Below are 140,486 nucleotides of genomic sequence, written 5' to 3' on the forward strand. Positions count from 1 at the left end.
GGCCGGGCCGCGCCGCGCGCAAACCAGATTCCTTGGAGGGGAATAAAAAGGCGATGCTGCAAGTGACACCGTGACAGAATCCACTTCTCCAGAGATTCCAGAGGCCACCCAGATACTATTTTTCCCCTCTAGTGCTCCAGCAACTATGGATGGACAGCCTAAGGCATAAGCTCGTTCACCAGTGACAGGAGCGAGACCGGGGAGAAAAGAGGGCTGTCGCTGATGAGTCAGTTGCATGGATCCTTCCTCCGAGATAGCAACTGCGCTAGCTAGGACGACGACGGCGCCCCATATGCACGGTGCCCAACCGTTTAAAGACTAATGGTGCGGTTTCTTTATAGATAAAGGTGAAGACAATAGTTTTTTTTTAATTTTTTAAATAGTTATTTAATAATATAAATGACAGAATTTATTGTTATAAAGCTAAAAATATAATTTAGAAAGATAGTAAACTTTTATATAGATTTTTTTTTCAAAAAGACCTGTCGCTTAACCTTCACTAAGAGGCACGTAAACAAATCTGACGAAAGAGGACAGCCTAAAGATCTAGCGATGGATTGGAAGGCGTAAAGAGGTCGATTCCGTTGGGCCTTGTGGGGACACTGTCGCCTGTGCGGTCCGAAGTGGCAGGGATGGACGCAGAATTCCGAGCCGTAATCATGCCCCAATCCTTTCTCTAGTGCTTATAAATTAAATTTTAAATTTTAACTTTAGAGTTAATTTGAGATTTGTTTATTAAATTTATTTTTCATCATTAACTTTTAAATCATTAAGAATACATATAACAAAATTATTTATAAATTATATTTTATTTGTAAATATATAATTTGGTTTTTCCCATAAAAAGCCCAGATTCCCCGCCGTGAACGATGCGCGTGGGCGCGTCCTCCCCCTGCGTAACGTCGGACGAGACACCGGCGTGTGTCTGTGCCTCTGCCGTAGTGGAGCCGCACGAGCACCGCGGCGCGATCGCATTGGCGTCGGGCTCACCCGCGCCGGTCGCTCGCGCCCCCCGGGCGGGGAGGGCGCTGCTCGCTTTTGCTTTCCTTTTTACTCCTCCTTTCGTAATTGCTGGGTGGAATAACGCGTACTATCCAGCGAGAGGGCCAGTAATCATGGAGAGGAGAAAGGAAGAGGCTACTGGGGTAGTGTCGGTACCAGATTACGGGAGGCACCAGGAGAGACGACGGGAAAGCGGAGCAGACTGAATCCCTCCTCAAGGCTCGAAGTCTTCGGGATCAGACCACGGAAGATGCAGCCTGCAGGCACAGATGGATGCAGGTAAGGTGGTGTTTAGATTGAGAAAATTTTTGGGAGAAATATCACGTCAAATGTTTGACCGGATGTCGAAAGGGTTTTCGGACATAAATGAAAAACGAATTTCACGGCTAGCCTAGAAACCGCGAGACGAATCTTTTGAGCCTAATTAATCCGTCATTAGCACATGTTGGTTACTATAGCACTTATGGCTAATCATGGATTAATTAGGCTCAAAAGATTTGTCTCAAGATTTCTTACACACTGTGCAATTAGTTTTTTAATTCATCTATGTTTAATGCTTTATTTAGGTGTCAAAAATTCGATGTAATGTTTTTGAAAAAAAAATTTGAGAATTAAACAAGGCCTAAAAACACTGGAGGGAGATTCCATGATTATCTAGTCATCTCGTCATCGAGTAATGTTAAAGCGACCTCCCAATCAAGCTAAAATTACTACTTTCTCAGGATGACTATGCATGCCAGGCATATGATTAGTTGAACCCACCGGTGATGTGGTAAGCACCTCCACGTATATTTGAACCACCATGCCAGATTGCCAGCTGCCACGCGCCAGCAGACCTGATACTGCTGCCTGCGTTGTTTCCTCCTTGTTGGCCCCAATCCCCGGTCTGCAATGATGCTTCGTTTCATTCTTCATCCTCCCTCACATTGTACTCGAGGATTCTTCCTCTTCGATGTTTTGTTTCTCCTCAAGCGCTCAGAAGCCTCTTGCTGCTCTGTAGTCTGAACAAATGAGCAGTCCCCAGGGCCCCAGGGATGAACATTTCCATTTTCTGCTGTTTCTGCCCTTGCTTCACGAGCAGCTTGACAGACACATTGCTACCACCCCCCATCATTGACACTCACGGATGAATTTTCAACCCCATTATCCAGTTCAGTGGTCCTCGAGTCCTTTGACCCCTCGAAGACATTCATTGGTATCACCATGTTCGAAGTGGGTTTGGCCCGCAGGCCACAGCTCCAACTTACGTGACTCCAAGCTCTCCTGTAAAAGGGCTGTCAGCTCCAGGTCAAAGTTTCCTTGCTCATTAGGATTAACTTGTAACATGAACAATTTCTTTATCAGAACTAACAGGCATGTTATCATCGCCATTGTCACCCTCCTCCGACCTGCCATCTGATGTCCCTTCGTTCAGAAAATCAGTATCTTCATGTCCATCCTGATAGATGCTTCACTATCTGAATAGCTGTCATTGCCTGCTTCTTCTTCGTTATCCTTTCCATTTTCATCAGTCATGACTCTTTGGCTCTTGCGGTTAGCATTAAAAGCAACATACTCAGATTGTTTCATTTGCAGTTTGCTGAAAGAGTGCCAATCACCTCCACAATCTCAGCTGAGGCAACATACTCTTTGCTTCAATGTTAAGTTGAAGGCAACATTGCAGTTCATTAGTCCAGATTGCAGGAAAAAAAATATTAGCGTCTTAGTACCATGCTACCAACTACAACCAGATTTTTTCTCCCTAAAACTCAGTCAAGTAGCAATTATGTAAAGAAAAGAACAGAAGGAAAAACCAATTTGGGCTAGCTTACACCAGACATTTGACACGGTGCATCTTGCCAGCTCTTGCCAGCTTTTCTCCACTTATACTGAATTGATAACCCAATGATTACATATACCAGGAAGAATCAGAGAAGCTCATACTATGAAATTGCAATCTCTAATATGTTTGAGATGCTTAGCCCAAGTACAAACTTGAATGGTAGTTTCCTGTGAACCTGAGGATGGTAGTTTCCTGTGAACAATATAGAAAGCAAAGTCTGCAGATCTCGAGAAGATTGCAGGCCACATCAATGTTATGATGGCTGAAATTACCTAAGCATACCTGAAATTACAGATCACATATGTAAAATTGAGTTCACTAAACTTGTGTTACAGAGGCATACATAACTAATTATGTTCCCTATTCTATCAAGGCCGAATTTGTATGTGGCAACTGGCAAGCTGGTTAGCATTCAGGTGCCTAAGTATAATGGACTAATTATTATTCCATCTGGAACACAGGAAATGATTCTTAGCCAACTGAAATGATAAAAATTGTAAGTCCATCTCTCAGATGACAAGCGACACAGCACAAACAGAACTATACACTAGACAGTAGCAGCTAAAAGTTGGTAAAAAAAAGGAATAAGGAAATTGAGAAATTCAAACCGAAGCACAAAAACAGGAAAGTAGTGATTCTATGTTAATTTATTTTCCAATGCACATACCTTCAAACAACTAAAAACAAGGCCTGAAGATGCAATATTGAATTTGCACAGCTCTCCAATAAATCGAATGTTTCTGATTTACGTTTCAAGATTGATCTGATCCTGGAAAAGTGGAAAGGAAATATGGTCAAAAACAATTGCTAATGCTTATGAATATGCAGGCCTGTCTTTTTTTCTGTTTCCATATCTAATTAAGGAGCACAAACGATGTGCAAAATTGGAAGGGGCCAAAGGGCCATAATAAAACTCAGTAAATTATGGCGGACAAGGGAGGAGAGCAATATATCAATCGGAGGGGAAGCAAGTCACTTTCTTGTGTGATGACATGATTGTGAAATCAAATTTGGCTGACCTCATCGTAAACTTCTTGCATATGTTCTTGCAGTCGGAGGAATATTTTTCCTTGACAAGCAAAACTAGAAAGGAGAGATAAATTTGTTTGAGTTAGTTTGCGGTCCTTTAAATGCTCCAATGCAGTTAAGTCCTTTACGATGTCCATAAAACTACTAGAATCTTCAACAATTCCAACAAAATACAGCTCAATAAGAAGTTTTAATGTGCTTCTCTTCCTCATGGCTCTTGAGTTCTCATCTGAATCCAAATCATCTCCAGATTCCCCAGGAAAGAGAACTCTTAATAGTCCCTGAACAAGGCAAGGAGAGAAATCCCTGTATCTTTGATGAAGCAACGAGCAAATCTACACCAAGTAAGATTTGAGACAGGATTATTACTATATCAAGACAGTAGCATTTCAAATAATATATTTTTTATGCAACAAAGGAACCAGAAATTGTCCAGCGTACAAGCAGATATAAATGGAACATACATAATGCTCGTAAGGGGCATGCTTATGAATTCTAGGATATACACTAATGACAACATGCTTAGTTGTGTAAACCTTGATTGGACATAAATAGCTAACTGATAAAAAGCAAAGAAAGCTTGTAGTTATAGGCTATTACATAGCTATAGTAAAACATGGTGAGCAAGGCTGCAAACATATTAAGCACAAACTTTCGAACAGTCCTATCTACTAAGTATTACTGTTGTTGCTATACCTGCAGCATTGTATATCAGCTGAACGAACTTTGGCCTCATAAATGTAAGAAACCGATTCACTAATGAATTTGCTTAGGTTCACTCTTTTCAATTCTTCCATTAAACCACATTTTGTTCATCATTTATCATTTTGAGCTTCTTGATAACTGCTGTATTACACTTAATACTGCAACCAAGAGTCCTCATGTAATTGCATCTGAAATGAGCGATTGGTCATGTAACTACTTATAATTAAATTCCAAATGTGAGGGTTGAACGTGTCAGTGCAATATTGAAGTCCACAAAACACTAGGAATTATTCATTATATAAAAGAATGGGTACTGAAAATAGAAAAGGAAATAACAAACATAGTTCTACTAGACAATCACATTAATCTTCTTATTATAAGCTGTCAACAATTGAACTTCTGATACAAATTAAAGTATCTTATAAAGTTGTCAGTTGCCAAGAAAACATGGCATTTCTTTGAGATTACAAATATGTACTGCATATTGTCAGTTGATAACCTAATGTATTTTGACACAATCACACGTCATGTGTTTATTATGAAACCTGTGTTTTACTGGTAATGTTTTGCTGCTTCATCAAGACTCTAATAACAGCATGGGTGTTGGTAGAAGATGTGAAATATAGTTCAACAGGAAAAGGAAATGGAAATAGAAGTCGATAAGTTAGATGTAGCTTAGAGTACAGGTTTCACTCTATCTTGCGGCTCCATTTGAGGCTGCAGTTCACAACCATAACCACAAAACCCCACATGTGAAAGTTTGCAAAGAAAATCTTTTTCTTACATGTTTATGATCAAATGATCATCAAGTAGAGATATAATGGAGAGAGCAACAATTAGCTTACCAACTTTTGACCAAATCAATAATGGCTATATTAGTAAAAGTATCAGGAAGATAGTTATCACAGATTTGGAACTCAAAACTTTTCATGTTCTTTGAGTTATACTGCAATCACCTTACACTATTTTGCTCGCAGTTCTCATTTTCCTTCTGCCCCCATTTCATTCACCAGTCAAATGTGGACAGCAGTGCAACGCCGCTAACAAAACAAGCGTATTAACACCCCCATACTTTTGTTGACATTCCAATTAGTACATGGAAAATCCAATATATTTCTATATTAGAACAAGCAGAAGGAGTAGAGAACTAGTAATTAGCAAAATTTGAACCCTAGAAACAATCCGGCGCATAACATCTGCTACGGACCTATCCACAGACCACAGGAACTGAAATGAAAGTGCGCAATAGCCGACACTTGGGCTCAAACCACAGCCACTTCACCCAAATGAAACACACAGAGAGAGGCGGTGGAACCACTAAGTGCCTACATTGATTCAACACAGTGAACACACCCACGAGCAAACCACAGCGGGTCGAAACAGACTGACGGTTCAATCCACACTACCGCGTCAAAAAAAAATCAGGAACTGTATCTAAAAAACCTAAAACACCACAGGACGGAGAGCGGGAGCTCTCGCACCGAAAGGAAGAGCCGCCGCGCAGAAAACCGGCCTTCATCCCGAGGGAATGTGGGGCAAGGTGCTTACCGTTAATGCGGGGGTTCCCGGCGACGAGCACCGCACGGCGACGGCCGGGACAGGGGAGGGTTCGGGAAAGGAAGGCGAAGAGAGCTTGCGGGAGCACGAGGACAACGACGGTGAAATAGGCCTTGGTGGGCTTACGGGACACGGAAAGTTCACCGGATGTTTGGGCTTTCTGAGCCCACTTAGCTTCACACTCGGGCCCAGGTAAGATAGTAGGATGGATGACTAGATTTATTCACCGTTTCTCTTGTGGGAAATTTTTGGGATTATTGATAAGGCTACGTGTAGTTCCAAAAACATTCCATCGAATCTTTAAGCATCTAAGAGTATCTTCAAGAGAATGGCTAAATTTTGACTTTCCAAATCAAAATTTAGCCATTCATTTTAGTTTTGACAACTTGAATTCTAAGAGCATCTCCAAGAGACTATCATCCTCACTTTCCAAATCCTGGGAAGGGGAGAATGACAAAAGGGTCTCACCCACGTAGGATCCTCGGATACAATTGTGCTAGTGAGGAAATAAGTTGCTAGACTTGGCCATTGAGAACTCAAGTTTAGCCATTTAAATGGCATCACAAGTCAAATAGCCATTCTCTTGGAGAGCATTTTCTGTGCAAAATTGTCAAATTTAAGTATGGCAAGTGAGATGATCATGCCCTTGGAGATGCTCTAAATAAATCATTAAATATACATGAACATTAAAACTAATTACACGGTTATGACGGAAATTGTGAGACGAATCTTTTAAGGCTAATTAGTACATGATTAGTCATAAGCACTACAGTAATCAATATGTGCTAATGACGGATTAATTTAGACTCAAAAGATTCGTCTTACGGTTTCCAGACGAAATATGAAATTTTTTTTTGTAATTACACTACGTTTAATACTTCAAATATGTGACCGGACGCGTCGATGTAACCTCCCTCCCAAAAGTTTTTCCCAACTGAACGGGGCCTAAAATAGAGAGAGGTACTAATTTTTATCGTAAAATTTTGATATCTTGAGTTATATACTTACTGGAGCTTGGAGGTACCAAGTTTTTACATCGGTACCTAATATCTCAATTGATTGTAAAAACGCTCCCCTCTAATTATTAATGTAAACACTTTGTAAGGTTGTTTAATTAGTATAGAGTCAAGAATAATCAGTAGCTGCTTTCAGCCCCCAAATATTTGGGATTTTTCTTCAGACTGCTGATGTTTGCATATATCGGTGATGAAAGCACACAGCCAAATTTCTTAAAACACCATTTCATCCCTTTCAGTGTGACCATTGGCCCTGATCTCTTCCATCTTGTTACTTGTATACTATTTCCGCTGCACTCACCTGATCTTGTTATTATCTTGGAAGTTTGATATGAAGTCTTATAAATTATTGATATAGCGTCGTGCTAGCTAGGCATCAAGGAGTAGGAAGTATGTGGACTTTGGTTTGGAATTAAGTATACCATTAGTTGGGCAATTATTGTTGGACGTTGGTCCCTGGATAGTAGTATATACAAGGCAGAATTAGACCAGTGACCTAACAAGATCTGAGATCCATAATATTTAGAAGTATATGGTGCCATCAAGACGCAAGCATGCAATCTAGTACAAGATCCGCGGAGAAAAGGGCAGTGTCCACTGATCACTGGCATTGTCACCTTAGGTTTTACAGTGTACTTCAGAAAAGTGCGTTGCATCTAAAGTTGACCACGATAGTTCATGAATCGAAACTTCACACTTTTCGTCAGATTTCCCCTGATATTTGTATGGATCACACTCCAGAGCTGACGGTAGTGCTGGACTTTTAGGACTTGTTCGTACATTTTTCACTTATGAAGTACTAGTGCTTACGAAACTTCGTAAGTACAATAATCAACAGCGAGATTAACTGGGTAAAGAGAGAACCAGAGGGAATGGGACTGGCATAAGCTATTAAGCTCCAATAGCATTCCAAGGTACACATGACAATTTGGAGATGCGGTGAGATTCAACCATACAAAGTTCATTTGCATATGGAGCTAGGTGATATGTAGTCTGGAGCTAGAATTGCAGTATAACCAAAACTCTCTTGCTGTCTACTCTGGTGCGCTACAAGATCACTCGAACTAATTGAAGTTCATATATTCCGTGTGCAGTTTCCTCTTGGCAAGGCAGCCTGACTACCCGAGCATATTCTCTGAACACATTGCTGTCAAGCAAGGTTACTTACACCACGATAAAGCCAAGAGAGTATTAGAGTAAGATTTCGACGTTGGCACTAGCATGACAAACCAGAAAAGATCATGTTTCTCCAACTACCATCCGATTAATGGAGAGGGACCATGTTTCAGCCAGCAGTCAGTGACGTCGATCGACGGAGTGAGATCAAAATAACCAGAGATCGACCGGCCATGACCATCAGCTAGCTAGCTTCCGATCGATCGATCGTCAGCACCAGCACAGCGTGAGCTTGGGAGCCATGGCATCCAAAGACCGAGAGCCCTTCGGGAATGGGATGGCATGGATATGGCCTGGCCGAGCCAATGCGATCGCATGAACGTGCAATGGGGGCTCTGGCCTCCAGACTCCGGGGCTGCACGGCTCATGGGTCCAAAGCCAAAGGACGGATGCTCCCGATCTCTGGCGCAGATTGAGGAGATTGCAAGCACCGCATGGGTTGGTATGGATCGAATCCTACGGCTCTCCGCTCTGCAGAGGCAGTGGGAGACCGCAGAAACCGCAGCGAGCACCCTCCAGTATTGACCATCGTCCGTGTCACGCAGTAGACGAAGAAATCTGCCCAGATTACCTACGCGTGCGTAGGTGGGAATGGGATGCTCTGGCACACCTTAGCGCATTCCAAGCACGTACTTTATTACATCCTAAAAACAGAGTATATGTGGAAAAAATATACTACTTAAATAGATATTTTATTTCATTTTTAATAGAGAATCCTTCGTATTGGAAAGCGAAACTATATATTTTAAGCTTCTTTCTTAACACTCAATATCTCAACATCCAATCTCAAAAGATGATAGAAAAGATAATATGAAAGAATGTGGTTACAAAATATTAATAAAATTTATATGGAGAATATATTATAGATATTCTATTAGAGTGATAACTATATCGCTAATATTAAAAGAGAATAAAATATATAATTTATATATATATCTATATGTATTATCATTTATATAAATTTAAATAAGACTATAATAATAATAAAGTATTAGGTCGTCGAACGGAGGAAGTATTGGTTATGCGTCAGATATCTAAAATCACTCATTAGTCCTCACATGGTCTCAGTACGACAGTACGTGACCGTGAGGGCAAACAAAGTCTTGGGTGCATGTCCGGAATATATCAGAGGAGAAGCAGCAGTAATGGCGCTGTATGCATCTATACATGCATGCATACACAAAATTTACTACTATTGTCCCAAGATACTAGGAAAGTAGCCAAGTACGCTTGGTTGTTAACTCCCACGAGTGACGATGGCTGTTTCTTCAGCCGGTCACGTGCTCTTTTCGCATGATATACTCTCCTTTTTCACACACCTCTTTAATTATTAAAGTTATTTTTAAAATAAAAATACGGTATAGTTGTTTTAAAAAATAAAATCAATTGAATTTAAAGTTTTCTACTAATATTTAATTAATCCTATTCTAATTCACGTTATTTCTTACGTGCCGAATCCAAACCACAACTAACTAACTCAGCTGACGGCGTAACTGCATACACCTTGTTGGGATAGCCTCACGACCACGTTTATCCGGTATCCCATAGTATCTGCGTATACTTACTTTGTTGATTTGTTCCTAGGGATTCTAGTATTTGTATCTTGTTAAAAAAATTAAGAAAACTTAGTTTATTAACTGTCATATTATTTATATGTCATTCAAAATTTTACTACTTTCTCCCGAATTACTTCCCACCTTTTATATTAATGATGGGTATTAGGGTCTTTTTTTCTCTATACTTAGTTTCTTTAAAATAACCTATAATAAACTATATTTAAGAACAGAGAGAGAGTAAAGGATGTATGCAGCATGTTCCTTCAATCCCCGCGCGTTCGGTCAGCCACTTGTTGCACACGCCCTCCAATACACGAGTACTCTTGGGAGATCGGGGGGGGGGGGCATATTTACAAATGAAAAAAATATATGAAGAACTTATATAAGTATTTTTAAAGGTCAAAGGTGAAAATAAGCTTCGATAAAAAAACTTTCAAAATCAACTATAAATTTAAGATTAAAATTAAATTTTAGCTTATAAGCATAAACAAAAGTGGAAAGATAGGGCACATATATCTTATACTCCATCCGTTTCGTAATATAAGATTTTATAGCATGGTCTAAATTTATATGAATGGTAATAAATCTATACACATATTAATTGATGGCATCAATAAATAAATTTAGATAATACTATAAAATCTTACGGTATAAGACCAGAGGCAGTATTTCTCTGCCATCGCCAGATGCCATTCGATTTAAACGCAAACGTCGGTGCGATCAGCCGCAGACAAGGACTTTGCCCATGGTTTTTGGATTGGGCAAACCCGTGATGTCTCAACCTGCGGGGAGGTTATGCAGGCCAGCGCGAGCTATTTGTAGCGAGGCGATTTTGGTCACGATGTGGCGTGGCGTGGCTTTGCTAGAGAAACCGTGGGCGGAAGGAAAGATTTGAGGCGATCGTCCTCGATCGACAACAAGCTCCCATCGAGCCTGATGGTATGGTGCGAATCGGCCGGATCGCCGCGCAGGCCCACAAATAATCGATAAAAGCGAAGACACGGTGACAGGCTGACGAGACGACAGCACGCATTTCCATGCAGCGACTCGATCTGCACTGCGATGCCATTGTGCAAAATGCCGTGCCTTTCGCATAGCCAATCGTAATTTATTTATTTATAAACAAAACTGAACTCTCGATCGCCTGCCGGTTCTATTTTTTGGGCTTGTCCGCATGCATGCATGAAGGTAGCAACTCGATCGGGGCAAAATCTCTAAAGAATATTCTGGACACTTGGACAGGTAAGAGCAATAATTTATCTATAATCAATCTAATAGTCAATTCATATAATAATTGTCTATAAAACATATACTAACATGTCTCACCTACCATACACGAGTCTGTACTGCAGCTGACTACAAATCTATAGCCAACTGCTCTTCTCTCTTTTCTCTTTATCTTCTTAAAATATGTTTACAGCTAGCTTATAGCATGTTATTGCTATCGTACCTGCTTTAAAGGTGAGATCAGTTGCTTTTAGCGCATACACAATGCCGCTCTGGGCATATGGTCCCGGGACGGGACGATCTTCGTGGAAAGTATGCGCCCTATACGTCATGAGTACTATAATGATCTTAACGACATGATGCAACATTGTCATTTACAATTCAGATACTTGAACTCGCGATGTCTTGATGTCGTCCTCGTCCGTTCATGCATTTCGACTGAGATTAAATTATAGTAGTCATGCGCATGCAAGCCTGGGGAGCTTTCCTAACATAGAGCAAAATTCTTAGTTATTTGTTTAATCGATCGTCCGATTGGAGCAAGGAGCAACATAACTGATCCACTGGGAACGACAAGAAGATCTGAAGTTGTACATGCTAGGACAATGATAACCATCTTGATTCTTGAATATACAAAGTGCGGACAGGTTCTAGCAGGCAATTTGTGACAATTAATGTTGAAGAAAGTAAACAGAGTACCTGTAATAGTCACTCCCACCGTCCATAAATATTACAATATTTAGACTTTAGTATAGTCTTAAGACTCCAGTGCACAACTTTGATCAATAATACCATATTTCAAATAAAATGAGCTATATATTATGATAGTCTGTTAACAGTGATTTATAGTACGTAACATAATTCCCATGCCATATTTTTTTGTGGTTTTTTTTATTATTGATCGTTGAAGTAAATAAAAGTGTTTATATTTATGGACAAGTGAGTATTTCTGGTCGTGAACAAAGTTAAATGTATCAAATAGCCATTTCTTCTCTGTGACAATTTGGATAAGAAAATTGGAAAACCGAGCGCTTTCACATGGCAGGATACTCCTCACCGTGCCCTCACTGTCTGTGTTCGGCTGTGACTAAGTTATCCAGTAGAGAAAACATAGTAATAAACTAGTATATGATTAAATAATATTAGTTATAAAAATTTAAAAAATAAGTTAATATGATTTAAAATAAGTTTTCTAAAAAAAATTTTTATAAAAAACACAATGTTTAGTTTCGAGAAACGTACGTATGAAAAACAAATAAATCGGGATTAGTAACAGGGGTTGAACGAATGGGCTGTAATCAGAAAGTAAATACAAGATTCTTCTCCACGATGCCGCTGTTCCCCCTTCGCGCCCCATAAATTTTTGACATTTTAACACTTTGATTTCTTTTTTTCTTTCAGCCACTGTTATATGGAATATCATTTTATTTCTTGTTAGATCTTTCATGGAAAGGACATTGTTTCTAGAAAATATATCTCATAAAAGTCCCTGCACCCACATGTTAGTGAAATAACAGGAACATATCTTCTTTCTCTTTCTTCGTCCATTGATTCATGCGTCAGCCAAACGAAGATGAAACACATATGTACTTGGTTTAGACTTTGGTTTTAATTATTATTTTAGCTGTGTTTTTTTAAAAATTTCTACGTATAAGTTCAGCATATCAACTTTCTAAAATAAAATTTAAATTTTATAATAGTTAATTTTATCGTTTGTAACATTAAATCACCAACACAAAGATTTTAAAATATTTTATCTTTTCTCAAAAAATAATATACCCATAGTCACATGTTAACGGCCTCCGCCTCAGTTGTTTGTTGGTTGGTTTATCGGTTAGCCGATATTTAGGAAAGGATATAACCACCGTAATTCTATCCGTAATCTATCTCTAACTCTGAAATTCGTAACCCTTATGGACCGTAACTGCGATCGGTGGCTACGGGTCAGAATCAGATTAGGAAAAGCCCCCGAGGCTCACCAGTGCTATATAAAAGAAGAGGAGCCCACGGGGACACTCGTGTCGCTTATTCTCTCAACCAGAAATTCGAAATCAAGCTCTCCCGATCAGAGACGCGCTGGAAGGGTTTCGTGCGGCGATTCCAGGACAGTGCCGTTGGAGACCCGAAGGTCGAACATTCAAAACAGATCACCGGCGATCTAATCTTGCCGGAGACGAAGGAAAGAAGACGGAATTGAAGAAAAGAAAAGAAGGGAATCAAATGGCTTCATCTGCAGGTTTATTTAGTTTTCCGCATTTGAATTAATCGGTGATCATGTATTGATTAGGGTTTAAATTCGTAATCTATTGTTTATGATTGAATTGAATTATCTAACATTGTGGTATCAGAGCTTTCCTACTCGTACTTGGTCCCATATAATCAACTTTCGGCCTAATTGATTGTTGCAATCGGATTAGGGTTCTAGTTATTTCACTGATTGTTTTACATGCACTGTAATTATTTCGGAGTCCAATCCGAGCAATCAATCTTGAAACCCTAGATCGAACATCCCAAAAAAAAATCAATTCGATTCGGTTTCCTGAGTCGAAGAAAGCTCACCGGAGCAATAACGGTCGTCGCCGTCGCCGTCGGGTAGGCTTAGCCCATCTGTGCGCGCGCCTGTGCCGCCGCCATTTGCCCCGGGGATCGGCCGCCATACACCGCCGCCGCCGCCGAGCGGGCTTCGGCCCTTGCGTGGCGCGCGCGTGTGCGTGGTTGGCGCGCGCCGGCGCGAAGGCGTCGCCGCCTCCACTCTCCTCCTCCGGCCGCGTCGGCTCCGTCGCGCGCGTGCCGCCACCGTCGTCGGGCCGTCGCGCCGGACGGGTATCACGCCGCCGGCTTGGGCGACGTCGCCTTCGTGCGCACGCGCCTCCGCAGCCGGTGGGAGATGGGCCACACTTTGGGGTGCGCCCTCCCCACCAGACCGCCGCGCCCCCGTCTTCTATCCCATCGCCTGCCGCCGGAGAGAAAGAGGAAAGGAGTGAGAGAGAGAGAAAAATCGACCTGGGGTTAGGGTTTGGAGCCGCCGGCTCCTTTTGCCCATGTCCTGCTGAATCTCAGCCGTTCGATCCGATCGGACGGCTGTGATCAATCCTGGGCCGCCGCCGCTATTTGGGCCGACTCGGCCGCGTGGGCCCGTGCCCCCTACGCTGCCTAACGGGCCGACCTCTTGTAGGCCGGCCCGGTAATTGGATGGGCCGAAAATTTAATTTAATTTTGTTTAAATTATTTTTAATTTTAGAAATCAATTTATACCTTGTTTGGGCTGTTTAAAATTGCTAAAAAAATTGATAAAATATATTTTATTGTTTAGAAAATTATTTCTAGTCAAATGGAACCAACGGAAAGTTTGCTAGAAAGAATTTATGATGTGAAGTTATTTATTGACCAACGTTATTTATGATTTCACGTCAATTTAAATTTGATTATTTCTTTCTTGATTATTTCTGCCCAACGGTGATATAATTAAGGATTTATTTTATTATTTTCTAAGTCTTTTCTGCCCAACGGTGATTAGATTTGGAGAAGTATTATACACATATTATTTTATTTTTTGATCAAATGTTTTATATTATAAATTGTTATCTGCAACTTTGTCACAGCTTAAAAGGATTGAGCCACTTGATGGGGCTAATTATGCTGAATGGAAAAACAACATGCTCTTGAATTTGGGGCTGTTGGAAAATGATCTCGCACTTAGAGAGGATCCACCCGTGGAGCCAAAATTAGATGACTTCATGGATGAGAATGATGAGGAATACATCAATCTCAAGTGGGCTTACGATGAAAAGTGGCCCGCTTGGGAGAAATCAAACAAAGTATCCCTAATGTAACATCTCTCCTTCCATTATAGGGGGGATTGCTGACTCTAACAATGTTAAGACGTACCTGGCAAACATTGAATCGAACTACAAGGCGTGTACCAAAACCTATGCCAGTACTCTTATCATGAAAATGGGCTCTTCTGTCTATGATGGAAAGAAAGGCATCCGACAACACATCATGGAAATGTCACACATGGCTCATCAACTAAAAACGATGGATATGGAAATTTCGGAAGCCTATCTTGTCCATTTCATCCTGAACTCACTAAACTCTGATTATGATCCGTTCAAAATTCACTACAATACTCAAAGAGAAAAGTGGACCATTTCAGAGCTTATCTCCCACGTAGTGGAAGAGGAAGAGCGTCAAAAGGCCAAAAGGTAGAAACACATTGACCAGCTCAACCTCGTCAACTCTAAGGGCAAGAGGAAGTTCCATCAAGGAGAAGCCTCTGGATCAAAGAAAAAGGGCAAGCCACCTCACCCTCCGAAACAAGGAGGGAGTAAGGCTGCTCAATCAACTGCTCAACCTTCAGCTGGGCCAAAATTCAAGAATCCTCACTGCACTTTCTATGACAGTGATGGACATTGGCACAAAGACTGCCCCCGCTTCAAGGAGTGGTTGGCCCGTAAAGGTATAAATGAAATTAATGAAATTTCCAACGTTAATGAATCCCTATATGTTGAGTTTTCCCGGAATTCTTGGTGGATTGACTCAGGTGCCACCGTGCACGTCCAGACGCTAAGAAAAGGGGAGCACATCCTAAGATTAGCTGATGGAGCGGAGATTGAAGTGGAGGCTATTGGAGACCTCGCACTCAAGCTTCCCAGTGGCTACAATTTAATACTTAATAATGTCTTGGTTGCTCCTTCCGTTAAAAGAAATCTTATTTCAGTTAGAGTCCTAGCAGAGTCAAGATATGACTGTTATTTTTCCAAGAGAACTTGTTACATTAAACATCTAAATAAAGTAATTGGTCTTGCCTTCGTGCGAGACAAACTCTACTTGCTCTCTTTGGATCATACTATGATGAATGTCATAAATGCCTGCAACGATAAAAATGAGACTTCATCGAAATTGTGGCACTGTCGCTTAGGCCACATTTCTAGGGGGAGAATCGAACGTCTCATTAAAGAAGAATTATTACTCCCCTTAGATTTTTCTGACGCTGATCATTGCATAGATTGCGTTAAAGGAAAATTTACTAAATCAATTAAGAAAGGAGCCACTAGGAGCACGAGTCCACTAGAAATAATTCACACTGATATTTGTGGACCGTTCCTAGTGACATCTGTAGATGGTTTTGATTCATTCATTACATTTACGGATGATTACTCCTGTTATGGATATATTTACCCCATAAGCGATCGTTCTGAATCTCTCGAAAAATTCAAAATATTCAAAGCAGAAGTTGAAAACCAGCACAACGCGAAAATTAAAATAGTGAGATCAGACCGTGGTGGTGAGTACTATGGGAAACATGCTTCATTTGGGCAAAGTCCTGGTCCATTTGCTCAATATCTTCAGATTCATGGGATTATTGCACAACATTCCATGCCTGGGGAGCCTCAACAAAATGGAGTGGCAGAAAGACGCAACCGCACACTCATGGAAATGGTGCGGAGCATGCTTAGTCGCTCCAACTTATCAAATAAATTATGGATTGAGGCATTAAAAACGGCTGCACACATACTAAACAGAGTTCCATGCAAGTCCGTGCCGAAAACTCCGTATGAACTGTGGACCGGAAGAAAACCGACATTAAATTATTTGAAAGTGTGGGGCTGCCGTGCAGAAGCGAAATTATTCAACCCCCAATTAAAGAAACTAGACCCCAAGACTGTGAGCTGTCATTTTATCGGTTACCCGTCACATTCTAAGGGATATCGATTTTACTGCCTAGACCGTGTCACTAAATTTGTAGAAACCAGACACGCTGTCTTCTTGGAAAACTATGAAATGGGGAGCTCACAGGAAAGGGAAATTAATCTTGAGGAAATTCGGGTGAGTGTTTCTTCTCCTCCAGAAATCCAAGAGAATAATGTCCCTATTTTTCATAATGTACCACAAACTGTAGTTTCCACGGTTGGCGCTACGGCCACTGCTGAGGAAAATATTGAAACATGTGAAAATAATGAGCCTCAACAGAGTCCTGTGATACATAATGAAGAGGAAATTCCGCAACCTGATCCTGAACCGTCTGTGGTTAATAATGAAAAATCGAGAATTAAGATGATCACAACGGAACAGGAGATCTGCTATCCCTGATTATTATGAAATTTACATGGGTGAAGATATTGGGAAGGTAGACGACCCCACCTCATTTAAAGAAGCCATAAGCAGTAAAAATTCATCCAAGTGGGTTCAAGTCATGGAAGATGAACTCAAATCAATGAGCCAAAATAAAGTGTGGGATCTAGTAGAAATTCCTAAAGGAGTAAAAACAGTAGGCTGCAAATGGGTCTACAAAACTAAATTGGACTCCAAAGGAAATATCGAACGATTCAAAGCAAGGCTTGTGGCGAAGGGTTTTTCGCAGAGAGAAGGAATTGATTAAAATGAAACATTCTCTCCTGTCTCTAAGAAAGACTCATTCAGAATTGTCATGGCGTTAGTGGCACATTATGATTTAGAACTCCATCAAATGGATGTGAAAACAACATTTCTAAATGGTGACTTAAATGAAAATGTTTACATGGCTCAACCGGAAGGTTTTGTTGTGGAAGGAAAGAGCCATATGGGATGCAAACTTAAGAAATCCATCTATGGACTTAAACAAGCGTCAAGGCAGTGGAACCTTAAGTTCGATGAAATTATCAAGAAATTCGGATTTAAGGAAAATAAGGTGGACAACTGCATTTATACCAAAATTAAAGGTGGGAAATTCATTATACTAGTACTCTATATAGATGACATTTTATTAGCAAACAGTGACAAGAATCTGCTGCGAGAAACCAAGGAATTTTTGTCATCGAAATTTGATATGAAAGATCTCGGTGATGCATCATACGTTTTGGGTATTGAGATTCACCGAGACAGGTCCAAAGGGGTGCTAGGTTTATCACAGAAATCATATGTTTCCAGAGTATTGGAAAGATATAATATGAGCAAATGCTCGACATCACCTGCTCCAATTATGAAAGGGGACAAGTTTGGTTCATTCCAAAGTCCGAGAAATGAATTGGAAGAAAAAAAAATGACTAAGGTACCATATGCTTCAGCTGTCGAAAGCTTAATGTATGCTCAAGTTTGTACGCGACCAGACTTGGCGTTTGTACCCGGGATGCTTGGTAGATATCTGTCTAAACCAGGTATGGACCACTGGAAGGCAGTAAAGAAAGTATTGCGTTATTTGCAAGGAACTAAACATTACATGCTCACATACAGAAAATCTGATAAGCTTGAAGTTATAGGCTATTCGGACGCTGACTTCGTAGGGTGTTTAGATACCAAGAAATCTACTTCTGGGTATATATTCACTCTTGCGGGGGGAGCCATTTCATGAAAAAGTACTAAACAAACACTGACTGCATCGTCGACAATGCAGGCAGAATTTGTGGCATGTTATCACGCAATGGGGCAGGCTGTATGGCTTAAAAATTTTATCCCGGGATTACAAGTGGTTGACAGCATTGAAAGACCACTGACTATACTGCGACAATGAGGCCGTAGTTTTCTATATGAGTAACAACAAGTCAAGTGAAGCTGCCAAACACATTGACATTAAATACCATGTTGAGAAAGATAGAGTACAGGATCAAACAATCAAAATTGAATACATAAACACTAAATCAATGCTTGCGGATCCGTTAACTAAAGGCTTACCTCCCAACTTGTTCAAAGAACATGTGGCCAACATGGGATTGAGTAATGACCTTGAATAAAGATCCTGGAAACCGGGGCAATTAAGTTCGATCAACACCCGCTTAATTAATCAAGGGTTTATTTATATGATATTGTGAACTATAAGTCTTGTCGTCTCAATGATGTGAAATGTTGTTGTGACACATTGCTTTAGGGAGCTGTATTATATGATGGACTCGTAATTAACCTCTAAATCAAGGGGAGAATGTTGGTTGATTTATCGGTTAGCCGATATTTAGGAAAGGATATAACCACCGTAATCCTATCCGTAATCTATCTCTAACTCTGAAATTCGTAACCCTTATGGGCCGTAACTGCGATCGGTGGTTACGGGACAGAATCAGATTAGGAAAAGCCCCCGAGGCCCACCGGTGCTATATAAAAGAAGAGGAGCCCACGGGGACGCTCGTGTCGCTTATTCTCTCAACCAGAAATTCGAAATCAAGCTCTCCCGATCAGAGACGCGCTGGAAGGGTTTCGTGCGGTGATTCCAGGACAGTGCCGTTGGAGACCCGAAGGTCGGAGATTCAAAACAAATCACCGGCGATCTAATCTTGCCGGAGACGAAGGAAAGAAGACGGAATTGAAGAAAAGAAGGGAATCAAATGGCTTCATCTGCAGGTTTATTTAGTTTTCCGTATTTGAATTAATCGATGATCATGTATTGATTAGGGTTTAAATTCGTAATCTATTGTTTATGATTGAATTGAATTATCTAACATTGTTCTCCTGGCTCCCGCTCCGACGAATCCCTACTCCCAGCCACTCCAACATTGCCTCCTTCAATGTTGTCTCTTTCATCGTACATGCTCTCTACTGTAGTCATTTTTATTCTAGTTGTTGCTGCTCGCAAGAGAGAAACGTGTGTATTGTGGAGTGGGGGGCATCGCAAGGTCATGGCCTCGCCCAAAGTGGCTCACGAGCTATGCATGTACGCGAATCTCTCAGCCTTGGTTACAGGTTTGACCTAGCTGGGACCGATGCACCGACGTAGCATGATGGAGCCTCTCACGGTCTCACCTCAGCGGTATGAATGGCATTAGGATATCCCTAATTAAGGAGCTTCAACTAGTGATCTCAGCCCAGGAAACCGACCACTAATATATCACACACCTTCCTAACCCAGTGTAGTCTTTGAAGATCCAATAAAACAAGTTCATATTATCATTATATTTCAGACAAACTATGATCCCCACTAGAGACATTAGAACTTTTCATAACTCTACGGAGCCTTATGAGACCAAACAATGTCAACACCGGCAAATTAAGTCTTATAACCACTAGTCACGATGGGTACGATGCGTTGGCTTAGAATAGGGCTGCAAAAATCAGGGTTCACAAAACCATGATCATCACGATAATCACACGTATTATCAAGATACAATAGTGGTCATTGGTGATATAAATAGCGTCCCAATTCAAAATTTTTGAAAAAAAATAGTAGAAAAATCTAAAAAAAATCATTGTGATAGTTATGTTTATCCTAAACTTAGTGTCGAAGAAATGTTCAAAAACAAGATATGAATCAATTAAAAAAAGGTTAAAAGGTGAGAAAAATATAGAAACTCACATTTACTGAGGCCCAATGTGGAGGAGTTTAAAATCGTTGTGATAATCGTAGCAAACCGCGCGATTGTCATTATCGAAGTATCATTATCATCATCTTCAAAATTGATTCACACCAAACCATGCGGTTTCACGTCCAAAACCGTGACATTTTTCGAATTTCAAATTTATACTATTTTATAACAATAATCACCATTATCTTTGCTTCGCTGAGGACGGGTTTCGGTCCCCTCCGCAGTAAATAAAACCCTGGCAAAAACAGAGCGGCTCTTTGCCTCCTTAATGGCAAGAACTATTCCTACTCTAGTCTGAAACTCCCGTGGGAGCCATTCCTAAAGGTTCATGGTCCACATTTTGGAGCAGTCCCTTCCAAAAGGGCAAGCCACTGCTCTTACTTTTCTGCAATAATGGCGATTTATCTCCATCCCTCTGTTCTATTGCTGCATCATCGATCCTCTGCTGATTGTTCTTTTCGTGCATAATTACTACAGACGTTTGATCTTTAAGAAAAGCTGCAACTCGGTAGGGACTAGAGCCGTGTTCGGCGGGACGGGTATAAGATAACTTATCCCTGACATGAAAAACGTAGTAATAGATTAGTACATGATTAATTAATTATTAATTATTAAAAAAATAAAAATAGATTAATATGCTTTTTGAAAATAACTTTTCTATAGAAAATTTTTTAAAAAATACACCGTTCAGCAGTCCGGAAATCGTGCGCGCGGAAAATGAGGTAGATAAGTTAAGTTGAGGGCCCTACCGAATGCGGCCTAGGGAATAGTATTTTAATGCTATGAAGACTGTTGTCTACGATTTACTCGTTGGCCTGGACAAAAAAACCCAAAGCTCGTAGCTCGCTCGGCTCGGCTCAGCTTGTTAGTACAACGAGTCGAGCCAAGCCAGCATTTTAGCTCGTTAGCATTATCGAGCCACCTTGAACTAGCTCATGAGCGACTCATGAGCCAAACGAGCCTGGAAAAACTTAGTCCACAGGAGACAGTCCACATCCACAGGCCACAACACACACGACCTGCAGAAAAATTCTAATCAACACAGCATACAAAAGCAGCCACACCAGTACACCGCACACCGCACGGCACCCCCTCCCTGTCGTCGTTGCCATCACCCGATAGAACCCCGTCGCCGTTGCCCCGGTAGCACGCCGTCGTCGTCGCCCTGACGGCCTGCTGTTGCCTAGGTAGGACGTCGCCGCCTGGTAGCAGGTCGTCGCCATCGCCCCGGTAGCACGCCGCCGCCCTGGCAGGAGGTCGTCGCCGTTGCCCCAACGGCCCGATAGGCGACAACACACCTCGTCGCTCCGTCGTTGTCGTTGCCGTCACCCAGGCATGACACCGTGCCACTCCGCCACCGCCGTTCTAGCCTACAACACGCTGCATCATGAGCCAAACAAGATGGCTCGAGCTTTTAACGAGTCGAGCTGAGCTAACGATTTAGCTCATTGCTCGTAATGAGCCAGCTCGTTATCCTACCGAGTTATAACGAGTCAAGCCGAGCTAGCTTGTTATCTAGGCCTGCTTACTCCGTATCAAAAACACTTTACCACTTCTGTAGCCTACTGTGCAGTATTGTCCATGACCTAAATCACTATGCTAAGGAAAACACAGAGGGTGGTGGTTTGATTTATTCACAAAAAATATTAAATGACATATTTATAAATAAAGAATAATTTATAAATAAAACTCTACATGTCTAGGTTTTGTGATCTAAAAATAAAAAAGCCCAGAATTAACTTTAAATTTAAGACCGAAAATTTAAATTTTGGCTTATAAGCCAAAAAGATTTGGGTGATAGAAAGAGATCAAATGAATTAATATTTTTCCTGGCAAGGAACTAGTAATAGTTTGGTAAGCAATGAAAAAATTAACCAGGAACTGGTGATAAGTATGAACATTGATCAATGAAAGAGCTAGCTAGCTAGCTGCCTGCTGCCATGCTCCCTGGAAGTGGAAACCGTAGAACATGCAGTAGTTTCTTGCTGTTCCACAGATCCAACTCCCGTATCATACTGATTTTAATTAGTCACGTTTGGGTTTCCTCGTTCCGTTTCCCAGGACCGCAAAGAAACGGTCAAAGCCTCGCCGTCCCAAGTCGCAGTCTTTCGTTTCAGCTGATGTCTGTTTGCACAGTGGGCTGGTTCAATCACTGGGATCTCGTGGGATTCGGAAGCTAGCACACCACCACCATCCAACACATACACATGTCCAACGCCGACGTGTTCTCCTCCGTGACGCTTGATGCCATGCCTTTGCGCTGTCACAACGAGCAGCGCCTACGTGCCTGTGCGGACTAGAGAGGGCAACGGGCACCCGAGACCCGATGGTATTTATTCCATTAGAATATGGGTATGGACTAAATATATTATTCGTGGGTAAGTAATCGGGTAAATACATTCACTTAATGGATACACGGATATGAAAACATTTTTATGATCCCATACCCGTTTACCCATGGGTAATAAATACCCACAAGTTTAAATGCACGTCATGGTCCAATATCATATTAGCCTAGCTCAATTAACCAAAACCTAGGTATTTAAACCATCTTTACCTTTTCCACCACACTATGAATGTGTGATGTCTTAAGTATTAGTGTCTAATATAATATACTATATGAAAACTATGTAATTAGATTGTTTTAAACTGTTGCGGGTATATGGGTGACCCGACGGATAAAGTTTACCCAAGTGAGTATTGGTCTGGGAAAATTTTTTTACCTATAACGGATATGGTATTTTAATGGTACGAAATTTTGCTAGTGAATATGAGTCTGAGGTACGGATACCCAATGAGTATTTACCCTTGCATCAGCTGCCGCTCTGATAGCTGTGACGACGCCGGCGAAATGATCGAGCGCCACACGTAACAGCCACGCCGCACTGCAGCCAGTCACCCAATCTTTTTTTTCGTTTCTGTCACTAAGTTAAAAGTTATAGTTTTTTATAAAAAAATATTTTCTAACGTTAACTTTTTAGATCAACAAAAATACTTAGTATATAATAATTTTATTTCTAAATTATTTCTTATTTATAAATTTACCGTTTAACAATCACCCAGTGTCAACAAGCGTGCTCACGTAACGTGCTGCGTGTGCACGGTGCCTGTCGCTGCTGCCCGGCCGCCTGCCTCGCTGCCTAGCCGCCGGGCGCGGCGCGTCGGTAGCCACACAGGAGAGGGAGATGCGCTTCCGTGGCAGGCAGCAACGCTTCGACGCGCGTGTGCTGGCGTGCATCCACATCAAACCCTGCGAGATTGATCCGCCGGTCGCACTCGTACCGCGGCGAAAGCCATGGGCGATCGCGCTGCATTCATGGCGTTTGAGCGTCAGCCACAGTGATGGCCCAAGATTTTCTCGCCGTGGATCGTCGACGGCGTCACTGCTGCTGCTGCTAGCTAACGTGGCAGGCAGTTAGGCGCGGCACTGCACGAAAGCTGCACGAGCGGCGCGCTGGCTTGACCGAGCGAGCTGAGCAAGCCGGCCTGGACCAGATCGACGCGGATCCCGAGGTGTGGAGCCAGGAGATCTCGAGCGCATCCTCATGGAAGGGCGCACGGGCCCAACCAATCGGCTGCCCCGCACGGCGCGAACAATGGAGGAAGGCATGCAAAGCTGTGGTCGTAACTCGTGAGCGATCAGCGCACGCACGGGCTCTACGAGAACCCGCTTGCAGTTGCAGCCATGCATTTGCTGCAGTTGCGAGCGTGTCGAGTCCGCATGCGCATGGTCGCGTTTAACCCGGCTTTGAGTTCCCCAAACGCATGGCACCAGCAGCAGTACAGCAGTGTCTGTAGCTCTGTTTATCCAGACTGTCTTTCTATCGCGTCCTTACAAAAAAATCTTGTTTTGGATGGTCAGGACTCGGTAAAGTCGTGTTGACACTGGACCATCATGCCTACGCGCAGAGTTGCACGGTAACTAGGATACGCTTGTACATGAGCAATAATCAAGCGTGAAACAAACCACATCTCTATCGTCGACAACGTGGCAATCACCCCAAGATCCAAACGACACGCTTCGTGACAGGCTCTCGAGCGAAATGTGATTGACCGGCGGGACGGGCTGAGGCAGCCGTGGACCCACGTGGATACCGTGCCCCAAGCCTCTCCAACCCCGGTTTCCATTAGATTCTCGGGGCCCGGCTGCGCCCCCTTCTCCTCCCTATAAAAGCCCGCCCCATCGCCAACCGCGAGTCCATGTCAAATTTTGCTCTCGCACTCGTTATCACCCGCTAGCTCATCGCTCCTCGTCGGCCCCCCCCTGCTTCCTTCTCACCTCCCTTTCTCGCTTCCATCCATCCACAGTTCTTGTGGGAACCCGAGGATCGATCCCGACGGGGACGTCGTCCCGGTCCAGGCTGCAATTATCGAGCAGAGGGCGGCACGACACCCAGAAGCCATCAAGCTTCTCTTCTCCTTCTCGGTCGGTCTCATCCACGAGCACCCGCCGGCCAATGCGCATGCGTCTGTGACGGTAGGAGGAAGAAGCTAGCCCATGGAGCTCAAGGCGCTGTACCTGTGTGCCGCCGTGGTGGCTGTGCTGCTCTGCTCCTCGGTCGACTTCATCCAGAGCCCCACCGACGTGCTCGGCCCGGTTGCGCTCCTCGAGCCGACGCCGTCGTCCGCGAGGGACTTCGGCGCCGTCGTCTCCGACGCGCCGTTCGCCGTCGTGCGGCCCGAGTCCCCCGACGACATCGCGCTCCTCCTGGGCGCGCTGTCGTCGGCGGCTCCGAGCCCGAGGGCGACGGTGGCCGCGCTCGGCGCGGGGCACTCGCTCCACGGCCAGGCCCAGGCGCGCGGCGGCATTGTGGTGGATACCCGCGCACTGCTGCGCGACGTGCAGGTAGTGGTGGCGCCTCCGCCGCGGGGCCACGGAGATCATAGCGGCGGGGCCACCGAGCCCGCGGCGTACGCCGACGTCGGGGCCGGCGCGCTGTGGGTGGAGGTGCTGGAGGAGTGCCTCAGGTTCGGCCTCGCGCCACTGTCATGGACGGACTACCTGTACCTCACAGTAGGCGGGACGCTGTCGAACGGCGGCATAAGCGGCCAAACGTTCAAGCATGGCCCCCAGATCAGCAACGTCCTGCAGCTTGAGGTCGTCACAGGTATTGCACGACCACAGCTTGCGTCCTCTCTCTCTCTCTCTCTGCGACTGTGACTCTCCGAGAATGGAAGGGTTGTGAGTACCTGAGTGATCTCAGCCAATTTGTGGGAACCGTGTTTTATACGTCATTTAAATAGTTATAAAAAAATTAAAAAAAAATAGATTAATATGAGATATATTACTTCGTTTTAAATTTAACTTCTATAAGTAGTATAAAAAACAAACAAGACAGAAACTAAGTATATGCATATCTATAATTGTTTTTGTTAATTTTGCCATAAGTTGAATTTAAACTTGCATATTTATGGAATGATATAACTTTTATATATATATATATATTTATCATGTTAATTTTTTTATATTTTTTGATGACTATTTAGATAACATGCTAAGAAACTGCTACTGTGAATTTTCTTCTCGTCACAATTTTGTTTTTTTTTATGTTCTTGCCATGTCGTTTGCAGGTAAAGGGGAGGTGGTGACATGCTCCCCCACAAAGATCCCCGAGCTTTTCTTCGCAGTTCTCGGTGGGCTCGGACAGTTCGGCATTATAACCAGGGCAAGGATTCCGCTCCAACTTGCCCCTCCCAAGGTACATACATGTCATCTAGAAATAGGAATGTGAAAAGCTGTCTTCTTTTTAATTGACCAGCTTTTGTATGTCTTAAGCCTTTGATGGAGCAACTTGTCATTGTTAATGTTGCCGTCATGATCATTAGGTGAGATGGGTGAGGGCCTTCTACGACAGCTTCGAGACCTTCACAGGGGACCAAGAGCTGCTGGTCTCAATGCCGGAGCAGGTGGACTATGTCGAGGGGTTCATGGTTCTGAACGAGCGGGCGCTCCACAGCTCCTCCATTGCCTTCCCTGCACAGCTCAACTTCAGCCCGGACTTCGGCTCCATGGGCAGGAAGAAGGTCTACTACTGCATCGAGTTCGCAGTTCATGATTCCCAGAAAGACAGCTCCAATGCAGAGCATGTCAGTCTCCTAATATATCTTTTATGAAAGATCAGTCACCTAATCAATCTAGCACACCAATTAAATTAGCATATCCGTTTTAGTAACAGAAAACGACTACCGGATTTTATGCAGGCCATGGAGCTGGTCTCAGAGAAGCTGAGTTACTTGAGACCCCACATGTACAGTGTGGACGTGTCCTACTTCGATTTCTTGAACAGGGTCAGGATGGAGGAGGAGAGCCTGAGGAGCCGGGGCCTCTGGGACGTGCCTCACCCATGGCTCAACGTGTTCGTGCCAAAGCACGGCATCACCCGGTTCAAGGACCTGCTCATGGACGCCATCTCGGCGGACGACTTCGAGGGTCCCATCCTCGTCTACCCTCTGCTCGCTGACAAGTACGTCCATTTTCTATCACTCCTAAACCTAATTGTGATTTGTTCCAGTTCAACAAAAGTATTTTAAGGTATCAAATACCTCAATATACCAAATCATTCCTATATGTTGTTAGATTTAATGATCAGAAATGATTTGGTACCGTGAAGTACCGGTATCTCGAGATATTTTTTATTATTTTTTGTTGAACCTTAAAAATTGCTCCTCCTAATTAGCCCTTGGCTAGGAGCATTTCCATGCTATGCCAGTTGTGTTAGCTCAGGATAACACACGCCGGCAATAAAGTTGCTAATGCTAGCAAAAGGCTTCGATAATAAAACGGGCAAGCAAAGATAGTATAAAGTGATGTCTTTCCTGCAGCATTTGCAAGATTTGCATGCACAAAAATTATTCAATGATGGGGTGAGATCGCCTTGTCAGTTGTCACCCACAAGAAAAAGATCTATGAAATGTTCCAGATTTTGGAAAAGGAAAGTGATAGCCTTTTTGGCGATAACAAGAAGCAAATTGCAGATAAGTGCTGATATGATGATATCTTGAGGCCATTGTATCATCTTTTCTTCCTACTTGGGTCGTAGTTATCCTCTCCAAAAATGGGTTGCACGGCATGTTGGCCCAATTGTGACAAGGCCATGGCATCTCTCAACAGCAGCCTAGACCTCATGAGTCATGACTTTTTTTCTGTGAGCCACGCACCTCTCCCGTCAGTCGTCACACTTTACAGTACTCCAATGTTGCTTCCAACACAGGAGTCCACTTTAGGGGCTGTTTAGTTCCCAAAAATTTTCACCTAAAAATATCACATTGAATTTTTAGACATCTAAATAGAGTATTAAACGTACATAAAATGAAAAACTAATTGTACAATTATGTAAGAAATCAAAAGACGAATCTTTTGAGCCTAATTAGTACGTGATTAGTCATAAGTGTTACAGTAACCAACATACGCTAATGACGGATTAATTAGGCTCAAAAAATTCATCTCGCGGTTTATAGGCCAGCCGTGAAATTTGTTTTTTCATTCGTGTTCAAAAACCCCTTCCAACATCCGATCAAACGTCTGATGTGATTCACTCTAAAAATTTTTGCCATCTAAACATGGCCTTAGCTAGCTTGGTTCTCTTGATATACTCCCTCACCCAAAATAAAACCATGGTTGGCTCATTTTGTTTGTCTCAAAATATGTTTAATCTTCAGTAGTCATCTACTCATTTTAGTAGAGTTTGTGAACAATAGAAAATAAGTGTACTGGAAGTATAGATAGAGTGAACGATAATTATATTAGGATTTGATACGGTACAGAGCATTCTAAATTTTCTTTTTATATTGAGATGTATGAGAACTGAAAAATGATTATTTTGACACGGGCTATAGTAGCATGGGGTTCAAACTATTGAAAACATTTTTTAGTTGTTATCTCTTCTCTAATTTCTGTATTTTTTATGAGATCTAATCATCCAATCAAGCAAACAATTTTTAAGCATTTTTCCTATGTTTTATGATCTTTTATTTTTATACACTTATATTTCTATCTAAATTCTTCGTACCTTTTGCGATCCTGCCTTTCGAATGGGAGCTAGGAGAGATTTTGTTCTTGAGAGTAGGCACAGATGCCTATACGGTGGAAAAAGATTGCAGATGTGTATACAGTAGAAAAAAGATTCCATGTGTCTTTTGCTGTTCTGCAGTGCAGTGCGCTTCGATGTGAACAGTGTTGGCGAGCGGGGAGCAGGGTCGGGCCTGGCTTGAGTTTGACATACCACCTCGATCCATTCTCTTTGCAAGAAACTGTTTAGGCTACTCGTACTAGCATTACCGAGAAAGCTGAATATTCACTAATACGTGATCGCTTAATATAAAGTACACCGGGTAACCCCGGCTTGGTTTCAAAAAAAAAAACTAATACGTGATCGTCTTCGACTGTGTGATGGAAGCAAAGCTTTCGGACGGCACTGGCATTGATTAGTACCCCAGGAGTAGTTGATTACGGCTGTAGTTGTACGGTCTTACAAGTTGCAACCTTTGCGTTGGTGGCTACGGCAAACCAATAGTCCATGCCCACCGTCCGTCCTTCCCGTTCCCGGTGCAATCACTGTACAGATGCATCGGATTAAGCTATAGGCAGAGAGTTGCAGCAGCAACCACTGTACAGCTACAAGCAGAGTTGCAATAGGCCACTGCTCGTGTGGCAGACTCAGAATAGCCCACCGTGCCTTCTCTGGTCGGGCGGCAGACGGATTCCCTGCACCTCAAAATCCTCCGGGTCGGGTCGTGGGTCGTGGCGTGATCCTGCTGCAGACAAGATGTGGTTTTTGCCTTTTCCAGACAGAAAATCTGATCTCCTCTGGAATGCCAAATTTGGAAGGCGCCACACGAACACGAATCCGAATAAATGACTGACCGCATCAAGGCGTACTGTAGTACTGACCCGGTTTTTGGGGACGCCTTTTCAGGTGGGACAGGAACACATCGGCGGTGGTGCCGGCGACGCCGGACGGGGTGATGTACATCTTCGGCGTGCTCCGCTCGACGGACCCGGCGCGGTGCGGCCGCGCGTGCGTGGAGTCGATCCTGGCGCAGCACCGCCGAGTGGCCGACGAGGCGTGCCGGGGCATCGGCGCCAAGCAGTACCTCGCGCGGCCGCCGTCGCCGGCGAGCTGGCGCGACCACTTCGGCTCCAGCTGGGGCCGGTTCGCGGCCCGCAAGGCCCGGTTCGACCCGCTGCACGTGCTCGGCCCGGGCCAGGGCATTTTCCCAAGGACGGATCCCGCGGGGCGGCGCGATGCGATGTGATGGCGACGCCGCCGGCGCCGGCGACGGCGCAAACAGGTGGTCGCGGTTGCTCCCGCTCACGTAGGTGGTAGGCTCGTTAGCTCGTATTGTTGCTAGCTGCAGCGACATTTTTCAGGCTGAGATTTCATCAGTAGATGTATCTTCTGCTTCTGTGAAGTGAAGAGTGTTCATTTGTACGTGGTTCTACCGGTTTGTATGTTGTTTAGGTGATTGTTTGTGGGAACCGCACAAAAATGTTTGCGAGGGGAAGCGTCTCTCGCGTGTCCTGCTCAATTTCTATCGGCCCTTTCTTTTAATTTTGCCTGAGATTTTATTACCTCTGGTATGGGCTGCCCGTACAGTCGTATGTAGACGGCAGAGGAAGGTTCACAGGGGTTGCTCAAGGCCCAACCGGGATATGCTCGTAGAAAGGAAAAGTCCATTTAAAACTATATGTCAGGTTTGATTTACTTTGTTTCGTGGTTTAGAACTTTAGATGGTGATTTGGCATCTAATCCTTTATATGTTATTTCGAGCTGGATTTCATGCAATGTGACATGTGACATGTATGTAGTATATAAATAATACTACGTATATAAAAAGTTACAATCATATGTTATCCACATGTTAAAATATATAAATGCAATAGGATCTGGAGGCTATTAGAATGAGTGGTCTTAGAGTGGTCTTAGAGTGTCAACTATGACGAGGACACGTATCTAAAACTTGGCTTCACAAGTGGTTTTAAATTTCACTCTTGCTATTGATCAAATGTTTGATTTTTGTTCTTCTGTCAAATACACGTCCAATACATGGAGGCTGGGCAATACATGGGGGCTGGGGAGGGCGTGTATGTGTTTTTTGACTTACATGCACGTTTTCATATTATCATCCAATAACAGTGACATAATTTGATTAATGAAATTAAAATTTTAAACATTTGATCACTAGGCGGATCCTTTAAATTTTTATTTCAACCCCTAATAATATCTATTTTAGTCTATGCACTTTTCTTTAATTTATATAGAGGTTTCAAATTTTACGACAAACACCCTACAATCCATTAAAAATAGGCTAACTAGAAAATGAGATCTCGTCCAGATGAGATATGTTGGTATCATCTGAAATCATCGGTCTGCGTAATGAGGTAGCACGGAGGGTGTAGCGGAGTTTGCGGCGAAGACGATAGAGGGGAGCATGGCAGATAGAGATTAGGGGGACGACAAAGCCATAAGAGGAAAGCAACACGTGTGGAGATTGGCATCCACAGTGAAGCCGACAGAGGAACAATACGGCGCAGAGGGAAGAAGTGATGAACAGAGGCACGGGCGCGAGGGGAAATCACCGGTGGTGAAGGAGAAGGGGTGGTTTGACAGTTCATTATGATATTGTCCAAACATGACGTTGTTGAATAGTTTTTAAAATATAAAATCACCCTCACACTACCCAATCTCCACCCTTTACTCCAAGTCGTTCACTCTCATCGCCTCCTCTCCATTGCCATCCTCCTCTGGCGCATTACGAAGCCCTTCACTGACACTTGTCCTTGTCCTTACCCTTACCCTCATCAACGGAGGATGCAAATCGAAGGTAACTACGGAGTCGCGGATTTGAAGGCGAAGACGATGTTGGCTCTTCAACCATTCTTCTAGGTGTCTTTCCTCTTCGGCCATCCTCCCAATGTCGATTGTCGCAGCCGGCCCGCGTGGTGGTGTGGCTGGTGGGTTCCCAAAGCATGCAAATCGAGACAACAATCTATTTGGCGGTGACAAGGGTTATCTCTAGGAATTGGTGGCCGGTGAGTGAAATGCAAATGAATCCCTTAAACACAATGGCACGGCAACACAGATGGAGGTTGGAGCAATCGCTAAGACGCGGTGTTTCGGTAGTCACTTGCCGCCGTGGGCTGAATATTAGAAATATGAGCCCTTACCATTTGGCTAAGACAAACGACATAGTTTCAAATGAAAAAGAAATTTTGAATAAAACTTTTATATATGTATCCTTAACAATCTAAAAGCAAAAGCAAAACCGAAAAGATAAGACTGACTACGATGAAAAAACCCACTTTTATATACATGGTCTTTAAGATTGAAAATTTAAACTTTGGGCTACAGGCAGAAGCAGAAGCGAAAGGATAAAACTGGCTAAACTTTCGTTGTAGACTTTGGGGGCCCTCCAGTTTGTTGGATCCCTCAGCGCTTGGCCCTAGTGGCGACACGAATCAGAAAGGACGACTACGACCTCCGTTGCTTGCCTCATATCCATCATCCTCGTTGCTCGTGTGTGTAGACCATGGTAGCAATGGTCGGGTCGAGGAGGCCGCTACGGCGTGGTGAAAAAACTATCCTGTTTCTTTGATCCGATGCATTTTTGGCCACCATAGCCCCTCTGTCACCATCCACCCCCCCCCCCCCTTCCCTATCTAGATCTGGTCAATATGGTCCCCGGTGATTCGTGGATCCGCCATCTCGACAGATGAAGTTTAGTAGAGGAGAAGCTCGTGCAAGCACGAGGCGAGGCTACGTTCTTCTTCCAGTGCATCTGACGAGGAACTCGTATGGTGCAGGAGAGGCGAGAGTCTTGCAGAAGCAACTCGGTCCCACCCGTTGTCTTCTCCGTATCAGCATTTGCACTACTTGGACTGAGGAGGCCACTCGTTGCGATGGCACACTGTGCATGCCCTCATGCTCCTTGTCCCTTAGCTGGAAGTCGGTGGTGTGCAGCCCAGTAGCCGTGTTGTTTCTGCCTTTCTCGGCGTGCGCATACGGAAACGGTTATAGTTCCAGCCATACTAGGCCTGCTACATGATCATTTTTTAGGAAGCTCCAAAACAGGTGACGAGAGACCATACAAGAGTCTACCACGAGAGGTGTCAGGTGTGATATCACAATGCAAAATATTAATGAGAAATCAATATAAGCAGGGAAATGATCTTCCCTTTTCCAATCTTTGCACACGGAACTGCGTTCATGACGAGTTGACGACAGTTCAAGCAAGAAACCAAATATCTCGAGTACATCAATCATCAAACACAAGAAATTATTCAGAAATGAGATGAAAACCCAACACACAGTGATCAAATTTCAAACAGCAGACCGGATTAACTTCTCCAGATTCATGTAGGATGACCCGTCCTTCTCCAAAGCAGCATGGGCCTTGGCTTTGAGCTCCTGAACTTTCTTCACCCTTTCTTCTCCTTCGATTCCTCCGTCCATGAGGCTGTTCAGTGCCCTCTTCACCTGTTCCATTCCAACCTCAGCCTTCTCCTCGCCACCGCCACCGGTCAGCGGGCCACCGGTGGGCTTCGTCACGCCGATGGACACGCCGATCCCAAGCACGTCCACGATCAGCTTCTCGTTAATGAACTGCTCCGCGGTGAACGGCCATGCAGCCATGGGCACGCCTGCGGCGATGCTCTCCAGCGTGGAGCCCCACCCGCAGTGCGTCACGAAGCCGCCGACGGCCCCGTGGGACAGGATGGCCACCTGCGGTGCCCACCCACGCACCGCGAGGCACTGGCTGTCAGCGACGCCGTCGGCGTCTGTGTTCTCCCGCAGCCACTCCTTGACGTCGTCGGGCAGCGAGCCGGCACCCTTGATGATCCAGAGGACAGGCCATGGGCACGACACGAGCGCCATGCCGAGCTGCATGAGCTGCGCGGGAGGCATCCGCCCGGCGCTGCCGAAGCTCACGTACAACACGGACCTGCCCTTCTTGGCGTCCAGCCACGCCATGCACCGCTTCGCGTCATCCGAGGAGGCGCGCGGGTCGTCGACGGTAGGTGAGCGTGACAGCGAGACGGGGCCGACAGCGAACACCTTCTTGCCGGTGACCGCGGCGAGGCGGGTGGCGGAGTCACGCTCGAGCTCTTCAAAGCTATTCACCAAGATGCCGTCGACGGCCAGCTCGAACTCCCGGAATTCTCTCATCCTATCCTCCACGGGACAGGACGGCAGGAACTGCAGCGGCAGCTGACGCCTCGTGAGCCTGCACCGGAATGGCGGCAGGATAGGGACGTCGAAGAGCTCGTCCGGCGAGGAGACCGCGTCGTGCGGCTTGTGCGTGTTGAGGTACTCGCAGCAGAGCAGGGAGAACGCGCAGAAACCGTGGAAGATGAAGCACGGCGCGCCGAGCTCGCGCGCCAGGACGTGCGCCCACGAGTGAGATATCCCGGCGACGAGGCAGCTCGGTCGGCGCGGGCTCATGAGGCGGCAGTGCTGTGCCACCGCGTCGCCGAACTGCATGGCGGCGTCGAAGAAGCTTGGCACCATGTCCGGCGAGGGGAGGTGGTCCACCCTCTCGCACCCCTCCGGTAGCCCGGCCTCGGCGGCCGGGAACGGGATCGTGGTGACCGTGATCCTAGAAGTGCCCTGGTCGCCGGCACTGTCCACGCGGCTCTGGACGAGCTGCGCGTTGGCCGGCGTCGTGACGACGGTGACCGCCGCGCCGTGCGCCGCGAGGAAGCAGGCGATGTCCACGATGGGTATCATGTGGCTGGTGGCCAGCCATGGGATGACCACGAAGTGAGGCTCCGGGCTCAGGGCGCTCTCCATTTCCAATTCTCTGCGGGATTCGCTTGTTGCAGACTTGCAATCGGCAGGCAGGTACAAGTATGGACTTGTTTGATTCCTTATCTTGACCTCTTTTATTGTTTCTTTTTAGAAAATGGCATATCCTTCTTTTATTGTACAAGGGTGTAAACATTTAAAAGTATATTAATGTTAATTGATCCTCTGTCCATTATAGAGTTTGGCTGCTTCCAACCATTATTCTACCAAAAAAATTAATGCTACGGGATATTATGATATTTTTTACTATTTAAAGCCCATAGATATCAATCAGTACTCTTTTTGTTTCATAATATTTATAGATTTTATGAATGTTCACCCCTTTAAAGTTATCGTCCATTAGAGTGAGCATCATAAATAATATGAGCAGACTCTAAAAATTATCACTTAAATTTATACTTAGTTGAAGAAAGAGAGAAAAGTAGAGAAAATAACAGCGGATCGATCTATAGTTAGCTACAACATGTAGCTCATCTATCTTAATACCCCATCAACAAAATAGAGGATGGTCAGTGAAACACATGGTTTCACGGTCACTCTAACGCATCTCCATTTCTAGGCATTGTTCATATGGGGAGAGATAAACTCCAACTTTAGAGTTCTCCCTCCTTACTCCAAATGGGAAAAGAATATCTTTGAGTACGTAGTTTATGCTGGATGAGAATTGCAAGTTGATATATATTAATAGAATATATGCTGAATGGTGTTATATCTTTGAGTACATAGTGAAGGATTTGCTGAAGTATAAATAGATATGGAGAGGAAAAAATCTTTTTTAGAGTACCATTCAAATGGAGATATGGAGGAAACTTTTTTAAAGTAACATTCAAATGGAGACATGGAGGACTAAATTTGGATGAGTTGTTAGGCAACATTGTATGTATAAGGGGTAGGTCGGGTATTAATGGTATTATATATTTATATGTAACTATTATATAATACTATTAAATTGATTATAGGTGATGTTAAATTTTTGAGCTAGTCTATACTGCTATTGATTCCAAAGGATTTACCACATTTTACGGTGTCTCGCAATTTTTTTTTTCAGGATTCACCATTTCAAAGCATTTATTTTTTAAGAAAAATATGTGTGAGATTCTACTATTATTGTCAACCATTGCTCTCTTTGCGGCATAAAATTTGTCAATTTTCCTGTGATCAAGTCGTTAAAATGTTTATTCATAAAGGAAATCATGTTAATTGGCACAATGTGAGTGAAGCATTTTGAACAGCTGGAGATGGTGTTATGGGCCTAGAGTAGAGATCGCTAGGGGCTTGGTTCCCCGCTTCCATTGAAAAATTCATCACTAAAATGTCTCTAGAAGAATGATTATTTTTCTCTTCAAATCCTACTTAGGCCGTGTTCTTCTCCCCTATTCCTCTTTTTTTACACATGCATCTTAAACGGCTAAACAATGTGTGTTTTGTAAAAATTTAAAGTTGCTTTAAACAACCATAATAATCTATTTTTCAATTTTTATAACTAATAATCAATTAATCATGTATTAACCTATTATTGTGTTTTCCGTGCCGGATAACAAATCCGTTGCCGAACATGGGCTTTAGAGCATCCCCAACAGCTCATCTATCATATCCTCTAAACTGAAAATGGAGGATGAAGGCTACAAATTGAGCTCCAACAGAACGGTCATCCTATCATCTATTTTTAGATATCATCCAGATTAGTAGAGAGAAACTTTATATTTGGATGATCTCTTTCCATCCTCTAAAGAGATACGGATGATGTCATATATAGATGATCTGGTGGAGTACAAATATATATGAATGATGAAAGTGTTTTAGATGATCATCCAAATAAAGATATAGATGACCAAATTTAGATGAGCTGTTGAGGATGCTCTTAGCTAGCTAGCTAAAAAACATATTCAATTCCAATTGAAAAATCAAATTTTGATTTATAAGCATGAGCCAAAGCAAAAATAGGAGCGTGTAATATAGTACATGGCGCCTGCTACGATAACATTAATTCAATAGAGTACGATACATCGAGTATATTGTTGATAAATATTCGAAAGGTGTTCTGGTGGAAATCACTTAATCAAGGATCAAGATGAAAGTGAACGTGAAAGCGATATTAGCCCTAGTGTTTGTGTACGTGCAGGTTTTCTTTTGGACCTTCTCTAACTAGTAGCCGCATTTTGATGTTTGCTACATGTCCTTAGTTTCTAAATTATCGCATAAAGTCGTCATGACGCCGTGTGTGAATACGGAAGATTCGTAAGAAAGATCTCGGTGAAGCACGCATTTTCACCCATATTTTTTCTTCTTATGCTTTCTTATGCTTATACGTATAAGTTAAATTTTAAATTTTTAATCTTAAATTTTCAATTAACTTTAGAGTTTTTTCACAAAATCTTATTTTTCAGTTTTAAATTTTAGATCGCTTAATATATATATATATATTATTCATAAATTATTTTACATTTATCGTTTGGCTTTTTTCACCGTCAGCCTCTTTCTCATGCCATAAGAGACGTCGTACCCTATGCTACACATCGACATCCACCGGTGAGAAGAGAGGAGGGGGAGAAAAGGAAGGAACGTGGAGCATACAACTATTTAAGTGGATCCTGCTATTTAATTTTTTATTATCGTGACTGATAGATGGATCCCATGTTTTTATAATATAATTATTGTATGTACCATGTTTAACCAAGTCAACATACCAATTAATAATTAAGTAGAAATGCTAATATTTATGTCACGTGGAACAAAATTAATGTCAAAACCGGCCGACGGCGGAGCTACATACACCAAATTTTATTCCGAGCAACTACATAATGGAATCTCGTTAGAACAGGATAAATTATAAACTAGATGATACGAATTATTTAATATTATTCGGTACCAAATGATATCATCTACTATCATCACCACAAGACAGCACGGAGGACACGAGCGAGTGTAGGGGAGTCGCATAGTTTTTATGAATTTTATTTGTGGGAGGTAGAATGGATCAATCTCTCCAAATTAATGTATGACGATCCCCCTTCCTTCAAAGCAGCACTTGCTTTGTCCTTCAGCCCTTGAGCGTTCCTCCTCATGTGCTCCCCTTGATTCATCAGCTTCTCCAGCGCCTCCTCCACCTGTTCGGCTCCGATCCCCGCCTTCGCCTCAACGCCTCCGAGCTTACCAGCGGTCAGCAAGTTCTCCGTTGGCTTCGTCACGCCGACGGACACCCCGATACCCAGCACGTCCACGATCAGCCGCTCGTTGACGAACTGCTCGGCGAACAGCGGCCAGGTGACCATGGGCACGCCGGCGGCGACGCTCTCCAGAGTCGATCCCCACCCGCAGTGCGTCATGAAGCCGGCGACGGCCGGGTGGTCCAGGATGGCAACCTGCGGCGCCCACCCACGCACCACATGGCACTTGCTGTGCGCGACGCCGTCCGCGTCGGTGTTCTCACGTAGCCAGTCCTGGACGTCGCCGGGCAACGTGTCAGCGGCGTTGATGACCCAGAGTGTAGGCCAGGGGCACGAGACCAGGGCCATGCCGAGCTGCATCAGCTGCACCGGCGGCATCCGCCCGGCGCTGCCGAAGCTTACGTACACCACGGACATGGCCTCCTTAGCGTCCAGCCACGCCATGCACCGCCTCGCTTCGTCTGACGCGGCCCGCGGGTCGAGAACGGGCTCGTGGCAGAGCGAGACGGGCCCGACGGCGAGCACCTTTTTGCCGGCGGCCGCTGCGAGCAGCGCGGCGGAGCCGTGCTCCAGCTCTTCGAAGCTGTTCACCACGACACCGTCCACAGCCTTGTCGAATTCCCGGAACTCCTGCATCAACCCGCTCCCTATGGTAGTGGCCGGCAAGAAACATGGCGGCAGCTGCCTGCCTAGCACCTTGCACTCGAACGACGGCAGGACCGGGATGTCGACGAGCTCGTCCGCCGACGCGAACACCTCGTGTCGCCGTTGGGCGAAGAGGTACTCGATGCAAAGCAAGGCGAACGCGCCAAAGCCGTGGAAGATGTAGCACGGCACACCGAGCTCGCGCGCCAAGCCAAGAGCCCACGTGTGGCACGTACCCGCGACGATGCAGCGTGGCCGGCGGGGAGCATCCTGCTGACGGCAGTGCCGCGCCACGGCGTCCCCGAACTCTCTGTTGGCATGGAAGAAGCTAGGCACCATGGCGGGAGACGGGACCAGGTCCAGCCTCTCGCAGCCCTCCGGCAGGCCGGCCTCAGCGGTCGGGAACGGGATCGTGGTCACCGTGATCCCGGCGCCGCCTGGCGTGACGCGGTCCACACGGCTCTGGACGAACGGTGAATTCACCGGCGTCGTGGTGATGGTCACCGGCGCTCCGTGCGAGGCGAGGAGGCAGCCGATGTCGGTCATGGGGAGGACGTGGCTGATGCCGCCTATCCATGGGAGGAGCACAAATTAAGGCTTGGACGTGGCTGCCTCCATTGATTTCCAAACGAACGCAAGTAAAGTTGATTAATTTGGCGCGATAAGATGGGATTTTACTTTTTGGATAAACCGCCGGATGGGGAAGAAATTAAGATGGATAACTTGGCTATCAACAAAACGGCGACTGCTTAGTTTAACTGTCCTTGTGTCGACTGACATGGTAAGTATGTGCCGTTATATATGCAGGTCATTTGGCTGTGGCAGTGCGTAATCGTATGCGACAGTGCGCCTATAACACATGGTCAAAAGCTAAAGTGTCGACATGTTAGCTGCATTGCATACGTGTACGCAGGAGCTAAAGCTGCTTTATTTTCAGGGACTTTTTCTCGGCTTTTGACACATGCCTTTTAACCTAACAAACAATGTGTTTCGAAAATTTTCTATATACAGGTTCTATAATGTGAAACCAAGAGTGTTTTCGATTAATTGTGATGGAAAATTGATAAGTATGAGAGAAACATGTGTGTTAACTAATAAGAGTCAGGTCACGAAATCTATGCCCGCAAAACGGTGGTTCGGATTGTTGTGTGCAGGTGTTTAGGGTCAACCTTGGTCAACGACAGACCGAGATCAAACTTAGGGAAAATTATGGTCTAGCACGGTCGAGGGTGTTGGGTTACAAGGTGGGACACAAGCGTGTACGCAAAAACGAACATTGTGCGGAAGCGTCGGATTTTGTGAAGAAAAATCGCGAAGAAATTTCAAAGAAGAAAAGGAGCAGTACATGTGCATGGATACGTACGTACTAAGCAAGATGCTGCAGGCTACTCATGCATTGATTGGTCAAATTGCTTGACTTAGTCAACATGCATGCATGGTGGGATCCATGGACATGCATTTGCATGGTTTCTGTCTGGTCCATGGACATGCATTTAAATTTTACGCTTTTCGTATTTAAATTCCTATCGATATTTCCTGCTCTGTTTTATTTTTGATATCTCTATTCCTGTCTTTCTATTTTCACGGAGATATTTTTGAAGTTTTACGATCGAATTGGAATTTTGTTTTTGGGGATAGTTACATTTTAGCTATATTCACCCTCCTCTATAGCCAAATCCGATCTCACATATAATCATATCTTTATAGATATATTTTTCAACTCTACACTTTAAGTCCATAGCCTATACTATTAAATAGATATAAAAAAATTTTAAAAAAATCTTCCATTCTCTAAAGGACGGTCTCACTAACTGTACAAGCTGTCCTGGTCTTCGATTTTTTTCATGAAGAATAGTCAGGTTAAACAGCCTTGACAAGGCACAGAGCGCACTCCCGGATATTTTGAAGGGGAAGGGAAGGAACTCGACAAGAAACAGATGACACGTTGACCACGCTTGATTTTGTGAGAACATCATAGACACACCGCACACAGTATCTGCGTTATACTGCTGCACTTAAAAATATAAGGATATTTTAAAATATTTAGAGAATATTAAAGTTGAGAGAAATACTATAATAACATTTCTTAATGAATACAGTATAGATGAGATGAGAGGATGGGTATGAGAAAAGTACTAAGTCTAGAATAACTAATGTGATAAATAATTTTATAAATCGTTCTAGAACTAGATTATATTGTTCCACAACGACGGATCGATTAGCTGTACCATCAGAGAGAGTTATTACCGAGGAAAGTAGGGAAGTTGGATTGACAAGTTGGCACGGCCATCAGCGTAAGAGGTGACGCATGGACATGAGATTGGGACGGGCTCGAACATGCAGCCCAAAATGCCAAGTCGAGCACAGTACTGTAGGGCCCAAAGGAGCCCAAGAAGCGCAGCCCTTCGCGCAACTCGTTGCCGGTGCAATTGAGTGGAGCCCACCTGGAGCCTCAGTCCGATTCTCCCTCGGCTCGCCCAAAGGCCCACTCCGCGTCACTGTATCGCTCGCAACACGGGCGGCACATATTTAAATTTAAATTGTTAGTCTCGAATCATTTTTATAGTTTTTCACCGTAGTTTTATTTCTCATGCTTAGCCTTTTAAATCATACGAACATATATATAACTTTTATTTATAAATTATTTTTTATTTGTAAATATATGTTTTTCCCCTTAATCAGCCAGACCGTCACCCCCAAGCTCTGGATTTTTTCTTGCCAAGTTTTTGATGATTTCTCTCGTACAGTAGCGGCGCAAGTGACCAACCCGCCGGCGGCCGAGCTGAGGCAGCACTCAGCAGGCAGCCATCATCATCGGTCAAGCCATGCAGGCTGGCGCTGGCCAAAAGTTAAAAAGCGCACAATTTGGGGGTCCAATCGACCGTATGACGCTGGAGATTCGTTGCGTGTGAGCAGCATGCCGAGTCAGGAAGGCCAGGGATCCTGCAGGCTGCTGTATGCTGTCTGCGTCAAAATATTTGCTCCCCGTCTAGGGCGCCTGTCCCTTGCAAATCCATCATACCCTACTGCTACAGCTAGAGGTGAAATGTCAAACTACTATACTACAGCCAAACAGAGTAGGTCAAACATAGATACTGCTAGATAGAGAGAGATATTCTGACGCAGCGCAGGTGACGACGGCTAGGAGGATGATGATCCCCGAATAACATGAATCTGTGCTCCAATTATAGGTCACTGTAAACGTAGAGACAAGTTTTGCACTGGAGTACTGTAGCTAAACGCCTTAATTAGCAACGAGCAACTATTTGACCTGCCTAATCCTCTATTGCACCTAGTACTTGAGGTTGGTATATTTTCTTAACAGAAAAGCTAATGTACGCCATGTCGTACGAACAGGACGATTAATGATCAAATCTCCTCTGCGTCACACGTCTTCATGCTGCCGCGCCAAGTGCCTCCTCTGCACCTCCTCCTCGCTTCGCTGAACCTCAGGCACCTCATCCTCATCTCTTCTTACTCCAGCTACTCAACAAGCCTCAGGAACTCATCGTAGTCCAGAAACCTGTCGCCGTCGGTGTCTGCCGTTGCAAGGATCGCTGCGGCCTACTCCTCGGAGACGTCTTCGCAGTCGCGCAACTCGGTGACCGACACCGTACCGTCGCCGTCCTTGTCGAAGGCCAAGAAGACGAACGACAACGGCGTTGTTGATACATGTTGATATCTTATGATACCATATGATGCCACTTAGGACCTAGCGAATTGATAATTGTTGATACCTTCTAACATTTTTTGGTATAATCTGACATATATTGATACTAATCGGTATCATCCAGGTTTTCATATAAGAATCAAGTGATACCGATCGATATTTATTGATACCTGTTAATACATGCTGACATCATATGATACCACTTAAAATCATATGGTACCACTTGGTACCATGTGATACATGTATCTTTTTGAGTTTCCCTTGTCACACGAAGCTATGATACTAGATGATATCAAATGATACCAACTGATATCATACCAGTGGTATCATCTGATACCAGCTACACGCCGGTACATGAGGCGCATCTGAGCGCGAAGGCGATAAAGGCGTGCGACACGCTGCGGTGAGAGTGCGACGTGGCGGCGCACTGTGCGAATTCAAATTAAGCTCAAGGCAAGGGCATTAGGACATTACCTTCAAAAAGTTATGCAGCTTCCTCAGCCTAGCCAACTACCACCAATGCTAGCTCTGGCATATAGGACGAATGCTACAACCTAGACCACCACCATCCTCACGTACAAGGGTAGATCTAGCAACCAAATATTAGGGGAAGGAGCCCCCACAACCTTCATGCTATATATGATCCGCCCATACTTACGTATGGGAAAGTTACCAAGGGTGGACTTCTAAAATAACAACTTGTGTCTCCGTCGCCTTTGGCAACATCAACCTAGGGGACTACTCCTTCCTCACTAATAACGATAGACAATCATCACTCACATCGTTGCCTTGCCTCGATGCCCATAGCCACCACACTATCATGATTACTGCACCAATGGGCTACCCTACCACCACTCTCTTCTTGTTCACCCCATGGTTTATCGGTGGCTTGCTTTGGCAACTGCAGGGTAGAAGCAAGACGATGAGATTGGCTTCGGATCACCTCAACAGAAGAAACAAGAAGCAGTTAGTTAATAGTTGACCTGTTAACTTCGCGTATAAATAGTACTTCCTCCGTTTTAAAGTGTAGGATGTATTTTATTTTATTCGGACAAGATATCGACCAAAGATTACGGTATCAATGTATCACCTATGTGCCATAAAAATATAGCTATAAGAAATTACCTACGAATACAAATAGAATAATATTAATAGTCTACTAAAATTATATCATAATACAGTAAGCTTTCATGCATCAAGCTCATATATTAAGCAATCACTCTCAGTCACTAATACCAATGGCAACGCCTCAACCGTGTAGGAAGATAAGAGGAGCATCAACATGGACTGCATTACCATGAATACAAAGATAACCTTCATGTATATAAGAATGGCACCTACTAAATATGCACTTCATGTGAGTTCAACACTTTGGGTCTGCATTGTGAGTGTCCTTACATTGTGAATGTCCTTAGATAGATGGCCAGGAGAGTTATTGATCAACATCTTGCACCATAGAACGGAAGAGTCCACTGGTAGGATAGTTGGCGGGGAAATAGGCATAAGCTAGTTAGGTTAGGCAAGGAATGGAAGTGGCCAGTGCAGAAGTAGTGGTGGCACCGCGGGATGTTGGAGACGGGATAGATGTGGAAGTAGGAAGGAGATGGCAAACAAGTGAATAGCTATCTTGGTTGTTAAGGTGTGCTTATAGGGGAGAAGGCCATCATAGTACCATACGGCTTCGAGTTTGACGACATGAAAGAACTACACTCATGTTGAGGATGGAATAGACAATAAACCAAACTCTCAATGGGTTTGAAGATACACGTGATCAAATTTGATACATCATTATTTATGCTACCCTGTGGGTCACGTAAACATGCACATGCACGGTAAAAATGATGAAATCACTCTGAAAAAGTATGCTACCTACATGACAACGCCCGGTTAGCAATCAACCACATTAATCAATTTAACTGTTTAGTGACGAGTGCAATATGATACCAACAAATTGAGAAAATTAAATTATACTCTATATATCACTTGAATCGGAAATCGGAAATGGCAACAACTTTAGAAAAACTTTTAAAACTCTCGAGTGGATATGACATAATTCTCTTGCATGTTATCCAAATATATATATATTGAAAAACTCGTGTCAATTTTTTTGAAGTTGTTTTATAATTATTTGGTTGGATGACATGTGAAAAGGAGGGACATTCTCTCAAGGGATTAAAATCCTTTTCCACAATTTCATGGAATGATGCTCAGCTGGGAAGCGCATTCGCGAACGGGCGCTTATTGGAGGACCCCTCAATATATCCTTTATCCATTAGTGTGTACGTTCATGTCCTTGTTTTTCTTTTGATGCAGGTATATTTGCTAGGACTACCGTGTTTCCGTTCTTGCTGTATCCACTCATGTCTTTTCAATTCAGTTATTAGCATCCAGCTATTAGAGATTCGCTACATAATCTCTCAGTTTGGAAGTAAATAGTGGCGGGCGCATCACTATCTTTGACAGTTTAACTGCGTAATCTCTCAGTTTGGAAGTAAATAGTGACGTGAAATCGTCTCTTTAATTTATAGGTACAGCATGCATGGCAGGGAGTTATCTCTGGGCTGTCGCTAGCTCGTGACGAGATACGGCGCATCTCCGAGATACACCGTATAATCAAGTGCGAGCAGTACCTCAATTACTGACGTACAGGTACAGCACCGCGCGAAATCGCTCAGATACGTACATAGTAGAGCACAAGCCTGCTAATGCACGCATGTACGTACATCCAGACATGTACTGCAAAATGGCTGTCAATTAATCTGTCTTCTCGCTCTCGATCCATGCATACAGGAGTATAGCTAGTACGGTGTATTTACGATTCCAATAAATGAGATTTCGAGGAAACCTACTCTGTTGGTATCCGTCGTACCCTGCTACTACAACCTTGATACAGTATATGTGCACTTGTACAGCTATGCGATACTAACACCGTATGTACACCGCTGCTACAGCATACAGGGTGCAGAAGAGATCGATCAAGGAGTGTAAAGCACAGAGATACTACTAATCTATTATTACTCCAGTAGTGGAGTATACAGTAGTGGAGTATACATACTTCAGTAGTACTGCGAGAGCAAAAATGCAGCACGTCGTACGCATGCACGTATACGCAGGGTTGCTCGATCGAGATGGAGGAGGAGCTCATTTAAGAGAAAAGATACGGTGGCGCCGGTGACCGAGCCGGCCAGCCAGCCAGCCGTGCCAGGCAGGCAGGCAGCGAGTTAATACGAGCACCACCGTTGGCACTTGGCAGCGACAAAAGATACGGTTTCGCTGCTGGCTCGCGCACCGCCGTTTTGCTCGCTCGGCGCGCGTACAGTAGTACGTGGCGTCCGCGGATTCAGCCCACTGCACCGCGGGCGCGCGCGCGGCGATGCGTCACGCGCGCGCAGGGAGAGCTCGTGGGGGGAGATGGATACACCGGGGGGGAGTATCAGATCCGCGCCGCGGGCCGTATCGATATCTCTTTGGATTCACTACTAGCTATCTAGCTCGCGCTTCCACCCTGCCGCGATATCGATCACTCTCGGTGGGCGCGCCGAGCCGCCGCTGCACTGCTCTGCTTCGCGACCGATCGATCCCCTCCCTCGTCTCGTCTTCTCTCTCTCTCTCTCTCTCACTTGTCTCCGTTCCTTGGCCTCTATATAAGACGCGCCCACGTCGCGGTCACACACCGAATCCCTAAAGCCTTTTTCGCTCCCTTTGAGTTTTGCCCGAGAGAGAGAGAGAGATCCGACCATGGCGACCTGCAGGAGCCGCGGCGTCGAGAGGGGCGGCGCGCCGCACGTCCTCGCGGTGGACGACAGCTCCGTGGACCGCGCGGTCATCTCCGGCATCCTCCGCAGCTCTCAGTTCCGCGGTACGTAATACCGCGCAGCTTGGATCTCTTCTCGTTTTTGTTTGGATGCACCGGCTTCTGAAAGGCTCAGCGGTATCATTACGTGCACGTGTGCAGTGACGGCTGTGGATAGCGGGAAGAGGGCTTTGGAGCTGCTAGGCTCGGTAGGTTCTATTGCCTGATAAACATCTATCGCTTTTCTGATCGACGTAGAGGAGTACCTCCGAGTGCAAGGTCGTAATAACGTTCTCTTCTTGGCTTGCAGGAGCCGAACGTGAGCATGATTATCACTGACTACTGGATGCCGGAGATGACCGGGTATGAGCTCCTCAAGAAGGTCAAGGTAACTAATCTAGTGATACGACCACCGTTTATTTGTGCCAACTTAATACGTACTATATCGTTCATATAGAACCAAGATTGTTACTGCTACCAGCATTACCTGTCGTGACAATGCCAAATGGCGTATCTGCTTGCAGGAGTCATCCAGGCTGAAGGAGATCCCCGTTGTGATCATGTCTTCGGAGAACGTTCCCACGAGGATCAACAGGTTTGTACGCGTCGTATGGGTGCCAATATCTGCCCAAATACTACGAAGATATTCTTCTCATTGACACCTTTTTCTTCTTCCTGCTTTGCAAGGTGCTTGGAGGAAGGAGCAGAGGATTTCTTGCTGAAGCCCGTGCAGCCGTCCGACGTGTCGCGGCTGTGCAGCCGCGTCCTCCGGTGAGCGCTGCCGCCGCCTGGGGTAGGCAGCAGCGGCAGGCGGCGTCGTGGGCGACTGAAGCGTTCCTGCGTGCATACGCGGCTTCAGTGTTTTGGGGGGTTTGGAATGAATAGAAGCAGGAGCCGCAGCAGTAGTGTAGCCAAACGCCCGTGGGCGTGCAGACGTGGTTAACGAGTACTATGCGTTTTGCTTCTCCCTTTTCTCTACTTTTTCTCACGAGTTTGTGTTTCCCTGTGTCGATCAGTAGGCGCTTTTTTTGTTAGTTTCTTCAGTAGAAAGAACAAGCTGCAGCAAGTGTCAAATGGTGGTGAAGTTTCTTTTGTTTTATCTCGTGTAAATCCACTGTTAGCTCGGATTTTCTCATGCGTTTTGTTGGGTTGATTATTATGTCAGTCAGGCAGGCAGAGGATCGTCGGCCACATTTACTCGTTCTGGCCTTCTGGCAGATATGCATGCACTGTCGTATCTCTCGTAGCACTGTTTTGCCCAAAAGAATCGGAGTAACTACGGAACAGTGACAACCGTAGGATTGTACAGTTGATTACTCCGGTGCCTACAGGTCCCGGATTGTACGCTCGTATTTATTCATTTTTACGTGCCATTTCTGGAAACATGTCCTTCAAGGTAAACTGGGTGCTCTGCTCCTACGGTCCTGGGGGCACAGTATCTTGGTGCAGGGCAGATTGTCTGTTATGACAGCAGTTCAGTGAAATGGCATGCCAGGAAAAAAACATCTTTTGTTTTTCGTTCATGCTTATTATTATTAGCCAAATTTTGATTTTACATTATCAGATTTGGATGTGATTTTAGATTTTTTAGATTTGGAGTACTACCTCAATCTCACAAAAACATTACTTTTAGTTGTTCTCATTTGTCCTCAAAAGACTTTTTTAAAATGATGGTTACATTTGAGTTTGGTAAAATGGGGGAACAAGTATATTGAAATTTGAAAATATAGGGGACAAATTGTATTAGTTTTTGAAAAATATGGAGGATATTTCAGTTTTATAGCTGTGTATTGATTTATGTGAGGTATGATAATGAAGTTTTTTTTTTCGACGGAGGGTGCATCTCTTTACCATTATTTATGGTTCAGTTGGAGCTATTGTGGACCTTCGTGCATGTAGAATCGTGTTTAATTCGACCGAAATGACAATCCAATTGATATCAATGCTTTGCCTTTTATGTTAGACTGACATGTTTCCCATTTTGTTGCTGACAAATGCATAGTACAGCCAAGCCCCCCTTATCTTGCACCAGTAACGTTCCTTTGAATAAGGGAATAAGGGGATGTTTAGATGGGGCTAAAGTTTTTAGCCCCATATTACATAAATATGGGATGTTTCGACACTAATTTGAAGTATTAAACATAGATTAATAAAAAAACTAATTTCATAAATGAGTAGTAATCCACGAGACGAATTTTTAAGCCTAATTAATCTATAATTAGAGCATGTTTACTATAGCATCACGTAGGCTAATCGTGGATTAATTAGGCTCAATAGATTCGTCTCGCGAAATAACCTAAGATTATAAATGAGTTTTATTAATAGTCAACGTTTACTATTTATAATAAGCGTCTAAACATTCGATGGGACAAGGGACTAAAAATAAGTCCCTTGTCCCAAACACCACCTAAGAAAAATAAAGAGAAAATCTACTGTGGGTTACTCACTTTGTCACCATTGAACAATATGTCATCGAGTTTGTCAAGTTCACTTTGTCATCATTCAACGATATGTCATCGAGTTTGTCAAGTTCTACGATATGCCCTCGATTTTGTGGAACTTACATAGTATACCACTGCCGTCATCAATTTGGATGTTAGCCTTGGTTTACATTGGAGAAAAGACAAATTTGCCCTTGGAAGACTTGCTGCACCCTGATGTGCACTGCCGATTGCCATCTATGATATTGATGATAATGATAATAATTACAGAGAATCAACAATGTGAAAAAACATGATGTAAGAAAATTATGATAATATATTTTAAATATAAGGGGTTATTGTATAACTGATACTATTTTAAGAGCTAATTGTATATTTCCATGTTTCTTCCGTGAATAAAGTCATAAAAGATGGATAAAAACATGCATATTTTCTGGTTGCATTTTCTTGCATCGCTGATTTATGGTGAGAATGCTATACATATATACAACCATGCATGTAACTAAGTCAAGCTAGTGGAAGTAATTGCATTTGGCCTACCTAAACTGCTCCCATCTCAGATTCATAAGGATAAGCACAAAAGGTTATACATCTTCCGGTTTCTTTCCTGACCATATATGCTAAAACTCTGAAACATAAAGAGCAAATCCAATCTTGAAACTGTAGATATTGACTAAAACTGCACCCTAAGCCCTGCAAATGGTGCTCGTCTTCTTCGTCGTCGACTTGGATTCATGGAACGTGATCTCGAACCAGCCGTGCAGCTCAGCGCAATGCTTGCAGCTGCCGTGCTCCACCGCCTCTGCCACCACCAAGGACATGAATTCGACGAGCGAGCTGCAAGACGAGGACGAGGATGACGGCCAGCAGTTCTTGTAGCATGCGGCGGCGCCCGGCGTGTCCGGGTCGTCGTCGTCGTCGGTGGTTGGCCCCAGCATCTATCTCGGCACCAGCACGGCAACCTTGCCGTCGATTAGCTCGGCGATGCGTGTCACCTCGTCATCGGTGATGTCCAGGCGTCTAGCTCGGCAAACGTCTCTGACGCGACGTTCATCGCCGTGTCGGCCTCGCACATATCTTTTTAAAGGTAATATCGTGAAATTTCCATCTCTACGCAAAAATCTAGTGACATCTGTGAAGACGTCATATTGGATATATCTGCAACATTGTCCCTATAGAATGCATACAATGACAATAGCTCTGATATCATCGGGACAAGTGACTGGTCTACATCTAATATATTCTCCGGTATTATCTTCTATTTTAGTTTGACACCAGTTGATAGCAGTGGTGGGAGTGAAATTCGATCAGCTTAGGATTGGACGTTTGAGGAATCCAAGTACTAACACATGTTACATGATTTGCAGTTTTTTAAGTCAAGCTATTAATTTGTAATTTGCAATCATTTGTCTTGCAATACCAGGGATAATTGGTTGTATTTTCTCATAGAGTTAAGTCCGAAATGAACAAATTCCATTATCTTAAACAAAATGTCCCAACTCTAAGGGCTTATTTAGTTCTCTACCCTACCAATTCTTTATAGAGGCATATGTTGGTACTACCAATTTATTATTGGTAGGGTAGAGTTACATTTGCCCCTCAATTTTTTCTTTTTTCTTATGCTTATAAGCAAAATTTAAATTTTTAATATTAATTTTAGAGTTGATTTTAATATATTTATCGTAGTTTATTTCTTATCCTTGGCTTTTAGATTGCTAAGAACACGTATATAAAAGTTGTATAAATAAATTATTTTTTATTTACAAATATGCCTAGATGATCACCTCTTGGTTTATACCAATATGGATCCAAAATTTGTACTATAGTAAAGAAAGTTATAGAATTAAGAACATTGCCAACTACTCTATTTGGTTTCAAATCAAACCATCATACTTGCTATTCAAATCTACCCCCAAAAATAGAATGACACATTTTGGCATCAACCCAAATGTATCATTTTTTTTAAAAGGAGTGATGGTTGGCATATTTATAAATAAAAAATAATTTATGAATAAAATTTTATATACGTATACTTAGTTATCAAAAAGCTAATGATAAAAAATAAACTATAAAAAAACCTCAAAATTACTTTTAAATTTAAAAATTTAAATTTTAGCTTATAAATATAAACGAACGTAAAATATGCGGGCGGAGATTCGTTAATAACTTGCAACATTGCACAGTCCAAAACCGGGAAAAGCTTAAAACCCTCGCATCCAGCCGCGGCTTCCGCTACCAAATGGCCTTCGCCGCCTCCCCTTCCCTCTCCTCTCTCGCCTCCTCCTCCGCCGCCACCGCCGCCGCGATCTCCTCCACCTCACCGTCAAGCCCCTTTCACGAGCTAAAACCCCTCCAGCTCTCCCTCAGGCTGCTCTCCCCAATCCCCAAACCCCATTCGCTCTCCTGCTCCGGGCCGCAGGCCCCGCGTGCCACCACCGGCGACCGATCGGGTGCGGGGAACCACGGGGGCGACTCCGGAGGAAACCGCGGCAAGGATGGAGGTGGGCACGGCGACGGCGAAGGCGATGACTACGAGGAGGCCGAGTTCGGCCCCCTGCTCGGCTTCGATGAGGTGCTGCGGCTCGCCGCGGCCCGTGGTGTCTCGCTCCCGGCCGACATGATGGAGGCGGCCAAGGATTCTGGCATCCGGGAAGTCTTGTTGCTCCGCTACTTCGATCTGCAGGTATCCGAATTACAGAATTATTCGTGAGAAAGGTATAAACCCGGCAGTTTTCAGAGTCCTTTGCATCTCTCAGGCCGCACCATGGCCGCTAGCCGCGATGATCCGGGCCTTCTCGATGCTCCGCAACCGAATGCTCGCTGACCCATCATTCCTCTTCAAAGTTGGAACCGAGGTGCGCGCGCGATTGGTTTGTTGCTTTAAGTGGTTAGAGGTTGAGGGTCCAGATGGTAAACAGTGGAGATTTTTCATTTGACACAGGTTGTGATTGATTCGTGCTGCGCCACCTTTGCGGAGGTGCAGAAGAGAGGGGATGATTTCTGGGCGGAGTTTGAGTTGTACGCCGCGGACCTTCTAGTGGGAGTGGTCGTCGATATTGCACTTGTCGGGCTATTGGCTCCGTATGTGAGATTTGGGAAGGCGTCTGCTTCAACTGGTCCTTTTGGTAGATTCAGCAGGATGGCTGGATCTTTGCCAAGCAGGTTAAAAGCTATTTCTTCAATTAATAATTTCTTATGAATGGACAGCAATTTGTGGGAATAAGCAAGAATCAAAATTTGCCTAGTGTCTTGTTTCATGGAACATACTCTGAGAAAGAATGGAAAGGCACAGTTGTAGAAAGTCAAGCAATAGCAGCACCGAGTATCAGTTGTATTTTAATTTCCTTTTCTTTCAGACGTTCTAAATTTCAAACTTCTTTCCTTGCAGTGTTTTTGAAGCTGAAAGGCCAGGCAGCAGATTCACAGTTCAGCAGAGAATTGGAACATTCTTTTATAAGGTAGAAAATACTGTGTGATATGTATTTATCCTAAATTTTTACTGATCTATATATGATGTAAAGTTCCTAGTCACTGGAGCATCATCACACTACTTATTGTTTTATTTGCAGGGTGTCTTGTATGGCTCGGTTGGATTTGTCTGTGGTATTATTGGTCAAGGAATTGCTAATATGATAATGACTGCTAAGAGGTCTATGTTTTTGTGCTTTTAACCAAGATTTGTAATATTTTTGTTAAGTCATACACTAATTCCATAATCAGTCCTATTATGCTATACTTTTGTAGAGATGTCTTACAGGCTATGGGCTATTCACTGCATTGGGATTGTTGTTGAACTCTTTTTTATTGATTATCTTTTCTGTTCTGCTGACTGTTGTACTGTTTCTTTTCATTCTTCAGGAGTGTCAATAAATCAGATGATGATATCCCTGTTCCTCCACTTATTAAAAGTGCTGCTTTATGGGGTATGAGTAACATCAGTTTACCTTTTTATCTCTACTTTATTTGGTATGAGGTATATGTTCCAGCAGTTAAATGTGTCAATGCGATGACGCCTATTAGAGGGTCATCCACCAGCTGATTTAACATAAGAGGAACTTGTATATTTCTTTTGGAGTTTATGAAAAGTTTGATTTATGTTCTCTTCAAAATTCATGTTCTATCATACTCATGTTCCAAAATATAAACATTTCTAAGATTGGAATCTTCTACCAAAATGTAAGTATTTTTGTGACACTATTTATAGTACCACTTGTGACAACCATCACTTATTTAAAATTTTCCCCATGTTATCCCAACCTATCTCTCACCTTTATTCATTCCTCACTTATTAAGGTGCACTATATTCATTTTTTCTAAACCTTAATCTCTGCTAAACAAACTAGAAATGCTTATATTTTGGAACGGAGGAGGTAGATTATAAGCTAAGTCAGCAAAAGTCCAAATCTTTCTTTTTTAATTTCTAGTAATAGAGAAATTGCTTATGTTATTTTTATGTGAACTAGCATAGTATCCTTTGTTCCTCCTATTCATCTGACAAGTTTTGTTGACATAGGTGTGTTCCTTGCTGTATCATCAAATACACGTTATCAGATCATCAATGGTCTGGAGCGTGTTGTTGAGGCATCACCAGTTGCGAAACGTGTGCCACCTGTTGCAATGGCTTTCACTGTTGGCGTTCGTTTTGCCAACAATATCTATGGTGGGATGCAATTTGTTGATTGGGCACGATGGAGTGGTGTTCAATAATGGTGGGTGCTCCTGTTTGAACTTTTTTTTTTCAAATATTACTTAAAAAGTTACAATCTTATAAGGTGGCTTGCAAAAGGAAAATTATTTTGGTTAGTGATTTCGCACATGTATGAAATGTGAATTATAGCTACAGATGTACAGTAATCTGTCTTTGTAAAAAGTTAAATCTTCATTTACGGGAGTAGACAATATAACTTTAAGTCTTAGTGCCACCATTTATTCAACTAGACCGTTAGGGCTAGCATGAACTGCCAAAAAATTATCTTGCCAAATACCTAGTGTAGAAGAGTACAATTGTTCATTCATTCGGCAAATTGGTAATGGTATGATATCCTGAGTAGCTGTGCAAACTGTATGCATGGTCGTAGTTGGCCAACCTGCAACTTTTGGGTTCTCTGGCTACTTCTGATAAGCTGGAATCATGCAGCTATACCAAAATCCGAAAAGAAAGCTTGTAGTCTGAAGATGCTTTTGGGGGCAACTGAACAACTTATAAAAAGTCTTCCATGGCATTTCAGATTTCTTCAGTAGAGTTACTTTTAAATTTTTGTTAAGAGCTTTAATGTTTTGAGATATATATCCATACCTAGCTTATGTTTAACTTGAAAAAATAGAAAAATAGTTGGTCAACACTTGCATTATTTCGGTTTGCATAGTTTTGGCCTATGTTTATGGAATTAAATTAAATTCTGGACTAGACTTGCTCTTATTAATGAATTAAATTAAATTTGCAGCTTCAAACATGGAAGCTGGATGAATCTTTGCGTGTTACTCTTTGCTTTCTCTGAGACCCAAGAAGCAGAAACAACAGCACTTCTGTGGAAGTAACAGGGAACTTTGTTTGAAGAACGCATGAAGGACGTCGCGTCACAAGGTTGACATACATGTGCTAAGAAATAATTTATTTTAATTGCCCCCTCACTCGTTTAGCTGTTTGAGGCAAGCATTAAAGAATTAAAGTATTTCTTCAAATGTGCACTATCAATTGATGATACCACAACATGTTTTCTTAACAGCAAATAAGGACCAGCTTTATTCCTTAATTATGAGTAAATTTCACAAAACCATAGGTATTTTGACCAAATAATCGCAAAATAGAGATTTAATAGCATATATTACAATACTATAGGATTAACACCAATTTTTTGACAAAACTACATATTTAAGTATTGGATCACAAAACTTAAAAAAGACAATAGTGAAATTCTAAATCATTTATTCGATCCGCTTCACGTTGTAAGACTTTGATTCATTCATTTGTTAATAAATCTAGACACATATACAAACATATACATTGGTACATGTAATGATATATAGATAAATGTAGGCAAATTCAGAAAATCTTATAATATGATATAGGAGGAGTAAATATATTTGTGTGCTACAGCCTACAAGACCTTAGATATTTAAGTTTTGGAGAAATTTATTACTAAATTTGTAATTTTGTGACACAACTTTAAATCAATATTTTTACAATTATTTGGTCAAAGTACATGTATTTTTGTGAAATTTACTCAATTATTTATTGGTTTCGTGCTATAGATGTGACATCCCTGTCTTGAGATATTATCAAATTTAAGTGACCCTGTTCGTCAAATTAGTTGTGGGCGACGCATGAAGTGAAGATGCATGTAGGTAGAGTCGTAAACAGTGGTGAGGCGGAGAGGGACACTGGACTGGATGACTGGACAGCCAAATTTTGGAGGAAGAGAAGGCAGCGATCATGTGCTCTGCCAAGTGCTGGAGCGCCTAAATCAGTCCATTTGTAGTGCACTCTCATCAGAAGCTTGGAAAGGAATCTAAACTATTCAAAATTTAAAAATTAACCACTAAAATGGCTAAAAAGGTATCTTTTAATCTAACCTTAATGTTTGCTAAATAAAATAGAAATGATTATATTTTAGTACCGGGTAGCTGTGAACATCATGACGTACAACTAATAACAATCTTGCTTCAACTTACGCTTGTCATGCATATGAATACATGCCATATCATAGCACATATTTTAATTCGAAAGAAAGTATCAGATCACAAACAATAACGTAAACAAGCAGATAAACTCCTATTCTCATCTTTGTACATACCCTTATTTTTCTATAATATATCACACTTACAGTATATATCTTCCTTTGCTTCATATTGACATGTGGATCTGCTGAAAACGGGCAATTACAATATATGCACGGTTAGTGTAATAAATGTTGAGTCGAATCTTTGCTTCATCACCGTAACGTCTACTAACAGTTCTACGATAATGTATTAAGGAAAACATCTACTTTGTCGTTCGTCCTTCTCGACAGAAACTTCATGCAAATCGGAGGCTTCACCTTGGCAAGAGCAAGCACTGACTGAGGCAGAACCCAAGTTCCATCGCCACATATGAGGCCTGAAGCGACTGCAGGTCCAAACGTGTCTGCTTTCGCTCTGTCTAGCCGTTGCCAGACAAACAATATTACTGTTCCAATGAACATATCAATCGCAAAATATGATCCTATGTAGAAAGGTATCGCCATGGCCATCGGGATGGGTATAAACCTTGACACCTTCTTGGGCACCAGATCTCTAATCAGGTTGACGACAACTGCCCCAGCAAAGAACGCGTAGCAGAGATTGAGGCAGTTCTTTGGAAGCGAGGAGAAGCCGTCGACACCCAGTATCGCTATGCTTCTGAAGATGGCAGCATTTGGTGCTGGGTAATCACTGCCACTGATGCCAATATCATCGAAGGCCTTGTAGAAAAGCCAGAACACACAGGGAGCAATGACACAGCCCATTCCAGTGCCGATGACCTGGCTGATGAACATTGACCTGGGCGAGGCCAGCGTGAGGTATCCTGTCTTGAAGTCCTGCATCAGGTCAGCAGCAGTAGACACAATGCTCATCATCACGCCACAGGCAGCCAGGCCAGCAAGAACACCACCGTGTGAAGCACCGGTCCATGCACCAAATGCAAAGATTGCAAGCTTTCCATAGGTTGTAACAAGAGACCAGTCAGTGAGGCCAGTTCCATAGGCATTGCAGAAGGCAAGTATGGGCGCAACGACATAGGCTGCCAAGATTTGGTACCACTTCAGCTGTGGGATTATCTGCGGGACAGCACCAGTAGATATGGCAGCAACGACAACATAGCCTCCATACGCAACGTACCAGGGGATTTGATCTTTCTCGAAGAGTTCGTTGCGCCGCTCCTCATCATATGAGATAGCTGCAGTTGTGGTAACTGTGCCATCATCAGAGACTGGAAGTGTACTAGCATTTTTCTTTTTGACTTGAGATCTCAATGAGAAGGCTGTGAGAACGATCATCTTGAGGAAGTTGTAGAGTCCATCCCCAAGAATCAAGGCAATGGCTATGAAGACCTGTAACACCAACTGAATTTAGTAGAGGAAAAGGTAAGTAAGCATTCTGGATAAGACATATTCTTACCCGGTAGCCTTGCATTCCATGAAGACTACTGTCAGGGAGATCAGCAGAAAACCAGCTTCCTCTTTTCTTGGCTATCAGAGGCCACATTATGCCCCAAGAGAGGATCCCTCCCAGGAGAACAGATACGTTAACAATGTGTGGGCAAATCATTCCCACTCCGACATAGGTAGGTGAGAAATCAAAGAAAAACCTTCAAAAGAAAACAATGTTCATCTAAGAGTAGTATTGAAAATAATATGGTTTGCAGAACTAAAAATGTTGCTGGAAGAGTTCTTGCAGGGTGCGATCTTTACGTGTGTTGGTAAGCTTGAAGGCCTAGCGATGGAAATTTATGGAACCCACAATCATCAGTAGCTGTGTAGAACCACTGAAAGAATCCCCAGAAGAAGCTGAGGACAAAGAATACACCAAGCTTCTTTACTTGCTTCCTGAAAAAAAAAATAGAGAGAGAGGCAAATACCGATAAAATTCACAGGGTGCATGGCAGAAGAGCACATAGATGAACAAGGAGTCATGGACAAATGAAAGTGGTGTTCAGTGTTTACGCTGCAATCTTGGCGCCATGGGGTGTGTGAAAGCCGTTTATGAGGAAGGCAGTTGCAGTACCACTTGGATAGGTTAGCTTGTAGTCAATGATCATAATCTGAAGAGTGTTGAATTTGGTTGAAATGATGTCCACATGACCACATGGTTGCTTACAGAGGTGGGGGATTTAGAGTAAACTGACCTTTCTTAATGGCACAAGACCAAAGAGACCAATGAAGCTGACCAACAACAGAAAACCAATTATCCATCCTAGATGAGGATTTTTTATGTTTTGGGCATTATTTGCCTCGGGTGCCAGCCCAGCGATTTTTTCACTCATGGCCAATAGGTAGCTACCAAAGCCACCTGAAATAAATGAAGCAACCACGCAAAATAAGGATGCATATCTCTGCACTTACTGTTAATGGAGTACTGGACTGGTTATGGTAATGTTGACCTAAAGTTTTGTTTTGATGCTAGAACAAGTATTGGTAGTAAAACGAAGTTAGGTTCATATAGTTTTCAGATTCTCACTTTTGATAATTCCTCCCTCTCATTTTCTGATTTTCAGTCCTTGTACAGTTTTCTGTCTCACTTAATTACATAGTAGCCCTTCTGGACTCTTTAGAAAAGAGGGTGATTGACATATTTGCAAATAGAAAATAATTTATGAATAAAAATTATATATATATTTTAGCGATCTAAAAACAACAGTTAAAAGATACACCATAATAAAAAAACCTAAAATTAATTTAAATTTAAGATTGAAATTTTAAATTTTGGCTTATAAGTATAATCAGAAACAGAAAAAAAGACCATACGAAGGTTGATGGGAACTTCATTTTCATTTGTCTAGAAGCTCTCTACAACTGCCCATAGTCAATATTAGTTAATAATATATCTGACCTTTACTAAATCATAGTTAATAATATATTTGACCTTTACTAAATCATACTCCCTCTGTCCCTTAAGGCTAGTCTCAATGTATGTTTCATGATGATATCATGTACATTAAATAAGGTATTACATCAGCAAAGTTGTTGACTTGACAGTGTCATTAAATGATAGAGTTTCATGAGATGAGAGAGGGGTTTTATCCCCATGAAACTCATCTGCTCGATTACCTAGTTTATAGTCTTGGTAGCTATGACATGAAACTATTCATTGAGACTGGCCTAATAAACGAAATGTTCGGTTTCTGTGCCCATTGTTTGACCATCCGTCTTATATAAAAGTTTTTTAAGAAATTAAAAAAATAGTCACATGTAAAGTACTATTTATGATTTATCATCTAATAAAAACAAAAATATTAATTACAACAAAATTTTGAATAAGACGAAGAGTTAAATGTTATAGTTAAAAAGCGAAAGATTGGTTTATTTTGAAACGGATGGAGTACTCCCGTAGCTAAATTACTATTAGCATGTCACGGTATCGGCAGACGTACGATTCTCTCCTGAGAAATAAAGAATCCTTAGGCCTAGTTTAGTTCCCAAAATTTTTTCCCAAAAACATCACATCAAATCTTTGGACACCTAAATAAAGTACTAAATATATATGAACATTAAAACTAATTACATAGTTATGGGGAAAATCGTGAGACGAATCTTTTGAGCCTAATTATGATATAATTAGCCATAAGTGCTACAGTAACCAATATGTGCTAATGACGGATTAATTAGACTCAAAAGATTCATCTTGCGGTTTTCAGGTGAAATCTGAAATTTATTTTTTAATTCGTGTCCGAGAACCGCTTTCGACATCTAGTAAAACGGTCGACGAAATCTTTTTGCCAAAAGTTTTTGCCATTAGACACCACCTTAGATGTAGCAATCAAGAAATACTAGTATTTCTGAACTTTGTTACTTCCAAGCATGACCCTCTCATTTAGTAGTTTGACCGGCCTCACGGAAACAAAACATTTAGCTACGGATTCCCTCGACGCTTACCGCTGAAGGCGATGTCGTAGGCGGCGACGACGCAGGTCTGGATGACGGTGTTCTCTTGGCGCGTGAACGGCTGCCGGAGGAGGCCCAACCGCTCGACGGCGGCCGTCCAGAGGCGGACGAAGAAGAAGCCGAGGAGGCCGGCGGAGACGTTGAGCGAGGGGATGATGCCCGTGGTGAGGTTCAGCTTCATGACGATGACGCTGAACATGATGGACAGGAAGAAGCTCACCACGAAGGCGCGCACCGTCAGCTGCTCCCGCCACGACGGCACGGGTCTATCCGCGAACACGCGCTCCACCGACGGCGCCTCCTCCTCCCCGGTGGCGGCCCCATCCCGTGACGGCGGCCGCAGCAGCGGCGGCGACGACGACCCACGGTCGTGGGGCTTGCTCCGCCGCCGGAGCTCGCTCGCCTCCACCACCTCCACGTCGTTGGCGGCCGCGCTCCCGTGGCCGGTTTCCCCCGGCGTAGTAGTAGCGGTCGCCATGAGATGAGACCGGTGGCGGGAGCTGATGCAGTGGCAGGCTCTTCCGCCGCTCCAGACTTCCGGCCGGCCTGATGCCGGAGCACGTTGGATTTAATATGCAGCGGTGGGCCCACTTCGAGACACTGACGTCCGGGCCGGTCAAGATACAGTAATAAATATAACGACGTGGCCGTAGGCGCGACGGCTCATGGTGAATGGCCTTTTCTTACTAAAATGCATATTTTTAAAATAAATACTTCTAAAACATAATTCTAAAATCTGTACCGTTTCACCATACGACGGACAAGTAAGGTTTTGCTAAACTGATATGTGATCAAAGCGTCTGTAAACACTGCTGATCATTTGGTACTCTAGATGAATAAATTATACTACCTTCGTCCCTAAATGTTTGACGCCTTTGATTTTTTATACACGTTTGACCATTCGTCTTATTCAAAAAATTTACATAGTTATTAATTATTTTATATCATTTCATTTATCGTAAAATATACTTTTATGCATATATATATAAGTTTACCTATTGCACAATTGAATTTAAATAAGACGAATAGTCAAACGTTTATAAAAAAGTCAATGGCGTCAAACATTTAGGGACGGAGAGAGTATATGGTGTGAATGTGTGATAATGTTATTCTGCCACAGTGGAAGAGATGTTGTAACATGCTGATTTGAAATGAATTAGTCTAAAAAGTAAACATTAGAAATGCGTATTTTATTGAAAAAGATCACGGTCAATCGGCTCTTCATGTTTTGACGAGTACTAAGCTGTAGGCTGTAGCTGACAACGAATGATGTTACGATCTAGCAAGACTAATTTCATACGTTGTGGGGTGGGTATATATGGTGAAGAGTGGTTACTGCTCATTAGCGTGGCGCTTAGTATTGTTTGGCTTTAATGCAAGTAATATGTTTTCTTTATTTGTGAAATTCATTTTTTTTACAACGTACAGTACTTGAATAAACTTATTACTGAAATTTAATTTGAGAGATGAGCGAGAGAACGTGTACTCAAATCCGGACGTTGATAATACGCGCGTGCGCATAGAGATGCTAACTTGTGCGCACGATATGGCGCTTAGCGTCCATAGGATAGGGTAAAGTTTTTAAATTTTTAGTAGGAATTTTAAAATTTTAAGTTGAAGTTTTGAAAATTGAGTTGAGAGTTTAAAATTTTTAATAGGTAGTTACCCGACTTCTGAAATTTGGTTTGAAACTTTTCATCGACAATCTTGCAAAATTTCAAAAGGTGCTCAAAAATATTTCATGAAACTAACAACTTCCTTTCCAAATCTATCCAAAATAATTCAAAAGCAAAAATCCTAAAAACCTCATTCATAAGCCCATCTTATTATGAGGCCCATATGGCCCGCTATATTGGCAATAGTCTTAGTTTTGGCCAGATGTGAGAAGACACGACATCTCATGTGATGCAAAATAAACATATCAAAAGCACTCGTCCCACGAATTAGTTGCGTCGGTCAAATCTAGGCCTATCCAAGCGCTAGCAGCTCTCATACTTCCATACTATGGAGCATGGGAGCAACACATTGCTTTCTACTCCTATGTCTTTGAGATTTTATTTTGATCTACCTATATTTATTTTGCTAATGGAATGAGTCGATTATTACTCCCTCTGTCTATCTAAGGCGCCCTTATATATTTTTTAAAAAATCGTTTTTATAATATACTAACACCTTATATGCTTAATATCGCGCATATCATATTATTATACTTTTATTTAAAAATTGTTTCACATAATGCTAATTTTATACCTGATAACATATTGTGAAAGAAATTAATGGTCAGGTCATGGTAGTTGGGAAAGCGTGAAAACTTATATGTGAGAAGTTTTGCCTTAGTTCATAATTATCGGAGAAGTTTTTTTTAACTAAAATCAAACTTCAAATATCAGTAGGTAAAAATCTTTCAGCAATAACAAAAGGTGATATCAACTGAGATTCCTTAAGCATGCTACATCAAGATCCCAATCATATCACCTTAAGAATATGTACAAAGGCAATGAGTTGTCCCTTTGACACTAGCAATCTAGCATGTAGTTTGCGGGGATTGAAAATAAAAAGAAACTATATTTTGAAGAGGCAACTCGGGGTATGGTTTTATACGTGTTAATAAACACGTGCATGGTTTTATATTAAGACTTCCATCGTTTTATAGTTATAACTGCTTATAAGCTAAAATTTGAATTTTAGAACTTAATTTTAGACTTGATTTTATGATATTTTTCATCGTGTTTTTTTTACTTTCACTTTTGAATAGCTATGGACACGTATATAAAAGTTTTACCTACAAATTATTTTTCGTTTGCAAAAATACGTTTTCGCTTTTTCATCTAAAAAGCAAAACGACGGGAGGCTAAGTCTGAATGTACTTGTATACATTTTAGGAGTTGTTACAACATGTGTCCTATCTAGAGAAGCTTTTGACAACTAAAACTTCTTTTAAATCTTCGTCGACCGTCAGAATCTCCCATAAGACAACACTCCAATTATAAGAATATATAGTTATAGAAGCTAAAAAAATGGAATAGAAGCTAAAAGCTAAGAACTCAGTTTTTCTGTATTTTCACCCGTCTGTATCTCAGAATTTTAAACTCCACGAACAAGACAACAGTATTGTTTAGTGATGTGTGATATGTTCGATAATTCAATTCAATCATAAATAATAGATTACGAATTTAAACCCTAATCAATACATGATCACCGATTAATTCAAATGCGGAAAACTAAATAAACCTGCAGATGAAGCCATTTGATTCCATTCTTTTGTTTTCTTCAATTCCGTCTTCTTTCCTTCGTCTCCGGCGAGATTAGATCGCCGGTAATCTGTTTTGAATCTCTGACCTTCGGGTCTCCAACGGCACTGTCCTGGAATCGCCGCACGAAACCCTTCTAGCGCGTCTCTGATCGGGAGAGGTTGATTTCGAATTTCTGGTTGAGAGAATAAGCGACACGAGCGTCCCCGTGGGCTCCTCTTCTTTTATATAGCACTGGTGGGCCTCGGGGGCTTTTCCTAATCCGATTCTGTCCCGTAACCACCGATCGCAGTTACGGCCCATGAGGGTTACGAATTTCAGAGTTAGAGATAGATTACGGATAGGATTACGGTGGTTATATCCTTTCCTAAATATCGGCTAACCGATAAATCAACCAACATTCTCCCCTTGATTTAGAGGTTAATTACAAGCCCATCATATAATACAGCTCCCTAAAGCAATGTGTCACAACAACATTTCGCACATTGAGACGACAAGATTTATAGTTCACAATATCATACAAATAAACCCTTGATTAATTAAGCGGGTGTTGATCGAACTTAATTGCCCCGGTTTCCAGGATCTTTATTCAAGGTCATTACACAATCCCGTGTTGGCCACATGTTCTTTGAACAAGTTGGGAGGTAAGCCTTTAGTTAACGGATCCGCAAGCATTGATTTAGTGTTTATGTATTCAATTTTGATTGTTTGATCCTGTACTCTATCTTTCTCAACATGGTATTTAATGTCAATGTGTTTGGCAGCTTCACTTGACTTGTTGTTACTCGTATAGAAAACTGCGGCCTCATTGTCGCAGTATATAGTCAGTGGTCTTTCAATGCTGTCAACCACTTGTAATCCCGGGATAAAATTTTTAAGCCATACAGCCTGCCCCGTTGCGTGATAACATGCCACAAATTCTGCCTGCATTGTCGACGATGCAATCAGTGTTTGTTTAGTACTTTTCCATGAAATGGCTCCCCCCGCAAGAGTGAATATATACCCAGAAGTAGATTTTTTGGTATCTAAACATCCTGCGAAGTTAGCATCTGAATAGCCTATAACTTCAAGCTTATCAGATTTTCTGTATGTGAGCATGTAATGTTTAGTTCCTTGCAAATAACGCAATACTTTCTTTACTGCCTTCCAGTGGTCCATACCTGGTTCAGACAGATATCTGCCAAGCATCCCGGTTTACAAACGCCAAGTCTGGTCGCGTACAAACTTGAGCATACATTAAGCTTTCGACAGCTGAAGCATATGGTACCTTAGTCATTTCTTTTTCGTCCAATTCATTTCTCGGACTTTGGAATGAACCAAACTTGTCCCCTTTCATAATTGGAGCAGGTCATGTTGAGCATTTGCTCATATTATATCTTTCCAATACTCTGGAAATATATGATTTCTGTGATAAACCTAGCACCCCTTTGGACCTGTCTCAGTGAATCTCAATACCCAAAACGTATGATGCATCACCGAGATCTTTCATATCAAATTTCGATAACAAAAATTCCTTGGTTTCTCGCAGCAGATTCTTGTCACTGCTTGCTAATAAAATGCCATCTATATAGAGTACTAGTATAATGAATTTCTCACCTTTAATTTTGGTATAAATGCAGTTGTCCACCTTATTTTCCTTAAATCCGAATTTCTTGATAATTTCATCGAACTTAAGGTTCCACTGCCTTGACGCCTGTTTAAGTCCATAGATGGATTTCTTAAGTTTGCATCCCATATGGTTCTTTCCTTCCACAACAAAACCTTCCGGTTGAGCCATGTAAACATTTTCATTTAAGTCACCATTTAGAAATGCTGTTTTCACATCTATTTGATGGAGTTCTAAATCATAATGTGCCACTAGCGCCATGACAATTCTGAATGAGTCTTTCTTAGAGACAGGAGAGAATGTTTCATTGTAATCAATTCCTTCTCTCTGCGAAAAACCCTTCGCCACAAGCCTTGCTTTGAATCGTTCGATATTTCCTTTGGAGTCTAATTTAGTTTTGTAGACCCATTTGCAGCCTACTGTTTTTACTCCTTTAGGAATTTCTACTAGATCCCACACTTTATTTTGGCTCATTGATTTGAGTTCATCTTCCATGGCTTGAACCCACTTGGATGAATTTTTACTGCTTATGGCTTCTTTAAATGAGGTGGGGTCGTCTACCTTCCCAATATATTCACCCATGTAAATTTCATAATAATCAGGGATGACAGATCTCCTGTTCCGTTGTGATCGTCTTGATTCTTGATTTTCATTATTGACCACAGACGGTTAAGGATCAGGTTGCGGAATTTCTTCTTCGTTGTGTGTCACAGGACTCTGTTGAGGCTCATTATTTTCATGGGTTTCAATATTTTCCTCAGCAGTAGCCGTAGCGCCAACTGTGGGAACTACAGTTTGTGGTACATTATGAAAAATAGGGACATTATTCTCTTGGATTTCCGGAGGAGAAGAAACACTCACCCGGATTTCCTCAAGATTAATTTCTCTTTCCTGTGAGCTCCCCATTTCATAGTATTCCAAGAAGACAGCGTGTCTGGTTTCTACAAATTTGGTGACACGGTCTGGGCAGTAAAATCGATATCCCTTAGAATGTGACGGGTAACCGATAAAATGACAGCTCACAGTCTTGGGGTCTAGTTTCTTTAATTGGGGGTTGAATAATTTCGCTTCTGCACGGCAGCCCCACACTTTCAAATAATTTAATGTCGGTTTTCTTCCGGTCCACAGTTCATACGGAGTTTTCGGCACGGACTTACTTGGAACTCTGTTTAGTATGTGTGCAGCCATTTTTAATGCCTCAATCCATAATTTATTTGATAAGTTGGAGTGACTAAGCATGCTCCGCACCATCTCCATGAGTGTGCGGTTGCGTCTTTCTGCCACTCCATTTTGTTGAGGCTCTCTAGGCATGGAATATTGTGCAATAATCCCATGAATCTGAAGATATTGAGCAAATGGACCAGGACTTTGCCCAAATGGAGCGTGTTTCCCATAGTATTCACCACCACGGTCTGATCTCACTATTTTAATTTTCGCGTTGTGCTGGTTTTCAACTTCTGCTTTGAATATTTTGAATTTTTCGAGAGATTCAGAACGATCGCTTATGGGGTAAATATATCCATAACGGGAGTAATCATCCGTAAATGTAATGAATGAATCAAAATCATCTACAGATGTCACTAGGAACGGTCCACAAATATCAGTGTGAATTATTTCTAGTGGACTTGTGCTCCTAGTGGGTCCGTTCTTAATTGATTTAGCAAATTTTCCTTTAACGCAATCTATGCAATGATCAGCGTCAGAAAAATCTAAGTGGAGTAATAATTCTTCTTTAATGAGACGTTCGATTCTCCCCCTAGAAATGTGGCCTAAGCGACAGTGCCACAATTTCGATGAAGTCTCATTTTTATCATTGCAGGCATTTATGACATTCATCACAGTATGATCCAAAGAGAGCAAGTAGAGTTTGTCTCGCACGAAGGCAAGACCAATTACTTTATTTAGATGCTTAATGTAACAAGTTCTCTTGGAAAAATAGCAGTCATATCCTAACTCTGCTAGGACTCTAACTGAAATAAGATTTCTTTTAACGGAAGGAGCAACTAAGACATTTTTAAGTATTAAATTGTAGCCACTAGGAAGCTTGAGTGCAAGGTCTCCAACAGCCTCCACTACAATCTTCGCTCCATCAGCTACTCTTAGATGTGCTCCCCCTTTCTTAGCATCTGGACGCCATTCAATCTCGGTAATGAATTAGTGACGTGCATAGTGGCACCTGAGTCAACCCACCAAGAATTCCGGGAAAACTCAACATATAGGGATTCATTAACATTGGAAATTTCATTAATTTTATTTATACCTTTACGGGCCAACCACTCCTTGAAGCGGGGGCAGTCCTTGTGCCAATGTCCATCACTGTCACAGAAAGTATAGTGAGAATTCTAGAATTTTGGCCCAGCTGAAGGTTGAGCAGTTGATTGAGCAGCCTTACTCCCTCCTTGTTTCGGAGGGTGAGGTGGCTTGCCCTTTTTTTTTGATCCAGAGGCTTCTCCTTGATGAAACTTCCTCTTGCCCTTAGAGTTGACGAGGTTGAGCTGGTCAATGTGTTTATGCCTTTTGGTCTTTTGATGCTCTTCCTCTTCCATTGCGTGGGAGATAAGCTCTGAAATGGTCCACTTTTCTCTTTGAGTATTGTAGTGAATTTTGAACGGAGCATAATCAGAGTTTAGTGAGTTTAGGATGAAATGGACAAGATAGGCTTCCGAAATTTCTATGTCCATCGTTTTTAGTTGATGAGCCATGTGTGACATTTCCATGATGTGTTGTCGGATGCCTTTCTTTCCATCATAGACAGAAGAGCCCATTTTCATGATAAGAGTACTGGCATAGGTTTTGGTACACGCCTTGTAGTTTGATTCAATGTTTGCCAGGTACGTCTTAACATTGTCAGAGTCAGCAATCCCCCCTATAATGGAAGGAGAGATGTTGCTCTTGATGTACATTAGGGACACTCTGTTTGATTTCTCCCAAGCGGGCCACTTTTCATCGTAAGCTCACTTGAGATTGATGTATTCCTCAACATTCTCATCCATGAAGTCAGCTAATTTTGGTTCCACAGGTGGATCCTCTCTAAGTGCAAGATCATTTTCCAACCGCCCCAAATTCAGGAGCATGTTGTTTTTCCATTCAGCATAATTAGCCCCATCAAGTGGCTCAATCCTTTTAAGCTGTGACAAAGCTGCAGATAACAATTTATAATATAAAACATTTGATCAAAATAAAATAATATGTGTATAATACTTCTCCAAATCTAATCACCGTTGGGCAGAAAAGACTTAGAAAATAATAAAATAAATCCTTAATTATATCACCGTTGGGCAGAAATAATCAAGGAAGAAATAATCAAATTTAAATTGACGTGAAATCATAAATAACGTTGGTCAATAAATAACTTCACATCATAAATTCTTTCTAGCAAACTTTCCGTTGGTTCCATTTGACTAGAAATAATTTTCTGAGCAATAAAATATATTTTATCATTTTTTTAGCAATTTTAAACAGCCCAAACAAGGTATAAATTGATTTCTAAAATTAAAAATAATTTAAACAAAATTAAATTAAATTTTCGGCCCATCCAATTACCGTGTCGGCCTACAAGAGGTCGGCCCGTTAGGCAGCGCGCGCGCGTAGGGGGCACCGGCCCACGCGGCCGAGTCGGCCCATGAGCGTCGTCGGCCCAAATAGCGGTGGTGGCCTAGGAAATAAGGGCGCTCGGCCCGTGGCCGTCTGATCTGATCGGACGGCCAGGATTTGGTGCGACGAGATCAAAAGACCCCGGCGACCGAAACCCTAACCCTAGCCCCTTTTTCGACTCCTCCCACTCTTCTCCTCTTCTCCGGCGGCAGGCGGCGAGTGCCCGGCGCTGGATGGCGGCGGCGTGGCGGTCCGACGGGGAGGGCGCACGCCAAAAAACGCGGCCCGTCGCCCGCCGGCTGGGGGGGCGAACGCGCCCGAAGGCAGCGTTGCCCAAGCCGGCCGTTTCCCGTCAGCGCGGAGGTCCGGCGACGGTGGCGATGCACGCGCGGCGGAGCCGGCGCAGCCGGAGGAGGAGAGTGGAGGCGGCAGCGCGCGCGCACAGGCAGAAGCCCGCACGGCGGCGGCGATGACCGCGCGCGCGCACGCGTGGGGCGAAGCCCGCACGACGGCAACGGCGATGGCACCGTGCAGTGACCAAGGTCCACACGACGGCGACGACGATTACTACTTCCACTCCGGTAAATTCTTCGATTCAATACATTCAATCGAATCGAATTGATTTTAGTGAATGAACTTTGGGGTTTTTGATCTAGGGTTTAGTTGATTTCTCGGATTGGAATTCGAATCAATTACACTGTATGTTAAACAACCAGTGTCATAAATTCAAACTCTAATCCGATTGCAACAATCAATTAGGCCGAAAATTGATTATATGGGACCAAGTACGAGTAGGAAAGCTCTGATACCATAATGTTAGATAATTCAATTCAATCATAAATAATAGATTACGAATTTAAACCCTAATCAATACATGATCACCGATTAATTCAAATACGGAAAACTAAATAAACCTGCAGATGAAGCTATTTGATTCCCTTCTTTTCTTTTCTTTAATTCTGTCTTCTTTCCTTCGTCTCCGGCGAGATTAGATCGCCGGTGATCTGCTTTGAATCTCCGACCTTCGGGTCTCCAACGGCACCGTCCTAGAATCGCTGCACGAAACCCTTGCAGCGCGTCTCTGATCGGGAGAGGTTGATTTCGAATTTCTGGTTGAGAGAATAAGCGACACGAGCGTCCCCGTGGGCTACTCTTCTTTTATATAGCACTGGTGGGCCTCGGGGGCTTTTCCTAATCCGATTCTGTCCCGTAACCACCGATCGCAGTTACGGCCCATGAGGGTTACGAATTTCAGAGTTAGAGATAGATTACGGATAGGATTACGGTAGTTATATCCTTTCCTAAATATCGGCTAACCGATAAATCAACCAACATGGTATTATTGATAATAAGCTATTATCTTAACTATTGTTGTTCTAGTATAGAGCTAGGCAAAGTCTTCACGCCAGAACAATGGAATCTACACCAGGATAGCGACCGAATGAATCATGATAGCAATAGAATCAACTCCTCAAGCTATATATCACCACGCCATTACCACCAGAAGTTTGGTTTTGCTTGAATTCAGTATTGAACTTCAACCATGGTGCTGCTTTCACACGCTGGCCTTCTGTCCGTTTCAGTGCCTTCACACACCAGATCTCCTAGTAGAAAACCAGGGGAAATGGCTAGCTGCCACCTCTCTGTTACGTAGATTTTGATCATCCAATCGAGACATCGAGTTGTCTATATCACGAGTCAACGGTGGTGAGGTGTCAGTTTCTGCAAAAAAACTCCATTTTCCTTCCCCCACTTGTTTATGGCTGTATCAGCATTCAGCAAAACCGGCTTGAACATGCATGGTTACAGTCACAGTCGTAGGGACGAGGAATTCAGTTAATTGACCGATGGAGGTTCAGTTTGACTTTGCTCTGCACAGAACAAGGCCAATCTTTTAGCAGCAGATTCAAATTCAAAGTCGGAACAAGAGCCCGATTCAAATTCAAGCTGCTCTCTTCAAGTTTCTGATGATACGAAGTGGATTACTACTTCCTGCACGGAAGCATATAAAGGGGGCAGGGGCAGAAGGAAGAACAGACAAAAAAAAAATGGCCAATGGGAACATGCACAGGAGAGCTAAGGCTAAACAATAGCCACTTGTATACTACTTCTGCAACATCACATATTGAATAGTACGATCCTATTTCAGTGTGAGCTAAGCATCCGAAAACAACATCCAGCAAATCTCCAAATCGCGAAATAAATACAGGGATTATCTTTTCGTTTTTTCTGGAAAAAAAGACAGATGACATATTTATAAATAAAAAGTTTATATATGTGTTCATAGCGATATAAAATTTAAGTTTGAAATATAAACTATAGTAAAAAAATTAAAATTAACTTTAAATTAAAAATTGAAAATTATGGTTTATAAGCATAATGGCTACAAATACAATCAATTAAGGGAGGAACATTGATTGATGTAAGATGAGTACTCCGCCTGTCAGTGACTGGCAGGCTGACAGCCAATCAGAGCGGTCAGCAAGTCAGCGCACGCCCGTGGCTCTCCACCATCGGATTTCACACCGGACGGGCGTGTATGTGACGATAAATACAGCGGCGGCACAGCAACTTGCGGCGTCGCTCCGCGCAGTGAACGCCTCGGCTCGGCCTCCCGCGTGCTGTGCTGCTGCTCACTGGACTGGTCCAACCAAGGCAGGCCAATGGCGTCGCACGCCACCGCCGGCGGCGGCGACGAGGAGATGGTGGAGGCCAGCACGCTGCGCCACCGGCACGGCGCGGGCAAGGATGCCGGCGGCGGCGGCGCCGCCGCCAATGGAGGCGTCGACGACGGGCGGCAGCTGGCGGCGGCGGCGGCGGATCAGGAGGAGGGCCCATCGTCGGTGGAGCGCGCGTTCGCGGACAGGGCCGTGCCGTCGTGGCGGGAGCAGCTGACGGTGCGCGCCTTCGTGGTGAGCTTCTTCCTCTCCATCATGTTCAGCATCATCGTCATGAAGCTGAACCTCACCACGGGCATCATCCCCTCGCTCAACGTCTCCGCCGGCCTCCTCGGCTTCTTCTTCGTCCGCCTCTGGACAGCCGCCATCGAGCGGCTGGGCCTCCTCCGGCAGCCGTTCACGCGCCAGGAGAACACCGTCATCCAGACCTGCGTCGTCGCTGCCTACGACATCGCCTTCAGCGGTAAGATCGTCTTCTTCAGCTAACTAATTAAGTCAACCTAGCTACTACCATTTCTCGGGCCATCTCGAGACTGCAGTAATTCTTGTGGTCTCAACAAACGGTTGTTTACAGCGCTAAAAAAAATTCCGTCCTGCATGCCTCGTCACAGTGATTGGTATCATATGGCAGACTTTTTCGGTTTTGCTCCTATTGGGTACTTGGGCATGTTAGCGTCACATCTTCAACCATTTCAGCGCAGTCTTTCCTCGTAAGTTGTAAGAGCAACTTCAACGGATGTCCATCCAAACTTACTATCTCTGTTTTTAAACTTACCATCTCTGTTTTTTTAAAAATTGTAAAAAAACAGTCTTAAACAGTGTCATCCGGGTTGCTAAATTTCGGCAATTTACCATATCCTCATATTTACGTGTATATATGGGAGTCGATGTTTCAATTGGCATCTAGGAGAGTACGACCCTCGACCCGGAAATTTCAGCCTCTTTTTTCGTGTGTCGTCGCCATCATCTCCCGTCAGCCCAGGGCTCGTGCCGCCGCCGCCCGCCGCCTCCTCGCCGTCGTCGGCCAGCGCCTCCCCGCCGGCGCCGCCTCCCCACCGTCGCTGCCCGGCGTGCCCCCGTCCACGCACGCCGCGTGTGCGCGGTTGCGCGCCCGCTCGCTAGCCGCTCGCCCGCCGGCCAGCCCTTCTCCGCGCCTCGGCCTCACGCGTCGCACGCCTACGGTCGCGCCTCGGCCTCACGTATTAATAGAAGTTGTTGTTGCATCATCTTCTTCTCCAATCTTGATGGTATCGGATCCCAATTTCCCACCAATCCTAAGCCTCTTCTCGGCTTTCCTCCGCCTCTCGCCATGAGCACCGATTCGTGTCTTCGGAGGTTGGACTCCCTCACTCCCCCAAGCCATCTTTGCTGCCCATGTCTTCGTTGCTCAAAACTAGATTGATATATTCCGAAGTGTAAAAAGGATTGGGCAAAATGCGAAAGGACAATACACCGTTAATTTCCTTCGGTTTTGCAACTAATAGTACTCCACAATTCTTGGATGAGATGAGAACTTTTACAAAGCTTTTCAGCCTTTTTCGTTTCGCTTCTACTGATAAGCCAAAATTTGAATTTTCAATCTTAATTTAAAGTTAATTTTATGATTTTTCACTGTAATTTATTTTTAGCATTTGCTTATAGATCGTTACTAATACGTATATAAAAAATTTATTCACAATTTTTCATCCACAGGATAGTTTGATTGTTTCATGGAAATTATTTTCCTTTGTGCTAATTACTCACTTAGTGGCAATTTCTCGAAGTATCTCACCTAGAAAAATAAATAACTTTTGGAGTAGCTCAAATATGATTTTCTAATCATGTGGTCGTCAGCATCTGATCAGCAGTCAACGGTGGAAACCAAGTTGCAGTTTCAGGATTACCTCAAGTCGAAACGTAATTGATTAGACTCCCTTTAAAGTGACGTGGCACATGGATGTGACGCCTTTGACTTAACATAATCCTATCTTATCTGGTTTTAGGGTCATTAAAAAAATATATTTTTCAAGTCTACATGACAAATGTTCGACATTCTCCAATGCTTGCTTTCACTGCCTATGGAAATGAAGTGCTAATTTTCCTGTCCTGGCTCATCCCAAATGATCAGGTGGTTTTGGCACATACTTGTTTGGCATGAGTGAAACAATTGCCAAGCAAGCAACGGAGGCTAATGATGCTCAGAATGTCAAGAATCCCCACATCGGGTGGATGATTGGATTTCTCTTCCTCGTCAGTTTTATTGGCCTATTTGCCCTTGTGCCCCTGAGAAAAGTAAATCTTCTACTACTCTGTTTCTGCTCTTCTTCGTATTACTCGATCCATGTATACTAATCAACTGAATTTCTGGTTCAGATTATGATTGTCGACTACAAGCTCACCTATCCAAGTGGCACGGCAACAGCTTACCTTATCAATGGTTTCCACACTCCAGAGGGTGCAAAGCTTGCTAAGTAAACCATCTGATTGTCCTACGTTTTGCTACTTCCAAGGTTAATGCCGTCAATTTACTGACAATAGTTCTATATTTCAGGAAGCAAGTGAAGACACTGGGCAAGTTCTTTTTGTTCAGCTTCGTTTGGGGCTTTTTCCAGTGGTTCTACACTGGCGGGGATGGGTGTGGATTCCAGAACTTCCCTTCATTAGGGCTTCAAGCCTATAAAAACAGGTTAGATTGATTAATTACCGGTGATGATACCTTGGGTTTGGAATGATAACATTGAGTGATGGATGTCCAATTTTAGAAGAGAAGTTATACCATTCTGAATGTATTTTGGTTACAGCACTGAATGGCTTACCATTACCGAAATCCACAATTTCACATTCAGTCTCTCAGGTTTTACTTCGATTTCTCCCCTACCTATGTTGGAGTTGGGATGATTTGCCCCCACATTGTGAATGCGTCTGTTCTATTGGGAGGCATCCTTTCATGGGGAGTCATGTGGCCACTGATAAGAAACAAAAAAGGGAGTTGGTACTCTGCCTCTCTCAAAGAAACTAGCCTTCATGGACTGCAAGGCTACAGGGTAAGTAAATATCACAAGATATTCTCCTCTGTTCGCTAGGTCTCAAGCGTGGAATATTGAAGTGGGCTATAATTAATTTAATTAGTTATGCGCTAGTCAGCATTCGAACTTAAGACCTTAAGTTGTATGTATCAGCCAGTTGCACCTAAAAGCCTAAGATGATAGGGAAATGTGAGCAATTTGCTTTATACACTCTAAAATGTAGTTTAAATTTGAACTACAGAGCTGTATTTGTTATAAGACGGAGGTAATAGGAGAGGATAGAGATAGGTTAGCAGTGGCAGTTGATGCCAAGCAGCTAATGCGACGTTTGTTCCTGATCGACTACTGCAGGTGTTCATATCCATTGCCTTGATTCTTGGAGACGGTCTGTACAACTTCGTGAAGGTGCTCATTCGCACAACCACCGGCTTCGTTGCGATGATGAAGAAGAACAGCACGCTTCCAGTCTCCAACGATGGCAGCCCCATGGTCACCGGTGAGGCTGCCTCCTTCGACGACGAACGCCGCACCGAGCTCTTCCTCAAGGACCAGATCCCCAAGACGGTGGCGTACGGAGGATACGTCGCCGTCGCCGCCGTGTCGATCGGCGCTCTCCCGCAGATCTTCCCGCAGCTCAAGTGGTACTACATCCTGGTCGCCTACGTCTTCGCGCCGGTGCTGGCCTTCTGCAACGCCTACGGCGCCGGCCTGACGGACTGGTCCCTCGCGTCCACCTACGGGAAGCTCGCTATCTTCATCTTCGGTGCGTGGGCCGGCGCGTCGCAGGGCGGCGTGCTGGTCGGGCTCGCCGCCTGCGGCGTGATGATGAGCATCGTGTCGACGGCGTCGGACCTGATGCAGGACTTCAAGACGGGGTACCTGACGCTGGCGTCGCCGAGGTCCATGTTCATCAGCCAGGTGATCGGCACGTCGATGGGGTGCGTCATCGCGCCGTGCGTCTTCTGGCTCTTCTACAAGGCCTTCACCGACATCGGCGTGAGCGGCACCGAGTACCCGGCGCCGTACGCCATCGTGTACCGCAACATGGCCATCCTCGGCGTCGACGGCTTCTCCTCGCTGCCCAAGCACTGCCTCACGCTCTGCTACATCTTCTTCGCCGCGGCGATCGCCATCAACCTGGCCAGGGACCTGGCGCCGCCCAAGGTGGCGAGGTTCATCCCGCTGCCCATGGCGATGGCCATCCCGTTCTACATCGGGTCCTACTTCGCGATCGACATGTTCATCGGCACCGTGATCGTCTTCGTGTGGGGGATGGTGAACCGTGCCAAAGCCGACGCGTTCGCGCCGGCGGTCGCCTCGGGCTTGATCTGCGGCGACGGCATCTGGACCTTGCCGCAGTCCATCCTTGCCCTAGCCAAGGTGAAGCCGCCGATCTGCATGAAGTTTCTGTCACGATCGGTGAACGCCAAAGTGAATGATTTCCTGGGTAATTAGCAGTGATCATCCCGACAGTTTGGCTGGCAAGGCGGGAAACTGAAAAGGTTCCTCGACAATGTGAAAAAGATCTCCTGCCATAACGCTACTCCGGTTACTGATATGTGGGGTCAAATGTTACTGTCATAATAGTAGACAACATGAATCTCGATATCATTGGTGTCATCATCTTGCAAGCAATCAGGATGGTGTCTGTTCTGTTAGGGATTGTACTGTAGCTTGTCTATGAATAGTTGTATATGTAAGTAGTGTGCCTATCCTCCCTCTGTTCTGTTATTGTGCAAAGGCATCCTTGATTCCAGGTTGTAATTGTATATTCATGCAATCATCAGTAACGTTCCACCGTCTCTAAATCAACTTTGGCTACTAAAATTTCTATTGTAATAGTACATATTTATTTAAGGTTCACAGTGCTTACTGCAAATACTCCAATGTCACTTAGGGTCTGTTTGGTTGGGAGAGTTTCTAGTAGCTGCAGCTTCACAGAAGTCAGAAGTTCTCCCAAACAACACTTAGGTCATATTTGGGGAGCTTCTTCTAGCTGCAGTTTTTCCTAAAAGCTGTTTCTGCTAGAAGTTGGCTTAAACGGTCCATAGCTTCTGAGAATCTGTAGTTACAGATTCTGGAAAATAAACTAAGAAGCTAGAAACTGGACATGCTAGGTTTAGGAGTTTTTTTAGATTATCAGAAATTGGCTAACAAACAACCGTTTCTCATAATCTAAAACTCCTCCAAACAAGCCCTTATAGTAGGGGACATGTAGTAAACATCCTATTGTTCTTCAAATTCCATTATATAAAGGCCTATAGCGTGACAGTAGATTGAGATATAATTTCTGAACAATGTGGATAGACATAGCCAATAAAAGACATTCAGACTGAACAAAAATATTACAGGGTGCATTTGGTTCCTTATTAACTGGCTTGCTTAGTCTGGCGAGTTTCATCAATCTAGCCTGTTTAAGCCAAGCATACGCTGCAGATCTCGCACTCTCAGGTCGATGTGTTTGGCTCAGTTGAGGCTAGAGAGAAAGCAGCTCCATCCATCATGCAACACAAAAGCAAAGCTTGCCATCATACGGAGGAGAGTGGTTTTGGCTCTCCCTCATTGGCAAGCATTTTCTAACACGCTAAGAATGAAAAGAAGTAAATATAGTAAACACCCCAACTGTCACAATTACCGTCCATCCATGTAATTACCTTCTCGTCCCAAATTAATTTCTAGAGTTCAGATTTGATCTAAAAATAAGATGAGTTTTACTCTCTTATATACCATTAGTTTACAAATCAAGAAATTTTATTACTTCAGCATATCTTATCTACTACTACCTCCCGACCCAAAATATACTTATTTTTGGAGGGGTTAAGGTGATTGAAGTTAAGGTAAGAAATAATTGTGATTATTGGCACTTGAAAAAAAATTATAACTTAAATGAGATAATTATGATCGGTTCAGATGAAAAGATAGGTGAAAAAAATATTATATTTAGTGACAAATTTAAATTCTAGAAGTATTACACTTGTTATACATTATAAGGTTTTTTGACTCTTCCTAGATTCATATATGCCAATAAATTGAACACATATAAACACATGTATAAATCTAGATAAAGTCAAAATATCTTATAATGTAAAATAGATGTAGTAATATTTTTTGAGATGGATGTAGAACTACTTTCTTGAGAGGCAACAAAATCCATAGAAGATAGTATTAATTCTTTTATTCTGGGAAGGGAGTAGAAAAGATACCCATAATGATTGACTCCTAATAGTCACGGCTTGGACTTAACTCCTCCTACATCTTGGAAATCTCTGCCGTTTGCCCATTTGTATGGCTTATCTTTAACAGAGCCAACAATATTTACTCCAAAAAAGAGGAAACTAATTGATAAGAAAGAGATATCCTGATCTCCCAAAATAATGTATAGTAAGAACGAACCAAAAGGGCCGTCCGGTTGAACAAAGAGTCGAGATACCCGGGATCCAAACGGGTGCAGTGCAGAGCCCGGCCACAGGACGCAGACCGCGAGATCGGTATCTCGTCGAACACCAAGCGGCCTCTCCATATAATCCCGCACGCGCCACCACGTGTGCTCTCGCAACACGTACGTGAGTCGTACCACCCCGAGACGAGATCATGGCGTCGGCCGCCGCCGCCGCCAATAGCAGCAGCGACGCGGTGGAGTCAGGCGGCCTCCTGCGCCGGCGCAGCACCGCCGTCCGGGGCAATGCCGGCGGCGCGGCCGCGGCGGGGGAGGAGGAGGAGGCGGCGTCCGTGGAGCAGGCGTTCGCGGACAGGCCCGTGCCGTCGTGGCGGGAGCAGCTGACGGTGCGCGCCTTCGTGGTCGGGTTCCTCCTCTCCGTCATGTTCAACGTCATCGTCATGAAGCTCAGCCTCACCACCGGCGTCATCCCCTCGCTCAACGTCTCCGCCAGCCTCCTCGGCTTCTTCCTCGTCCGCCTCTGGACGGCGGCCATCGAGAGGGTGGGGTTCCTCAAGCAGCCCTTCACCCGCCAGGAGAACACCGTCATCCAGACCTGCGTCGTCTCCGCCTACGGCGTCGCCTTCAGCGGTAAAAATCAAAATCAATCTCTTCCCCCATGCTCTACTTGCAAGGTTTTGGTGCGTTGCCTTTTTTTCAGGGTTTCGTTGAAAAGATCTTGGCTTTCCAGGGATCTAGTTCGGAAGGAACTTTTTTTAAAAAATAGATCTGCTATAGAAATATATTCGCAATCTCTGCTTCTATTCAGGTTTTCTGTGATGATGGATCAAGAGTATAGCTGCTCTTCATGACATCATGAATAGATTAAGATTTTGCACTGAACAACAGTTTCTGCAAATTTTGGTTATTCTTAAGACTTTCAGCGAATGTTTGATACTGAAACGACAGCTGATATTTCAGGATTTATGTATTATCTAGTTTTTGTGATACCTATTTCAGGATATAAACGACCAAGTCAACTAATATGAAGTGAAAAATCATGTTTTAGAAAGTTCAGATGAGAAATTTTTATACAGAATTTTTTTACTTGAAACAAACTGTTTATGAGCTTGAAAAGGGTGTTGCGAAAATCCAAAATTGGATTAGAACGCATGATCCAACTGTTTTCTTGATATGTAATCGTCTCCAATTGTTCAGGGGGGTTTGGCAGCTACCTGTTTGGTATGAGCGAAACCATAGCTAAGCAAGCAACCGAGGCTAATGATCCTCTGAATGTCAAGAATCCTCACATTGGATGGATCATCGGCTTTCTGTTCCTCGTCAGTTTTGTTGGGCTATTTGCTCTGGTGCCAATGAGAAAGGTATCTACTTCACTTGCTTTCTCAACTCCATTGTTAACACACAGCATGTTCAAAATCTACCTGCTACAACTGTCAACTGCAACTCTTTTATCAGGTGATGATTGTGGACTACAAGCTGACCTACCCAAGCGGCACTGCAACTGCTTACCTTATCAATGGATTCCACACACCAGAGGGTGCTGAACTTGCAAAGTAAGAAACAGTTCTGCTTTGTTGTTTGTGATAGACTAACAGGTCGAATAACCAGTAAACTGATACTATGGTTAACTGTTTCAGGAAACAAGTCCGCACATTAGGCAAGTACTTCTCGCTTAGCTTCCTCTGGGCTTTCTTCCAGTGGTTCTACACTGCTGGGGACAATTGTGGATTCAGTTCCTTCCCGACATTTGGCCTGGAAGCTTTTAAGAACAGGTAGTGTGACCACATCACTTTCAGAATCAGCAATTGTCTCCATATCCCATTGAGAAAAGCTGATATCCAACTGTTTCCGTCTTCCAGGTTCTATTTTGATTTCTCAACTACATATGTTGGTGTTGGAATGATCTGCCCCTATATCGTGAATGCGTCTCTTCTATTTGGAGGCATCATCTCATGGGGCATAATGTGGCCACTCATAAGCACGAAGAAAGGAATTTGGTACTCCGACAAACTTTCAGGAAGTAGTCTACTTGGACTGCAGGCTTACAAGGTTAGTAGTATTGTAGGATGCAATTCCTTTAAACATGTAGTTGTTCAGAACTGACATGCTAACAATGCAGGTGTTCATAACCATAGCAGTAATTCTTGGGGATGGCCTGTACAACTTTTTGAAGGTATTCGGCTACACAATGAAAGGCTTCATAGATATGTATAAGAATAGAAATTTGAACACGCTCCCTATTTCCGACAATGGCACTCCAGCCACCATTGAAGAGGAGTCGTTTGATGACAAGCGTCGCAATGAACTATTCCTGAAGGATCAAATTCCCAAGACAGTTGCGATTGGGGGCTATGTTGTTCTTGCTGTTATAACAACCAGTTGCCTCCCTCTCATCATCCCGCAGCTCAAGTGGTACTATATTCTGATTGCATATATATTTGCACCTATAATGGCCTTCTGCAATGCCTATGGAAGTGGCCTGACAGATTGGTCCCTCGCCACCACCTACGGTAAGCTTGCAATATTTGTGTTCGGTGCGTGGGCAGGCGCTTCACATGGTGGCGTTCTGGTAGGACTGGCTGCCTGCGGTGTCATGATGAACATTGTGGGGACAGCTTCTGATCTTATGCAAGACTTCAAGACTGGATATATGACTTTAGCCTCGCCAAGATCCATGTTTATCAGCCAGGTGATAGGTACTGCCATGGGGTGTGTTGTTGCACCATGCGTCTTTTGGCTGTTTTACCTATCCTTCAACATTGGTGCAAGTGATGGTGCTTACCCAGCCCCATACACCATTATGTACCGTAACATGGCAATCCTGGGTGTCAATGGATTATCCTCGTTGCCGAAGTATTGCCTTACACTATGCTACATATCCTTTGCTGCTGCCTTTACCATCAACCTGATAAAGGACCTGGTGCCAGAGAAGGTGGCGAAGTTCATTCCCATCCCCATGGCAGCTGCAATTCCTTTCTATCTTGGACCATACTTCGCCATTGATATGTTCATAGGCAGTGCAATACTCTTTATCTGGGAAAGGAGGAACAAAGATGAAGCACAGTCGTTTGGGCCAGCAGTTGCTTCAGGCTTGATGTGCGGTGACGGGCTATGGGCCCTACCTGAGGCTATTCTTTCTCTTGTCAACTTGAATCCTCCACTTTGCATGAAGTTCTTGTCAAGGGCTGCCAATGCCAAAGTGGATACATTCCTCGGTAACTAGTGAGTAGTCATAGCCGGTCTAGTGTAGAATTTTCTCTTTAAAGTTGATAAGTGGTCGTGTAAAGATTTAGGGATCACTGGCCACATCTCTATTTGTTACTATGATTTATAGTTAGTCCTGGGCACATCGCAGATATTGTCCGATATTTCCTGTCTCCTTTAGTAAAGAATTTTCTTTAAACAAGCACTGCTTTGCAATACTACAGTTGATCGGTTGGCCATCTCTCCTTGCCCTTGGAATTTAACAGTGCAGCTTTCACTCTAACGTGAAAACAGACAAAATCTCGCAATATTTGGCAGAACTGTTTTTTTAAAAAAAACAAACAAAACGGGGAGTCTCCCCCTTATTTTTCTAAGACACTCGTGGCCTTGTAGAACTGTCTGTCTTCTTAATATAAACACTCTTGCCAGTTTCTGGTCAGGTTGCAAATTTGCTCTTATGATCTTATCTACTCAGGTTTGCAAATTTGACGGCTAAGACTGTACCAAGTTCAGAGATTCAGTTGTGGCCTTGTGGGCATTTGCAAAAACAGAAACAGAAACAACCAGGAATGGAACTGCACGGTTTTAGCGGCTTAGAAAGTCCAGCAGTGTACTTGCCTCAGCTCCTGCCCGCTTCTTCCCTCTTCCGGAGTCCACGGTCTCCCGCCAGCTTGAATGCGATGCGAGGAGATGCGGATGAGAGGAACCAGCGGAGAGAATTGCTGGTTGGAATTTGGGCGTGGGACGGGCCGACCGGGGGGGGGGGGGGGGGGGGGGGGTGTGTGTTGCATCCCCTCCCCCGTGGCTGCGTGGCCTGCCGGTGCCGGTGTCGGTGCCTTGGTGAGGAGCGGCTGGGATGGGCCGGGTGGGTTGGGCCTAACTGACGACGGAAACGCAGCCTCGAGCACAAGCTGGTGTCTGGGCCGGCCCAAATTTGGTTGATTGTTAAACAGCATAGCAAATTACAGTAGCAACTGCTAATACAGAAATCTTATTATTAATCCCCCCTAAAATTTACAGACTTTAGTATGCCAATCGTGATTCTTGTATATACATCGCACAGGTCTACACATAGAGGATTCACATGATCAGATCATAAGAGCCAGTGAGCTGCAAACTTTCAATGCAGCTTGCGCCTTTATTCGATCGACCAACGACCTTCCTTGGTTGAGCAAATTACTGCTACGTCATTTTGATAGTAGCATCTGCTGCTGTATGATGAATCGTTCTAAGAGGTTTGCGATGGCACTTCGTATGTGCGCAGTTTCAGTTAGCCGCCTTATCCAGAGTTTTCTTCAGGTCGAGAAGTTTTGACCACCGTTGGCTGTACCGCTTCTTCTGGTCGCCACCATCTGTGGGTTCAGAGATAAGCGAGTGTTTCAGTGATCTCTCCAATGCTAATTGGAAATAAGTTGCAGCTCAGGGTTAGTGCATACATTGCCATACGACTGTGGATTTTTCGCACGCCTCCGAGCATGAACTCTGCGTGGTGCCCAAGCATTCATTGATCAGAAATAGGTGCCCGTGAAGGAAAAAATAAGAAATCAATTCGAGATTACAACGTTAGCGCAGACCTTAGCTGATGCTGTTAGCCTTATGGTCTCTTGGATCACGGAGTCAAGATCAATCTCTGCACCTGGTCTCACATAGATAACCTGCATAAAAGTAGAAGATGCACAGTATTTTGAGGTTGAGTAAAAATAGATGGGTTTTGGAACTTTTATGTTTGCTTTTAGCTGAAACTCTAACTATATATCAGACGCACCGACGGATCACTGTCTCCAATGTCAGGCAACCCACTCTGTTCTTTCCTGGTTGAGGACAGTACCGTGAGGTTGAACTTCTCATCAATCTGCAATAGCAAAAGCATACTGATTGTTGTTCCAAGGATATTTTTTGCTGAAAAAAAAACCTGCAATGCTTAATTATACTACCACCATTCGATGCTTTCTACTGAGTGCAATAGTTTCCCAAATAATGTATATATATTGCTTGTCATAACTTGCATAGCAATAAGGTTTCAATCGACAGCACTGCACCTTCGTGAGGTAGGGCGAGGAGCAGGAGTCGCATATTTTGCTGAACGACGTGACAACTCTCCCTTTGATTGACATTCCAAACTGAGTATGCTGTAAGTAGATCGCACGGTACTAGTCAGAAGTAATGTAATATCACTGGCTCGCTGCATGCATGCTCGATCAGATTACCTGCTGAACTAGGAGGTGCACCAGGACGTCGGCGTCGTTCTGGCCGTCTTCGATGAGGTCGTCCAGGTGCAGCTGCCGCAGGGTCAGGTCGAAGTCGCTGCTCCACTGATCCCCTCCGCCGCACGACGTCCCGACGGACACCAGGCTCTGCCGCGGCCCCTGCCCCCTCCGGCGGCTCCTCCTGAGGCTCTGAAGCCAAGCATATTTTACTCAACGCTCAGGAGGGTCCAAACTAATCCAGTCTATCTAATCGCGAGTGGAACGCGTAGTACTAGTGGCGGCGGGTCTGCACACCTGCGTGATCTCCGCCTGCTTCGGTGGCTCCCCCTCCCCGGGAGGCTGATCGTCCCGGCGGCGACCCGCCGGCCGCCGCGCGCGAGCGGCGAAGCCTCTGCACCTGCCGCCGTGGGTCGTCGTCGTCCTGCAGCTCGGGAGCCGCGGCGTGATCGGGTTCGGCGGTAGCCGCAGCCGCAGCCGCAGCCTCAACGTGGGTCCGCAGGCTCTCGCCATGGTTTCGTTTCTTCTCGTCAGGTCTCGATCGGTCGGGTGCAGGCGCGCCGGGAGCTTGAGAAGCTGAGCTGCTTGCTGGCTACTGTGCTGTCACCTTATCAGCTTATCGTTTCCTCCACCGTGGCGCCCGTGACGGGTGGTGGTACGTGCTGCACCGCTTGTGCCTGTGCGTCCCGGATTCGTGCACATGAATATACTTGAGCCCGTGTAAGCTCGAAAAGCTATGGCCGATGGGCCCATCCAGTGTGGCCCGTGGCTGAACCGGCCTTCAAAGGCCAGAACATGGGCTGGGCCTATATGCCTGACGCCAGACGCAGTTTACAATGAGGGGTCATATCGACACGTATGGTCATACATTTTAGAGTATTAAATATAGTCTAATTATAAAAAAATTAGATTTGTTTAAAAACCGCGAGAAGAATCTTTTAAGTCTAATTAATCTATCATTAGCACATATTGGTTACTGTAACACGTGTGGCTAATTATGTCTTAATTAGACTCAAAAGATTCGTCTCACGATTTTCTCTATAACTGTGTAATTAGTTTTAATATTTAATGTTTTATTTATATATCAAAGATTTGATATGATTTTTTGGAAATTTTTTTTGAAAACCGTTATAAACAGGTCCTGAAGCTCAAGGCCGAAATGTGAAAAAGGAAAGAATCTGATCGAGTGGCACCAACTGACCATAGTACAAGTTGCAGGAAAAGCAGCGCTAGCTTGGATAGTGCAGCGGGATCAGCGGATGGTGACCGCGCAGTCGATGTCCCCCGCGGGGTTGACGCGATCGCTCGCGTGCGTTTTCCATGTGTTCATTCGCAGGCATGCCTCTTCGTTCGTGGTGACCAAGATAGGAGTTGAGTTCAGGAAAAAAAAAAAGGTAAAAGGAGAAGATCGAGATCGGACTTGAAGAAAGGTCAAGAAAGGATTCCTTTTCAACAGGCACTTATAAACGGCGAAGAGGAATATTTTAATTAATAATGCACATCTAATAATGTACATATGTATATTGCACCAGCTTAAGCATAATACCGATCCTACAATATAGTGTACATCTGCATGAGCGACGGGTAGTCTCTCATAATTTCGCTCACGAATGACTTGACGTTGCGCTGCGCCATGCGTCTCGCCTCGGCCGTCACGACTCGCTGCCTCAGCGTGTTCATCTTCTCCTGCAAACGCGCGCCCTCCGCGCCTTCCATGACCCTCTCGATGCAGCTCTTGACGCCATCCTGGCTCACGCTGCCGAGCCTGAGCCCGACCTTCCAGACCCTCGTGATGTACGCGCAGTTGATGAACTGGTCGCCGGCGACGGGGTGGCACAGCATGCGGACGCCGTGCTGGATGGCCTCCACGGTGGAGTTCCAGCCGCAGTGCGTGAGGTAGCACCCGACGGCGGCGTGCCGGAGCACCTCGTCCTGCGGCGCCCACTCCACCAGCTTGCCGCGGCCGGCGACCCTGCCGGCGTAGCCGCCGGGGAGGCCCGCGCGCCACGACGGGTCGTCCTTGAGCGCCCACAGGAACGGCCGGCCGGTGGCCTCCAGCCCGAGCGCGAGCTCCCGGATCTTGTCGTGGCCGATCGGCCCGACCCAGCTGCCGAAGGAGACGTACACCACCGACGCCGCGGGCTGCGCGTCCAGCCACCGGATGCACGTCGAGTCCGCCTGCCACATGCTCGGGTTCTTGCTGCACGGCTGCTGCGTGTTATCATCGTTCGCCGCCGCGACGCCGCCTTTCGCGCGCTCCACGTTGCCGCCGGCTAGCAGAGGCCCGACGGGAAGAACACGCGGGCCCTGCCGCACCGGTTTCCCGTCGTCGTCGTCGTCGACCTCGGCGGCGGCGGCAGAGGCGGCCTCGCCGGGGAAGGAGTTGACGAGGACCGTGCGGAAGCCCCTCGCGCGGTGCAACGTCTGGAGCCAGAAGGCGAACCTCGATCTCTGGGTAGCCGAGTCGCCCACGAGCCATGGGAGCTCCTTGGTGCTCAGCTCGAGCTCCGCCGGCAGGATGCGCATGCCTCGAATCGCCGGCTGCTGCTGCTCCTCCTCCTGGCCACCATCGTTGTCGGGATGATTCGACGAGACAGCAGGGGTACCTTCACGTCAGAAATCAAACAACCGGTATACTGCAACAATTACTACACGTGCATACACAGTTACGCACACGACAAAAACAAAATCCTAGGCTACTATGCGTCGTGGTACTACTACAGTACTAACGTTGGCCGCAGCTAAGATCGATGCAGTGCGCATGCATGCTCCCGTGAAGCTGTAACTCGTGTCGGCAATGCATGCAGTCACGGTCACTCGATCGGGCCGGGGCCACCGAATGGTCGACCAGGCATGCATCGGATCAGCGTGGTGATCGACCAGTCGGGCTGCCAAAACTGCTGTCACCTCACCCATGTACGGTTGTCATCTTCGGCCTCTTCAACACACAAAGCGCATGTGTCCTGTGTCCATATCCTGTTCTGCTCATTACTGTACCTACACTCAGCTACTCACCGTTCCAAATATACGTACTCTTAGGATGTTGCTTAGTCAAACATTTTAAATCTTAATTATTAATAAAATATAAAATCAGCCACACAAGGGCGATGTTACTAGATTTATCCTTAACCAAACTATCATAATATAATTTTTATTTAAAATAATTTAGTATTATTGATCAAAATAATATCTCGAAGAGCGGTCGGGGCTGAAATGTGCTAATAAAATTTTGGACGAAAGGAGTACCTTTTATCGGTGAATATCATACTGTACTATTCCTTATGTGGAAAAAAAGGTTTCGGTGCATATAAGACCAACTTTTGGTGTATACATATAGTTTGGGCGAAAAAAAATGCTCTCGTGGCCACTAACGCAGAAAAGTCTCCAGATAAGTCAGGCGATCGAGAAGATTTGTTCTACTACTACATACCAATGTAGAGATATATATATATAGCTAGTTGATGTCTAGGTACGGACGAACGCTGGCCATCCGATCAACTCGCACAATCGCAGGGCTACGAACAAGTCATATTAAGCTCGAGCTTCAAGGGAGATCAACTTGATCAATAATCAAATAACAAGTCGATGATGATGGCTAGCTTGTGATGGATCTACACATGGTCGTTTCATCATCATCTCTCGTGGTGTGTGCGTGTGTATATGTATATGCATGACAAAGTGCAATTACACATTGTGCTTCGGAGCTTCCTGATTGAAGGCTGGCTAAGGTTTCAAAGGCAAAACAAGGCGGTACGAATAATGCAGGCCTGTTTTGGAGCTGGACGGTCTGGCCCAACCCAACATTGGCCCAGGATTAGCCCTAGTTTTAGTCCGCAGGCGTGGATTAAGCATAAAAAGTCAAACAATAATATACCCTCCTCGTTTTTTTATTTTATACTATTGACTTTTACATCTACAGTTGATCATTTATTTTATTAAAAATTGTATAAGTATTAACTATTTTATTATGATTTATTTTATCATCAAAGTACTTTAACATTATCTATAATTTTGCACATTTGCAAAAAAAATAAAGAAGATAAATGGTCAAATGTAGATATAAAGGTCAATGATGTTAAAAAAACATACGGAGTATATTTTAGGGATTTTCTGACCATCACCCATCTAAAATTTCTATTAAGGAAGATGGTAGAATTAACAGTCAAGTCATTTTGAACATATAAGAAACAAGGAAAATCCAGCGTGTTGTTTCTTCTGGTGTTTTTTCAGTTGTTTTTTGTGCTTCCCCTTTTATTTGGGGTTGGTAATGAAATGAAATGAAGCACCGTTTCTTTTTTTAAAAAAGAAAGAAAGGAAGGAAAATCAGGTCTTCTAGACTCTGGGTCCAGATTATTTTAGGGGTGATAGTGCTCACAAGAATTATTTTCACGTGCAGATGAACAAAGCCTTAATCATTTGTTATAATTATCCTCTTTGGACGTTGGATGTACCGCATTATGAAAGGGGGAGAGGAACCAGTCACATGTGGTGTGGTCTGCCGAAGGAGAGAGGTCAACTCTTGTGAGATCCTGCTTAGTCCAAAACCGAGCTAAAAATACACCAAATGTACACTTCAAAAACAGTGAAATGGAATGTGGAGCTGGGAATGCCAGGACACAGGCCAGATGGATCAGATCGATAGATCCAGAGCACTTGGCTGGAAAACGAAATAACGCGGGTCCCACCGGCTGTTTGAACGTGCAATTGAAGGTAACATATCGCAGAACCGATCCAATCATGTTTGGGCATATAACTATCAAAACGTACTATATATGGGTCAGGTATATTTATAAAAAAATTATAAATAAAAATTATATATATATATATATATTCTTAACGACCTAAAAGCTAAGACAGAAAAATAAATTTTGGTGAAAAACTTTAAAATCAACTCTAAATTTAAGATTAAAAATTTAAATTTTAGTTTATGAGTAAAAAAACGATGTGTACTTCATCCATATGCCAGTCTTAATTACCCTGCAGTATTTATTAAGCGTGGCTAGTCGTCTCGCCACAAGCAAACTACATGTAGCACGCTATTGAGTGATTAATCTAAGCCGATATTATGCACCAGCTGACAGAGAACATTAATTTTGCAACATGCAACTTGATCGAACGTATCCAATCATGCGCCTCAAAGACTAAAATGCCCTCTCACGTTGTGTATTATGGCAAAATGAATGTTTCATGATCAAGTTGCCCCGCAACTTGGATTGACATTTTTTCTGTTTTGACGTGGATTGAACTGACGTGCTAAAGAGCACGAGGAGGCCGTGTATATTTTTAATGTTTTCCCCTAGTATACAGGGTTATCATTCAATTTCTAACCTTTTCTCATCATGGAAACCCTCTAAAATCAAGTATGGACAAACTAAATTAGCTCACATGTGCATGCTAGATTAAATAAAATCTCTACTAGATCCAGTAAAAAATGCATGACATTTCATTTTTTAATAAGACTGTTGATATGTTAATTGTCAAATAATTTTAAAATAATCATTTCCAATATGCAAAAATAATTTCGGTAGATTTACTTTAAAATAAATATATTTTGACGATTGTCACATGCAAAAAAAGGTAAAACATTGCATATTTGTAAGTGAAGTAGTTTTTTTTTTCACAAACGGGAGTTCTTTTAGCTGTACGATATGTTAGATCACGCCAGTATTATTTAAATCATTCGTATTATTTAAGAAAAGATTACGTCAGTGTGGCTGGACTGGATAGATAATTAAGGAGCACTTCGCCGCCCAGCGTTTGCCCCTATCTTTCTCCTTCACCGGTATAAAATACATCAGCCAATAATTAATGAACTTAAGCTTAGATAAAACTCAAACTCTCGATCGATCCGAGGCTGGCTAGCTGGGGTGCAGTTCAGGATCATATCGTGGCCTCCACGCACGATCCAAATCAGAGGAATCTCAAACATCGTACTAGCCGGCCAGCTGCCGACTTTGCCGCGACGCACGCCGGAAAAATGCATGCCGCATGCAGCCTCTGCCTGCCCTGCCGGCCGGCGGCGGCAGCAACCTAGCCATGCGCGCGATCGAAGCATACGGAAGGAGAAGACGAGGAATTAACCAAGAGGAGCTTAGTTAAATCATTTTTGGTTCGAAGTCAACTGAGTTCTAACGTGCGGGCGCCGGTGTGGCCGGTGCAGTAACCAGGAAGGAAATTAAGACCAAGAAATTGAAAAACTGTAATAATTAACGCGCGTGCGTTGTGTGTGTGTGTGTGTACGAACAGTATTGTATGGTGTCGATGGATCGTTACATACCGGACTCCGAGATGACGCCCCTGCCGAGGAGCTCCGGGATGGCGGCGACGGCGCGGTAGCTGGCGAGCATGGCCGGCCAGAACCCGGCCGCCGGGACGCCGCACCGCTCCGCCACGGGGACGGCCCAGGAGGCCAGCACGTCGACGACGAGCCACGCGACGCGGCGGTGGCGGCGCCCCGTCGGCTGCAGCATGCGCTCCAGGTGCGCGGGCATGTGGTGCTCCATGGCGTGCACGATGGCTCCGAACCCCGGCGGGTCGGCGTCCCTGCCGGCTCCACCACCTTCCGGGAGGGCGATGCCGCTCGGGATGGAGGCGAGCCCCACGCCGCCGTCGAGCTCGTCCCTCGCGCGTCCGCCGCCGGCGGCAGCGATGCGGCGGTGGATGAAGTCCGGCACGGCGACCGTCGCCGCGACGCCGTGCGCGGCGAGGGCGCGGGCCAGGTGCAGCATGGGCGTGACGTGACCCTGCGCCGGGAACGGCACGAGAAGCACCGCCGGCGGCTCATGGATAGCCTCGGCTCCCATGCGTCACGTCTCGATCGTTGCGGCCGCAGACGCTACTGCTGATCCTCTGAGTTTTCTCTTCGGTTTGGGCATATCAGGCGAGCCAACGAACGGCGTACTCATGTGCCCGATTTTTATAGCTGCTGCTGTTGCAGTTGGGGTTAGCTTCGCTGCTGTGCCAGTGCCACCTCCCACGCTGGCCCTGTGTCACTTTTCGTCTTATTTTGTTTCGGCTGCACCTTTTCTTTTCCCCTCCGATCCATGTAGAGGTTCACACTTAGCTTCGCCACTTGCGGTCGTGGATCGGGTGCGTGCGTGTCAATTCGGTGCATAGTATGTACTACCCTCGTTTTATATTTATGTCTAAATTCATTAACATCCATATAAATCTAGATAAGGCTAGAAAGTATGAAACGGAGCGAGTAATTTCTTAGTTTTATATCGTACGCCATTTTAGCTATAACTAAATTTATCTATTAATAAATATATACTAGTGGTATATATGTTTAGATTCATTAGATTTTTGAATTGATCAAAGTATCGCAGTGAAGGTAGTACTATATAATCCATGTGGCAATACAAATGGACTCTAATTCATTAGAAGATGTTCACTCTATCTGTATGAATCTAAATAGTTATGAAATAGTTTTTAAAAATTAACAAGATGGATTGACATGAGATATGTCCATGAACATGCATGTTTAAATGTGAACTCTATAGATTGTAAAAAAATTAAACGCCGATTATTGTACAAATATTCAGAATCATATTTGTTTTTTAACTATAGATCTTGCATGCACTAATATATTCATATTAAACTATTTTATTTATTTATGTGATTACTTAAATAACACGTAAAAAGTTAAGGGGATATGCCCTCAAGGGTTTACAAAAGTTTCACGTGGCATCCAATTTTGCTTTGTGAGTTAAAAAACAGAGCATGGTAAAAGGAGTAAACGTGCCTCTGGAGCTTTAGTGTAGTTGGTCGCTTTTTTCGATCTTAGTGGAATTCACTTCAGAGTGCGAGTCATATGCAGGAATTGAAGTCGATCGACTTGTGCAATATTGGTGCGAACTTTTTTCACTGGGAAAATATATTCCTGTTTATATGTTTACACTTAAATTGTCAGTAAGTTTATTTGTGTCTATATGTTTATGCCATCATTTTCCATTCAATTCTTACTTTATATATACAATCAGTACCGCCAGTATATGTCATGAAATTGCTCTTAGGTTGGGAGTCTGACGGTGGGTAGGTGTGGCGGAGTTAGTTTTGAAAAGAACAATTTTATCATCTTTAAAAAGGTACTAAAAGGTACATTGTTTTCTATATAAAAATTGATAACTTTTGTACCTTAATACTAGGCGGTACCAAATTTTACATAGAAAACAGTGGTACTCGTATACCTCTCCTTAGGAACGGGGAAAATGGTCTTTTGAAAAACACGAGAAAACTAAGTGCATTTTCGATTTAGTGAATCATAAAGCCAAAACAAAAACTCAAAAATGATATACATTTTCTGATTTCCGTCTAACGCTTGCTTCGAGGGATCATAAGCAATGAAAATATCCGGTGTTCGAAACAACCGGGAATGAACACACGCATTGAAAAAAAAAAGTCTAGCATTATGAACATATCCCGTCTTACAGCACCATGCAGAATCACAACTAGGAAAAAAAAAACATAAAGACTATGATGCATTCTCTACAATAAGATCTAACCCGACCTAAATTCAATGCAAGATTTTCCATCCAAAATAACTCAAGACAACTTCAATAAGGGGTAGACAAACAATCATTGGCATTGTTGAATCCAAATAAATGATATCAGAGCTTTGTTCTGGGCTTTTTTTTATCATTCTTAGAAAATGCCTTAACATATAAAAAATTTAGTGTAAAATTCTAGCACCTGAGATACTGAATTTTATATTAAAAAAATATGATATTTGGGATACTTTTTCAAGAATGATAAAAAAACTCTTCATTTTAAAGATCATTGCCACTAATACTCCATAGCAATATATGCAAAAAAAAAAAAACTTAGAAGTAATATATGCACATGACAATTGCCGCCGCACCAAATAAATAGCCGAAAAAAAACCCTCCAAACAATCAAACATGATAGCCAAACTGCTTCTGATTACTAAATCGTCCTGATCATCACAAAAGTCGTCATCCACATAAGCATTTCCGAGTGATCGTCATAGGCTCAATGTCGTAATTCAGTCATTCAAACAAGTCTTCTCACTGCCTTTCCACTCTTCAGTGAGAGCTGCCCTAGACCAACACCATAACCTCTACTTCTGCACCATATACACCATTGTTGTTTCGCTGTTATCGTGGCCAAACTAAAATGATGGCACCATTGCCATGACCCTTGGAGACGTCATCAGGTAGCTATTGACAAGAGTCATGCGAGAGTGAGAGGCCTTGCCAGTTGCCACCACCAAACAAGGGTGTCTTTGTTTGTTTTTTCCATGAAAAAAACAAAATAAAACTGAAAAATAATTTATGAATAAAATTTTTATGTACTTGTCCTTAGCGATCTAATAATAAAGAATAAAAAATAAACTACGATAAAAAACTCCTTAAAATTAACTTTAAATTTAAAGTTAAAAATTCAAAATTTGACTTATAGGTATAAGCACCAACGAAAAGACGTGGTCCAATAATCGGATGACGATAGACGGAGATGATAGCTCAAGTCGAAGCATTTGACTTTGTGCACTACTCCGCGAGTTTCTCTCTTTTTGCCCATCTGTTCAAACAGGTTTTGAATTGGAAAGCTGGCTTGAAAACGATACCACATTTAAATGGATGCAATTTACCCAAAGTTGCTTTGAAAATGATACCACATTTAAATGGATGCTAATTTGCCCTTAGTTAATCACACTGCGACCCATTCATTTCAGCATATTATAATCCTTATTTCTCTCCTCCATAATGTTATTTGGGGAAGACAAACATTCCCTAGGCGCCCTCCTCTAGGTTAACTTAATCCTCTCATTTTTCACGTGCACACTTACTGAAGTGCTAAATAGTGTTTTTTATAACAATTTTCTATAGTAAAGTTATTTAATCTAGTTAATATTTTTAAATAATTAATAATTAATTAATTATATACTAATCTATTACCATATTTTTCGTGCCGGATAAATTAACTTACACCCTCCTACTGAATACGGCCCTAGTTGTATTGGACGCTTAGTTCGTAAGGAATGGTGGCAGCTATCAAGTTTGTGGAGATCAATGGCGATGGATGACGACCCACGTCACTCCACCACCCATGTTTGTATTGAAACCTATGATAGGAATTATACGCACCATTTTCCTTTTATAAAATGGCCCTGACAAGATACAATTGACGTATTTTTAGTTTTTTTACTCCTCCCAACGAGAGCATTGTACCGCTACATCCAAGCCTATGATTTGAGGGATAATTAGCTATTTTTCACTGACGTTTAATCAATATATACACGTGGGTCTAGAACCCATGTGTTATAAACACATAAAGTGATAAATATACAAATATATTAGTGTAGCAGTGGCAAAAAAATTTTGAACCACCGTTGTATCTTTGATACTGCCAAATCCGCCATCATGGTAGCAACAGCTTAACACCATCGTTTGGTGCATGATGCCAACACCATTCTTGAGTTTAATTTGTACTTTGTAGTTCTATATTTTTTTCACTAGGGAATGATTTGATGTGTGAAATTTGTGATCTTTTTGTGTATACAGCCAAGAGCTTTGCTCCAGTCCTTCCTTTTATACCGCGAGGTTTACGGTACTAAAATTCTCACTGGTGCTACATATCTCACGATTAAGTTGGTACTAAAATCCTAATTGTTGGTAATGATAAATTAAACGGTCATGATTGCATAGTATCTTAAGGTATCAGCTTGGACGTGAAATGGATAGCACGAGTAGAGATATTAGTACCTACTTCGCAGTATAAAAGAAAGAATAGGAGCAAATCTCTATACCTAGAGGGTTTTCTACGCTAAGATAACCATTTATTTCTTATTCTTACAGTTATTGTGGAACTGTGCCATCAGCCACACGGTGGATCAACTGTTGACAGCAAAGATTGCGACATGGCTATAAATGTATTAGCCGAAAATTCTGACTTGTTTTGCGAAAATATCCGTAAAATTGATGGACAATAGTCTAAGCCGCTGTTTAGTTCCCAATTTTTTCCTTAAAAAACATCACATCATATCTTTGGACAATTAAATAGAGCATTAAATATAGATGAAACAAAAAACTAATTGTCCAGTTATTAAAGAAATCGCAAGACAAATCTTTTAAGCCTAATTAGTCCATGATTAGCCATAAGTGCTACAGTAACCCACATGTGCTAATGACAGATTAATTAGGCTAAAAAATTCGTCTCGCGTTTCTAGACGAGTTATGTATGAAATTCGTTTTTTCATTGGTGTCCAAAAATGTCTTCAGACATCCAATCAAACGTCCGACGTGACGCCAAAAAGTTTTACTCGATAGTGAAGTAGTTGTCATAATTTATTAGTAAAGTTTTTCCTCCACTCTCTCTAGAAATGCGGAAAACACAACTTGGTGCTCACATGTCACAACCATTAATTCCATCGTCCTACACCATCGTACAGCTTGTACTCTGTTCATGTACATTGCGAGCGTTCAGCCATGTATCTGTTTTTATATAGAAATCAATAATCAACCACACGTTTTTGCTTATTCTGCATCTACTTATACCGCACATTTGTCACGAACGTACCGGCCGGCTGCATTAATCCAGGACCCCAGCTCGTTTCGTCAACTTAAAATACCAAAAGCCCAGGGCAATGCTCGAGCCAATTCGTGCGTGCATTGACTGAACTAAACCTTTAGCTGTTACAGAAAATATATATTGACCTAATGGCCTAGTTGGCTCTGGAAAGGAAGAGAGGCACGCATGCAAAATATGCAATGCATATGCTACATGCTCTCTGAGTCTCTGTCTCTCGATCACTTGCTGCAGCTACCGACCACCCGTTGGTTGCGATGGAAACATCAGCTGCAGCATATACGTGCATGCGTGTGTATAGATATATAGGCCTATAGGAACTTTAGGTATAGGCTATGTAGCCTTTATAAAGAAGATGACAGCGTGGTTAAGCAGGCAACGATTGTTTTTTGGATCAACGGGAGCAGCTTAATTAGCTGCATGCTACTAGCTCGTGGATATGTTTAGCTCCGTGTGACGCATTTGGTGGTTCAGTTTATCATTGGAAGAGATGATCGAAGAACCGCGTCAAACTTTCACGTGTGAACGTGCTGACTCATCCCGGCTGCTCGGCTGCTAATGATTTTCTGACGAACTTAAAAATTATCTGTAAGACTGTGTTAACAAATGGAGAGGAGGGTATAGTATGTTCTGAGCCTTCAAGATTGAACAATGGAGTAGGTGTTGATGGAATATAATCTGCTTGTCACTCCCACTGACAGTGATCCCTGACATCGCTTCTAAATTCTAATTTCCTCTTTGCTTTTGTCCCCCTCTTCATAGAATGTCGAACTGCTGCGTTTGCCAACTCGTTTGAGTTATTTTATCTCGAGAGTGGGTTGTGCCTGCGAAGAAGACGAGCGATCTTGGGCCGCCGACGCGGGAAAGCGGGCCGGCCGGTGGGCCTCACGAACCGGGATCCCCACACTATCCCAGCATTGCGAGGCCCGGTAGACCATCAGGCCCACCCTAAAGCGATAAAACAACCGCAGCCGCAGCCGCAGCCACAGCCACTGGACCTGTTCGTCCGTCTCCGCCGGCGCCCCCACCACCTACAAGCCCCCAAGCACGCACACCACCAATGGCTCCGTCCCGAACCCCAGGATGCTCCCGGTGGGCCCCACTCGTCAGCCTCTAGCGGCCGCCTCCTCCTCCTCGTCTTGGCCTCGCCTAGCCGCGCCGGGACCCACGACGCCCAGACCCAATCTCCCCCTAAACCCCGCGCCGCCGAACCCTAGCGCCGCCGCCATGCTGCGCCGGCTCGCCGCCGCCGCCGCCGCGGCGGCGCCGCGGGCCCTCCTCTCGTCGGCGCCGGCGGGGTGCACCCCGCGCCGCGAGTACGGGCTGGTGCCGATGGTGATAGAGCACACCTCGCGCGGGGAGAGGGCCTACGACATCTTCTCGCGCCTCCTCAAGGAGCGGATCGTCTGCATCCACGGGCCCATCACCGACGACACGGCCTCGCTCGTCGTGGCGCAGCTGCTCTTCCTCGAGTCCGAGAACCCCGCAAAGCCGGTCCACCTCTACATCAACTCCCCCGGCGGGGTCGTCACCGCGGGGCTCGCGATCTACGACACCATGCAGTACATCCGCTCCCCGGTCACCACGCTCTGCATTGGCCAGGCCGCGTCCATGGCCTCGCTCCTGCTCGCCGCGGGCGCCCGCGGCGAGCGGCGGGCGCTGCCCAACGCGCGCGTCATGATCCACCAGCCGTCGGGCGGCGCTTCGGGGCAGGCCTCCGACATCGCCATCCACGCCAAGGAGATCCTCAAGGTGCGCGACCGGCTCAACAAGATCTACGCCAAGCACACGGGCCAGGCTATCGACCGCATCGAGCAGTGCATGGAACGGGACATGTTCATGGATCCGGAGGAGGCGCACGACTGGGGGCTCATCGACGAGGTCATCGAACACCGCCCTGTTTCACTTGTTTCTGATGCTGTTGGCAGCGATCTGCCAAACCTAGGCGGTGGCGGAGATGGGGCTAACAAGGCAACTGATGAGCCATCTCCAGCTTGATGGATGGTCGCAAGGTGAAACCTTTTTGCGTTCCTGTAGCTGTGATGTTGGAATTAAGGTTTAATTCTTACACAGCCTGTTCTTTTGCTACTTGAATTAATCTGTTGCTTAGTCCCATTGATGTTGATAAATGCAATGTTAAAGAAGTTTATCTGAAAGAAATGAATCCCTTGTGGACAACCATTGCTACTTTGCAACAGTATGCTTGATTTTGTATTGGGGCTAGTTGTGTGAATGCTTTATTAATAACTGCAAAGTATGGTGATTTCAGTTGAGCTTCTGATTTATGTTGTTGTGTTGAGGATGCCATGTATGCAGCACATAATAATAGATACCAGCAAGGGACATACTCACAGAACTTGAAAATTGGAAGATGAACTGGTTGACGTTCCTGTCATCCAAATGGTCGTCCTTCTAATTACATCAGTCATATACATCGCAGAGCTATCTATCATTTTCCTGAATCCTGATGCTATCATAGTGCAATATGATGAAAGGGGTGAAACTGATTACAAGATATTTACATAGTTTGCGATCAGACGCTTAATTGAAACTGTCTGATATTAGAAACAAAAATGATAACACAGCTAAGCCCCATCCTTTTGAGACCCTCTCAAAGCCTGCAAGGTATTGATGCTTGGTTTGACAGTTTAAGCTAATTTGTAGCCTACCACCAGCATTTGTTAGATACTGACTACTGAATTTGATTCTTTTAGAGCTTAATGTGCCCTTGCTATATAGTTCTTGTTGTGTTGTCTTTGTTAGATCAGCTGATATCTATTCCTCGATAGTACTTAGCAAGCACTCATAGGGATGATTGCAGACCCTGAAGAATAATGCAGCTGAGTCAACTGATATTTTGTGCTTAGAAATACCTTTCATATGTTTTATGACACTGGAAATAGTTCTAAATTTTCACACCCAAAGTTATGACCTCTTTCTGTGGTTAAGCTTTTTATACAACTACTGTCATCAAATCACTTGATTAGCCTGTGTTCATGTAGCTGAGATTCACTACTATCCTGTTGGTCTGACATTGCCCTCTAGTATTGATTGGTTATTACAATTTACATAATAAATGTTTTGCTTTCATATTGCGTCCAGTCATGCAAGTAAATAGGCCACATGATAATGACAGTAATTATTGTCTGTGCTACAATTTTCCTCAATGGTGCTGGTGCCTCCTCCAGAAGTATATTATTGGCTAAGGCTTCGTTGTTCCCATAACAACTATTAGCACTCTTATCTTGTCTACCCATCTTTTATAATCACATCCCATGCCTGATATTTGCATTCTGATTGTCTGTTGGGTTTGATGAGTTGAATACACAAATACTGTACCTCTTTCTGTGGCTAAGCTTTTCATACAACTACTGTAATCAACTCACTTGAATAATCTGTGTACAGTGTACATGTAGCTGAATGGCACATTCACCACTATCATGTTGGGCTGGCATTGCCCATTAGTATTGATTGGTTATTTTAGTACATAATAAATGTTTTGCCTTCATATTGCGTCCAGTTGTGCAAGTAAATATGCCAGATGATATTGCACTACATATTGTTCCTACAATTTTCCTCAATGGTGCTGGTGCCTCCAGAAGTACATAGGCTGTGGCTTCGTACTTCCCATAACAACTGTTAGCGCGCTATCTAGTTTGTCTACTCATCTTTTATATTCGCATCCCTACTTGATATTTGCAATCTGGTTTGGATTATTTATCACCATTCAAACGTTCAAGACTTTTTTTTTATAACGTAACATTGAGCCACGTTACTTCTTGTTCTTTCGGTAACTCTCTTCTTTTGGGTCATTGCTATCTCTGATTCGGATAACCAGAACATGATGAGTTCTCCGAAGCGGTAGTCTAAATAATCTGCTTAGTTTGAACTTAGCCGTCTTCCATTTCTGTTGTCATGTAAGTTTGTTGAATGCTATGCTGTCATTAGTGCATATATATTTTCGGTCAAATTTGCTGACCTCTGCTCTAGTTCGTTGGTAAACCCCCAGGCCCCAGCATTCTCTAAGGATATGGCTTTTAATGACCAGGCTTCGTTCTTGGGCTGTGTGGATGGATTATATTACACTAGCAGCATTGCAGCTTCAAAGTGTTGGTACCGCAGATTTTGGGTGACACAGCGTTAGGGGGTTCAACTGCTGCTATGGTAACCGTAGTAGCACACGGAGCTTAATGCTTATACCAGGAGAGGATCGGAACAAGCGATTCCAGTTTCAATTCCACGGATCGTTACACAGTTGAGCCATAACATACGGCTATCCAATCAAGCAAAGTCAGCAAAAGCTTAAGCCATCGATCGCTGCCACTTTTGAGCAGCCAGCGGACGCGTCAGCGGGAGCGCGAGGCGGGGAGGGAGCTGCCGCGGAGGAAGTGGTAGAGCATGGCGAGCGACCGCCTGGGCGCGAACAGCGGCACCTGGTGCCCGGCGCCGCGCACCGTCACCAGCATCAGCCCCTCCTCGTACTCCACTGCCCACCCGCCCACCTGCTGCCCGTCGTACCACGCGCGCCACCCGCCGTCGCCGGCGCCGGCGCCGGCGCCGGCGGCCTTCTTCCCCGTCCGCGCCCGCGGCCGCAGCCTCATCGCGTTCAGGCTGTACCGCGTCGACGTCACCGGCACCCTCCCGTCCGTGTCGCCGCTGCGCGCCATCGCAAACAAACGCGTTCAGTAAACAAAGACACGGATCAGCAGAGAGCCCCCCGGATGGTTCGAGCGATGCACCTGTAAACCCAGATGCGCAGCCCGGCGCCCATGAGCTTCTTCAGGATGGGGAGCACGGTCGCCGGCGAGTCGTTCCATTTGCTTATGACCTCACTGCAGCACAAACACAGTATTATTACACGGTTACTTTTTTTTTCCCTTATCCCTGGATGCACCTTCATACCACATGAACAGGATTCCGGGGACTGTACAGGATTGCGACCTGTTGACAGATATACAACTATTACTACTGATACTAGCCCATACTACAACAGTAGTAAAACCCATGGTCAGTGGTAGTACGTGCGTACAACATGGAGGAATCAATTTCGCAAGAGGCCGGAGATCTGACGACGGGCTGCCGGCTTGCCTGCCTATCATAATACTCCCTTTTTCCAAAAAAAATCAATTCTCTGGTTTCCGTGTCCAACGTTTGACCATCTGTCTTATTTAAAAAAATTAGAAAATTAGAAAAAAAAAATTAGTCACACGTAAAGTATTCATGATTTATCATTTAATAAAAATAAAAATATCAATCATAAAATTTTTTTAATAAAACGAAGAGTAAAAATTGTAGATAAAAAATAAAAAACTAATTTATTTTGGGACGGTAGGAGTACGCGCAGCTAGCAGATGGACGAGTAATTGCAGGATCATAATACGTCAATCAATACGCCCAGTCGATCCCGTCGCCGGAAGGATCGATCGCCACGGGCCACTATTACTAGGATTAACCGCAGGTCAGGTCATGTCCGGATGATGCGCGCGCATGTCATGTCAGGATAAATTCGAGAGCGATCGAGCGTGCGTGCGCACCTGCAGGGGGAGTACGGGTAGCTCAGGCCTGTCCGGTTCGCGTGGAGCGCGCGCTGCACGTCCTCCCGGTTGAAATACACCCCCACGTACTCCTCCGTGCACGGGTCGTACCCCGCCGGCACGCTCTGCATCCCGCGCCACGCCTCCTGCTCCAACCCAAACCAACCACAAAAAAAACGGACCACATCAAGCACGCAAATTTTCTCGCGGAAACCGTGTATCCAGCGCGCGTTTTGTCGCGGAAACCATGGTGTTTGTGCTGGGAGAGAAGGGAGAGAGCTTACGTGCTTGGAGAAGAGGCGGGGGGCGGCGACGAGCCTGGGAGACGAGCGGCGCGGCATGGACGAGGAGGAAGACACTAGGCACGTCGGGGTGTAGATGCTGTAGATGTCGATGTCGTCGTAGGCCCTGAGGAAGGCGCGGACGGCCGGGGAGCACCCCTTGCCGGGCTTGCCGCCGTCCTCCTCCTCCCTGAACGAGTCGCACTCCCGCCGCACCGCCGAGTAGAGCTCGTCGGAGATGATGGCGTGGCTCCACGCGTACTCCACCATGCCCATCTGGTCCGTCGCGTCGTTCAGCACCGCGTTCCCGATCTGCACCCACCCACCACGAAGTTTTGCCGTCAAGCCCACACATAGATGACGAAAATCGTCGCAACTATTTGTTGCCAAGTACAACTATTGCAGAAATGTTAGCTCTACTGCTACTTTCACAGGATGAACCGTACGCGCGTGAAATTATTACCGCAGTTAAAAAAAAAAAGCTTCGACGCAAACCATGATATTCTTGAGACATAAAGCTACCAGAGGGGTATATCCACAAGCACGCTTATGTCCATCTTTAGAATCACTTCCTTTTGTTTTTTTACAGCCACGGTTCCTTTCATTATCTCTTTTGCTTTAGTATCTTTCTAGAACGCTAATTACGTATTGAAGCATGATGATTTGCCTCGTAAAAGCTGGTCGCCTGGTACTTATCAATCTTAATGGCATGATTGCGAGCATAAGAGGGTCCTGCTCTTTTTTCTTTTGGTGTTCCTTTGGGAGGGCTTACCATGAAACCTTTGATGTTGATGACTCTGTCTCTGCTGGCCCCTTTGTTCCCGTCGTAGATTAGCTCTGCGAGCTGTGGGACATAGTGCCCTGCAAAAAGCGTATCAAGGTCAGATTCAGCACTAGATTATTTTCGGTCCCAAGTTAAGGCGTGCTAGTAGTTACACTCGACAGTATTTTTAACTGTGTAATAATTAGTAAGAGCAGATATAATAGTAGACTATAAGTCAAATATAAGTATATTTTAAATAGATAAAAGGGAATAGAGAAGAGATGTGAGATACTAATTTGTAGCCAGCTACACACGGGCTCCAAGATAAAATATGTGTATGACATATGGGATCATGTATTAATGTTTTGGAAATAACTATTGTATGAATTGGCTATTAGATTAACTAGCTATGCTATTGAACTTACTCTAACAAATGGAGTTAGGCTGTACCAGCATAGCTCTCTCCGGCAATATAGAAGTCGCGGTTCTTGAACTCCGGAAACTTGTTCAGCCAGTTGAGGAGGAAGCTATACGAGTCCTGCGCCGTCACACGATCGCCGAGGCGCCGGAGATCAGACGTCCGGTTCGTGTAGGAGAACCCCACGCCGACGGGGGCTTCAAGGAACAACAGATTCACAGCTGGAGAGGCGACACACGACGGCCCAAAAATGCTCAGTTCAGACACGTCTCAGAATAGCAATTTCAGAGTTGAGGCAAGCAAGAATTAAAATGAGATCATATGGGCTCTTCTTGCCTTTGTTCCATGAGTAGGCATTGAGGGTGAGATTTTCACTGTTGCTCCTGACCAGAAACGGGCCCAGCTCCTGGGCGGCGCCATAGGCGATGGAGGAGCATCCAGGACCTGAAAAATCGAATTACAATCAGACGATTCTGCTAATTAACCCAGTTGCAAATTGCCATGGTATTCTTTTACCTTCCCCACGACCTTATCCGATTGACTGTATTACCGCAAGTCACCTGAGCTCCAGAATTGTTTATACTGTATATAGGCTTTACGTGTAGTGTGTACAGTATCTAGGAGTAATTCTATTATGCTTTATTGAAAAACAATTGCAAAGGTGAGGACAGAGTGGAGGTCTGGGAGATGAGACCGCTGATTTGCCAAGCAGAAAGGCCTCTGCCAGTCAAAACGTCAAAGACTCGAATATCCATGTAATTAAGTACTGATCCGTGCTGGTTTTCGCTGCTTTCTCGTCCTAATTTTTTATACTCAGCCAAAATCTCCATGCTCACGTTATAAAAGAAAATGGGTTTATCACTGGGATCTTATTCTGACACTAGCACATGACGACGCTAACACATGACAGTACAGTAACACATGCTCATCGAGCCATTCAAATAGTCAATACTACCATCATACGACATACTACTACTGTATTAGCAGGAACATTTGTAAGGATGCAATGGGGTTTCTACACTCTTATCCCACTTTTAAATTGTTCTTTCAATGTGATGTCCTTCGGTGGTGCCCCATTAGGCTCTCTAGAGCCATGTGAAGGAATGCTAAAGGACAAGAGAAAGGGAGGAAAAGGATAAAAACGCAATGCTGAAGTATTGCATTATCTAAAACACTGCTCCTGTATGAGGAGAAAAAAAAAAGAAAAGAAAAGAGAAGAAGAGAATCCAGGAGGAGAACGCTCGCTCGCTGTGCCCAGTGTGTCCCTCTAGCCTTGTCCGTGTCGTCGGCAGGCAAAGCTTCTTCCCGAGCTGCTGTCCTGCTGGCTGCTGCTGCTGATGCTGCTGCAGGATCTGCTCCGTTTGTACCACTGCTGCCTTGAGCCTTCTTTTATCCTTTTGCCCTCTTTTGCCAGTGGTTTTTTCCTGCACCCGCCGGGAGGCTTTGCTCCCCACTGCTCTGATGATCAATGCTCTCCTTGCCTGTGGATCCTCCTGCCTTGCTTTGGAGCTTTTATTGCCAGAAAGCATCATTCTTCCGTTGCGACAGGGGTGGCCACACGGCCTGCAGGCTTGTGCTTTCCGGATTGTGACTTGCTAATCTCTACTAGTATTTGAAGGCCACGTAGAGATATAGATATAGATATAGATAGATAGTAGATGTGTACTAGGTAGACAGAGGGATGCAACGAAAGATATCCTTGTTCGTTTTACCTATATTTGTTTAGGAAGCACAAGATCAAAGGTCAAAAATGTATAGCAATCCTAAAACAATAACAACAAGCAAACGTTCTTGACATCTATTCTCACTCTCTGTCTCATTCACATAATGGGTACGGTAGAGAATCACTTTGGCAATAATCGCACACAAATTTGGAGAAGTGAGAACAAACGCAAGAATGGCAAACGGACAGCAATCACGGGATCTACAGAACAAATGAAAGGAAAAAAAAAACAAAAAACAAAAAAGAGCAGATGCCTCGGAGATCACGCGTACCTCCGTTGAGCCAGAGCAAGAGCGGCTTCTTGCCCGGCTCCTTCTCGGCCTCGAAGAACCAGTAGAAGAGCGCCTTGTCACCGCCGGCGCCGACGCCGACGTAACCGGCATAGTGCCTGAACCCGACCTCCGGCTGCCCTGGCAGTCCGGCCACGAGGTCGCCCTCCGGCCTCGGCGGGCTCCGGGACGCCGCGCCGGTGGCTGCAGCCGACGCTGACAGGAACAGGCTCGCCAGCGACAGGGAGAACAGCGCTACCGCCGCCATGGACATGCTTGCTAACCGTGCCGGTGCGCTGGGTCTCTGGGCTTCGGCTCTTGGGCTCTCGAGGAGGAGAGGAGAGGAGAGGAGAGGGAAGGACGATGGTTTTTAAAACAGGGCAGAGTGGCGAGAGGAAAACGCAGTAGTAGAAGAAGAAAGATTAGCAGTAAAAGTAACTGGAAGTCTATATGTATCCTTACGTTGTATTATTAACTTAAAATAAATAGTCACCGTTTTTTTTTATCTACTGGTCGTGAACGTGCTCTCATGTTACGTTCAACTTTATATAAAAACTTTATGAATTAATCTCCATACAACAAATACAAAACACGAAAATATTACATTAAATATGACATAAAATAGATACAACTTATATATTTAGTCGTAGTTGTGTTAAATATTTCCTCCATGGTATGTTATAAGATTTTCTAGTTTTGTCTAAATTTATATATATTAATAAATTTAGAAACATATACGTGATACCATGGTTTAATATAGATAAATTTAAAAAGCCTTTTAACATCGAGCGGAGGGAGTATACAGTCACTGTATGAAGTATTATACATGCATGCCGTTAGGGCGAAACGGTGGTAAATATCCGGAGTTAGCGGGGTAGTTAAGAGAACGGGGTTTGGTGGGTGGTTTTAATAACAACTTCGTCGACGCGTCGTGGGTAGGGATATTTTTTTTTTGACACGAACGCGTCGGGGGTAGCGGCCTAGAGCATCCAACGGCTCATCATCCCGTCCTTCATCCTAGAAATAAAGAATGAAGAATAAAAGTTGAGCTCTAGTAAAACATCTATCTCATTATCTATTTTTTGATGTCATCCATATTAGAAGAGAAAAACTCTATATTTAGATGTTCTCTCTCCAATTTTCCAAATAGATACAGAGGATGTCATACATAGATGATCTGTTGGAGTACGGAGAAATACGAAGGATGAAAGTGTTTTAGATGATCATCTAAATGAAGATATGGATGACCAAATTTAGATAAACTGTTAGAGATGCTCTTGGCAGTACGTCTGCTACGTACGGGCAAAATGCCATCAATGGCTTCTGTTCACGGGGTGTGTTTGGAATCCAAACTTTGGACCGCATTTGTGCTTTCTTGCGTACAGTTTTCACTGGTGTTTAAACTAGATGCTGATGATGTAATTATTAGTGTTTGGCTATTCTCTGTTAGTTTCTACGAGATTTTGACAATTCTTTGGTTCATGGCATTCTGATTGTCAGCCGTCGTCTTTTTTATTATACTTATGGTTATAAACCAAAATTTAAATTTTATTTTAAGATTTTCATGGTACTTTATTTGTCAGCTATCACTTTTATATAAATGTTTTCTCTCCAATTTTTTTAAATATGTTATTTGGATTTCTCTATAAAAAACCAAACAATCATCCTATTGCATTTGATCCCCGAGACTACAATATTATAGCTGTATTTCATTTTATACTATGGACTAACCATCAAGTTTCATCTGAAATGGCTTACTAACAAACAAAAAACAATACGTTGATAAACGTTTATATATGTTTATAGCGATTAAAATAAATGCTATAAAAGAAATTACAATAAAAGGTTATAAAATTAAATTAAAATTAGATTTTAAGTTTTAGCAAGCAAAACTATGGGAGTCTGAAGGGTTGTTTAGTTTTAGCCCCATGTCACATCAGATGTTTGGACACTAATTTGAAGTATTAAATATAGACTATTAATAAAACACATCCATAATCTTGGACTAATTTACGAGACGAATCTAATGAGCCTAATTAATACATAATTAACCTATGTGATGCTACGGTACACATTTGCTAATTATGAATTAATTAGGCTTAAAAAATTCGTCTCACGGATTAGCCCTCATTTATGAAATTAGTTTTTTATTAGTTTATATTTAATACTTTAAATTAATATCCAAACATCCAATATAACTAGGGACTATAAAAATAAGTCACTATAAACGAACACCACCTGAGTCAATTGATATGCTGATCAGTAGGTCCGGACATGTTTCATCCCCGTCAGTTCTGCTAAATCACTTCCCCAGTCTCTCCGCCGCCTTCTAAAGTCGCTACTAGACTGCTAGAGACAGGGGACGATTGGTTGCTTTTTTCAAGAAAACATAAATGACATATTTATAAATAAAAAATAATTTAGAAATAAAACTTATATATATATATGTGTTTTTAACGATTTAAAAGACAAGCCAGACAAATAAACTATAATTAAAACACCTATAATCAACTTAAAATTTAAGGTTAAAAAATTTAAAATTTGGTTAATAAGTATAAACATAAGCAAAAAATGTGGATTGAGAAATGTAACTAAGTAAGACTTGACTTATCGGTAACTAGGGTGGTATTTCACATGGAGGTATTCGGTGATTACACTTGGTTACGTTATTTTTCCCTAATTATTCTCTAATAATTCCCCAGCTTTTCTTTCCTATTTTTTCTTTTCTTTTCAGCTGGGTGGACTGTTTTGCCCCTAGTTCCACTATACTGAAAAACTGAGATTGATCGGATTCAGAGAAAGAGACTCGACTATCCTCGCCTGCTCGAGGGATCTCGTACCTGGCAGGTCGCATATAGATATCCTGGCAGGTGGACCCAGGGGCAAAACAATCCATCCAACTGAAAATAAAAGATAAAATAGGAAGGAAAAAATGAAATAGAAGAAAAGATGAGAAAGTGGTGTGGAATAAAGAAATTCACACTCCCTGTGGTATATCGTGAAAGGCACACGAATTAGATGGTAAAAGATGAAAGACATGCGAATTGAGTGCTAAAAGATAAAAAATCTCGTTTTTCGAACTACTAGATAATATATTTTTTAATATAAATTTTAATTTATAGAAGTTCATCGTCTAACCATTCTAACGTATCATCTTGCCCTTTTAACATAAAATTTTAACTTTACAGTAGCTAATTTCACCATTTACATAATTAAGCAGCCATCACATAAATCAGATAAAATGTCATCTTTTATCTGAAGCTGGAAAAGAACCACCCAAGATGATAATGCCACAAGAGCACGGCTGTGGACACTGGATGATTGGAACCGGAACGTAGGTGGAACCGAGCAGTTCCCGCTTGGTAACACTTACCAGCCACCATGCGTGAACCATAGTCATTGGAACGCTAGAAGAAGAAATAGTCCTACTAATCACTAGCCTATAATGTTCACATTCACACTCACGCAACGCTAGCCTTCCTATTACATAAAATGTATTATCTCCGTTTTAAGTTTCATGTTTAAAAATTTTCTAGTCTTATCTAAATTCATCAATTGATGAATGTATACAATTTATTTCATCAATTGATGAATGTATACAATTTATATATATATCTAGATTTATTAATATCCATATGAATCTAGAAAATGCTAGACTCTTACGTTGTGAAACCAAGGGAATAGAATGTGTTATATAGGAGTGGTAGTCCATCTCTGATAGGGTTCTTATTGCTCGTGAAAACTTTAATAAGACAAAAAAATTATGAGTGATATTCTGTTGCGAATAATAAATGGCCTAACATTTATCGCAAGTAATATACTGTACAGGTTGTTGCCCTATCTTGTCTTTGGTATCGTATGAATCTCTTATATTTTTCCTTTTTCGTGTGTACAAACTCTGTAGTCTCCGTAAATATATTTTGTTGTCTTTAAGTAATTAATTTTACTCTATTTTAAATTTATGCAGAAAACATTAAGCCTATAGAAGATGTTTTGTTATCAAACTATCTTCAAAATTCGCACGACCGTACCCTTCGAGGAAAGGAATATGAATTTTATTTTATTTTTTTCTCAAACATGTTAATAACCCATTGCTATAAATAAAATTAATACATATGGTTTTTAACTTATTGATGGGTCTAGACTATCGGCTAGAGGAAAGGGTACCGGTTGACAATTAGGGTTAGGGCTTTGACCTTCATATCTCGGAGATTTCATTGTTATCATAATATGCTATATGTAAAGTAACTTATTCTAACAAAAACACACGACGGGTGTAAATATATATTTTGTTTTGAAGCTCTCCATAATTTGCAAAATAGTTTTTACTAAAGGGGCAAATCATAAAATTATATGCACACACAACCTTATCTAATTATTTCTAGAAACTTTTTTACCCCATTTTTTCGTTTCATCCTTCTTCCAGAACTTAATCTCTAGAAATCTCATGAATGATTTTTTTACCAACCATATGATCCAAAGGTGAAGATTAATTCACACTCTTTTGTCTCCTATCGTATCCGACGGCTAAAAATTATCAGATGACATGGTACATAGCGATTATATTTCGGGGAAAGACTTTCACTTATGTAGATGGGTTGAACTGAAGGTGAAACTAAGAAGTTAGTACTACCACGCATGAATCTCGAATATAAATTCAGCTATAAACCCTCAAAACTGTTGTTTGCCACGTATCTGGGCTTTTTTGGCCCATCGAATACCATGCCCAAATTTGTTCGCAGTTTCACCATGCAACGAGCCAACGATGCAACAGCTGACCAAGTTCTCACAATTTGTTTCAGTTAGAATACTGATGATAAGGAGACGTTCAGGTAAAGCTTAGACAACAAACAATTGAATGCCATCATCATGTATTTTCCGATCCGGCAAGCCCTAGACAACCCAGCGTAAAAGCCATCAATTTATTCTTTTGAAAGCAAACATTCTTCATTTGCTTAAAGGGTGGTAAATTGATAATCCAAGAGCCCTTTGATAGTTGATACCCCATAGAATCATAGTGCAAACAAGTAGCAAGCAACATGTGTATTCGTCACTAACCATAGCTGCACTAGTGCATAGTCACTACTCCAGGTCTTTTGAATTTCGAAACAGAACAAACTCACAAATAACATACTTGTATCGCATATGTAGTAGTACAAGTGAAGGAGATAAGAGCAAAGGAGCAGAGCATGTTCGCACCTCACTTGGCCTTCCCAAATGCTGCCTCGAGCCGCTTGCAGTCGACGATGTAGGCGAATCCGTAGGCCATGTTGACGAGCGTCGCCTCCTGGAGGTCCTGGCTCGCCGTGGCGGTGGCGTCGGCCGAGAAGAACACCCGAAACCCCCTGACGAACGCGTCCCGCGCCGTGGTCTCGCAGCACAGGTTGGTCATCACGCCCGTCACGATCACCTCCTCCACGCCCATCCGCCGCAGCGCCTCCTCGAGCCCCGTGCCGGCGAAGCCGCTGTACGTCCGCTTCTCCACCACGAGGTCGCCCTCGCGGCGGCCGGCGCCGGGGAGGAGCTCGGCTTCCGGCGTGCCGTCGGTGATCTGGTCGCCGGGCCACCACTCGCCGAGCGGGCCGGTGCGGGGGACGGGGTCGACGTGGCGGGTGTAGACGACCGGGACCCCGGCGGCGCGGCAGAGCGCGACGGTGGAGGCGACGGCCGGCATGATCGGCGGCGCGATCGACGCGAAATGGCCCTGCAGGTCGATGACGAGGAGCGCCGCCGCGCGCGGGTCGGGGTCCCGGCGGCGCGTCTCGTACCTGGTGTACGAAGCCGCCGCAGAGGAGGCCGGCCGCGACATGGTCGGAGTCGACTCGGCGGCAGGATCGAGACTTGAGAGAGCAACCCTGCAGCCCCGCGAAACGGAAGGGGATATCGAGAAACTTCCAGAAGCGCGAGATGGCCGCACGACACGATGGCGATGTCACCCACGCCCACGCGACGACGCGAGCCCTGTCTCACGAGACGGGGCCGTAGCCCAGTAAAGATCCAGTAGAGCCCATGTCACGTAGAGCCCATTACCTTACCCAACGACCAAGTCCAACGCCAATGCACTGTCAAACTCCTGCGTATACCATGATTTGTTCTGTTCCACTCCTCCCATGTTTTTATTAATAAAATTGTCCATACATCTTAATGAGATTTGATTTTTTTTAAAAAAATATCATAATATGTTATTATTATTTTTTTATGTGTTATATTTTAATTGTTACATATATCTATTATTGACATACATGTCTATTAATCTAACGGTTCAAGAGTTAGTGGTTATGGAATCCACAATTATTTTTTTAAAAAAATATAGTATAGATAAAAAAGCAAGGAATTAGTGGTGGTGACAATGTTTATAGTAAGCATAGATGATGTGTGAATGGGCTGGCAAGAATGTGATAAAACACTGGTCCCTGAAAGTTCACTCGAGCTACAAGGTATTACCATCTGATCGTTGGGCGTATGGCCTTCATGTGCTGGGGTAGTTGGTACTGTGGCATCAGTAACAGCTTGCGGTGCGTGCCACCGCCAACCCCACGGCACGCAATGCGATTCTTTGCCTGGAGACGATAACTACACCTGCTAGCTATTGCTATTATCTCCACGTTATGTGTGCCTGGCCGCGTACCTGGTACCTCGCGCCCTTAATTAAACGCCAACTGGTCCTGCCGCGGCGGCGGCGGCGACTGGCGGGGAGGCAACGCCAAACTGCGAATCCCAATTGCAAAATCCCTGCCGCACTGCCTGCGGAGTTTTGCAAATCTCAATCATCCCACGGATCAACATTTAAGGTCGGTGATTGATCCGATAAATGCTCCGCGTCGTCCGTAAAACAAAAACCGCAAGGTGTGGCGACAGCGAGGCTCCCTTCTTTTCTTATAGCTGTTATGGGTAGGTTTTCCAATCAACCACATTCGTTTCAAAAAATATATGTTTTAGGTTATTTAATATAGATTGATAAGATGTCAAATTCAATTACTTTGATGATCAATTTTTTAAATTTTAAATCTATTATATTATCCTTTCAAGTATCTGGTTGATTCCAGAAACATTATAATGATTGAAACTATTAGAATCAGTAATATATCATATTTTCAAATGAAACAGAGAGAATACTTAACTATATATACATATAAGTTCAATGTCTTATATAACTAAATTATATTCTATCATTTATAACATTAAATAATTTTTAAATTAATGACAAAAATACTGTATAAGTGGGTTGTCAAAGAGAAGATTTACACAGGTGTGCACGTAGGGCCATATCTAACCTGGGACAGCGGATGCTCGAATCTCCGTTACCCCTGCTAATGTCATTGGAGCCTCTATAAATACATTTTCTAAAATTTCAGGGGAAAGATTAAGGTCTTGTTTAGAGGCATTTGGAATGTCAAATGGCAAAAAGTTTTGGTAGTAAAAGTTTTGACATTGTATTTTTATAAGTTGATGTTTAGAGGTATGCAAAAATTATCATTTTTTTTACAAAAGTGAGAGTTGATCCGCGTCCCTATGTACTTTTCGGTGAAATTTGCTAGTCTAGACTCTCAAATGCCATATGCAAAGTTGTCATTTTCTTACACTAGTGTTTAGATCTATTTTACCAAAAAGTACTTTAAAAGTGGCAAAACTTTTGTTATTTTGAAGAATCTAAACAAGTCCTAATACTACTTTTACTTGTTGAACATTTCTAATCTTGGTGATCAGATTCGTCACTGTTTGAGCGGGAGAAAGTTAAGTCTACCGGCAAAACGACGCTTGCAGGCACAGATGCATAGACGGGCTTGCAGATACGAGTATTTGTGCCTGCGTAGATGTACAGGTACTTGCACTGGGTTGACGGACAACCACGCCAGATCGGTTTACCAACCCCATCAGACCCCCATCCCATCAACGCATTTTGTCAACTTCGAATTCGGACCATTCGGGAGTAGGTTAACAAACCAAAGGCCCCATCACATCAACGCATTATGTAAACCTCGAATTCGGTAAGTACACTCTAAGGTCAACTAATCAAAAGCAACACGATACACAGGAGCGGAATACCGTATCACTGCTTGGAGTGACTCGGTGAGATCTCAGCCCCGTCGCGAACGTAGTAGCCGGCGCAGAAGATCCCGTGTGGAGGGAGGCAGAGGATTAAGGATGGGGCTAACTATATACTATACCCGCGAACAGCTAATCTTCGTCTGTCGTTGGTCCAAGCCGACACGTAAATAATACCCGGCGGGGAGGGAGCAACGGAGCAAAGAGCATTATAAAGAGGGAGAGAGGAGAGGCTGTCCCAGCCGTGGCCCCACCATGACAGATACCTTTCCCGGCCGGGCCCACCAAAGCATACACCGAGTTTATAGCTAACCGGCCCGATCTTAACGGGCAGAATTAGAGCCAAACCAACGTGAAATCAACCTTCTTTTTTTTCTTCTTCTTCTCCTTTTCTTTTTCACGCTGTGAGTAGTAGTAAAGCAGACTGTCATTGCGGTGGTAGCCGCAGCATTTGATTTGACAGACGGGAGCTCTATCTGGAGAAGAATCATCACGCACTTCAAGGCGTCAAAGCGACGAGTATTCGTGCAGAAAGCAAATGGATTTAAGGAGAGATACCAAAGTTCCAGATAGAGAACCCAGTCCATGAACCTGGTCCACCCATGGTCCCACCCGCCCACGCCTCCACTACCGGCTGTCCCTTTCGCCCACCATACAGCGCCCGGAGCCGAGCCGAGCCGAGCCGAGCCCGGCCGTGGTTGCTAGTCCGGCCAACCCCCCCGCCCCCGAATCTCCCACCAGCCAGCAGCATTCGTGCTCCCCTAGACTTCCTCCCCCCTCTCGCTCTCGTCGCGTCGCGTCGTGCTCGCCTTGGCCTGCGCTACCTACCGGCCAAACCGGCGGACGCGGGGGAAGGAGGGGCGTGTCGTCTCGTCGCCGCTTGCTTGCTTGGCTTGCCACCGTGCTGCCCTCGTCGCCACCGAATATCCGTTCCCGGGTTGGTTTTTTCCGCCGTTGCGGGAAGGAATTTAAAGCCCATGAGATATTTCGGATCCCGGTACGGTGCTGGTTCTGCGCGGTTTGTACTGAGAAGAAGTCAAATTGGCGCATAGTTTTATATGGGCGGATCGGAAGTGACCCCAGAGTCCGACGGCGCGCGGGTTGCTGTGGTGGTTGTGGGAGCCCCCGCCCCCGCCCTCGCCGACGACGACGACTCCGCCTCCGGCCCTCCTCCTCCACCTCCGCCTCCGCCGGCGCCACGGGACGCGGCTGCAGCAGCTACGGCGGTGACCCCCGGCGAGGAGGTTAAGGGCGAGTCCTTGTTGGCGGCGGCGGCGGCGGCGGAGTGCAAGCAGGAGGAGGCGGCGGCGACGACGGGGTTGCAGGCCATGGCGGTCACCGTGGCGCGGGACGTCGAGACGGGCGGCCTGGACGCCAGCACCAGCGGGGCCGCGGACGAGAAGCCTTCGTGGTTCACCCCGAAGAGGTAGGTGCATAGCGCGATTGGGCGGCATCGTTCGTTGATTCGTGGGTGTGGTGGGCTTCTGCTGTTTGGTTGCACGGGGTTTGGGCACCTCGTGGACTGTTTGATCCGAATTTGGGCGTTTTGATTGTTTCACCTGGGGAATTCGGGTTTTGGCGAGCTCAGTTGCTCAAATCTGCCGCACTGTGGGGATTGCTTGCGATGATTGCTAGATATTGAGTAGCTGATAGGCGTCTATATAAATTGCATTTGCACTTAGCTTTTGGCGATGCCAATTTGTGGTGTGAATGTGATAAGAACATGCCAGGGGAGGCTGCCATTTAATTGCCTGATAGCAAATCATCTCGGATGCGTATTGGCTGCTCCATTCTTGACCTGGAGTTTTAGAATTTGTATGTTTCTCCACGTTTGTTTGCTTTTGTGTAATGGATCTGCGTTAGGTACAAGGTTGGCGTTGGCTTGTTGCAATTCGGGTGTACAAAGTACAAACCCATGTTTTTGTGGGATAAGCTAAGTTGATTTTCGTGGCATTGGAATTGGAGAGGAGATTGGTTTGACCTCGCGTTTTGTATTTTGGTGCCGACTGTGCTTTGCACTTCAATGTTGGAGAGAGAAGCTTGAGAGTTCTGCTAGATGGCCACAGCTGATCCTGTTTGTACATCGTGTGCTTACTATCCCTCTGGATTTTAGCTGTAGAGTTCTCTTATCGGCATTTGGACGAGATGAAGGAGGGATAGTGGTGCGCTGCAATAATTCCGAAGTCCAAACTTGTATGATCTGTATTGAGTTCATATTAAGATTGTTGTCAATGCAGATTGCTTAGTATATCCTGTGTTCGGTGTGGCTCTGAATTTTAGTTGCTGGAATTTTCTGAAGATCATCATGTTATGTGTTCTTGTTTCAGAACTGGGTGTTTGTGTTGTCAGTGGGCATGTTGTGTTTTTTGTGTATATGATAGTTATGATTCCTTTATTGTAATTGAGAACGCTTATCTATTTATCCTTTCTTTGAGTTAATAAGTTTATACCGCTGCAGATTACTTGTGATGTTCTGCATCATCAACATGCTAAACTATGTCGACCGAGGTGCAATAGCAAGTAATGGTGTGAATGGTAGCCGCAAAAGTTGTACTGGTGGCGCATGCACACCAGGTTCTGGAATTCAGTAAGTCCCAGTGGAAATTTCCTACATTTTTTTTAATGAAATCTTCAGATTCTTGTTATATTCACACAATTTCTTTTTGCCATAAATTTATCATAAGTCATCACTGGTTTATCATTCTTTTCGGTTTACTTCTGAATGCTCTTACCATGCCATGTTCTATACAGGGGTGACTTCAATCTAAATAATTTTGAAGATGGTGTGCTCTCCTCAGCATTTATGGTTGGGTTGTTGATTGCTTCACCCATATTTGCATCGTTGGCAAAAATGTTAGTTTCCTGTGAATTCCTTTACGTTATATCCTTATTCTTCCTAAAAATTTTGCTTGCTTGATCCAAAATGAAGAATAATCCCTCCTTCCACAAATGATCTACATATTAGCTTTCTTTGCATTTCCAGAATTGATCTACGTATAGCATGTGTCTCTTCAGTTTAGTAGCTGTATTGAGTTGAGTGGATATCACATGCCCCGAGCATGCATGCATGCAAACTTGATGCATGGCATTTGTTATGTTCTCATATGCATGCTGACTTCACCTTGAAATTAGGGGTGTGTTTGATAATTCAATGCAAGACAATGCATGCAAATTAAGTCTTGGTCTTGTACAAATCCAAATACGTAGATCATTTGTGGCAGGAGGGAGTATTACAGACAGAGAACCGCGCTTTCTGAAGAACAATATACGCTACAGATTATCAAATTTAAAAACATAAAAACATTCATGCCTCATAGTCTGATGGAGTACACGGGTTTCAGTAACATTAAACCTTTTGTAGTGTTATGTTCTGACACACGACTGTTTTCCTTGCAGACACAATCCTTTCAGGCTTATTGGGGTTGGACTATTAGTTTGGACAATTGCAACAGCTGGTTGTGGGTGCTCGTTTGATTTCTGGTCAATTACTATATGTCGCATGTAAGTACCTTGTCATTGTGAATAATCAGTTCATGTTTCAGATTTGTGCTACTTAAAAGAAAAGAAAGTCTTGCTCTGATAATATCAATAACATGAACAATTCTCTAATTACTGTTACTTAGGTTAGTTGGCGTTGGTGAAGCATCATTTATAAGTCTTGCTGCTCCATTCATTGATGATAACGCGCCAGCAGCACAGGTTCTGTTATTCTTAGAATGGCTTTATAATTTTTTTCTGCACTGACTGATGCATTATGTTTAAAGAAATCATAGTTCTGTGCTCAATATATGCCCATATGGTTACTATATAGTCAAGGATATACATGATTTTACTCCAGATCATTGTATATTTATACAGAATGAAACAATTACGTATTTCATATAATCCAGGTGTAACCCCAAAGGAGCCTTCCAGATATGCTTTTAAAATGGTCTTTATGACCCGTGGGTATCAGACTGGGAAATAAAGTAAATCATACTGTATTTTTCTGACTAGCATAATAGTTCGGAGAACTCTTTACTGGTTGCTAGCTGATGTTGAGTTAGCATTAAATTGCTCTTTGAATACATCCAGCGAGCTATGCTGTATTACTGGAGGTTTTGTTTTTTTTATTGTACTTGTTTATATATCGTGTCTAGTATCAACTGGCAACTTACCATGCTACTCCTATGCTAGCAGAAAACAGCATGGCTTGCTATGTTCTACATGTGTATACCCACTGGGATAGCGCTGGGCTATGTTTATGGTGGTCTGGTAAGTCTTATGCTACACAGGATCTTTCTTCATTTTTAGTTAATTGTCAATTTAAACAGTTTGAGTAATACAAGTGGATTTTCGGCATTAATGTACCTCCTTAAAATATGTCCTCTTTTGTTCAAAATCACATCAGGTTGGAAATAGTCTACACTGGCGTGCTGCTTTCTGGGGGGAGTCAATTTTGATGCTTCCTTTTGTTATTCTGGGTTTTGTAATAAAGCCACTACAGCTCAAAGGTGTGGTTTTTTTTTGTGCCACCAGAGTATAAAGACTATTGTTTGTATCGGTAAACTAATTGTTACATTATCTCTGGGTACTTTCCTGATTTTATTACCTTTTTCTTCTTTTTGGTGGATGTTTTGTGTACTAGGATTTACTCATAGTGTGAAGACAAAAGACTATGGTGTCATGTTCAATCCAGAACTACAAGATGAGGCAAAGCAGGGTGTTTCTGCTGGAGACGATGGTCTTGCAGAAACACTTCCACGAAGGTTCTCCTTGTAAGAACCTCCATCCTACAAACATTCTTTTGTTTGGTTATTAAAAAATATTTTTATTACTTCAGATGTTGATTTCTTTATTTATAATTGTATTACTTCAGATATATGATACAATGACTTGATTGTTGACGTGTGAACAAATTTAATTTATGTGGAATGTGTTCACTTGATTGATACTGATATGATGTGTCTGTTCTGTATTTTGAGGAGAAGCAGGCTCCTTTATTGTAAATATATCAGTGTAGGCACATCTAATCAAAAATAATATCCTGAACATTCCTCACTTCAATCATGCAGCTCAAGTTTTGGAAAGAAAGTTCTGACTGAAATCAGGTACTTTGGGAAAGATATGAAAGAACTGCTTCAAGAGAAAGTCTATGTGATCAATGTCTTAGGTCAGATCTCCTTTCATATGTTATGCAGTTTCTGAAAAAAAATATTCTGCTTAAAGTCAGTCCCTCAGTCTGTTATAGCCCCACTATTACGGATGTACTGTAAATATTGAAACAACTACTTTCTTTGATCAGTAAAGTTAACTCCCAATCCGTTCACTATTTTTTCTTACAAAGTTTGTATATAACGTTGTTACTCTGAATCAGTAGTGTAATTGGTATTAGCATCCAATTGTAGGGTAAACAAACCAGCCGTATTGATCTCGTGGCAGATTTACACCAAAATCACAATAATTTGGCACTATCTGATATCCTCATTTTGCAACAATAAGTTTGATTTCATACTGATTATCAGATGTCATGTTTAAAATTTTATATCTGGTAGATTCTACTGTTTGTGGACTGGAGTTCATTTGTCTGTGCTCTTCCAGGTTATATCTCCTACAACTTTGTCATTGGTGCCTATTCCTACTGGGGCCCTAAGGCTGGTCAGGATATCTACAATATGGTAATTCCTTGTATTCGATTACTGATGCACAGGGAAATATGCCTATACATATGGCTATTTAACCATTATTTTCTTATATGGTCACTTTTTTTCAGTGGATTTGGCTATTGTAGATTTGTACATATTTTATTGCATGAAAAACTACTCTTTGGTGTTTATATGAAGCTCTAGTGTAGTGTAGCATACATCTGTCCACAGTATTTTAGAATATCTTCAATACATTTTCGTTACGCTTGTTAACATTTCTCATTAAATTGTCATACCAGGCCAATGCAGATATAATGTTTGGTGGCATAACAATAGTATGTGGAATATTTGGGACTCTTTCAGGGGGCTTCATTCTTGACAAGATAGACTCTACAATCTCTAATGCTTTCAAGGTAAGAGATGACTTTTCAAAGTAATTAATTATCTGCACCTAGTTTTGTACATCTTATGTTCCTGATCTTGTCCAATTAAAGCTATGCTTGTTGGTTCGCATAGTAAGTATCAGATATTTTTTCCTTTTCTGAGTATTCTGTGTCTGCATGAATACTCACCATTTCCTTAGTTTATGCTTTTTGTAATGTCTATTCACTTGTGTAGTATAAGATGCCCACACCCACGTAATTACGTTTTCTTTTTGTGAGATGCAATTGCACCATTCCCTCCATGCAACCCAAAAAACGCCTTTTTCTTTAAATTAGAGATAGTCTAGACACACTACTTTGAACACTAAATTTGGTTTCACTATATTAAAAAAAGTAGTTATACAAATGCAATTTTGTGAAATCATTTTTAATAACAAATTCTATGCAAACATGTTTTTATGAGTTATGACCATAGGTGGTAAATATGTTACTCCATCTGTTCGATTGCTTGCCATCTTTTCTCCATTAGCATAATAACATTTTTAGCCTACTAGATGTGCGCCATTAACTTTTCAAGGTAAATTACCATTATTCAGCCAGCCAGCCGGATAACATATTATACTCCATTCTAAAATGTAAGCATTTTAGAGATTTAAATATTGTACCAAAAGTATAGACATTTGTGTTATTATTCCCACTAGTACTTGCGTCAATCACTTTTTTATTTTATCCCCACCTAACCCCCCACTCCCATTCATTCCTATTTATTAAGGGACACCATAGGCTTTTCTTCTCAATCTTAATCTCTGCTAAACAACATAGAAATGCTTACATTTTGGGACAAAACATAAGTGGTATATTGCTCTCTCATCCCAAAATGAAGCTATTTCTCCACCTACCTCCTCACCTCAACCAATCACAACCATTCTCCATTTAATTTTTTTCACATACATTCTCTTCTCAACCAATCACAATTTTCACCCAATCATTTCTACCTATTTTCTTAATCCCCATCCCCAGCTCTAGACATAATTACATTTTGGGACGGAGGGAGTAGTATATACGAAGCAGTATATTCAAATTTATTATCTTAATAAAGTAATAGAAAAAGAAGTCACTATGTTCACTCTCATGGCTTCGAAATTCCCACATTAATTAACAAACAGATAAAGAAGAGTCCAGGTAAGAATGCTATGTAAAAAAAAATCAGAATTAGGAGTAATGAAGTTAGGATATTGTTTCTTGTGCAATTTATTAGTAACATTTTGCTTCTGTTCACAAAATTGCTTTCTTGCAGCTTCTTTCTGGCGCAACTTTTCTTGGGGCGATATTCTGTTTCGGCGCCTTTTGTTTCAAGAGCCTTTATGGGTTCATACCCTTCTTTTCAGTAGGGGAGCTTTTGGTCTTTGCAACTCAGGTTGGTTACTTCAGTTCAATGTTTCAACAAATTCTGGATTTCATGAACTAGTTTTTTCTCGAAAGGTCTCTGTGTTGACAGAAACTCTGGTTTCTGTTTGGTTAAATGCTAAAGAAAAAAATGGTACTTTATTATTTGTATATTGATATTCTCATCCCAATATGCACGTCCCTTCTTCTGATTCTTGTAATTTGCAGGCCCCAGTAAACTATGTATGCCTTCATTGTGTAAAACCAAGTTTGCGACCATTATCAATGGCTATGTCAACTGTTTCAATTCATATATTTGGTGATGTGCCTTCTTCACCTCTTGTTGGGCTTCTTCAGGTAATGTTGTTTGTGTTTGTTCGCATTAAATTGATATATCTGAATATTAAAATTGACTAATTGCCGATATTTCCGCTTGATAACCTTGATTAAATCCATTTACTCATGTTAAATGAGACTGGCCCTTGTAGTGCACACGTTATGTTGCATGAATCCTTGTACATAGCTTCTTGCTATATTGGATGCATTACGAATTTATGACACTGAATTGCATAGAATACATTGTAGATGAAAGTTTCTTTGGGTATTCATTGCATCCAAAGCTTATGGTCCACTGCTTGAACTTGAATGTAGGACAAAATCAATAACTGGAGATCGACAGCTCTTGCGTTGACATCTATCCTCTTCATTGCTGCCATATTTTGGTTTATCGGTACGTTCTCTTAGCACAAGCATTGTAATGTTTTTTTTTTTCATGGTAACCAAAAGTCTAGCTGAAGCAATTCTAGGAGCATCTTGTTGTTTGAGACTTCAATCTTCAAAAGGGTCAAATGCATGAAATGAAACAATTCTTAGCCTCAGTTATGACTATGGATACTTTGACATGAAAGATGCATAGATATTACATGAAAGAAGTAAATTTCACAAAACTATGGATACTTTGACCAAACTATCACAAAACTACAAATTTAAGGCATGTCCCAAAACTACATATTTAAACCCAACTATCACAAAAAACATGGATTATAGAGTTTAAATCCCTATCTTCACTCTTATATTGGAGAAACTTATATTGGAGAAACGTAGTTTTGTGATCAAGTTGGTCCTGGACCCATAGTATGATAATTATTTTATTATTAAATCAGTTGTTTTATAAAACTTGACCTTAAATATTTAGTTTTATGATAAATTTGGCACTAAATCTGTACTTTTGTGATACATATTCTTAAATCTATAGTTTTATGATAATTTAGTGGAGTATAAGTATTTTTGTGAAATTTGCTCTAGTAGAGTAATGTTTTTTTTTTGGTTGAGATTTGTTTGGTTTTCAGTTTTCCGTGAAGCTAAGGCCATTCTCAGTGCAAGATTTTATTGTGCAGTTTTTAATGATGCCATATCATCAGAACATATTTGAGTGCATGAATGAAAAAAAGAACTCGTAATGCAAAATTTCATTTCACTGTTTTATAGGCTAACATATTACTTAAATGTTACGTCCAAGTGGCTAATAAAAGTTGATTAAATGGGTAGAGATGAAACAAACTACTTTTAGTGTATGTTTTGATCTAGTTTCATGATTTAGGTAACCGTGTACACCAATGTTCATCCCTATAAAACTGAACTCATCTCTCTCATCATAAATTCTATGTTGCATCACTGCTTTTGTCTGTGACATGTTATTTAATGAGATTGGATATTTGGATCTATCATCCATCCAAACAAACCTTGCACCCCCTTGTCCAAATTGGCCAAACTTCCTTTTGTTGTCGATTCCCCTACAGAACCAAATGTAAATTCACCACTATCACATGCTATATATACTAAAAACGAAAAGAAGCATGGAAAGTGTTCAAGCAGCTTTTATCGGCTGTCATTGATACTAGAATTGATAGTAGTGCATTGTGGTGTAGAGCTGTAATATTTGTCTGTTCGCACTGAACTGACGTATTGTCTTGCAGGTATATTTGTCCGTAGCGTTGATCGTTTCAACGAAGAGAGTGAGCATGGTGTCCCTGCCGTCGAGAGATCAAACCTCAGGCCATTGCTCGATGAAAATGAAGAGGCACAGGCATCTTAATTATCTGCGCAACCATTGCCGTCCATGTCTTTATTCTCTTGTAGATTACTCCTGGCCGGATTATTTCCATCATGCCAGGAACAAGTGAAATGCAAATTTGCATGTGTATCGGTTGTACCTGTAAATATAGAAAATGAATATTTTGTTGTGTTTTTTTTTTCTTTTTCATTCTTGTGTACAGACCACAGATACAAGCAACAGAGTATCAGAATCACTTGAATCCTTCTAGGCTTCTACCAAGTAGTAACTTGTTTGGGTTGTGGTAGAATAGTGTTACCTGGTTGATTAGAACCATAAGAAGCACAATTTGTGTATTCCTCCTATGAGAGTTCTTGCTCGAGAACGTGGGGGGGTGTTGAAAGCATGGTCTGCAATATAACACAATTACCTCACGATCATCGTGGTAACTCTCTGCTTTTGAAACCTCTTTTTTTGCGTTTGTTTTACAGTAACCGTGATATCGTTGGATAGTGGTAACCAGGGTTTCACTTACCGCGCATCCGCGGATACCACGAAAACCATGATAAATTTGAATCTAAAAATTTTGAATTTAAAATCTGCGGTTACGGCGCGGTTTCGGCTGAAAACCGCGGCTAGTGTAATTTGATAATTAGGTGCAAATTAATTTTGAAAAAACTGTAAAAATACAAGAAAAATAGAAAACTATGTGACATTTAGGACATGTTATATTGGAAACAAGAAAAATTTAACATGATTTTTTATAAATTCTTGATAAATTTTGGCATCAGAAGTATACTTACAATTAAATATTACATATAAAACTAATACATGTTTACAAACATGACATCAGTACAGATATAATTTACCTTAGTTTGTGTACTGAAAATTAACGAAAAGCCTACAACAAATATTACTAGCTATCTACGTCACAAATAGCTAACGCAATAAAAAATATGCCTCATGTATTAAGTATCAACTACATAGTCAATTAAGTGCTACAAACATTCAAATATGTGTCTCATGTATCAAATAATACTTAACTAGGTGCTACGAAGTGTAAACAATACTGTTTTTTATTTTACCCAACCATTTTTTGGTATTGAATTTTTATTCATTCGTAAATTTAGTTTTTTCATCAATTTTTTCACCAAACATCATTACAGATTAATCTCTACATCATATATTTTTTCCACAAATTTCCTTAATTTTTTAAAATTTGGATCAAATTTACGGACGGTTACCGCGGTATGCCGAAGCCGTGCCCCGGCGGAGAGCGTGGTTACCACGGTAACCGTCGCGGTTTTCGCAGTTTCAGAAACCCTGGTGGTATGTAGCAGAATGGTAAGGCACTGGAAACACGGATTGAAAGGAAGGTTGAATTAGTCAATTCAAGTCAACATTGTCAATTTATACAGACATTCTCTCTTTTTCTCGGTGAAATAAGAATCGGTTTTTCTCAAACCAAAGCGGTTAGTTTAGCCTTTGTTTCCTCTTTATCATGTCTTTTTTAAATATTCATCCACGCATATTTTCTCATAGCACAAAAAGAAAGGAAAACACTGGTCGAAGTAAAAGGCAACCCACGTTTTCCTATCCTCCTCCAAAGAAAAGGGACAATTTCTTTATTACCTCTTTCTATCTTTGATATTGTTTTTATATATTTTTAGATTTTTATTTTTACCCTTACTTTTTTAACTTAATTTACGGTATGTGCATGGCTTTATAAAAACAAAATTGAGAGAGGGAGAGGGGCTATGTTTTTCACCAGCTTCAAGATCTAAAAGTACAAGTGTACCGTGTATGCTTAGCCGCAATATAATCAAATAAAGACGCGTATTTGTCAATCAAACTATTAAGCTCTCTAACCATTGCCCCCATTATTTATACACAGCTAGCAGTACACCGGGTAGGTCACCGGAATAAAACCACACTGTCAATTCCTGGCTAGGACGTGGCGTGTACCCTACACAAGGGCGTTTGCATGGACACGACGCAGAGCCACCCAGGTGGTCCAGGCTGGGGCACAACTGAAAGTCTGAAGAAGGTCGCATCAGGCGAACCGTCAATCCTGCGGGTGATTTTCTTTTTCGGTACAAAATGATCTAGTGATTATTTTTTCGCTACCTTGCTCACTTCACATACTTAGGGCCGGTTCTATGTTTTTAAACTCGTCATTATAGACCTTAAAGCTATTTTTATTTACGATATATAGTTATATAAGTCAATAGACACAATCATATAAATAAACATTACCAATATATTATAAAAATGTGAAATTAAAGTATTAAAATAGTATAATACCTATTATTGATAAGAAATACCCATTGTCTTTTATAAAAATGAAATTTTACGAGCATTTGTTGAAGCAAAATCATCATTGATGTTGTGAAATAAATTGGTAATTGAATCACAACTCAAATACTCAAACAAAAAATTCATGTATTGTTTGTATGGGAGCTTCGCACCTGGTTCTGGACTGCAATCGATGGGATAAGAGAGTACGATAATACGTGAAACATAGGGATGATTGTTTGGTTTTTCACAAAAAAAGCCTAATGACATATATGTTAAAAAATAATTTGTGAACTAAATTTTTATATATGTTCTTGGAGACTTAAAAGTCAATGCTGAAAAATAAACTTCGGTGAAAAACGTCAAAATTAACTTTAAATTTATGGTTAAAACTTCAAATTTTGGCTTACAAACAGAAACATAAGCGAAAAGATAAGATGATATAATATGAAGATAGTGAGCCCCCATCTGCTGTGGGCTCTAGGCCGTCGCCCCCACTACCCATGTCTAGAGCCGGCCCTGCACATACTCTATAGGTGGATCCACCCGTTTCCTATCCTCCATAATTTTATATGAAAATATAGGTATTTTATCCTACTCATAATACTATTGATCACATCGATCATCTTATATTTAAAATTGTTTCTATTTTATCAATGTTTATCCATTACTCTATTCATTCCTTATTTGTTATCCATTCTTTATTTATTAAGAGACACGATATTAACCTTAATTTATTTATATTAAACATCCTAGAAAGGGATTGGATTTAGTATAAGTTATTTTGGATTTATGAATTGTATATTTTCAGTTTTAATTAAGCTTACATAAAAATATATTGATATCTATGGCACTAATTTAGTTTCATTAGTTCTATCATTGAATATATATTTATAGTGTGCATTTATTTTGTATTAAAAATCTATATTTTCTATACAAATTATCAAATTTTAAAAAATAATTAAGAACAATAAAAGTGACCTATGATATGAAAATGTTACTATAATATTACATATAGCATATAAAACTATGCATTCTGCTACGTGTAGCACGTAAGTTTGTGTTTTTTCTCGATAAAAGATTGTCTCATTTTCTATAGCTATTTAGTGCTATAAATAATGGTATTAAATACCATACAATTAAAAATCTACTTCAGAACATGAAATGATTAATTTTCACCTAGATTTTCTTTGAAAATATAATATTTAATAGTTTAAAAATAATGTGCACGAAAGTTAAAGGAGTAATCCGGTCACCGCCGTACTCCCTCAACATAACCGGGGGACATAAATCTCGCAGTTTGCTGCATGCTGAGGGTGGCCTTTTGCTTGAAAACGACTTGAAGCAATGCTCTCGAATCTCGATCGTGCTGCGCCTGCGAATCAGTTTTGGCTTTCTGAGCGAAAATGACAAGCCTGTAGCTTGGTCGCCGTCCACAAGCTACTGTAGTACTAGCATCCATGCAAGCCTCGTTCATGGCTGTCGCATTACATCAGAGCCTATCCTCCTATCCTACCTAAGATCGAGCTCCCCGTTGCACGAGTCCTGAAAACCGACGTAAATGGTGAAGTGAAAACACGAGGTGAGAAACTTGCAACTTCACTTACTGGCACTGCTTCGTTTCGCCGGTGTCGTACCTCATTTTAGCACACAACCCACAAGGCCACAACACTCCGTTCAAAGAAACCACAGCAAAATCAGCAAAGCGAACCAAAGTTTCTAATGGCATATGCTATGCTGCACGTACTAGTAACACCATTCGTTATAAAAAAGGAAACAAGTTTCTAATGGCATTCACAGCACATGTATATCTATCTATCCAGTGGTCATAATACGTCACGTAGGACGAGGCCACATATCTGAAAAATTATTTTCTCTCAGCACAAATGTCCTCATGCAGTAGTTTGAGATATGTATGTCCGTCCTTACCATTTTGTATTTGAATCCTTTTAGCTTTTCAATTTACATATAAATCCTGAATATTATAGTAAGGAACTAAAGATCAGATGATGCTTGAAAGAATCTCTCTTGACCAATTGACACATTATACTTTCCCTACTTCGCCTCATCGGTCACCCCTCTCCCTCTCCTCACCAGCACCACCAACACGCCCCTCTCCTGTCCTCCTTTGCCGGCTCCGCTCCCTCCCGTATGTCTCCTTTGACATTGATCCTTCTTCCTCGAGGGATTTTCGAAACCCATTATCGTTTGCGATTTTTTGGGGGTGGAGAAAGCGGGACAATCGCTCCCCCAACAAGCATCACCGTCGTGGCTTGTTACTTTTTTGACGAAGCCATTCGTATCTTGCAGAAAAACCGTGGATCATGATGAAACCACTCTTCCTCACCCCCTCTCACCTCCACGCAAGTAGTTCATCTACATGGCGAGTTGGAACCACTCGTCTTTTAGCTCGGCATGTAGGCACATTACGAATGTCCTAAAGAGACCAAGGCTTCACCATGTGTACACTGCTCAATTTTTGAAAGCATAAAACTATGAAATATACGGAGTATCTCTCTTCTGATGCTAGAACATCCGTCTAGATTCGTTATACCATTAGATTAAATATTTGTAGATAAAGAAAAAAACATGACTTTATTATCACCCGTTCTGTTTCAAAATATTAAAAATTAATACAGGTTACCCTTACTCCGTCTTAAAATATAAAAAAAATAGCGGAGGTTTCTATATTGTCGAACGAGTGAGTACAACTCTTGTGTTGTTGTGTTGTGGGTGAACGATTGAAAGAAGGAAGCCACTGCTCATGAGGCTACAGCTCCAGCAAAGTGAAAACCTACACAGGCCACGGGCTCCATCAAAGTGAAAGCTCCCCATGTGCCCTGCCCCCCTATGCCCACAGTGCTGCACTGCTGCTACAGTACAGAGCTGCATGCCTGTCTCTGCAACTCTAGAGAAAAATGCTAAGGTGGTGTTTAGATTGAGAAAATTTTTAAGAGAAGTGTTACGTCAAATGTCGAAAGTGGTTTTTGGACACGAATAAAAAAACGAATTTCACGGCTAGCTTAGAAATCACGAGACGAATCTTTTGAGCCTAATTAATTCGTCATTAGCACATGGTGGTACTGTAGCACTTATGGCTAATCATGGACTAATTAGGCTCAAAAGATTCGTCTCAAGATTTCTTATATAACTGTGCAATTAGTTTTCTAGTTCATCTATGTTTAATGCTTTATTTAGGTGTCTAAAAATTTGATGTGATGTTTTTGGAAAAAAAATTAGGAACTAAACAAGGCCTAAGTTAAGCCGCCTGCATCTATTTCCTTTCCAATAATTGCAAAAAGAATCTCTGGAACACTGGAAGGCTGGGTTTTTCATCATTCAGATCGTGTATCAGTTGGAATAAATAAAGATGCCCCCAAATTCCACTGCTTTGTTCTTCATAAAGCAAATCCGGAGGTAAAGAAACTTAAAGGCACGGTTAAACATAACATTTGATCATTTATTTGGTAATTGCACGATCTTTTTACTACTTAGACAGTTTCATGAGTAATGATTCTACTTAGGATGTGTGCACATTATTCTGGTAGACCACATGTAACAGTGAAATTTAGCAGAGTTTTATGAGCTTTTGCGTCTAACTAGATTTTAAAGGTAGAATTGGATTTGAGTATACATGCCTTACCTTTATTTTTTGCAAATAAAATTGTATTTTGTATCAATTTACATATGCTCTGTATCATCAACATAGTAAAAAACAAAATTTGACACATGAGTTGATTACAAAAAAAATGCCCATGTCATTATATAGTGGTTTAGTATTTCAAAGTTAGTGCACAAACACATTCCTTCAGGTGAAAAATGCAATTGCCGTGTGGGCGTAGCAATCATGGGCCCATGACAGTGAAACCATACAAACTATCAACAAAACTTTTTTACACACTTAGAATAAATGCACAAAATGAAACTTAAACACTCAAAAAAATCAATTTATAAATATATAACCCCAGGGAAAAGGGACCAAGAGGGCAAAGCCCTAGCTATCTTTCTACACTCCCTATCTGTTCAGTGTTCCCTACTCGCACGGAAGCCATGGCCTCCCGCGACGCCGCCACCTTCCAGCTCTACCGACCGATGGCAATGCCAACGCCGGCGGCGCTGCCACCGTCGCAGCAGATTACAATGCCGTTCACGGCGGCGCCCGTGGAGGCGCTCGTGCTGCCAGCTCCTGGAAAGGCGGCGGCGGCGAAGGGCCGCAAGGCCAAGGACCGGCACAGCAAGGTGAACGGGCGCGGCCGGCGCGTGCGCATGCCGATCGTGTGCGCCGCGCGCGTGTTCCAGCTCACCCGCGAGCTAGGGCTCAAGTCCGACGGCCAGACCATCGAGTGGCTGCTCCGCCAGGCCGAGCCGTCCATCCTCGCGGCCACCGGATCCGGCACCACCCCGGCCGTCTTCTCCTGCTCCTCCGCCCCCTCCACTGCCTCCGCCGCCTCCGCCGCCTCCATCCTCGGCAAGCGGACGCGCCAGGACCACGAGGCGCCGTCGTTCTGGGAGGCGCTGCAGCCGCGTGCCGTGTCGTGGGGCGCCCTCTCGCCGTCGCAGGAGGCGCAGGCGTACGCGTCGTCGGTGGCGCAGGCCCACCACCTCAACCTGCTCTCCGCCCTCTCCAGCGCCGCCACGAGGCGGCCAGCAGAGGAGGAGTCCCGGTGATCGCCGCCGCGTGCAGCTCAATTTGCGACGTGATTGCATGCGTGGTGGCGCGCGCCCGCGGTTAATTACTACTTGGAGCGAGTAGGTGTCTTGCTTGTTTTGTGTGTGGCTTGTCGTACCTTTCCCATTTCACAGGTGCTTCCCTGGGTGAATTTTGTGTGAAATTGCCTGATTTTACGCTGGAGAATACTAGCTCATAGCTGGTGAAGAATCAATAATGTCATCAGATCATCAGAGACAGCAATTGTAGATAAAAAGGTCTTTTGGATTACTGGGCTCGTGAATTGTGAATTTTCTGTTCTTTCTAGCAGTGTGTGTGTCTGTGCCATTGCCATGGGTTCTGTCATCTGTGACACGACCTTTAGTATTTACCTTTTTAATTAGCATTGTCATGTCACTGTTGCTACGGCAACTGGTCTAACACGGTGCTGGTATGTTTGTTATTCCCGTGAGGCTTGCCTGATGTTAAGCTCAGTGTGCGTAATTGTGATTGCATTGCTAGTCATGGAGAATGGAAAGCCTTTAAGCACGGTTTTGGTTTCTTGATGTTTTGAGAAGAAAGGCCAGTGAGGATGGCGTTGGCTGCTGACACAACAGCCCAAACAATGATCTATGCGCCATTTCATTGGCAGATTGCACTTTCCTGCAAACCAATGATCACGCGGCGGCTTTATGTTCTCCTCAATCCATACGCTGTTTATCTCCATGGAGTCATGAACAGGATGGCAGATCTTCACAAAATTTCAGTAAATTGCTTTTTATCACTGCACCGAGGCAAAAGCTGCAGCCCTGCCCTGCTCTGGCACGGCCGCTGCCACTTTGCCCCTGAGAAAGGTTCAGCCTGTTCCTCTGGACATGATTCGTGTCAAGCTGTAGACCATTGGGGCCGTAAAGGCGCTGTGCTTACATATTTCTGCACACCCATATGGTTCACTCGCTATGCAATGCTCGCAGAATTCTCCAACTGATACTGTTACTCTGCAGCACAGAAAATATGCTAGCATTGAAGAACATTGTTCATGAACCTTTACTGTTATGCCAGCGTCCTTGCCGATGAGCGAATTTTCTGTTTGGACTCGGTACTTTGTCAAGGTAGTTAAAGAAAAAACAAAACAGAAAACAGCAGCGGGGATAGCTCAGTTGGGAGAGCGTCAGACTGAAGATCTGAAGGTCGCGTGTTCGATCCACGCTCACCGCAATTTTATTTTTCAAAATCATATGCAAATGGTTTTGAATATATTTTCACTGGTCTGTGATTCTCTGTCCAATTCTCTTTCAAAATCATATGCAAATGGTTTTGAATATATTTTTACTGGTCTGTGATTCTCTGTCCAATTCTTCTCACCTGGTCTTCGGCGTTCAATTCTCTTCCAAAATCATATGCAAATGGTTTTGAATATATTTTTACTGGTCTGTGATTCTCTGTCCAATTCTTCTCACCTGGTCTTCGGCAAAAAGATAGGAGCATAGGACTTCGGCAATTTGGCTCCAACACGGAGCAGACTGCAAATGCTCCACAGCTGCGTGATCTGCCAAAATCCTATGTTCCGTGTAATCCACAAAAGAACATATGATTATCAAGCTCGTTGTTCGGCCTTTTCCTGAAAAAAAGCTATGACATATTTATAAATAAAAAATAATTTATGAATAAAACTTATATATTTTTTCTTGTGATCTAAGAACATAGGCTAAAAAATAAACTATGATAAAAACGCTCGAAATCAATTGCAAATTTAAGATTTAAATATAAATTTTGGCTTTGAAGTATAAGCAAAAGTGAAAAGATAAATTGTAGGTCTGTGTTTTCTTATGGATGAAAGATGCAATATTTTATATATATTTAAAATCTACTAAAGTTAATGCTTAATTAACCATACATTAACTGGGTTGGGTTGATCAGCCGTTTGAAACACGCCCTCATCCCCTAAAAGCTGTTGCCCGCAGGCCGCAGTTCTCACATGGAAATATCTCCCTACTTACAAGTGCCGCGAAGGATTATAGTGCGGCCATCTTTATTGACTAGCAGCAATGCGTTATAATGAAATTTTATTAATAAATAATTAATAGTATATTATTAAAGTAGAGTTAATAAAAATAGTCTAATGTATAGGTCTTGAAATTTTTCTTTAAAAAATATAAGGGAGTTGGTGGTGGGACAGGTGAACGATTCACTGTCACTCACGAGTATAGATAATATTTTACTTTGGATTATTATTCATCTAGAATATTCACTTTATACTAATTAAATTAAATTTGTTCATGTTCCACTTTTTCCGATAAAAAACCAAGACCCTGCTTTTACTAAAGCAAAAAGAACATTCATGCTGGGGATACAACTTACAATCAAGTCTCAAATATCAGAAATCTACCAAAACACCAATACAACATAGCTAAGAAACACAGCCACTGCCTCCACTAGGTCTGAACATATTCGGCCAAACACAAAACAAAAGCTAAAACACTTCACTAACTGCAGTCTAAGCAACAGCCCTCCCATTGGTCTTGGTTTTAGATTCTTGACACCATCCAGCAGCTTGGTCTTCATCGTTTCCAACTGGTCCTCCTCATCTTCTTTTGCCAAGACTCTCTATTGAGATATAAAAGAAACAACTCTATAAATAATAATATATGGAGAAGAGATAATTTTTTCTCTGAACACCATATCGTTTCTAATTAACCAAATACTCCAACAGCATGCTCCTAAGAGCATCGCGGCCACTCTACTTTGTTATCTGTTCTCCTATCCACAACCAAATTAAAAAATATCTCTAAATCATTAGGGGCTACCTGCCAATCAAACACATCTCTAACCAGACACCACGAAATTTTGCCAGAGTGTACTGAAAGATAACAGATTGAATTCTATCTCTTATTACCCACCAAAGAAAATGGTTGACTTTCCGCGGAATAGGAGGTTCATGTTTCACTTTGGATCACTTAATATCTAATAATGCCAAAACCTTGTTAATGACAATTTTGGTAGTTTTTATAAGAGTGGAAGCTTTCAGAATTACCAAATCTTGGTAATATGGTGGTGGGTTAAATGTATTCTGTTTGTTGCGCAACCAGAATTTAGCAAATTTTGGTACCTTTAAAAGTGGCCACAATTTGAACAAGAAGACTAAAAACCAATTCTTCCTGATTTTTTGGACAAATGGACAATAGCTTCATGAACAAATCTGAACGTGCCCGAAAAACTAAAACGAAATTGCCCCCATGCAGGATCGAACTACAGACCTTCAGTTTACAAGACTGACGCTCTACCACTGAGCTATAGGGGCCGGTTTACTGTGTTTCTACTCGTGTAATTACTGTTGTATAATTAACCTTTTGCCACCTTTGGTTCTAACAGATTTGTGACTGGACCCACATATCATAGACACATGAGGACTCACATGTCACAGCCAGCAAGTGATAAATTCATTATCATCTATTTCTAAGAGTGGCAAAAGGTTAAATGCCCCAACTACTACATCCGTTTTATACTGTGATGAATGGTTGATGAATGTATATGATTTATATGTGTGTTTAAATTTATTATTATCCATATAAATTTAAACAATACTAAAATAATTTATATTGTGAAACGGAGAGAGTATAATTTATTATACCGGACGACAGCACGGAAGCACACAGGTCACAACACCCGCCAAATACAAGTTCGCGGCGCGCGGACGGTCCACCGGATTCAACCCTGCTTCGCGCTTACTCGCGGCCAGCAAAACGCCCCGCCTGTTGTAGTCTTCCCTCTTCTCCGGCACGCTGTTTGCTGCAGCGCATCATCAATCAATCAGGTACCTTGTATCATGCGGGATCTTAAGGTATTAAATCATTTTTCACCATTAGATTTAGCTGAATATGATGTGTACTGTTAGATCCAACGATCATAAACGATTTGATACCGCAAGGTACCGGTCTAACAAAAAATATCTCGAGGTACCGGTATCTCACGGTACCAAATTATTTCTGATCGTTAGATCTATCAATGCACATCCTATTCAGCTAGATCCAATGATAGAAAACGATTTGATACTTCGAGGTACTTTTTATTGGACCGGAGTGAATCTCAATTTTATACTAAAATTTTAATATCTCTCGGTACCTACTCAACCACCGTAAAATTAATCAAAAAGAAAAAGACATCCAAGCAGTTATAGTTTGTTGTATGCAGCATTTACAGGCAAGCTGGTTGTTCCATGTTGTTGTAATATGGTGTAGCTATGAGCTTTGCTAATCTTCTCTGTTAATCTATGTTGAAATACAGTTAGTGTTTCAAGATTGACGAACATGGGACATAAACTTCTGAACAATGTATCGTCATTACTCAAACCTGGATGCTTTTGGCCATAATTCCTAACTCATCTACAATATGGTATGGACAGTTCATGAATTCTGTTCTTCTGTCCAGTGTTGTGAAAAAAGGCCTATAAGGCCACATACAAGGAGTGAGTGCCCAACATTGTTCCGCTTAACTGTGACGTATGCCTCACATGCACTAAAATGTGGGTGACCAGATGAATACTGTTTGCACTTTAGAACCTTGCTTCGTTGCTTGTATTTTAATTGATTCTTGTATTTACCCTGAGTATTTGGATGTTAATAGAGAAGACAACTAGACAAGAGAGCATTCAAGGAAATCATTGTATAATCCTAACTATTACAATAATACCTGGTTGTACGGCATGATGCCGATATCTCCTGGGAGCCAACTGAGGAATCCAAGCATTGATTCCCTACATTCAGTATGAAGATGGGCCTTGATTCCCACCAGGGAGATTCCTAGTCGGGCTAGCATACCAGTGGTGTGGCAAATTGGCAAGTGCATGAAGATGCTTTCCAAGTGATCGATTTGCTTCAGTTAATTTTATTAATTGGAGTTGGTTTGATTGGAAATCCTTTTATTAATGGTGGTTGATAGGTTAGGAGCTGCTAGGATATAATATAAAAATCCAGCTTGTCCCCTTGTCCATTTGATTTTTGTCTGTCGTTTCATGGTTGAAACCCCTTAGAGTATTCTTAATATAATTACTAAGATAATTTCTATAGTATTAAATGATAAAATGCGTTGTCATATAGGATAAAAGATGATGTGACAAATAAGTTAACGGAAAGAGAAGAAAAACATGTCTTGCATGAGACATCATTTCTACATCACATCAAAAACATGATGAGAAATGAGTACTATTAAATTCAACGTGAATTAGTAGTGTTTGTATGATAAGAGTTGTGCTTAGTACTAGTTTTTTTATAACGTTGAGGGTAAAAAAAACCATGACAAGTATGTACGGGACAAATTAAAATAACAAAAAGGATAGAGGGAGTCCGACAAATAAAGATAATAAATAATTGAAATAACCTTATTTTTTGTTTTTCCCTATCTAACGTTTGACTATTCATCTTATTTGAAAAATTTGTAAAAAATCTAAAAAAATTAGTTACACATAAAGTATTATTCATATTTTATCATCTAGTAATAATAACAATATTAATCACAAAAAAATTAAATAAAACAAATAGTCAGAACACGAAAAAACGAAAAATAAGTTTATCAGAGGACGGAGGCAGGATAGCGTTGATAGGGGCATAGGACACACATGTAGTGCCAACGGCTGACTCAGGAGGTTGTCAGTTGTCAGGATTTCTTTCCTCCAAACCGGCCATATGCAATACTAGTAATTTTATTTTCTTTTTCTATGTCCAACGTTTGATCATTTGTTTTATTTAAAAATATGTATAAATTTTTTTTAAAAAAATAGTCATATATAAAGTACTATTTATATTTTATCATATAGTAACAATAAAAATATTAATCGTAAAATAATTCAAATAAGATAAAGAGTCAAAACATTATAAAAAAATTAAAAAATGATCTTATTTTGGGACGGAGGCAGCAAAAGGAAAGATTATTGGCAACTAACTTGTCTCGTTCCTCGTTTAGATCATCTTAACCTTGCTGCCTGTTGTCTTCTCCAACCGAGGCATTACATTAGGCATACTCATCAACAGAGCCACCCGTCACCATGTCTTCCTCCTCCGTGCAAACCTCTCCCTCGCATGAAGCCCATGCAGAAACTGACGAAGAACTCTACAAGCAGGTCACCGAATTGGTGTCCACCTGGCCGAGCTCAGAACCCATGCCCTTCCTCCCACTCTATCGCCACAACAAAGGCTGGTGCTGTAGCCTCATGCCTATGGTCGGTGCAGTGGTCGCCGACGCGCGGTTCGCCGCGCGCCCCTCCGACATCATCATCGCCACCTTGCCCAAGTCCGGCACGACGTGGATCAAGGCGCTCCTCTACGCCACGGTGAACCGGAGAGAGCACCCCGCCGACGCCGCCGACCACCCTTTCAACTCCATCGGCCCCCACGACTGCGTCAAGTTCCTGGAGTACCAGCTCTACACGAACAACAGCGTCCCGGACCTGGACAGGCTGCCGGACCCGAGGCTGTTCGCGACGCACGTCCCGTTCACGTCGCTGCCGAGCGCCGCGGCGGCGTCGGGCTGCAAGGTCGTGTACGTGTGCCGCGGACCCCAAGGACAACCTGGTCTCGCTGTGGCACTTCGCCAACAAGTTCAGGGCCCGGGAGGGGCAGGAGCCCATGTCGGCGGAGACCATCGCCGAGGTGTTCTGCCGCGGCGTGTCGCCGTTCGGGCCGTACTGGGACCACGTCCTCGGCTACTGGGACGCGCACGTGGCCCGCCCCGAGCAGGTGCTCTTCTTCAGGTACGAGGAGATGAAGCTTGACGCGGCGGTGCACGTCCGGAGGCTGGCGGAGTTCGTTGGCCTGCAGTTCAGCGCGGAGGAGGAAGAAGGAGGCGTGGTGGAGGCCATCGTCAGGCTGTGCTCGTTCGATCACATGATCGGCCTGGAGGCGACCAAGGGCGGCAAGACGGAGCTGGTGGTCGGCACGGTGGCGAATAGCTCGTTCTTCCGTCGTGGGCAAGTCGGGGACTGGGAGAACCATCTCTCGCCGGAGACGGCACGGCGAATCGATGCCATAACCGAGGCCAGGTTCAAGGGTTCCGGTCTCTGCAGTGTCACTGGGCCAAGGCACATGGATGCCTCCCTTTGATGGGACGTGTATTCGCCTGTTCGGTGTGTGGCTCAGCATGTAGGTTCGTATTCGCCACTTGCAGTCTGAAAATCATCTTTTATTAATTAATAAAAGAGATTTACTTCGTTCCAAAAAAAAGTACCTTGAGATACCGGTACATCGTGGTACCAAATTATTTCTGATCGTTGAATCTAACAGTACGTGCACATCCTACTAAGCTAGAGCCAATGGTGAGAAACGATTTGGTACAACTTTTAGTTTAAAACTATGTTGTATTTTATTCTAACTTTTTTTTTGAAAGGAATCAGCACGGGATTATGCTATTTCATTAATAAAGGTGAAGAAGAGTACAAACCCCTATGGGCGAAAGGAAACAAAAGAGAAAGGGGAGGGGGAACAGAGAAACGGGCACATTGGGCTCTACATTTTAGGAGCAATTAAGGGTGCGTTTGGTTGGTGGTCAAGGTGGGATGGAATATGGCCATCTATATTTTTAGGGATATGGTGATCTAGTTTTATGTTTGGTTAGATGTATGGGATGATCCAATTTTTTGTTTGGTTGGATGGATGAGGATGTATAGGATGGACATATTGAATTACTAATAAATAATAATATAAATTAATCATCATAGATTTTATCATAATTAATATAAATTATCAATTAAATATATCTATCATCATTAATTAACACTAATTTAAACTTGGTAATTACTAATTAATGTCAAAACAAGCTAATTATCATTAAACAATCACTAATGATCATGGTTCGCGAAGGTGGATGAGCTAATCCGGCCAATTTGGCCGGATACACCTATCCAGCATCTTCGTAGAATATTTCCTTTCTGGGCCACCATATCCAGTTTCGCCCACGAACCAAACACATCAAAAACCTGAACGGCCATCTCCCATTCAGGCATATCCTACCAACCAAACACACCCTAAATCTCCAAGCTTCTTGGTGCCCGCCAAGGACCAAATTCTGGCCTCGTCTTTAATTTTTGCTATGAGGCTAGTAGCCGAGGTCTCCTCCCTGTCGAAGTCGCGCCGATTACTCTCTTTCTAGATTTCCTAGACGATTATCAGGATAAGGGTTTGCAATCCTTTCTTTGGTACTCCCCTGACATTGGATAACATCTCCCACCATTCCTGAACACTCTTGGTGGAGTTCCATCATTCTGGGTCCAGTTGTTGATATGCCACCGACGTAACTGACATCGTCTAGATTCTTTTGATGTATCTACAGTGGGCCAGGAGGTGTTTCACTGACTCGTCCATCGTGCAACATAGGGGGCATACTTCGTTATTTGGCTAACCTCTAGCCGTAAGCCGATCTGAGGTCCACACTCTATTTTGAGTCACCAACAAATTTACACTTTGGAGGGGCCCAAGTTTTTCAAATGAGGTTGTTGAGGTTAGTTTTATTCCAACTTTTAGTTTATGTTTCTATATATAATTATATTTTCTTATAAAATTATATTGATGTATCTAGAATATTTTTATAATGTAGATATATTATGATAAGATGATCAACATCTTTATGGTTTTTTCGATTAGTATGAGAATTTATAGTCTACATATTATGTTTTTGCTTTGAGTTATCGATAACATGTTAAATGTCCATGGTTTGCTATAGGCAAAAGCAAATATATTATATATGTCACAAACAGAATATATATCAAATACGTTAGAATCGAATTCAAATGTACGTCATTCAGTAATTTGAACTGAATATTGGAATATTTCATAGTACTGGGAAATACTATGTTCCAGTTTATAAAAAACGTGCAAAAACAGCAGCGGATACCACTAGAGTTTTAAGAAGTTAATAGATCTGTTGTTATAAGATACTACTTCATCGAGACAAAAATATTTGTTGTATTAATAATTTCTTAAATACTTAATTTAAATACAAGTCAAATGATACACATAGATTTTCCTTAAGAAGTTGATACACACTAGGATGTCTCAATCTTTCGATAAGATGATAAGTCAGTAAAATGGAGCGATGTTGGTGATCCAATTACCGCTGTCCAGGGACGTTGCGACTTAGCAATTGCTACACCAACTCTAAAGACAGCCGTGAACATGACGGATGCACGATCAACCCAATTACAAAGGTATTTATTTCTACAAGCAATCGAGAACTAGCAAGCATAAGATGAACACACAACTCAAATTGATTAAATCGGCAAAAGTATCAAAAAGTAGGGTTCTAAAACAATCAAACCGATGATCTAACTGATCAAGGGATTATACGGTAAAGTAGCAAAACTAACTTTTGATCTATACAAAACCTGAATTAATCTATGGTGACTAAGGAAATATATAAATAGCATGACGAGCTAGGATTGTCCTCTAACCATAAGACGCATCACTAAAGGATTTAACTTGATACATGGGCCTACAACCAAAAACTTGTGGCGCATCACCGGTGGGTCTTGACATCCCAATATTGTTTTGGCAATTAGAGCCGATTGGAGTTGAATATGGAGATTAGGCCAGATCCGTTAGGAAGTAGACTTTGAGTCGTTTCCATAAAACAATTATATGCTTGTTTGAATCAAACGTTGTGCAGGAGGTCGAGTCGGAGATGGTCTTTATGCATCTTATCCATTGTTCCTGAACTTAGTAAAATCATCAGAAGCACCCAGTAGTATTCCAATCAATAACAAATCGTGTTTGTGCAATCACAAGAACACATTCACCAAATAATTAAGTTGGTGAGCACGACCTCGTGTAATTGGTCCTTGTAACACTGGTTCAGTTTATAGAGTTGGTATAGTTATATCGTTAGTGGAGATGTCGTCATCAAAAGTATTATCATAATATCATAAACTTATTAGATTTTATAAATTTATTATAACACAAAACTATTTACTAGAATTTTAGAAATTTGATCAAATCTTATTTGAAAAGATAAATTTTTGACCGGAGGAATAACATATAGTAGATAGATGGAATATGTTCTATATGGTAAAACTTCTTTAGTCTCATAATTCTCGTCGTTGTAAGACGATTGTACGGTCTCCAAAAACCTACCTTTTAACTACAATTTTCTATCCTAATATATATTAAATAAATAACTTTGTTACTTTTATTAAAATATTTTTACGGTTTATCTACGCATGCATGTTGTTCTAGTGTTTTAAACTAAAGATTTAAAAATTATTGATAATTAGATTTTAAAATTTTGACTTAATCCTCATCTAAAACGATTTGAATTATCAATTTGGGGAGTAGTAATAAATATTGGCCGGCCTCTGTACGACCCGGCGAAAAAAAGATTGTGCACGTGGTGGATTTAAACTAGCTGTGTGAAACACATCCATACTATTCGTTCATCCCATTCGTGTTTGTTATAACAAGCCCGCCTGAGGACAACCAGGGAGAACCCTTGCTCGCGAATCACGATTTATTAGATAGGCATGAGTACATGACACGGCCATGAGAACCTGCTAGCCGATCGAGCTCCACATTATTCAACCAGCGCACGCACGGTACAAACGCATCACGCGTGAACCAGCACAGCACATACATACAAGAACGCACGCACGGGTGCCCCCTTTACTTACTTGCTGGCCTTCTTGAACACCACGACGTGAGCCGGCTGGCTGGCGCCCAGCCACGCTCGCGCGCCGTCCCTCGACACGCCCAGGTCCTGGCACGAGTCCCTGCACGACGCCAGCTTGTACCCGCCGCCGCCGTACCTCTCCACGCGGAACGCGTTCTCCCGCCCGCCGGGGCTCGGTCCGATGACCGGCCCCGTCACCACGCGCCGGACCCCCGTGAGCGGCTCGTCGCCGATGTGCCACTCGGTGGACTGCACGCAGGTCGTCGCGGCGTTGAAGCGGATGCGGACGTCGGTCGAGACGCGGATGGTGGTCTTGTCCGGCGACGCTGCGGCGGCGCCACCGCCCCACGGGGTGAAGCGCACGGTGAACCCCTTGCGGCGCTCGTCGGTCTCCTGCGCCACCAGGAGCGGGCAGGGGAACACGCGGGGCGCCATCGTGAGCCCTCCTCCGTGGCCGGGGATGGCCGGGAGGACGTAGTAGCTCTCGGCGGCGCTCAGCTCGTGGCCGTCCGTGTCGTACACCGGCGGCGGCAGTGCGGCGCCGCACGAGAGTGAAATGCCCAGGAGGGAGACAAGGAGTATGAGGGGAAGTCGGAAGCTAACCATGGCTGAAACCTTCTTGTCCTGCTCGGGCTTGTGCATGACGACGAGGGGGTGACAGTGTACGTGCCTGTGCGTGAGAGCTGCAGGTGCCTCGTCTCCTGCTTGTATTTATAGCGATCTGCAGGTCGAGGTGTCTGTGTTTTTCTTGGCTTCTGGATTTGCACGTATGATGTCAAGTCATGTTCCTTTTTATCCGCGCACGTACGTCTCTGGTGTGGGTTACACACTGATTAGCCACCTGAGCATCTGGTATTGCGGTGCCTATCTGTAAACAACATGCAGAAGTAGTGTACGTAGTAGTACAATCTTACTTGGAAACGACGAAATTTTCACGGGGTGCAAGTGTGCAACCGTTTCCATCGTTTGCAGTATATGCAAGAGGGAGACGTGTTGACGACCTTACCGGCGATGAAAAACTGATCGTGTAGATCAATTGATCAAGCGAGTTTCGCGTAAATTAAATATCTGGCTCCATACTCATTCCGGAGGCAAGTTTCCAATGATTTGGATGATGAAGGATGTTGGCTGGTGTGACAGACGGACAGTACTCGACAACAGTTTTCTGCTTTGCTTTCTTAGGCCTCCTCCAAAGGGAGGTGTTTTCGACGGCTTACGTCGAATAGTTGCCGATAGGGAGGTGAAAGAAGGGCAATAAATCTCTCAGCCAGCGATTAATCCTTCGCTAGTCTCGAATGAAAACCGAGAACACTAACGAACAACATAAATATCGATGTTGTCTCTTTCACTATTGAAAACGGATCGTCTGTGTCTCCCTCTCAGAAATCCCCGCTGCATCTTCACGTATTGTTATTTTAAAAGCACTAAGAGACAACCCCTACAGACATTCTACTAGCGAAATTGACTATAGTAGAACTATTAGAGGATGTCATGTACTATCTTAGTTATAACTAGGTATAACTATCGGAGGAGGCCTTACAAAGCCAGATCAGTAGTGATCTTTTGAAGTATCGAGAAATACTCAGGGGTATTCTGACTAGCTCCATGAGATGATGGACTAGACAGCCTGGGTTCGAAGCCTTACTCTACCTATTTAATTGATATTAGGTCCCTTCCTAATATCTAAGTTTTCTATCTTTTAGAGTATCAAAAAACAGTACTCAAAGAATTGGAGTACTCAAAAGACGAGAAACCATTCTCCAATTACCGGCCGTTGGAGAATGATCTCGCATAAAACACCTTGACTAGCCTCAGTCAAAGTCTCAATTGATTTTACCCGTAAAGAAACTCTATTAATTGAAGTAAAACAAGCGCACAGATTCTCAATAAGCAAACTGGTGCACAGCAGCACAGATTAACTAACTTATTTGCCCTTTAACTGATTATACACTGTAACGGTTTATTGGCAACCAGAAAATAATATATGGATAAAACTTTTATACGTGGGTTCTTAAAAGTTTATATTTAATGTAAAAAAGGAGTACGATAAAAAAAATCCTAGAATCAATTTCAAAATGAAGATATGAAATTTGCATTTTGGCAACGGCTTACAAACTAAATTGCAAACAATCAAAGTGCAAATCTTCTCTTGGAGCTGCACATGGTGACATTACTTGGATTCAAATTATCTTTCGTTGTTTTAATAGTAATTGTCATTTTTAAAATTAAACTATAGTCTGTGCCACCTTTTATTGCTATAAGTGTTACTTTATACTACTAACTTATACTGTATCCATTTTTTTTCATTTTGGACAGATAACTTTCCTTTTTTTCAATTTAGATCAGTCTAAAATCTCTTCCTCAACACATCAACAATATAGAGTAAATTGGTTCCGATACGCCGGTGAACTTCTACATCTATGTGAATGCCATATCTTTGCTTGAGTAGAAGTTGGATGTGGATAGAAAGAAGAGTTTGCTAGGATAGTCCAAATTAGAACGGACTTAAAAATTAGCTAGTCTGAAGTTTTTTTTATTGGTCATTGAGTACCAAATGCCCATCCGAATGTATCAGTTCAAATAGTTTTATAGACCATCCTTTGGCAGTACAAGGACAAGAACCCTGGAGAATAGAAGAGAGAATACACGGGAGACATGGAAGAGAAACACAAAGAGCACTGTTTACTTCCCTAAAGAGCACATGAAACAAACCAAAATAGTGAGAAAAAAAGGTGCTTGCATTTTCCACTTGCAAGACTAAGCTCCAAAATAGAAATAAAGCTAACCCTAAGATTGATGACATTCCCTTCGCATGCAACCACGAAGCACCGCTGAAGGAATTTTTTGCCAAATAGTCTTATAAGTGATCCAAAGTAAAACTTTAATTAAAAAAGATATCCTAAATTATAATTAGCTCTTTTTTAATAAAAATATTTTTTCTTAGTTTTACGGTTTGGAGTTTAGGTACCACACCGGAGATGAGTATTTATACTTTCAGTGCACGCTAGGCAGAAAGCTGATGTTACTCCACGTACAAAAGAGTGTAAGACGCGCCGTGTCAAAGATCATTGAGCACATTGGATCTTTCTCAACCAACCTAATTTGGATCTTTCTCCAGCCAAAGGCCAGCAAACGCAGTATTTCTACGGGGCATCACCGTCCGCCAGCAACCGCTTGGCCGCTTGATTACGTGCGTTTCCGTGCATGTGTTTTTCTCTGCGGCGGCGCACCGGCTAATGTCCCATGTATTGCCAGAGGCTGAGGCAGCTAATGCCACGCGCCCATGGCGCACCTGGCGGTAACCAAGGTACATGAAGCGCGTTCCAGAAAACAATCAACGTTGATACGCAAGTATGCAGATATACGCTGCCTAATTTGCATTATGATCATGTCCTGTAGCATTTTCGTAAATTTGAATATGAATTAGTAGT

General features: G+C 43.0%; 16 protein-coding genes, 2 non-coding genes and 2 pseudogenes across 18 annotated transcripts; 10 read left to right on the top strand and 10 right to left on the bottom strand.

The window, feature by feature from the left end:
• Positions 1-1,089: 1,089 nt before the first annotated feature.
• On the bottom strand, positions 1,090-6,183 carry LOC121054230 (annotated as a pseudogene).
• An 18,434-nt stretch (positions 6,184-24,617) lies between these two features.
• LOC102711882 (cytokinin dehydrogenase 8) lies at positions 24,618-30,123 on the top strand. The gene is made up of 5 exons (XM_040523447.1): positions 24,618-25,467; positions 25,931-26,058; positions 26,186-26,446; positions 26,561-26,823; positions 29,275-30,123. The coding sequence occupies exons 1-5, from the start codon at positions 24,858-24,860 to the stop codon at positions 29,612-29,614; spliced, it is 1,602 nt and encodes a 533-aa protein (XP_040379381.1). The 5' UTR covers positions 24,618-24,857; the 3' UTR covers positions 29,615-30,123.
• Positions 30,124-32,480: 2,357 nt separating this feature from the next.
• On the bottom strand, positions 32,481-34,214 carry LOC102712438 (UDP-glycosyltransferase 73D1-like). Its single transcript, XM_006652469.3, has one exon. It carries the CDS (start codon positions 34,147-34,149, stop codon positions 32,680-32,682), a length of 1,470 nt encoding a protein of 489 aa, XP_006652532.1. The 5' UTR covers positions 34,150-34,214; the 3' UTR covers positions 32,481-32,679.
• A 2,706-nt stretch (positions 34,215-36,920) lies between these two features.
• On the bottom strand, positions 36,921-38,597 carry LOC102712165 (annotated as a pseudogene).
• A 6,718-nt stretch (positions 38,598-45,315) lies between these two features.
• Positions 45,316-46,214, top strand: LOC102712717 (two-component response regulator ORR5). The gene is made up of 5 exons (XM_006652470.2): positions 45,316-45,505; positions 45,602-45,648; positions 45,750-45,827; positions 45,964-46,034; positions 46,127-46,214. The coding sequence occupies exons 1-5, from the start codon at positions 45,385-45,387 to the stop codon at positions 46,212-46,214; spliced, it is 405 nt and encodes a 134-aa protein (XP_006652533.1). The 5' UTR covers positions 45,316-45,384.
• Positions 46,215-50,095: 3,881 nt separating this feature from the next.
• LOC102713264 (protein RETICULATA-RELATED 1, chloroplastic-like) lies at positions 50,096-53,739 on the top strand. Its single transcript, XM_040523409.1, is given in 10 exon segments — positions 50,096-50,201; positions 50,204-50,261; positions 50,263-50,563; positions 50,637-50,735; positions 50,822-51,042; positions 51,269-51,338; positions 51,450-51,529; positions 51,739-51,803; positions 52,394-52,589; positions 53,325-53,739. Coding segments are annotated over 9 exon segments (1,170 nt in total). The 5' UTR covers positions 50,096-50,119; the 3' UTR covers positions 52,588-52,589; positions 53,325-53,739.
• Positions 53,740-54,502: 763 nt separating this feature from the next.
• On the bottom strand, positions 54,503-59,015 carry LOC102712985 (probable metal-nicotianamine transporter YSL13). Its single transcript, XM_040523478.1, has 6 exons — positions 58,491-59,015; positions 56,744-56,907; positions 56,562-56,659; positions 56,310-56,444; positions 56,017-56,206; positions 54,503-55,949 (listed from the first exon to the last, which is right to left on the bottom strand). The coding sequence occupies exons 1-6, from the start codon at positions 58,975-58,977 to the stop codon at positions 54,837-54,839; spliced, it is 2,187 nt and encodes a 728-aa protein (XP_040379412.1). The 5' UTR covers positions 58,978-59,015; the 3' UTR covers positions 54,503-54,836.
• A 10,593-nt stretch (positions 59,016-69,608) lies between these two features.
• On the top strand, positions 69,609-74,088 carry LOC102712441 (probable metal-nicotianamine transporter YSL12). Its single transcript, XM_015836173.2, has 6 exons — positions 69,609-70,091; positions 71,736-71,899; positions 71,981-72,078; positions 72,159-72,293; positions 72,462-72,651; positions 72,985-74,088. Exons 1-6 carry the CDS (start codon positions 69,614-69,616, stop codon positions 74,086-74,088), a joined length of 2,169 nt encoding a protein of 722 aa, XP_015691659.2. The 5' UTR covers positions 69,609-69,613.
• A 2,136-nt stretch (positions 74,089-76,224) lies between these two features.
• Positions 76,225-79,436, top strand: LOC102712722 (probable metal-nicotianamine transporter YSL11). The gene is made up of 6 exons (XM_006653546.3): positions 76,225-76,660; positions 77,228-77,391; positions 77,486-77,583; positions 77,668-77,802; positions 77,890-78,079; positions 78,150-79,436. Exons 1-6 carry the CDS (start codon positions 76,225-76,227, stop codon positions 79,251-79,253), a joined length of 2,127 nt encoding a protein of 708 aa, XP_006653609.3. The 3' UTR covers positions 79,254-79,436.
• Positions 79,437-80,158: 722 nt separating this feature from the next.
• On the bottom strand, positions 80,159-82,096 carry LOC102712991 (large ribosomal RNA subunit accumulation protein YCED homolog 2, chloroplastic). The gene is made up of 7 exons (XM_015836036.2): positions 81,736-82,096; positions 81,442-81,630; positions 81,274-81,363; positions 81,000-81,086; positions 80,809-80,889; positions 80,671-80,716; positions 80,159-80,586 (listed from the first exon to the last, which is right to left on the bottom strand). The coding sequence occupies exons 1-7, from the start codon at positions 81,949-81,951 to the stop codon at positions 80,501-80,503; spliced, it is 795 nt and encodes a 264-aa protein (XP_015691522.2). The 5' UTR covers positions 81,952-82,096; the 3' UTR covers positions 80,159-80,500.
• A 780-nt stretch (positions 82,097-82,876) lies between these two features.
• On the bottom strand, positions 82,877-88,329 carry LOC102713270 (UDP-glycosyltransferase 82A1-like). The gene is made up of 2 exons (XM_040523701.1): positions 87,716-88,329; positions 82,877-84,044 (listed from the first exon to the last, which is right to left on the bottom strand). The coding sequence occupies exons 1-2, from the start codon at positions 88,239-88,241 to the stop codon at positions 82,990-82,992; spliced, it is 1,581 nt and encodes a 526-aa protein (XP_040379635.1). The 5' UTR covers positions 88,242-88,329; the 3' UTR covers positions 82,877-82,989.
• Positions 88,330-93,985: 5,656 nt separating this feature from the next.
• On the top strand, positions 93,986-95,166 carry LOC121054227 (ATP-dependent Clp protease proteolytic subunit-like). Its single transcript, XM_040523351.1, has one exon. The coding sequence runs from the start codon at positions 94,069-94,071 to the stop codon at positions 94,981-94,983; it is 915 nt and encodes a 304-aa protein (XP_040379285.1). The 5' UTR covers positions 93,986-94,068; the 3' UTR covers positions 94,984-95,166.
• Positions 95,167-97,019: 1,853 nt separating this feature from the next.
• Positions 97,020-102,349, bottom strand: LOC102713543 (serine carboxypeptidase-like 35). The gene is made up of 8 exons (XM_040523331.1): positions 101,977-102,349; positions 100,318-100,425; positions 100,014-100,202; positions 99,573-99,661; positions 98,804-99,112; positions 98,520-98,665; positions 97,725-97,817; positions 97,020-97,641 (listed from the first exon to the last, which is right to left on the bottom strand). The coding sequence occupies exons 1-8, from the start codon at positions 102,245-102,247 to the stop codon at positions 97,332-97,334; spliced, it is 1,515 nt and encodes a 504-aa protein (XP_040379265.1). The 5' UTR covers positions 102,248-102,349; the 3' UTR covers positions 97,020-97,331.
• A 4,590-nt stretch (positions 102,350-106,939) lies between these two features.
• LOC102713821 (nicotinamidase 2-like) lies at positions 106,940-107,976 on the bottom strand. Its single transcript, XM_006653550.2, has one exon. The coding sequence runs from the start codon at positions 107,780-107,782 to the stop codon at positions 107,174-107,176; it is 609 nt and encodes a 202-aa protein (XP_006653613.2). The 5' UTR covers positions 107,783-107,976; the 3' UTR covers positions 106,940-107,173.
• Positions 107,977-110,768: 2,792 nt separating this feature from the next.
• On the top strand, positions 110,769-119,741 carry LOC102714006 (probable sphingolipid transporter spinster homolog 2). Its single transcript, XM_006652475.3, has 15 exons — positions 110,769-111,445; positions 112,478-112,606; positions 112,771-112,872; positions 113,416-113,520; positions 113,643-113,718; positions 114,199-114,273; positions 114,410-114,512; positions 114,647-114,776; positions 115,074-115,171; positions 115,600-115,676; positions 115,943-116,056; positions 117,324-117,443; positions 117,641-117,769; positions 118,064-118,142; positions 119,389-119,741. Exons 1-15 carry the CDS (start codon positions 111,078-111,080, stop codon positions 119,505-119,507), a joined length of 1,824 nt encoding a protein of 607 aa, XP_006652538.2. The 5' UTR covers positions 110,769-111,077; the 3' UTR covers positions 119,508-119,741.
• Positions 119,742-125,774: 6,033 nt separating this feature from the next.
• Positions 125,775-126,939, top strand: LOC102714283 (transcription factor PCF1-like). Its single transcript, XM_015836448.2, has one exon. The coding sequence runs from the start codon at positions 125,811-125,813 to the stop codon at positions 126,426-126,428; it is 618 nt and encodes a 205-aa protein (XP_015691934.2). The 5' UTR covers positions 125,775-125,810; the 3' UTR covers positions 126,429-126,939.
• Positions 126,940-127,553: 614 nt separating this feature from the next.
• On the top strand, positions 127,554-127,626 carry TRNAF-GAA. Its single transcript has one exon. It is a non-coding gene; the product is annotated as a tRNA-Phe (tRNA).
• Positions 127,627-129,637: 2,011 nt separating this feature from the next.
• On the bottom strand, positions 129,638-129,709 carry TRNAT-UGU. Its single transcript has one exon. It is a non-coding gene; the product is annotated as a tRNA-Thr (tRNA).
• A 2,650-nt stretch (positions 129,710-132,359) lies between these two features.
• LOC102714094 (cytosolic sulfotransferase 17) lies at positions 132,360-133,609 on the top strand. Its single transcript, XM_015836394.2, is given in 2 exon segments — positions 132,360-132,955; positions 132,957-133,609. Coding segments are annotated over 2 exon segments (1,053 nt in total). The 5' UTR covers positions 132,360-132,448; the 3' UTR covers positions 133,503-133,609.
• Positions 133,610-137,052: 3,443 nt separating this feature from the next.
• LOC102714371 (alpha-amylase/subtilisin inhibitor-like) lies at positions 137,053-137,709 on the bottom strand. The gene has a single exon (XM_006653551.1). It carries the CDS (start codon positions 137,695-137,697, stop codon positions 137,053-137,055), a length of 645 nt encoding a protein of 214 aa, XP_006653614.1. The 5' UTR covers positions 137,698-137,709.
• Positions 137,710-140,486: the final 2,777 nt, after the last annotated feature.

This window comes from Oryza brachyantha, chromosome 4 (genome assembly GCF_000231095.2).
Source record: "Oryza brachyantha chromosome 4, ObraRS2, whole genome shotgun sequence".
Lineage (NCBI taxonomy): Eukaryota > Viridiplantae > Streptophyta > Magnoliopsida > Poales > Poaceae > Oryza > Oryza brachyantha.

Coding starts and splice junctions, on each gene's coding strand:
- LOC102712985 (XM_040523478.1), bottom strand. CDS start 58,977: ATGGCGACCGCTACTACTACGCCGGGGGAAACCGGCCACGGGAGCGCG. Junction 56,908..58,490: donor CTACGACATCGCCTTCAGCG/GTAAGCGTCGAG, acceptor CATTTATTTCAG/GTGGCTTTGGTAGCTACCTA. Junction 56,660..56,743: donor GTCTTGTGCCATTAAGAAAG/GTCAGTTTACTC, acceptor AACACTCTTCAG/ATTATGATCATTGACTACAA.
- LOC102714283 (XM_015836448.2), top strand. CDS start 125,811: ATGGCCTCCCGCGACGCCGCCACCTTCCAGCTCTACCGACCGATGGCA.
- LOC102713270 (XM_040523701.1), bottom strand. CDS start 88,241: ATGGGAGCCGAGGCTATCCATGAGCCGCCGGCGGTGCTTCTCGTGCCG. Junction 84,045..87,715: donor GGGCGTCATCTCGGAGTCCG/GTATGTAACGAT, acceptor TCTGACGTGAAG/GTACCCCTGCTGTCTCGTCG.
- LOC121054227 (XM_040523351.1), top strand. CDS start 94,069: ATGCTCCCGGTGGGCCCCACTCGTCAGCCTCTAGCGGCCGCCTCCTCC.
- LOC102712991 (XM_015836036.2), bottom strand. CDS start 81,951: ATGGCGAGAGCCTGCGGACCCACGTTGAGGCTGCGGCTGCGGCTGCGG. Junction 81,087..81,273: donor CCTCGCCCTACCTCACGAAG/GTGCAGTGCTGT, acceptor TTGCTATTGCAG/ATTGATGAGAAGTTCAACCT. Junction 80,890..80,999: donor TTGGAGACAGTGATCCGTCG/GTGCGTCTGATA, acceptor ACTTTTATGCAG/GTTATCTATGTGAGACCAGG.
- LOC102712717 (XM_006652470.2), top strand. CDS start 45,385: ATGGCGACCTGCAGGAGCCGCGGCGTCGAGAGGGGCGGCGCGCCGCAC. Junction 45,649..45,749: donor CTTTGGAGCTGCTAGGCTCG/GTAGGTTCTATT, acceptor CTTGGCTTGCAG/GAGCCGAACGTGAGCATGAT. Junction 45,828..45,963: donor AGCTCCTCAAGAAGGTCAAG/GTAACTAATCTA, acceptor ATCTGCTTGCAG/GAGTCATCCAGGCTGAAGGA.
- LOC102711882 (XM_040523447.1), top strand. CDS start 24,858: ATGGAGCTCAAGGCGCTGTACCTGTGTGCCGCCGTGGTGGCTGTGCTG. Junction 26,059..26,185: donor TCCAACTTGCCCCTCCCAAG/GTACATACATGT, acceptor CATGATCATTAG/GTGAGATGGGTGAGGGCCTT. Junction 26,824..29,274: donor TACCCTCTGCTCGCTGACAA/GTACGTCCATTT, acceptor ACGCCTTTTCAG/GTGGGACAGGAACACATCGG.
- LOC102712722 (XM_006653546.3), top strand. CDS start 76,225: ATGGCGTCGGCCGCCGCCGCCGCCAATAGCAGCAGCGACGCGGTGGAG. Junction 76,661..77,227: donor CTACGGCGTCGCCTTCAGCG/GTAAAAATCAAA, acceptor CCAATTGTTCAG/GGGGGTTTGGCAGCTACCTG. Junction 77,584..77,667: donor GAGGGTGCTGAACTTGCAAA/GTAAGAAACAGT, acceptor TAACTGTTTCAG/GAAACAAGTCCGCACATTAG.
- LOC102712438 (XM_006652469.3), bottom strand. CDS start 34,149: ATGGAGAGCGCCCTGAGCCCGGAGCCTCACTTCGTGGTCATCCCATGG.
- LOC102713821 (XM_006653550.2), bottom strand. CDS start 107,782: ATGTCGCGGCCGGCCTCCTCTGCGGCGGCTTCGTACACCAGGTACGAG.
- LOC102714371 (XM_006653551.1), bottom strand. CDS start 137,697: ATGCACAAGCCCGAGCAGGACAAGAAGGTTTCAGCCATGGTTAGCTTC.
- LOC102714006 (XM_006652475.3), top strand. CDS start 111,078: ATGGGCGGATCGGAAGTGACCCCAGAGTCCGACGGCGCGCGGGTTGCT. Junction 111,446..112,477: donor TCGTGGTTCACCCCGAAGAG/GTAGGTGCATAG, acceptor ATACCGCTGCAG/ATTACTTGTGATGTTCTGCA. Junction 112,607..112,770: donor ACACCAGGTTCTGGAATTCA/GTAAGTCCCAGT, acceptor TGTTCTATACAG/GGGTGACTTCAATCTAAATA.
- LOC102712441 (XM_015836173.2), top strand. CDS start 69,614: ATGGCGTCGCACGCCACCGCCGGCGGCGGCGACGAGGAGATGGTGGAG. Junction 70,092..71,735: donor CTACGACATCGCCTTCAGCG/GTAAGATCGTCT, acceptor CCAAATGATCAG/GTGGTTTTGGCACATACTTG. Junction 72,652..72,984: donor ATGGACTGCAAGGCTACAGG/GTAAGTAAATAT, acceptor CGACTACTGCAG/GTGTTCATATCCATTGCCTT.
- LOC102713543 (XM_040523331.1), bottom strand. CDS start 102,247: ATGTCCATGGCGGCGGTAGCGCTGTTCTCCCTGTCGCTGGCGAGCCTG. Junction 98,666..98,803: donor CCCGCCTCTTCTCCAAGCAC/GTAAGCTCTCTC, acceptor GGGTTGGAGCAG/GAGGCGTGGCGCGGGATGCA. Junction 97,818..98,519: donor TACCCGTACTCCCCCTGCAG/GTGCGCACGCAC, acceptor TTTGTGCTGCAG/TGAGGTCATAAGCAAATGGA.